The sequence below is a fragment of the Lynx canadensis genome, chromosome B3, assembly GCF_007474595.2.
Source record: "Lynx canadensis isolate LIC74 chromosome B3, mLynCan4.pri.v2, whole genome shotgun sequence".
Lineage (NCBI taxonomy): Eukaryota > Metazoa > Chordata > Mammalia > Carnivora > Felidae > Lynx > Lynx canadensis.
This window is the reverse complement of record NC_044308.2, coordinates 55,843,231-55,987,409: the sequence shown is the minus strand read 5'-3', so window position 1 is coordinate 55,987,409 and position 144,179 is coordinate 55,843,231. Positions and strand designations below refer to the sequence as shown.

Here is a 144,179-nt window from a genome sequence, read left to right as displayed (position 1 = left end):
AGAAGAGTTTTACTAACAAGTGCAGCTGTTTGTGGAGGAGTTCAAGGACATTATAAGATTAGCAGGAATCAGACTTTGAAGTCTGTGCAAGTCTCTGCAATTCCCCAGTCCCCTCCCCAGCCCCCACCTACCTTATCCTCTTCTTTAAAACTCCCAACCCTCTCCACTTTCCAGGGAGTACTCAAGATGCAACTATGGAATTATGTAGGTAGATAGTGCTTAGTACTTTTGAGTCATATATACACAGAGGTCCTTGCTGGGCCTTCTTGGATCCACCTCAAATATAGACTGTGCTCCTGTGGCACTCACTATTAACTAAAGTAATGATAATAATAATACTCGAAGACTTCGCATTTAGCTTGTGTCCCATACATCTCAAAAAAAAAAAAAAAAAAAAGCAAAGGCCAAATAAAGATTCAAGGACTTGCTTTGTGTACAGTTGCCTCATTGGTGTCTCACTTATTTAAGGAATTGATCATTTTGGTCTCTGCTTTCCCTCAGAGTGAGATATACGTCCATAATGCTGTTCCCCATCAGTAAATAGAAGTATTTTTGAGGAGCCCTCAGTCCAACTACGATAAAGCTGGCTTCAAGTCAAATCACCACTCAGTGGCAGCAACCAAAATTATTTAAATAGTGAAACATACAAGAGCTTAGTACTCCTTGTACACAGAGTTTGTGGTGCTGAGCCCTCAGGAACACTGAGAAACCTGCTCTTCAAGCATACGTATTCCTCCCGGTTCTCCTTGGGGAGGAAAGGGTATGGTAAAAATAATTCTGTCTTCTTAGCAGATAAACATACGCATACACCTGGCAAGGTATAATTGAGGGAAGATCAGTTTACAAGGAAAATGCAAGATAATGAGAAATTTTCTTAAATCAAGACTAAATCGCTCTTTACCCAGAAAAACTTCAAATAGAACTGTAACCTGAAGCTATCCGCATGTAAGCATGCTTAATGTGCGATGGAATCTGCACATAAAAAGAAACTTGACTCCGCAGGAAATAACAGAGACTCTTCAAATATAGGATGAAAATACAAATCACAAAAAGCAGGGAAAATTGACTGTTGGTGCTCATTCACTAGAACCCACTCACTCTTCCCAGCCCTGATGAAAATGCTAACTCCTTCATAGCAAGGCCTGTAGAGAATAGAGCTGATGCCACTAGAGTCTCCTTCGTGTGTTGAATGTCCCTTTGACTGACTTGCTCTTTTCTATGCAGAACGTGCAGGTTCTCCAGGAGACCCAATGCCTCTGTAAAGCTTTGCCTAAACACTCCAGTAACAAGTATTGTCAGAGCAATACTTACTGTCTTGTGATCCAGTGTGATGGTGTTAAAATAATTATTTAATATGGATTACTAATATTTTATATTCCTTGCCCATGCAACAATATTATAAGTTTCTTGGTGGTTTCTTTTATATGTGTGTATATGTATGTATATATATATATATATATATATATATATATGTGTGTGTGTGTGTGTATATATATATACATATATATATATATATATATATATATATATGACACAGTAAACAAACACACAGAAGGCATGCAAGCACATAGAAGAGATGCTCTCCATGAATAAATGAATGAAGAATTAATCAAGGATTAAAGGTCCCTGCCTCATTCATTCTCAGATCAGTGCAATGCGTTATTAATATATTTAATACATATTTAATGAGACTTAACATTTTTCCAGGCACTGTGCTGGCCTCTGGAAATTCGGTGGCAAGCAAAATAGGTATAGTCCTTGCCCTGGGACATTTACAGTGATATGGAGTCTTCTCTTCTGTGTTGATGTGGTTGTAAATCTTCTACCAAAGACCCGTGCTTAGGTCTTAATTTAAAATGAGGAAAAAAGAAGGGATGATGATAATCTTTCAATTCCAAATTAGAAGGTTCTTCTTTCAGTTTAATTCAGTGGTGGTAGATTATCATTTACACCACTATTCAGCCAGTTTTGTAATTCTATGATGGATCTTTACTTTTTTTTCCATACGTTTCAGGGCCCCTCATTGAGGAAAATGGAGTAAACAGGCTCGGATGGTTTCTAAGTCCCCTGCAGTTCAATGGATTCAACCTGGCTTCACATTCAAATAACCTGGAATGTTTTTAAATACATTATAGATGCCTGGGTCTCACCCACAGAGATTCTGAATAATTGGCCCAGGTTGGGATTTGGGAATTCATATCTCCTTATTTAACATCCCAAGTGATTCTGATGTGAAGCCCAGGTTAAGAACTATAGTCATAATTCCTGCCTTTCCATAATTATATTCTTAAACTCTTCCAAACTGAAAGTCAGGAACTTAAGAGGGAATAATATGTGCATATGTATTATTGGTGTAAATACCAAGGTACAAGAATCCCAAGAAAATGACATCAACCACTATTTTCTTATGTTTAAGTGAGCATACACCCTGTTTTAAATATTGCAAATATATTCAGGTTTCTTCAAAGAAAATGAGTTAGAAGGTAACATTGTTCATATTTGAAAAACAGTCATGGGAGGAATGAAAGTCTTAGACTTAAACAAAGTGCCACATATTATTAACATGTTCTTGAAGGTTCTTTATTATGAAGCCTCTCTATATCTCAGCTTTCTCATCTGTAAGTTGGGGATACCAAGATTTATCTTTGAGAGTTTTTTTTAAATATTAAATGAAAATCCAAATACAAATGATTCTTATTATTCATGGTTTCAGTGATTGTGAAGTAGCCTAATTGCCAAAATTTATTTGTAACTCCAAACTCCAATGCTCATGGCACTTTCCTGGCCATTTATGGACGTGCACAAAGTGGTGAAAACTTAGAGTTGCCCGACACACATTCCCAGCTGAAGTTGAACAAAGCTATATTCTGCCTTCTTGTTTCAGCGCTCATACTGTAAACATTTGTCCCTCCATGGTCTATTTAGTGGCATGGTTTTGGGTTTCTTTGTTTGGTTGGTTGATTGGTTGGTTTTGCTTTTTATTGGCAATCTCACTGCTTCATATTTGGCTTCCAAGTGTAGTGTTGAAGTGCTGGTCTGATGTTTCTATGTACAAGGCTGTGATGTGTCTTTTGGAAAAAAATGCACGTGTTAGATAAGTTTTACTCAGGCCTGAGGTATAGTCTTGTTGGCCATGAGTTCAATGTCAATAAATCAGTGAACAATGAACAATATATATTGAATAAGGTGACTTTAGATAAAAACACCCATATGACAAGGCTATATATTTATTAGTTGACATAAATGTTGTGACAGAGGCTCACAGGAACCTAACCCTGTATTTTCCATAGAGGCAATGGTTCCATAGCCTCTAATTCAGTGGTTGTGGTGACTTTATAGAACATACATACCATGAATAATTAGAATGGGCTGTACAAAGTGTCTAGCATGATGGCCTAGAAGGTAACCCTTGTTATAAAATGTTAGCCTCCATGCCTTTCTTTTTTTAATGTTTATTTATTTATGTTGAAAGAGAGAGCTGTCAGCACAGAGCCCCCACAAGTCTCAGTCTCAGGAACCGCAAGATCATGACCTGAGACAAAATCAAGGGTCAGACGCTTAACCAACTGAGCCACCCAGGTGCCCTGTCCATGCCCTTTTTATGTATTCTTAGGATTTTTCATCTTAGAATAATTCTTAATTAAGTCCAGATATCAATGAACATATTGATTCTATTTATAATAAAGCTTGCAATTTTTTTCTTATCTGTAAAGACAGTTCCATGTAAGCTTTTACTGCCCAGAATTGAGTTTTCTAGAATAGCCAGACTTCCAGAAAGCTTTCAAACTCATAAATACCTGGAAAAATGCATGAAACTGTTTAGCAGCAAAGAAGCAGCCCAGCACCAAATGCAGCTGATACCAGTTGCAACATGGATGGGAAGAGCCCCTTGATGAAATACTAAGCCTGCCTTTTGGAAAAAGCTACACAACATGCAAAGGAGATGTATGGTGATCATAATGATGGCATCAATTAGAAGCAGAAACAGGCATAGAAACTAGTAGACACTCTGATAGTAGAAAATAACAAGTGACAAAAGAGAAAAAAAAGAAAATAGCTGCAATGATTACGGCACAAAGAATGCCCTGTGTAATGCCTATAATCCTAGAGGATGTCAGACTGCCATGTTGAAAACATGTCATCCAACAAAGAGTTTTCTCTATGTCACCCATTGTATCGAATGTTAGAGTTACCCTAAATATGCTACTCTGAAGAATAGAATGTGTGCAATCTCTGCAGTGGATCAAGAGTGGGGGAAATTGTAGTCTGATTTGTTGTCCTGTAGTGAAAAGCAAAAGACAGAAGCAAAAGTGTTAATACTAACATTAATAGACAAAAATGGGTGAGCACAGACAAACGACAATGAGTCAGCTGAATAGTAAACTTTTAAGCTCTAATATCAGAATCAAGAACAGGAAGCTGTTAAATATGTGTAGGTTCTAAGTGCCTTAAAACCATATATGTGACATACCTGGGATTTCTATATAAAGAAGCAGTATTATTCTTCATGTTTTTAAGTTGCTCTTCTGTCTTTAGAAATTTTAGGGTCTTCTTCAACTTGTCCCTACTCATTGAAGTTTTCCGTAGGTTTTTATAAGTATTACTGTCGCCATAAATAATATTTTCCCCCTTTGAACTAGAGGGTGACAAGAGTATAAGGAATGTATTGGTTTTTGCATTTTTAAAATTTTATTAAATTTACTTTAAAATTTAATACAGAAAAAAGGAAGAATATATCTTGAAAAAAATGCATATTCTCCTCCTTTGCAAATTTGTACCTCTTTTGATCCAACAAAACTTAAGCTAGACTTGATAAAAACATTTATTCCATGCAGTGACAGAAGGAATTCATTTTTTCATTCTGACTTTAATATAACATTTGTATGTAGTGTCTTATTATAAGAATGATGGTGGTAATTGGTTTAAGATATTTTTATGATGATAGTAAAGTATCATTCTTTATCTAATGTGTTATTAACTTATTTAAGAAATCAGATATTAGATCTTATCCAAATCTTTCAACATCTCTCAGTGAGTTCATACATTTATTTTATCCTTTGAACAACAGATGTAATTAATCATATTAACAAATATAATAAGCCATCCTTGCTTTCTTGGAGTGGGAGGGTGGGGAACCTACATGACTATAATGTATTATAGTATTTTTCTTAAGTCTTAGATGTCATCAATTATTACAGTAAAGAAACTTTCAACAGGAAAAAGGAACACTACATTACTATGTTAGATTTACATATAGATTATAAGGTACTTTTAAACTTCAAAGACATTAAAATGTAAAAACTATATATAGCTTAGGAATAAAGAAATAAGATAAGCAACTCCTGAACTTAAATTTCAAGAATTTATTTTTTTAGTTTTTTTTAAATGTTTTTATTTATTTTTGAGAGGCAGAGAGAGACAGCATGAGTGGGGAAGGGGCAGTGAGAGAGTGAGACACAGAATCTGAAGCAGGCTTCAGGTTCTGAGCTGTCAGCACAGAGCCCGAAGTGGGGCTCAAAGTCATGAACTGCGAGATCATGACCTGAGCTGAAGACAGATGCTTAACTGACTGAGCCACCCAGGCACCCTAAGAATTTATTTTTAATTTTAGCAATGACATTCATAAATGACACTGGACAAAGCTATCTTTGTCCAATTTTGGACAGTCATTACCCCCCACACTTGTACAGCTTTGATTCATCATCTTCTAGCATTTATTATGATATCTTACATAGTTATAGTTTGTCATGTTAGTCACAGAAGTCTACATACATTTAGCAATTTGTGTTAGAAGAAAAATTAATTGTATTGGGCATATTCTGTTTAAGAAGGCATAGGGACTATTTTTCAACTTCCCCAGATTTATACACACAACAGTTTAAAATATATAATGGAAGAAAAGATTTTAAATAACAATGAAAAAAAATATTTGGGAATAAGCTGAACAAGAAATCAGCATGATTTTTATAAAGAAAACTATAGAGGAACAAAAAGGGCATACCTTATCCTTGAACAGAAGGTCTCAATATTGTTAAGATGCCAGTTTTCAAATTAATGAATTTGACAGAATCCAAAATAAAATCTCAATGGAATATTTTAAATTAGAAAAACAGATACTAAGGTCTTTGTGGAAAAATGAACATATGAGTATACCCAGAAAAGTTCAGAAAAATAAATAATAAGTGAAGTATAACTCAATTGCCTTATAAACATATTTCTACATTAAGCAATTTGGTGTTAGCATATTTTATACAAATAGAACAGTAAGATAGGACAGACAGTCCAGTTCCAAATATATATAGAAAATTTAGTATATAATAAATGTAATGCTAAAATCGATGGAGAAACAGGAATTGCTCAATAAAATGGTATTGGGAAAGAGCCCAGCCATCTGCAAAAGAATAAAGCTACATCTGTTACCAAATACTAATGGATCCACCAATCAAACGTTAAAAAGAAAATGAAAGTATGAGAAGAATAAGTTGGATTTTAATTTTTGTAATTTTTTAAATGTTTATTTATTTTGAGAAAGAGAGAGAAAAAGAGAGCATGAGCGGTGGAGGAACACAAGAGAGAGAGAATCCCAACAGGCTGTGCACTGTCAGTGCAGAGCTTGACATGGGCTCAATCTCATGAACCATGAAATCATGACCTGAGCCAAAATCAAGAGTCAGACACCCAACCAGCTGAGCCACACAGGTGCCCCTGTTTTTTTTTGTCTGTTTGTTTTGTTTAAAAATTTGGAGTGCAAAAGGTTTTTGTAAACAAGTGATGGCTTATGAATTTGATTACAGAATTAAGTTTTCACACATCAAAAACATTTCTGATGTCAAATTTATATTTGTGCCCTATGACAAAAGGATGATTTCCTCTATGTATACAAAGTTCTTAAAATTCAATAAAGGAAAGAGTGAACACCACGAATACATAGGCCACAGAAAAAGAAATACAAATGACTTATAAATATAAGAAAGATGCTTAACTTCACTTACAATTAAAAATACATAAATTAAAAAAAAATTTAACCTAAAAAGTAGAAAAGTTTGATTATACATGTTGGCAGGGGTGGATGGAAACAGATACTGCCATCTTATTTATTTATTTTTGGTCAGGAATGCCCTGTGTCAGACAGTTGTTTATTTTTTTTAATATGAAATTTGTTGTCAAATTGGTTTCCATACAACACCCAGTGTTCATCCCAACAGGTGCCCTCCTCAATACCCATCACCCACCCTTCTCTCCCTCCCACCCCCGATCAACCCTCAGATTGTTCTCAGTTTTCAAGAGTCTTTTATGGTTTGGCTCCCTCCCTGTCTAACTTTTTTTTTCTTTCCCCTCCCCCATGGTATGGAGGTTCCTCAAAAAATTAAAAATAGACCTACCCTATGACCAGCAATAGCACTGCTAGGAATTTACCCAAGGGATACAGGAGTGCTGATGCATAGGGTCACTTGTACCCCAATGTTTATAGCAGCACTTTCAACAATAGCCAAATTATGTAAAAAGCCTAAATGTCCATCAACTGATGAATGGATAAAGAAATTGTGGTTTATATACACAATGGAGTACTACGTGGCAATGAGAAAGAATGAAATATGGCCCTTTGTAGCAACGTGGATGGAACTGGAGAGTGTGATGCTAAGTGAAATAAGTCACACAGAGAAAGACAGATACCATGTGTTTTCACTCTTATGTGGATACTGTCATTTTAATTTGATGTGTTTCTTTAAAGGGTAACTTGATGATATATATTAAAGCTTGAAACACACATGCTCTGGGACCCAGAATTTCCTTTTGTATGAATTTATGTAAAATATGTAATTATATATATACTCAAATATAATAATATTAGTAATAATAGCTATTGCTTATTGAACATTCATCTTACGCCAAATTAGTCTAAGTGCTTTACATGTAGTATCCATTTATTTAATCCACACAACCACCTATAACTATGTATCAGTTAGGAGTGCTATTAGCTGCAAGTAGCCAAATACCCACTGAAATGTGGGCTAACCAATTTAGAAATTAATTACACAAGAAGTTTGGAGGTAAATGATCTCAGGTGCAAATCTGTAATATAGCAGTCTGGGTTCTGGTTGATGCCTGGACAGTTCTCTGGGCCTTCTCACAGTGACAAGATAGCTGCAGAAGCTCTGATCATCATAGTTTTACACAACATCACATGATAGCATCAGAAGCAAGAAGCAGGCCAATGTCTTCTTGGTCTGTCTCTTTGATGAGGAACATATATCTTTTTAGAAGGCACTTCACTGGACAGGTAATATTAATAGTAGTATTTATCAAGTACTTAATAATTACCAGACACTGCTCTAAGTTCTTTATGTCCATTCACTCATTTAATCTTCACAATATCCTTTACACAGGAGGTCCTTTAGTATCCTGAGGATCAACGTGTTCAAGTAACTTGCCCAAGTTTACACAACTAATGAATGCTGGACTCAGGGTTCTTATTCAGGCAACTGACTTCAGAGTCATACTCTTATCTTTATTTTAATTATATTACATTTTATTTTGTTTTGTTTTTTGCGTGGCTTTGGATTTCAATTTCTATTTATTTCTTTTCTGCAATAAAATTAACATAGAGTTGTATTAGTTTCTGGTATACAATGTAATGATTCAACAATTCAATACATTACTTGGGGCTCATCACAACAAGTGTACTCTTAATCCTCTTTATCTACTTCATCCAACACTCACGACCCCGCTGGTAACCACCATTTTTTTCTCTGTATTTAAGTATGGGGATGGAGGGGTGTCCCTTTTTGTTTGTTTATTGTTTTTTGTTTTGTTTTTTTGTTTCTTAAATTCCACATATGAGTGGAATCATATGGCATTTGTCTTTTTATGACTGACTTAATTCACTCAGCATTATACCCTTCTAGGTCTATCCATGTTGTTGCAAATGACAAGATCTCATTCTTTTTTATGGCTGGGTAATATTTCAGTGTGTACAGGTGTGTGTGTGTGTGTGTGTGTGTGTGTATACCACATCTTCCTTATCTATTTACTATTGATGTACACTTAGGTTACTTCCGTACTGTGACTATTAGAAATAATGCTATAATAAACATATGGGTGCATATATCTTTTCAGATTAATGTTTTCATTTCCTTTGGGTAAATACCCAGTAGTGGAATTAATGGATCATATGATAATTATATTTTTAATTTTTTTGAGGTAATTCTATACTGTTTTCCACAGTGACTGAACCAATTTGCATTTCCAACAGTATACAAGGGTTAGTTTTTCTCTATATCCTTGGCATCACTTGTTATTTCTTGTCTCTTTTATTTTAACCATTCTGACAGGTGTCAGGTGATACCTCATTGTGGTTTTGATTTGAATTTCCCTGATGAATAGTGATGCTGAGCATCTTTTCATGTGTCTGTTGGCCATTTGTATGTCTCCTTTGGAAAAATGTCTTTTTAGGTACTCTGCCCATTTTTAATTGGATTATTTGTGGGGTTTTTGGTGCGGAGTTTTGTATGTTCTTTATATACTTTGGATATTAACCCATTATATTAATCCCTTATGTTAATGGATATATCATTTGCAAATATCTTCTCACATTCAGTAGGTTACCTTGTCATTTTGTTAATGATATCCTTTGCTGTGCAAAAACTTTTTATTCTAGTGTAGTCCAAAGTTTAATTTTGCTTTTGTATCCCTGGCCTGAGGAGACATACCTAGACAAATGTTTCTATCACCAATATCAAAGAAATTATTGCCTATGTTTTCTTCTAGGAGTTTCATGGTTTCAAGTCTCACATGTAGATTTTTAATCCATTTAGAGTTTATTTTAATGCATGATGTAAGAAAGTGGTCCAGTTTTCTCAGCACCATTTGTTGAAGAGAGTTTTTTCCTCTATTGAATATTCTTGCCTCCTTTGTCATAGATTAATTGACGATATATACATGGATTTATTTCCAGGCTCTCTATTCTGTTCTATTAATCTATGTGTCTGTTTTTGTGCCAGTACTATACCATGTTGATTGCTACAGCTTTGTAGTATATCTTGAAATCTAGGATTGTGATACCTTCAGCTTTGTTCATCTTTCTCGTGATTACCTTGGCTACTTGTGGTCTTTGATGGTTCTATACAAATTTTAGTATTATTTGTTCTAGTTCTGTGAAAAATGTGGCAGGCATTTTCATAGAGATTGAATTAAATCTGTAGATTGCTCCAGGAAGTATGGATATTTTAACACTATTGGTTCTTCCAATCCATGAACATAGAATATTTTTTCCATTTGTGTCATCTTCAGTTTCTTTCATCAATGTTTGATAGACTTTAAACTGCAAGTCTTTCACCTCCTTGGTTAAACTTATTCTTAGGCATTTTATTGTTTTTGATGAAAATTATTGTTTTCTTCATTTCTCTTTCTGCTCCATTAGTGTGAAGAAATGCAATAGATTTGTGTTTAATTTTGTATCCTGTGACTTTACTCCATTTATCAGTTCTAGTCGTTTTTGGTGGAGTCTTTAGGGTTTTCTATATAATATCGTGTCATCTACAATAGTGAAAGTTTTACTTCTTCATTGCTGATTTGGATGCCTTGTATTTCTTTTTCTTGTCTGATCGCTGTGGCTATGACTTCCAGTACTAGTGGTGAAAGTGGACATCCTTGTCTTATTCCTGATCTTACAGGAAAAGCTCTCAGTTTTTTACCATTGAGTATGATGTTAGCTGTGGGTTTTTCATTTATGGCCTTTATTATGTTAAGGTATCTTCCATTAAACCTACTTCACTGAGAGTTTTAATAGGTTTAGAGGGAATATACCCCAACATAATAAACTCCAGTGTTACACTTATAAATAATTAATTATATCACCAGATATTGTGCCTAGGTTTAAACTGATCCCTAACAAAGGGGAATGTAATTGCCAATCTTGCTAAAACAAATTTTTTTTTTTTTTTTTTTTTTTTAATCCTCTAGGACTAGGGGAGGGACTCAACTTACCTGAGCATGTTGTGTAGCCACAAAGACAGAGTCAGGATTCTAAAACTTAAAAAAGGAGGAGGAGAAGTACCTGGTTGGCTCAGTCAGTTAAGTGTCAGACTTTGGTTCAGGTCATGATTTCATGGTTCCTGAGCTCGAGCCCCACATCAGGCTCTGCACTGACAGAGCAGAGTTTGCCTGGGATTCTCTCCCTGTCTCTCTTTATCTCTCTCTCTCTCTCTCTCTCTCTCTCTCTGCCCCTCCCCCACTTGCACTCTTTTTCTCTCTCTCTCTTTCTCAAAATAAATAAATAAACAAAAAAGGAAGAAATAGTTGCTGGATAGGCAATCAAAAGTATTTGCCATAGATAAGTACTACTGTTGTCCCCAATTAACAAATAAAGAAATGGAGATATAGATTAAATAATTTTGCCTGAGGTCATGCTTCTTGTAAGGGGCATAAAAAACTTCATGAAAAGTTGATATAAACCTGTGGAAATAATCTAAATATGTATTAACAGGAGGCCAAATTAAATAAATTATGGAGATTGACACAATGTGATGATTTGTATTTTTATAAGTATATATAGAGACCTATAGTATGTTCTAAGATTGAAAGATAAGAGTAGAAAGGTAGAGAAAAGCGTATGTCATATGTAGGCAAAAATAAGACACATGGAGACACACAGGTGCTTGCACAAATAGGTTCTATTTATCTACTTTTGTATGGATAAACAAGTAACTAATAACAGGAGTTTCTCGAAGGACGTGGTCTCAATTACCAGGATATGGAGAAAACTTACTGTTTGGTGGACAGTTTTTGGTCATATTTAAAATTTTGCCATCTACAGGTATTGCTTTTTCAATTAAAATACGTAGTTTATTGGGGCACCTGGGTGGCTCAGTCGGTTGAGCGTCCAGCTTCGGTTCAAGGCATGATCTCACGGTTCATGGGTTCAAGCCCTGTGTCGGGCTCTGTGCTGACAGCTTGCTCAGAGCCTGGAGCTTGTTTTGGATTCTGTGTCTCCTTCTCTCTCTGCTCCTGCCCCATTTGCACTCTGTCTCTCGCTGTCTCTCAAAAATAAATAAACGTAAAAATATCTGGTTTATTTAAGAACTAATTTTGATGTCACAAGTGATATTTTTCTGCATGGTGAATGACTCACAAACTTCCTGAAGATCTTGAAGAGTTGGCTTTTCACTATGTTTCTTTACACTTGTTTGGACAGACAGTTCAGAAGAGCCCATGTTTTCATACACAAATTTAAGTCATTTGACAAGCAAGCAGAGTCCGCTGCTTTCATCTGTTAATAAAGTTAGGTTTTGGATAAAGAAACACAGTCACATTTGCCAAATGTCTTTGTAGAGCAAAAGAGAGTCAGTCAGTTTTGAACTCTTAGTCACAGATAGCAGTTCTTTCTCATATTCACTTAATTTTCTTAGGAAGCCAAGTAAAAGAAAAGGAAGTTTTCTTTCTTAATCAGCTTTAGGCACCACCTTTATCATTGCACATTTCTTCAGGGAACATTTACCTGCTGATCCCGTTGCCCACCCCCTCCTCCAGGAATTTCCAATAGGCACTTCCCTGGGAAACCGTGTCATATGAGATGTATACAAAGATTGAACTTGACTCTGTTTGTTGCCGAGAGGGCCTAATTTAAATGTTGTTTTCTTCCAAACTTATACATCTTTTAATTTCTCCTGTAATAAAAACGAACTAAAACCTGGTGATGATGAAAATATTGATGATGTAATCTCTGCCTGCCAGGCTGAATTAACATTTTAAAAATCCATTTTGGTTTTGACACCTTGGAACTGCCCTGCTAAATCGACAGTCCTTAAGATTTTCTGGGTGAGGGGTGAAGCTATGGAAACTGCATGAAGAGCTGGCTTCTCACATTCTCTCCTGAAGGGAGAAACTCAGGGAGAAAAACAGTATTAGTGAAAAGCTCATTCTAGGAAGTGAACAGAGGAACTGAAGCACTGGCTGTGGGAAAATGGAGACTTTGAAGGTAATAATGTTTGTGCGTCCAAGAAGAATAATGACCAGCTTGTGTCCCGAGAAGGTGATGCTGGAGTCCTTTTATTCAAAGCAAAACCGCGTTGCCTAGTTACAGAGAGATTTTGCTCTAAATGTCAAAAGTGCCAGCAGGAGTAGAATTAGAACCCATGTCCCTAAAATAAAGCAAAAAAAAAAAAATTAAATGATGCTAATACAGAACTTTGTTATTGAGACACACTTCTTGTCCCAGACCATCAGCCCAGATGTCTTCCACAGATCACTTAGTTAGAAGTGCTCAGTTGCATCTTCATTTCTTTTCTGGGATTCCTAACACCCGCAGGGAATTGACTGGAGGCCCATTCCAAGCCCTAGCAAATGCAAGGTATGTATCCCATGCGCCTCCCCTTGGAAGCACAAATAGAGCTAGTAAGGTTGGATGTTCAAGTTTATCAGTGTGTGTCTGCTGTGTTTGGGAACGTGACAGGTTGCAATGTTTCCAAAGCTGTGCATCCAGAAGAGAGGCAATGTTGAAGAAGAAGTATGGCCACCATCACCCTGCATGCACACACTCTCTGGCAGAGTCCTGTGTGTGTGTTTGTGTTGTGTCCTCCCAGTCTTAGTACCATCCCCAAAAGCAGCAGGACAGCAGTGGTAAATCCATTTCTGTGTTTCTGCCACCATCTTCTTTTTTTTTAATTTTTTTTACATTTTATTTATTTTTGAGAGAGAGAGAGACAGAGAGAGAGAGAGAGAGAGAGAGAGAGAGAGAGAGAGCGCGCACAAGTGGGGGAGGGGCAGAGAGAGGGAGACACAGAATCCAAAGCAGGCTCCAGGCTCTGAGCTGTCAGCACAGAGCCCAACACGGGGCTCGAACCCACGAACCATGAGATCATGACCTGAGCCAAAGTCAGTTGCTTAACCGACTGAGCCACCCAGGCACCCCCCCTGCCTGGTGCATCTTCTAATGCACCACTGAAACCTAAAATTAGCCGAGTCTTTATGAAATGACATTCATCTCAGTTTTATCTGCTAATGACAGTGTTGTAAAATCAGGAAGGCCAGAAAATTCAGTTATTAGCTCATCACTCTTTATGCATCCTTTATAGAATTTATCTTCCTCTGTCTCTCTTTGATCCCTAAATATGTCCAAAAACATTTCAGCAATAACTTGCCTCATTAGGCATTCTATATGTATACATATTTACATCATTTCTTAGAGTTAATTTTTTGTAAACTTCTATTTTAAACACAAAATACGTGAACTCAACTCAGTATATATATTTTGAGTACTACTGTATACCAACTTTGAGTTGAGTAGCGTACAAAAGAATTTTTTTTTTAAGTAGATGGCATTTAACCTAGATTGAGGGGGTAGGTTTTAGGAGAGAGGAAGGATCTTAAAGTAAGTAGCTATTGTCCACACACACACACACACACATTGACTCATATGGGATGATAAAAGCTATCGATAAGGCAAATCATGTGATTTGAGAATAGCATATAGTTCTGTTAGTATGAAGCAACCTTATGCTACATGTTGGTGCAAAGTAGGCTCAAAAGCTAAGTTGAGACCATACCACAGAAGCCATTGAAAATCAGAGTAAAATAACTCATATTTTAAAGCAATTTTGATGACAAAATGAAACAACATACGTAAGGCATTTAATAGTGTCTGGTATAATGTTGGTGCCCAGTAAACATCAGTTCCTTTAATTTTGCGGGCAATGGGAGCCCTTAAAGATGACGCAGACATTAACAATTTCCAGAAAGAATGCTCCAAAAACATTGCTTACAGTGAAAAAGGTCAGTCATGTATAGCAATGGAAGATTACCTTGTTCCAACCAGAAAGATACTTGAAATCTTTCACTCCTTTTGGCCAGTAAGCTGTTTATTCTGACTCAAGTCAGTATCACTAGAACTGAATCACTTTATTTCCTGATCCTGAATTAATCTTGGATTGATCTTTGAGGTAACAGATTCAGACGCTTTGTTTTGTTTCCACAGTAGCAATGGAGTTGGGAACTTTGAAAAAAAGACATTTATATGTAAATTGGTATTAGACCTTCTGGTGTCCAGAAATAAAAACCTGTGAAGCTTAGTGTCATAGGAAGGAAATACCTAGAATACAGTGATAAGAGTTCTTCACTAAAATTCTGGAATTCTAGTCATTTGTCTCTTAACTCCTGGATCTCCTTATATTTTACTGTGTTGGACTTTTTCATCATGACCGAGTAGATATATTTCTTATGAATAAAAAATCCAGAAGTCAGTCTTAGACCAAATCTGAAGACAAGTAACAGCAGATACATTAATAGAGACTCAAAAGAACAGTTTTCAATCCACGGTGTTGTATCTACTATAGATATTATTTATTTACAGTTATTTCTTCTCAACTAACATATATTTACACCTACATATACACACACATAAAATGGTGACATTTGTTTTACATTTATAAGGTGCCACGCTTATGCTTTATAACAGGCACAACTACAGATGACTTTGCTCTGATTGGTTTATTTTTGAAGATTCCTCACCTTATAACAACTAAGTTCTGTTTCTAGAATATTTAGTGAGCTCCTACTACATGTGCCAGGCAAAGTCCAGGTAGTAGTGATTCCACTTAAGAAGACTTCTTAACTTAAAAGAAACAATAAAGTAATTATGTAGTCAAATTGTCCTGTGATGGGAACTGAAGCATTTATCATGTATTACAGCTATAAAATATTCAAAAATACGTAGCATGCAACTGTAGGCACAGCTATAATTTGTACCACATAACAGCCCCACCGCAGTAGGATGTGACCCTGGGAGGGATCATTTAGCACCTCTGTGAAGGCGCTCCCTTAGAAGGAATGAGATCTCTTCTTTGGTCTTGCTTTTGGCTTCCCTCTTTCTTTGTGCCCACTGCGTACCTGAGCTGCTCTCTTCACTTGAACCCTGCGAATCTGTGGTGGGTAGCCACTTTCTACTATCAACAGTGAACGTCTAATTGCAAGGTTTTCATGCATTCTCTTTTTATTTGTTCAAAAGTCATCTTTAGAGTTGAGTTCTATCAACCAATTCTTTATACTGTTCACAGCATTTGCATTATTTGGAAAGATGAATGCAAATGCTGGGCAGGCTCAGTGAATTACCTCAGCAACCATGGCCTCTATAGAACTCCTCTAATTGCACTTGTCTCCCCAGCTTTAATGGGGGTGTGGAGGAAATAGGGCAGAATTCCCAAGTGTCACCTAGAAGATCCTCTCTCATCTCTCTCTCAAAAGCCCTTTATGGTTCATAATGTAATGCCTTTCTCTGTCAAATATCCCCTCTGGCCATAGCAAATATGTGCTGACTCTGTGGGATTGTTATTGAACTGTTTAATGTAAAACACGATTATGAGTGATTCTTGGTATTCTCAGCCCTGGACTAAGAAGGGAGGCCAAAGGAAAACCATTCTTCAGTCTTCTGTTTGAAGCTACAGGTGATCTCCTCTACCCTTAAGTGTTTTAAGCTATTGCTTTCTATCTTTCTCTTTCCTTCCTGCTTTTTCTCCCCTTACCTATCTTTATTCACGTTGTTGTCTTTTATTGTCTGCGTGTCCCTTCCAGCCTTTCTCCCATCCTCTAACCCTTTCAGGAAGACAGAACCTCAGGTGGACAAAGAGCAAGATCATGGTTAGAGAGAGGGTGTGGGCAGACTTCGCCTAAGGTAAATACATTTGGGGCCCTTTGAAATAATTGTTTAGCCTTAGAGCCTAGCCAAGAAGAACGAGTCAGTGTTAGATCAGTTTTGGCACTCACATTTTTACAGATGAAGAAGCAACCTTAGGGAATTAAGTTTGGCAACACTACAGCCAAGAGTATCCAGAATAAACCCAGAGTTCCTGGGTTCTTCCTATTGTTAGACCATATGTCCCAACTCCTAGTCTGTAAAATGTCGCTGTCCTAAAACTAGTGCTTGCCAATAATACATAGATGGTCCCAGCTGCATGGGAATTTGGATTTCCGAAACATCCATAGTAAAATTTTCAGCCAGTAGTTAGGGAAATGTTGTGTGATGTGTTTTTCTGAACTTACAAAAATGCTTGTTTACAAATTCCTACTTAAATATCCTGCTCTAACGGAGTTTGTGTCTTCACAATGTCATAACAATGCTCTGCGGGAAAACAAGAAATCGAACTATCTTCCTGCTACAGGAAGTTGGGCCCAGACACGTCTCTATACGTAATGGCAAGGCCAGTGCCCTGAGAAAAATCCCGGTTTTACCCCATTGAGTAATTGTGCTAGGAATTATATTTAGCACCAACCTGGCTGGGGAAAAATTGTGACATTTAAAGATAACCCCATGCTTAATCACCAACTCCTTTATCTTCATTTACGAGAAGAATTGGGGAGGCTACGGCCAAGAGAATGCTTTTAAGCAAGACGACTCCTATGGGATTGTGGCATCTTTGGGAACCAGAACTGTGCAAGACAGAGACAAGGACCATAAGTATATACACTCTTAGTGTGCAGAGTACAGTGCTGAATTTTTCTGCTCTCCTAGAATTATTTTTCTTAGAGTTCTCAAAATACAGATAAATTACTTCCACTCTGACCCACTTAGGAGAATTTCCTGCTCCTTTGGCTCTTGCTCCCAAATCTCTACATTTAGGGAATGTGTTCATCACATGAACAGCAAATGAAGCTTCTCAATGTGAATGCACTTTACATATTTGAAAGAAAAGTGCTTTCTAAACTATTATCATCACGATCATGGCCCTTTCATGGCTTTTACATGGCCCTAAATAAGCTTCCATGTAGGATGTTCAGCTACCCTGAGGCTGCTATGCTGGAAAGAGCCCAAGTGACATGGAGAGGCCATTCATAGGCACTCCAATCAACAGTCCTAACTGGGCTCAGCCTTAGAGTCCTCGTGGCCTGACCATCCAACATAGGAGTGAGGAAGCTTCCAGACAATCCCAGCACGCAGCTGTCCAAGCCGTTCCAGCTGAAGCACCAAAAATCATGGAGCACAGCCCAGCCATCCCCACTGTGCCCTGTCCAAACTCCTGACCCCCAGAATCTGTGAGCATGATCAAGTGGTCATTTTACACTACTACATTTTGGAGTGGTTTGTTACACAGTGAGAATAACTGGAACAATCACCACCATCATTAATGCACTTGTCATTCTGAAGTTTTGATTTGCCGAAACACTAAATGCCTGTACAAACTCGGAAAGTATTTTAAAAACACTATTGAAGCGCAACATAGCCTAATTCTGTGTGAAGCTATAAGCATTCTCTAGCACATCAGGCCTCACGCTTCATAGAGAGCCACATGAAGACGCCTAATTCCTCAGACTGGGTGGTCCCCAGGAGAGACCAGACAGCTCTAAAAACCGTGACACTGAGGGAGGAGTCCGAGGTCCTGTGGGTCCATTTGGGCAGGCTCCGTGATGAGGAAAGTTTTTCCTTCTCCATTTATCCCCGTGTGCTTATTCTGTGTCTCTATACTCACATGTTAGAAGTTTTAATTCTTTGCTTTAAAATCATCTTTTTAAAAAATTATTTTTAATGTTTCTTTATTTTTGAGAGAGACAGAGACAGAATACGAGTGGGTTAGGGGCAGAGAGAGAGGGAGACACAGAAGCAGAAGCAGGCTCCAGGCTCTGAGCTGTCAGCACAGAGCCCGACACGGGGCTTGAACTCACGAGCTGTGAGATGACCTGAGCCGAAGTCAGACACTCAACCGACTGAGGCACTCAGGCGCCCCTAAGGTCATCTTAAAGAAATGCAATTAATTACAACTTCCATGAAATTTGCTTTGAAAAAGTTAATGCCTTACAAGTGCAATGGTGGAGTATTTCTTTATCTCCAAGATGACTCAGAAGTATCACCGGTACTGAATTCCACTGACTTTATTTCCCCTTTGATGTACCTTGCAGTTTGGAATATACTCTGTTAACACAATAATCTAGAACAAAGCCCAGTATTAATGGCTCTGAAATAACTTGAGTCAGTTTGTTCTGTGCCATACTATAAATGTCTAGTTGATCTAACACTGGAAAGTGTTAATACCAAAATGAAGTCTGACCTATTTCAGTTCTTGGCCAACTAATTTCCACTCCACTGTTTATAACATATATACTATTCCAACCTCTTATGTATAAAGAGCTGGGTAATATAGGGCTCTGTTCTGCTTCTGAGCTGCTCGCTCTGGTTTCATACATCTCAAAAATTACAAAATCAATGAGATGAATGCCATCCTGCCTTCCATCCACCTCTCTCTGCATGCTCCACTTCAAGAAACAAAAAGCTTATTTGAACCTATAGAGTGAGACCCTCTGCAGATTGGGAAGGAACAGTCTCTTCCAAATGCCTCAGTATCACTGTTCTTTGACTTAATGAATAGCGCCTTTTCCTGACCACGACTGGCCTCTCTCTGCCGCTGCTCTCCCCACTTCTCACACTTGGAGGAAGGTTCTAACCTTTCCAAGAATGAGTGCTGCTGCTTGCCGTCCCCACCAGGGCTGAGTTTACCCTCCATGCTATCATAGCTCCTTCTGACTGGGTACCCTCCCATCTTTCAAATTACACTTCAGTTCTCATTGTAAGATGCCTCCTTTTATTCTCCGCCGCCTTGAAAAAAAAAATTTTTTAATCCAAACTTATAGAAAAGTTGGGAAATATTATAAGGGACACCTGTACCGATTCACCAGCCTCTATCATTTTGCTACTTTTGGCCTTATCCACATCTTCTTTTTTTTAATCCACATATTTCTGTCTCTCTTTTCTCTTGCTAAATAGTTTGGAAGTAAATTGGGCAAGGCCATCAGGCCATTTCATCTGTGACTATTTTGGCATGGAACTCCTCAGAACAAGGGTATTTTTAAAGCGCCACCTTCTGAATCCTCCCTGGAACCCACTCCCTCCACATAAATGGAATCTTCAGTCCTTCCTTTCTGCATCCCCCTCTCGTTTTTCACATATATACCTTGATCTTAGCATCCGTAACTAGTCCTTGCATGGAGTTGCGTATAAAGCTGTATCTTCTTGATCAGCTGTAAGCTCCTAAGGGCAGGGCTCCTTTTCTGATTTTTCTCTGCATTGTGAGTTCCTGGCCCTGTGCCTGATGTACGGTGCATGTTTGTTAACTGCTACCCAAATGAATGAATGGCTAAATGAGGATAGTCCTCTTTTGGTTTCCCATCCCGGAACTCCAAAGCCCCTCATCCCCTTGGCCACCTGCCATGCCTTCCCTGACAATCCAAAGACTTCCTCTCCCCTTCTCCATGGCTACTATTCAGAACTCTCATCCCTCTCTCACCCCATTAGTATCCCTTTTACTATCAAAAGATGATCCGGCCTATCTGTTCACACATATCTGTCGACTGCTCCATCCCCCTCCTTCTCCTCCACACCTTTATCTGTCCTTTCCTTCTCAGTTATTTCAGAAAAAGAAACGTCCTTCTTCGTTTACTGAGCAACACTTGCATCTGTGCCTCAACACATCCCAATCTATGTGGTGTAGAACAAACTGCTGTGAAGTCTGACCTGGACTTGAATCCTCACTCTAACATTTTGCAGCCATTACCAGCCTCTCTTCTTCCAGAATATGGAGTTTGTATTGTTATCGTAGGTAATTGTAATTTTATGAGACAACTACCTGGCATATGCTAGCCAGTAAGTCGGCATTGGTCCCCCATGCTTGTCTGGTTCTCCAAGCACATTGAATTCTTTCACTCATTCTGCACCTTTGGGCATGTTGCCCTACCTGAGATATCCCTAGCACTCTTCTGGTTGGAGAAATTCCAGCTATGGTTCAAGATCTTTTTCAAATGCCTCACTCACTGTGCAGCATTCCTGGAGTATAACCCCCTCCTCTTAAACACCCAAGAACAAACAAAAGAAATAGTCAATCCCTTCTCTATGCTCCCTTAACCTTCATTACCACTGTTAGAAAATATTCATTATTTTGCATTGTGAACACTTGCCATGTTCGCTACTCTGTGAGCTGTAGCGTCTTCATTTGTTTCACACACACATCTGCTAACCCCACCAGCAGGAATGTGGTGCATTTTCTGAGAAAGAGTTACATACAGAGTATGTGGGGGTAAAAAGGGTATAGTTTCCTTGTGTCTGTCCTTGCTTGGTTATTGGCATGACTGACCAAAAAAACCAAGGTGAAGACTCCTGGGGCTAACTCACGGCAGAAGCCAATGAGAAATGGGGAAGCACTGCTTTAATGATGTCTTTCCACCACTGTAGACTCCCTTGAAATGGCGCTAAGTAGATTTTCTGTTTCCACGATGTGCGCAAGAAAAATCATCTAAGGGATTAATACAGTTAAGGAATTGAAGTTTGAAGAACAAAAGAAAGTTCCAGTGCCACCCTCCTGTATGTAAACACACACTTCAACACTTACAAGCCTACTTGCCTTCCTCTTTTCTCACTCATTTTTAAAGGGCTGTACTAAATTCCCAAGTCCACTGACTGTCTTGCGGGTATCAGCTTTTACCTCCTGCTGTGTTAGTTACTAAGCATTAGCCAATCCTATTTTTTTGTAACGAGAAATTCTACACAGTAGTGTTTTGGAAGGATTTTCGTTTCCATTTAATTACTTTCAATAAGTACATTTTGTAAACCGAGTTTGCATTCTTGAGAAAACAATGGTATTGTCTAGATGATAGCTTTGGATTTAGATTTTATTTTGATAATAGAATATAGAAGAAATATCTTTGTGTTTTTATTCCATTTTCAAAGAAATTGGTGGTGGGTTTTTCCCTTCTAATTTAAACATTTCCCTGCAGTGTTGATAACTCAAAGCAAATCTCATTATACACAGTGCATAAGAACCAGAAAATGATGCTGAATTGAGTTGAAAAATGAAACTGAGTAGTTTAGGCTAGATTGTTGTTCGAAGAAATAGTTGTTCTAAGAATTTGTGAAATACCCACCATTTTCCTTGTCACTATCCTAGGCAATGGAGGGTATACAAGAGAATTTTCAGAAGTGGCTAATGCTCTCCAGGGTATATACAAAATGTGGACACAGGTCAGATTATAAAATAATGCAGTATAATATTTGTTCCTTTGGCAAATGTATAAAAGGTATAGATGAGACCTACAGGAATTTGCATAATGAGAAATACTTGAGGGACAGAAAGAGAAACTTAATCACAAAAGCAGGTGGTAGGGTTTGACTTGGAGGGGGGACTTCAGACAAAAGAAAAGCGATCATGCTTATAGCTTTTTGGGAGCATGAGGAATAAATCAGCCTTGCTGGAGCACTGGGTAATGAAAGGAAATAACATATTTGGGGCCCAGAGATGGAAAGCTTAGGTTGACAAAATAAGGAATCTGGACAGTGGGGATCCAAGTGGTAAGTGAGCAGGAAAAACACGTCTTTTACTACCACGAAGGATAGATTGGAATGGGAGAAATTACAGGCAGGAATAGCAGTTCAGAAGCTATTACAATATTTTAAGTTTGAAAACCTGGTGGTGGTAGCAATAAAATGGAACTGAAGAGATGTGAGAATAGACGCTTAGAGGCTTGGTAACTGGGTCGATAAAAGAGTAAGTGAGAGAGAAAGATTTTGAGTGGCAGAAAGGAATATGATACCAATGCTTACAGTAAACTAGAAAGTCGCGATGTTCTGCTTCGAGGACAAGCATGTGTAGCTGTTTGTAAGAATAACAACTCCTACTATTTATCGAGCATTTACTGCATATGAGGTAGTCTGCTAATAATAATAGCAAATACTACCTATATGAATTCATAGACCTTTAAAATCCCTATGTGATATTATTGTCACTTATAATTCTTATAATATCCCTGTGTGATACAGTCATCTCTCTTTTACACAGGAAGGGACTGAAGTATAGAGAGGTTAAGTGACTTGCCGGAGGTTACACACAAAACCAGGATTCAAAACCAGGTAGCCTGGCTCCAGAGTTTGAGCTCAACTGCTGTGCTATGCTGCAAAGCATTTTAGAGACTTTCATCACTCCAGGCAGAGTCCAACAATAGTGAGAAATAACTTTCCTGATCATTCCCACTTTACATATTAACAATTGACTCTTGGGGTTCCCCGGTGGCTTAGTAGGCTAAGTAAGCATCCAATTCTTCGTTTCGGCTCAGGTCATGATCTCACTGTTCAGGAGTTCGAGCCCCAAATCTGGCTCTGCGCTGACAGCACAGAGCCTACTTGGGATTCTGTCTCCCTATTTCTCTGCCTCTTCTCTGCTCGCTCAATCTCTCTCTCTCTCTCTCTCACTCAAAAATAAATAAGCATTTAAAAAAATTGACTCTTAAAAAGTGAAGTATTGTGGGAAATGCCCGCTGCCCTCTGGGCGATAGACCACAAAAGGTATGAAAAAGAAAAGAAAACAAAACCAAAACAAAGATCAGTGTAGAAGTCAACTATATGCAAACTGGAACCCTGAAAGTAGTGCAAATAGTGAAGAACACAGGGTTAAATCCTGAATTTTAAGAGAAATTTATGCCACTAATATCTTAATTAAGTTGAAATCATTATTTTAGTGATGTAATTTATCCTATCACCAAGTTGTATTAAAATGTTTATTGGCAGTCCTGAGCACATGTATTAATGATATCAATAAAAACGTTGGGACTAAGTTTTATTTTCCTAATTGCATCAGCTTCTCTTTCTGGTTAAATAATGATAATTATATAACATCAATATGAAAATTTCACTCAACCTGAATTGCTTCTTTTTATTTTTCCACTCTAGGCAATGTCTTAATAATTATCAGAATAATTCAGTGCAACATAATAAATATGACCTAATAATATTTAACCACATTAATAATGTAAATGGCAAAAATTAAATGACATTCAGAAATGTTCCTACAATTTTAACAAATAGGCTGGGTTATCAGAAAGACAAGGAACTTTCTCAAATGGGATTTTCATTGCAAGCCAGACTCCTTTAGCTTCTGATGCCAGAGGCAGAAAGATCCGTCATCTCCCTGGTTGCTGTCGAAAACACGGGAGGACCACTTCTGTGTGTTTCATCGGGTCCTGAACAACATATGCCCATAGCCTGGCAATCTTCCCTCAGACCCAGAAAATCCCCCAATGGCTAGCTATCCACTTGAGCCACGTCTCTACAATTACTCTTTGCAAAGGGAAAAAAGAACTAAATTATTTTCAAGAGTAAAATCTGTACCCAATCATAAGAAGCCTGAGGCTAAAAATCTGTTGTATACTTTTCTTCCTTCTGAAATAATATTAAGCTCAGGCATATATAATTATACAGGAACCACCAGGCTGTGAAGGATGAGAAAATATAACACAATTATCTCTTCACAAACCTCAACTGAAATCTGACAGAAATCAACACGAGCTGAGAACCCTCCTCCCCTCCCCTTTTCCCTCTCCAACTTAACCCCTGCTTTCAAATGGCTGTCTACCAGAATCCATGTCTGGGAATGCTGCCTACACGCCTGTCACACAAGGACTGGGCTGGTCCACAAAGCATTTAGTGGGATATGTCACGTTCATTTCAGGGATAAGGTTTGCAGGGAATACTTGTTGTTTCGATGCGGTGGCAACACTGTAAGCTTCATAATCTGCTGAAAACCAGCCCAGTCTATGGGGCAAAGCCAGTTCTGCTCAGGAACTTGCAGTGGGGTAGGAAAAGGAAGGAAGGAGCTGCCATGCGGTGGTGGTTGCGGGGAGGGGCTGTGGATTAGCACCAGGATAACTGGGAGAAGAAAGATAATGAAAAGAAACCAAGGAGTTAATTTCCCAACCAGCCTGATGCCTGCAGGCAGAAATGCCCTTCTGCCTACATAGGAAAACTTGCATACAAGCAGTATAAAGGTTTCTGTGGGAGAGGTAATGCTATCCTTGGTTCCTTAGGATTTGTCTTAAGGCTTTTCCCCCCAGGAACAGTGCTTCTCAGGCTGGCTTTTCTGTGTCTTGGTACCTCCCCTTTTTATCTCATTGCTTCCCACCTGGTTCTTTGCATCCTGTCCTTCCGGCAGTTTCACAGAAGGCTGTCCCAGGACACTCCCTATAGATCTCCCATATTACTTTGGTGGTCTATGGACCACCCCATTCTGCACAAAACAAGAGCTGGCTCCCAGGACCCATTCATGGGGAAAGTGCTCCAGGGGCCCATTGGTATGAACCCATAGAAAGTAAAATAGGGAAAATATGCTGTTGATAGCAAAAGCATTTCCAAGTACTTCAAAAATCAGTTTTAGGGTAGTTTTAAGATCTTTGAAGGACCCTTGGGCCTGACTTTTTCTCCTGGTAGAAGGGAGAGTGGCAAAGAAGAGTTGGAAGGAAAGAAGTGGATTATGGAAAGAGCATCCGATCCTTCACCCACCATCACCATTGCCATCGAAGTCACTGGGGCCATGTTAAACCTGTAAATCATCTTGAATAAAGCACAGCTTTGAGAAAGCTTGGTTCAGATTGAAAACCTCATCCATTAACTGTTCTTTGATTAAGAGGATAACTTGAAATTCCCACCTACTGTGTCACTTTTGCCCCCTTCACCGACATTCTGACTGCCTCTTCTTTCTCGTACCCAGTTTGTAGCCATCGTGGTTGGAAGGGTCAGGATTCTGTTTATCACCACTCAGGATCACTTATTAGATTTTGCCCTTTAAACCAAAACACTTAATTACATCTCCAGAAGCAGCGTGGTCCAGCCAAAAGCAAGCTTAGAGGCGAGGAATGGCAGCTGGACGAGACTGGGCTTTTGTAGTCTCAGAAGGCATTGTGTACATGAGGATTAAGGTGGAGCTAATTATAGGAGCAAACTATGGAAGCCACACCATTTTGCAGCTGCCTCTGTATTAAGGATTCAGGAGCATCTGCATCCCTTTCCCAGCAGAAGTGGGAATTCCTGTTCCTTGAGGGGTTACTGAATAATTAGCACCTGCCAAATCCTAGGTCTCTTGGGAGATCTCCTCCCTCAGTGATCTAAGTGATAACTAATGGTGGGCCCCCACATGAGCAACTAAAGCAGGCTGAGTTACATAATGGCGTATCCGCAATGCAAAACACAGAGCAAGGTCAAGGAGTGACCACAGTATCATAATGCCCCGTAACAGTGTTTCTTACATTATTTGCTTCTTGGTCTGATCGACACTATTATTTGTCCTACTTAGCATATACAGTTTTGATCGACTTAATTCTCAAATTTTCTGATTTTTCTCTTAATCCTTGTTATGGGCTGAATTGTGTCCCCTCCAAAAATTCATGTGTTGAAGCCCTAACTCCCCGCACCTCAGAACGTGACTAATAAAAAGTCATTTGAAGAGGTAACTAAGTTAAAATGAGGCCATTAGGGTGTGTCCTACTCCAATCTGACTGGTGTCTTAAAATGTGGACACACAGAGAGACACTAGGGGTGTGTGCAGACAGAAGGAAAGGTATGTGAGGATGAGGTGGCAAGGTGGCTATCTGCAAGCCAGGGAGAGAAGCCTCGGAAAACAACAAACATGCTGACACCTTGATCTTGAACTTTCAGCCTCTAGAACTGTGGGAAAATAAATTTCCATTGTTTAAGTGACCCAGTCTATGGTATTTTGCTAGAGTAGCCTTAGTAAATATACTCCCCTCCCTAAGAGACATTAATATCAGTACTATGTTTTGCTGTATGTAAGAGAAAATCCAAAGTAATAACAACTTGTAGACGATGGGCATTTTTCTCATATGGCAATTCCATGATCATCAGGGCTTAGTCTCCTTCTAGCTTTCTCTTTCACCATTCCTGCACTGGCTTCTGTGGTGCTCCTGGGCTAATTTGGCCATGGGGTCATTTTTAACTTTTCCCTGATCTGCCTTGTACTGGCAGGAAGCTGGCCCCTGGAACTAGGATTTCCCTGGATCCTAAGATTATTAACCCTAGTTGCATCTAGCCAATGGGAAGTATTGGCCAGAGTTCAGGAGACAAGAGGAAGGATGAAGCTTTTCTGCCTTGGGCTGCTCCTTTGGAGCGGCTGTGCCTCTCTGGGGTTCTAGTTCCAGCAGGATAGGTCCTCAGTGTTACAGTTTGTATTGGGGGACTCTGCCACTCTAGGCTCCAACAACACTGTCTCATTCCTTTGTCTTCCAACATGGCACTGGTAGTGGCTACCTACTATTACTAATTTCTAAATCTTCTCACCATTCTGTTTGGCTTCTCAGCTCTTCCAATACCTATGCAACCAATTCCCTGTTTTTAATTCAATGAGTGTTAAATACAAAGCGTGGCTTTGTTATTCTGGTTAGACCCTGCCAGACGCAACTTCTATCCTCAGTGTCACGTCATTGTCCAAGCTAGATGCTGGCACTCCACCCACCATGTCTAGTTCTGGGACAGAAGAAGGAAACCGAAGAAGAATGAAAAGATCTTACCTCCCGGCTACATCGACTCTTTTAAGCAATGTTTCAGAAAATCACATATAACAATTCTGCCTATACTTCACTGGACAAAAGTTTGTCACGTGACTACTCCTAACAGCAAAAGTAGCTGAGAAATGCAGTGTATTAAGTGGGGTCACTAAAACAACGAATAAATTAGGATTCTGTTACCAAAGAAGATGGGGAAAGTAGATATTAAGTGGCAAATAGCTGTTTCTGCCAACATGTCTTTAAAAAGTACTTCCCTATCTCCATGATTGACTCCTTTCATATTAAACTTGATGAGGTATGATACTTTTAGAGACAGCTAGTCTAATATTGGCCATCTGAGAAACCACGGCTAGTTTTCCATACAAGCAAAACGTGGGAAGTTACAATTTGTGAAGCTTCAAGAATTCTGACAGGAGTTGTTCCTCTAGTCAAACTCAAATTGCCTCTCACTTTCAATTCCGTGCAACATTTGAGACCAGGGTACTAATAACATTAACCTGTTAATCCAAGATAGTTTGAGAAATAGTATAGAACCAAAAGGAAGCAGTGTGGAATTTAAGAGCCAATGAAATGTAGGAGTACTCTTAGATACATTGCTGTATAGCATAACACCCCAAAACTTAGATCTTAAAACAAATATTCATTATCTTATGGTTCTATGGGTAGTCTGGACTCAAATGAGGAATTCTATTTTGGGGTGTCTCATGGGGTCACAGATTGTGGCTGGGGTTTTTGTCTTTTGATGGTTCTACTGAGCTGAATGTCTAAGAAAATTCACACTTTTGGCTAGCAGTAGCTTCTGGTTTGGGGCTGGGAGCTTGGCTGGGGCTGTTGACTATATTGTCTATGCATGGCCTCTCCATCTGGCTTGGGCTTCTCACAACATGGGGGCTAAGTTCTAAGGGAGAGCATCCCAAGAGGCCCAGGCATAAGCTACTGAGGTCCCTCATGCCTTAGTCTTGTTATTTTCTGATGTCGCTTTTGCCACATTGTATTGGTTAAGAAGATTCAAGGGGAAAGGAATTAGCCTCCCTATCTTAATGGAAGAGTAGCCAAAAATCACACTACATATGGGAAAGGGAAATAATGTTACTACTATCTTTAGAAAATGCCATTTGTCATAGTTACTAAGAACCAGGGAATTGGAGTCCATTCCTGTGTGACCTTGGTTTAGATGCCTTCTCTCTCTGAGCCCCAGAATCTTCAATTCTTAAATGAGCTAATTGAACAAGATGCTTTTTACAGTTCATTCCTACTAAAAATATTCAGCGTTTTGTTCATTATGAACAACGACATCTGTATCTATCTAGCTATAGGTCCTGAAAACCAAGAAATCATATAAAAGGAAAAGTTTAAATTGCCAGCAATTCTCATGATGTAGCTTTTAGACAGAGAATGTAAGAAATTAGATGATTAAAGACTTTTCACAAAAGCACACCATGTTTGAAAGCTGTAGAACAGCAAAGAAGCATTATAATTCCACTAAATTAAAAGCCTCAATAGAAAAAGGGAGTGTGAAAACGGGGAGTATCCTTTCTCAATGAGAGCCACCCTGTGAACATTAATTTTCTCCTGCAAATCTCGAAGTATTTGACACATTCACTAGCCTAAGGTTTTACTATTTTCTTTTTATTGAAGAGACACCACTGGCACAGGAACATAATTTTATCATAGAAAATTAGAGCTGAAGGGGACCTCAAGGTCATCTTATCCAATGCAATGATACAGGGCAGAAGAGTACAAATTATATACACCCACTGAGATCGCAATCTAAGAGATTAAATGATTTCCCAGCATCAAACAATAAGTCAGTGGCTGAGCTGTGGCAAGAAGGTAAAGCAACTTTCCAGCCACAGACTAACAGAGTCCCTTTCTTAGCTCCCAACAGTCAAAAATGCTTTAGGATTGTCTACTATTTTCATATCCATTCTTCTTCCTTCCTTCATTCCTCCCTTCCTTCCTTCTTCTCATCCTTCTTGTCTTTCTTACACCTTTCTTCTGGGCATGTTATATATCAGAAAGTGCTATCTAAATTATTTCTTCGGATGTTTACATCAATCCTGTGATATCCCTAACTGCTACTGCCCCATTCCCATAACTGAGGGAAAAGGAACCCTTGTAAATTAAGAGACTTGTCAAAGAAGACCTAGCTGGTAAGTAGCAAAGTGTTGCTGTTGGACTGGTGCAGTGCTGATTCTCATTCTAGCACACTTTCTCTGTCCTTTAGTCACAACTATAGTTACAATGGCTGTTTATTGAGTCTTTTCTATGTGGTTTGATCTGTATTAGACTTACTTTTAATATCTTATTTAATCCTCACAATAATATTATTGTGGGATAGTTGCTATTATTAGGCCCATTTACATATGAGTAAACTGAGGCAGTGAAATTCAGGTCCCAAAGTCATGAGGCTACTGAGTATTAGAAACAGGAATAAAGGACGTGATGTCTATTACCAGATTTCAACTATTCGTAAGGTAGATTCTAAAATCCTAGTGAACTCTGCTCATCTGAGAAGGTGAATCTGTACTTGTACTTCTAGACTCTTGAAAAATAAGAATTTGATATTAAAAGCTGGTCCAATGTAATACACTGTGTATATATGCACACAGAATTAACTTCTATTTGCTGCTGCAAATGTAAGTGCTTTGCCTACCTTTTGCTATAGATATGTTTTTTAATATAAATTCAATTTTTGCGAAGTGTAAAACATTGAATTCAAAATCAGAAGACCCTAGGCTCTACCACATAGAGCTGTGTGACTCTGAGGGAGTTCATGGCCCTCCTCCGACAAGTGGACAGTCGTCTTATACATAAAATAAAGGGATAGGTTAAGTAGTCAGGAAGATGATTCTGAGATTCAGAATCATCCATATATTCTGGCTGAGACAGACAGAGAATACTTTGGCCTTAGTTCTGGCATTCTTCCAAGTGAGTCTCTCACATTTTCTTGGGGAAAACAAGAAAGATCCTGTTTTCCCAGGAGCTCTGCTGTGACTCTTCAGCCACCTTCCGTCTCTTCTGATGCACACCCTTGCCAGAGAGGCAACACCGCATCATTCTCTTCTGAGAAGAGAATGCAGCTTCCCTATTTTCTCTTCAAGTGGTTCACTGGGCACATTTTCTTTTATTGTGAAAGTTAAAATCAATTTCTCCATGACAAATTTTGTAAATGCTGAGACACCTGAAGGAAAAATAATTATAATAATCACTAATAGGGGCGCCTGGGTGGCTCAGTCAGTTAAGCATCCAACTTCCACTCAGGTCATGATCTGTGGTTCATAGGTTCAAGCCCTGGAACTTGCTTCAGATTCTGTCTCCCTCTCTCTCTGCCTTTCCCCCACTCAAGCTCTGACTCTCTGTCTCTCTGTCTCTCTGTCTCTCTCAAAGATAAATAAATATTAAAATAATGATTATAGGGTCACCTGGGTGGCTCAGTTGGCTGAGCATCCAACTTTGTCTCAGGTCATGATCTCGTGGTTTGTGAGTTAGTGTCCTGCATTGGGCTCTGTGCTCACAGCTCAGAGCCTACAGCCTACTTTGGATTCTGTGTCTCCTTCTCTCTGCCTTTCCCCTGCTCTCTCTCTGTCTCTCTCTCTCCCAAAACTAAAGATAAATTTTTTTTAATAAATAAAAATAAAATATAATAATATAATAATATCTATAATATCTATAACATTCTATATATGTTAAATCATTTCCCCACTGCTTGGCTCATTTGGTCTTCATGCCAATCCTGGTTTTTATAGACAAGCAAACTGGGGATCCAGAAGGGTTAATTTCATGTGGTTTTCTAGATTGTTTCATGTCTCCAAGCTATTAAATGGCAGAATTGGTCTTTAAAACATCACTGAATCCAGTTAAGTCCATGCCAAGGATCAAAGGTCTAAAAATCACCAGATAATCCTCATCATGGAATTGCCCCCACTGACCTGCATAAGACCCTAAAGATGAAGTACCAGAGTGTAAGCCCCTTCTATGTTGTCCAGGTAAGATTATAGAGACTATCTTCCTCTCTCCATGACAAGACTGCAAACTTTTGCCTCTGTTACCCTTTTCATCACCTGCCCATGGTAGCAACTAGCCTATGTTCAGAATCTTCATATGATTCTTCATATTATTTCTTATGATTCAGAAGTTATCCCTGAAATGCATCCCCATATCCCAAAACCTGTTCTCCTAAGTGTATCTCATATCTTTCAACTGAATTGACCCTTCTCACCCACTAGAGTTCTTATATTTGGTTGTCACATCATTTATGAATTCTCCTCTGAACCAAAGAACATGATAGAAACCTAATCAATAATTCATTTTTATATGAAATTGTGAGTACTAATTGGTTAATAAATCGCCCCTTCCAGATGAGATGCATGCATTGAAAGCCCTTCTGTCCTTACCCTTAAAACAATGAGGCCAATCATATAAATGTAGCTATTTGGGCACATCAAAAAGTCAGATATTTATTGGCAAGGTTTCACCTTCTCAGTAACTCAATGTAGACAGTTACTAGATGGTATAGTAGAAAGAGAAGATATAGGCAAATCATACATCTGATAAATGGTTAATATCTAAATATGTAAGGAACTCCTATGACCCAATAGCAAAACACACACACACACACACACACACACACACACACACACACACAAATAACCTGATTTAAAAATGGACAAAGACCTTGAATAGACATTTCTCCAAAGAAGACATACAGATGGCAAACTGATATATGAAAACATGGTCAACATCACTAATTATTAGGAAAATGCAAATCAAAATCACAATTACATATTACTTCACATCTGTCAGGATAACCATTATTTAAAAAAGAAACAAAATAACAAGTGTTGCCGAGGATGTGGAGAAACTGGAACCCTGTCCACTGTTGGTAGGAATGTCAAATGGTGGATGTCTATGGAAAACAGTATGGAAGTTCCTGGAAAAAATTAGAAATAGAATAATCATATGATCCAGCAATCCCACTTCTGGGTATTTATCCAGAAGAACTGACATCAGTTTCTCAGAGAGGTATTTGCATTCCCACACAAATTATTGCAGCATTATTCATAATAGCCAGGAGGTGAAAACAACCTAAATCCCATTGACAGATGAATCAGAAAAGATAATATGGTATATACATATAATGGAATATTAATCTGCCTTAAAAAGGAAGGAAAATCTGACACAGGCTTCAATATGATAAACCTTGAGGACATTAAGGTCAAGGAAACAAGCCAGTCACAGAAGGCCAAAGAATGCATTGTTCAACTTATTTGAAGTATCTAAAGCAACCACACTCAGAAACAAAGTAGAATAGTGGTTGTCAGGGGTTGGTGGGAGAGGGAAATGGGTAGTTGCTGATCGATGGGTACAGAGTTTCAGTCATGCAAGATGAAAGGGTTCTAAAGACCTGCTATACAACATTGTGCTTAACAGTACTAAAAGATTTTTCATGAGAGTGGATCTCATGTTATGTGTTATTTATCACAGTAAAAAAAGAAAAAAAAATGAAGGGGTGGATGAGTGAATGCCTACTTCAGACCAATCTGTGTCACTCATTCACTGTATATTGGATATGATATTTAACCTCCCCAATCCTTAGATAGTAACATCTTCTATACAGTACTGATGTAAGGTTACAATGAAATGATTATTAATTGAAAAGCATTATGAAATGAAAGGTGAGTTTATTATTGCTATCATAAACTGCGTTAGTATTCCTTCACCTAAAGGAGAGATCATCATGGGGATGTAGTTGATGTTGACAAAATTTCCCAAGTGTGATCAATGCAAAAAATATTTATCATAAAAATTACTCTCTAAGAAAAAGCTTTTAGATCTAATGGCCTAGTTGTTTAAGATAATATTCAATTTTTATAGAAGTCAAGTTTCAGCTCCGTAACATTAATCTTACTAAGTGTGACTGAGTAAGGTGTGATTTAGGAAACATACATAAACTCCTAAAGAGTAGAGTTAGCTGTTAGGTTTCTTCTCAACTAGTTAATATTTCAGCATACAAAGGTGCCATAGTCTGACCCAATCCGTGCCACTTTTGTATCAGTTGTGTCTGCAATACACATGTCATTCTAAATCATATCTTCAAATCACAAACCAAAATATGTCAAGAATTGATGACTTCAGTGACATTCTTTGGTCCCCCATTTCCAGGGTTTGGTTTACTTGCTCTCCTCACTCTAAATACCAAGTCTGGGATGGTTCTTTACCAGAATGGCTTAACCATATCATTCTGTACAAGTAAAAGACCCATTAAACTATCGCAAGCCAATTTATATTGTACTCTAAGAATAACACAACTCTGCCAAATAATAATATCCTAGTTCAGCTGAAAATTAAATCATTTTTTGATCTGAGTCATTTGGCCTGAGCAGTACATAAAACTCTTCTCACAAATGTCCACTGAGAGAAATGAAGATAGAAACCGGGACACCACACAAAAACCATTTGAGGGAAGGGGGCCTATTTCCCCAGCAAAAGAACATGCTCACCACTAATGCTGAGCATATAAATGCTGTTGATTGATTTCCTAAACAGAGTGAATTCACTCGTGTTTAATTCCCGTGGCTGCATCAAAACTCCGAACAGCAGACCATGAAGAGAAATGATTAGTCTGTGTGCGTATTTTTATGTCAAGATCTCCACCTAAAAGCAGTGATGTCCACGTTCTGAAAATAGAAAAGCTAGTAGTTTATGAAAATCTCAAAATCCTTAAATTTGTGTTGTACTATAAACTTTGCAAACTGGAAAGCATAGTACTTTTTGTGTTAACTACCTCCTGCTTATCTGAATGTGACATAAGTTTTAGTTTATCTTAGGCTGCATTATTTTCAGAAAAAAAAATCATCTTTGAGCATTTTATTGGGTTTGTACTGATATTTGCCCCGTTTTTAATCAGCAGAAGTCACATATATGAGCACACTCAAAATAATTACTTAAGTATTACTACTGTTAGAATTACTTTTCCTACGTATTAGTGTGGTTGTACTAAAACATGAATGATTCATTCCTCTCTGGGAGTCCAGTCATTAAAGGCCATGACTGAATGAAATATTGACTACACAAAGAAAATTAATTGTGTCTTCATTCAGTTCAGTTCTGGTAATGTGTAACTAATGTTAACATTTTTTAGCAACATGCACTGAGCAACACTCCTAAAGTTTAATACCCAGTGATCGCAAAATCCAAGAGGACTGAAGATAGATGACAAAAGAGGCAGGATTCTTTAAAGGAATGGATATGTTTTGTATTGATTGACATGGAGTCATCTTCAGAAAAGCAGGCTCATGGTCTTCACCCCTCAGCAGTTTTAGCCAAAAGAAAAGTATTAGAGGCTTCATTCCCCTCTCCCTAAAAGATGTTGATGATTTCCAAAGCTCATATCAAATATTGCCTGCACCAAATGGGTGGTCATGCTTACATTATCTTCATGTGGGCTGTGCAGTTTTAAGACACATTCCCCAGGCTAATAATAAAAAAATCAACAATAACAACTACTGGCATTTACTGAGTGTCGACTATATGTTGGGTAGTACCTTAAAAACTATGGATGTGTGTGTGTGTGTGTGTATAATCATTTTTTTTTCTTTTTTAACTTTACTTATTTATTTTGAGAGAGAGAGGGGGAGAGAGAGAGAAGAAGAGAGAGAGAGAGAGAGAGCGCGCGCATAAATAGGGGAAGGTCAGAGGAAGAGGGGGAGAGAGAGGATCCCAAGCAGACTCTGCACTGTCAGCATGGAACCTGACACGAGGCTTGGACTCACAAACCGTGAGATCATGACTCAAGCTGAAATCAAGAGTTGGTTGCCTATATGACTGAGCCACCCAGGTAGCCCCATTTTTTTTTTCTTTTTAAAGCAGGTTGACATAGGGAGTATACCCATTTTACAGCTAGTATTAAAGCACAGAGACATGACACAGAACATAAGCTCCATGAACACAGGAGCAGTTGACTGTTTAGTACACTGCTTTGTTGCCCAGAGTCTGTAATAATGCCTGGCACATACCATGGTCTCCATAATTATTTGTTGAATATACGAATGAATGTAGCTCATCAGTGATTACTATGCCAGCAATTATGCAATAATAATTGGAAGTTAAATATTTAACAAATTATAAGACCTTTTAATATGAGAATTCCATTTTTTTAAAAAATTGGAAGATTTATTACAACTATAACCAGTTTTAGTTATTCAATCTAATCATTATGGTAGGGAAAGAAAGTTATTCTATCCCATTTATTCATTCATTCATTCACTTACAGATCAACTTTTAAAATATTTATTAGTTGGATTCTATATGCCAGGCTCAATGCCAAATATGAGAGGCATGAGGAAACTTATTTTTAAAAAGCTAGCAATAAACAAAGTGAAATAATTAGTGTGTCACAAAAAAAGGAAGAGGAGGAAGGAAGGGTGGACTAAAATTCAAGATTAAATAATATGTTGAAAATCTCACACTTTATTCCAGTCTTTCTTAAATGTTTTTACAGAAGAATTTCTAACATAGATGAGAACAAACCTGTCTTCCAAGAGGTCTGCTTGAATATCATGAGGGTCCTTTTTAAGCATTAACTATCTTTGGAGAGTCATGTTTTATCATAAAATTCATGAAAATTTTTTCCAATACCATCCAATAAGTTTTTGCACAACCCCTAGAAAAGAGCCTGAGGCAAATGCTTTAATGCTAACACTTCATTGGTTAGTGAAATTCCAGGGAGGCAGGTGGAAAGGAGAAAAAGGATGAGGCAGAGAAGGTGAGAGAGCGAACATAGAGGGACATCACCAAGTTAGCCTTCACTTGTATCAGTAATTGTGTGGTCTGGCCAGAAGTGTTTTTAAAGGCCATATGGGGACAGTCCATTGGAGGGGGTGGAGGAAGGAAGGAATGGGAGGAATTTATCTGCTGATTCCCTACCATATTTATTAAAATTTGACCCACATGGAGTTAACCCCCCTAATGCTGAATTAGACCACACAGCCCTTTAAATAAGCCATGGAGCAAGTCACATCTCCCATAAGGGAGGTAGTGCTTTGTCTGAGTCCAGAAGTGGTGGGAAGGTCTTGAGACCCCTAGCAGGAATCTCAAACCAAAATAGTTCTGGGAAAACATGTGACCAAGGATCCTAGAGACAGGTGACGCCCAGAGGATCTGGGCTGACCACATGAACAGTGTAGTAAAACCCATGAGTAAAACTGACCCCAGGAAGATGTGCCACATTCTTGGTTTCGCTTTGTACCTCCTTGAGACTTCACTCAACACCTCCAGGAGAACTTGTAATGGGGGGAAAATTCAGCCTAACTAAAAGAAGCATATCTGAGAAATGGGCCAGGGGAGGAGTGTATGATTACTGACATAAAGTCCACTGGAGAGGCTCTTGGGTAGTTCAGTTGATTAAGCGTCTGGCTCTTGATTTCAGCTCAGGTCATGATCCCGTGATTCGTGGGTTGGAGCCCCATGTTGGGCTCCATGCTGACAGCATGGAGCCTGCTTGGGATTCTTTCTCTCTCTCCCTCTCTGCCCCTCCCCCCACTTGTGTTTTCTCTTTCTCTCTCTCAAAAATAAACAAATATACATTTAAAAAATAAAGCCCACTGGAGAGCAAGTGGGTCTGGATTTGCAAAGAGGAATAAAAATGAAAATATTGGATATTATTTATTTATTTAAATAAAAATGTGGATATTCAATCTCAGCCACTATCTGGATGGAAGAAGAGGTTGATACATTCCTCAACATGGCAAAATATATATCAAATCATTCATAAGCTACCTTGTTCCCAGGAGAATAAGTCATATTCTAAAATCATTTGCAATGATTCACAAGTAAAATTAAAAGTAAATCATAAACCAGGGTAAAAGGAAAAATCTTTCAGCATTTAGATGTTTTAGAAGGGTCATTTAACAAAGTTCCAACCTTCTGAAACTTTCTTAAAGTGCATCAATGAAAGTTTCATCCCTAGACATGAAGAGTTAGGCATCTAACCATAGTTAGACCAAATGCACTGTGTAGAGGACATGATATGGTTCAGTGGTGCAGGGTTCTGCAAGAAAAGCTACCTCAAAGAGGATTGGCTGGGAATTAGCCAAGTAAAGCAGAGCTATAGAGTGTTCCAGAAGGGAACAGTATGTGGCTTGGTTTATTCAAAGAATTGGAAAATATAGCAAAAGCCAGATCATGAAAGTCCTCTTAAGTCATGTTAAGTGACTAGATTTTATTAGAAAAGAAGGGGAATCCATTGAACAGCTTTAAGCAGGAAAGCAACATGATCACATATGAATCTTTGAAGTATCGACCTGGAATCATATGGAAAATAGGCGTGTGTAGGGGATATCCAGGCAAGACAGCCTAATAGCCAGTAACAGGAAGAATGGAGACAAGTCAGAAGAGATATATGATGTTGAAGCAACTAGATGTGCTGAATTATTGGATATGAGGCATAAGGGGAATGTTTTTGGCTTAAGAATCTGCTTATATGATTGTGCCATTCTGTGAAATGAAATTATTGGGGAACTGTAGTTTAGGGAGAGAAAATAATGACTCAAACCTGAGTCCTATGGAATTTGACATTCCTGTGGGTTATATAAGCACAGATGACAAAGGTACAATTGGACATAAGAATTTGGAACTCAAGAATGAGATCTAAGCTCACTGAATGTGGTACATGTTTGATAGTCAACATATATGTTATAAGGAAAGCCATGGGAGTAAATGAGGCCAGAAAATTAGCGATAGAATATATAGGGAGTACATTTTTAATATATACCACATTCAAAGAGTCAACAATGTGATATGGCTTTACAAAAAGGTAAAGTAATGATAGCATACATTAATATCGTATTTGGCACTAAAGTAAGATAATGGAGAGTCCTGTTCTCCTTGGAGCATCATATTCCCCGTTGGGCACTGTACTAGAGGCAGATTCAGAATTGAAGGTCTAGGTAATCAAGTGACTGAAAACCAAGATGAAAACTGAGAATTACTGAAGCGAGCACGCGTGCTCAGTCTAAATAAAAGATGATTCCTCTTCAAATATTAAAAAGGCAATTGCATAGGAGCTGTATTAAAATTATTATGTATTCATTTATTTCACAATTATTTATTAAAGGCATGGAAGTAGTACATTCCTTGTTACAGAAGGTATGTAAGCACAGTCAGGTGAAGACCTAGTAAGGATCTTGTGGAGACAATGACAAGCTCAGATGAATGGGTGGGTTAATACCACTTTAATGTACTTTCCAACATGGCATTCTACGATTCACACTGGAGATGAGAGAGGGGCTTACATGAAGCAACAAAATTTTAGTGAACAACCTGGAAGAAGACTTGTTTTCTAGTTTTGAGTCAACCATTTAATAATGCAACCTGGCAACCTCACCAGACTGTGCTTCAGTTTCCTCAGTGAAAGATGAGGAGGGGCGCCTGTGTGGCTTAGTCAGTTGAGTGTCGGACTCTTGGTTTCTGCTCAGGTGATGATCTCAAGGTTTTGTGAGTTTGAACCCCGTATTGGGTTCTCTGCTGGTAGTGCCGAGCCTGCTTTGGATTCTCTCTCTTTCCCTCTCTCTCACTGGCCCTCCTCTGCTTGCACTGTCTCTGTCTCTCTCAAAATAAATACATAAACTTAAAAAATGAAAAAAGATGAGGAATTCAAAGTGTTTGCTAAAGTCTTTAAAATCTGTGAAGAGCCATACTCTTTAGCTAATACTCCTGACTAGACTGTCTACCCACATGTAACCAATACACTTCAATTATGCAGATGTATCACATACATGGTTCGGATGGATGAAAGAACTTAAAGAAAAAAAAAAGACTTCTGGGGAGGCAAAGGAAATGAGGCTTGGCTCATTGTGCAAGTTGGCAAAAACAGTGTAAACCAATTCTGAGTCATAGATAAGCCATTTGAATCATGACAAGTTTAATGGATTTACTATTGCTCAAAGACCCACCCAGGAAAAGGAGGATGGGGAGGCAGTGGCAGATATTAGCTTAGACTTTACACAGCAAAATGTATCAGTGATATCTATTCACACTCACCATACTCAACAATTATACTTATATTCAGATGCTTTTAAATTTATGCTTCTGATTTTAGTCACTCCTTTGAATTTCATTTTCATATGGATAGTTGGAACATCTCTAGGTGCTGATGACCTGTTCAAAAAAGGATGAAGTTCTAAAAGTTGCTACGGGAAGGCAGTGTCAGCGTGTAACTGAATTCTGTGGTACAAGTTGGTTTGGTTCCTTCATGAACGAGTGCATATAAAATCCTACCAGTCAGATGGCAGTTCCCAGAGAATTTTGTTCATGCTTAGGCAATTGGTTATATCTTGGAAGGAGGGATCCTGACTTCTAGTTCAATGAGGTGATAGGAAAAAAAAAATAGAAAATAAGCAGACCCTGGTTTGCTTTCTGTATTATCTTGCCCAATAGGGAGCAAAAGCAATCCCTTCCACTGAACAATGAGGAAAATTAAGAAGGGCTTCTCCTCCCTTCAGAGCTTTCATAAAGAGCCCCAGTCAACCTAAAAGTTCTAGCAGAAGGAGTGATTTGGCCTTTAACAAGCCTAATTTTCTCTGGCCACTACCTGCAGCTGCATTTCCTTATTTGGGAAATGAGCTGGATTATATGTTTTACAGCAAGGTCCCAACTGCCTTCATGCACCTTCTCCTTAACTTGCCTCTCCTCAAATCATCAGTTTCCACAATAGTCTGATGAAAAGAGCTTGCTGGGGTCCACAGCTTTTCTGTATGCATGAATTCGCTCATCATCATCTCTTTCCTATTCACAGCTCTGCATGGGGCTTCCAGGGCCTCAGGAGATTTGGTATGGGGAGGAGAAAGCAAGGATTTAGAGCGAAGTATTTCCCTGAAACATACTGCCTGGGAAGCCTGGTTCTGCTGTTACAAAGCTCTTTCATGGCCATACGCCTCCTTTCCTCTATTAAGTGGAGTGTTACTGTCATATAGATAGAGGCACCGGCTCCCTCCATCAATTACACCCAGTGCCGCCCATCTGTAGGCATGGCATTGTGCCCATTGTGAAGCTATAGGCCAGCTACAGTAGGAAGCAACTTGCATCTACTGCAAAGCACAGAGGCTTCAAAACTTAAGTGATTTGAGAAGTCATTGTTCCCATAGTGGCTTATCGTGAAGCTTTCTTGGTATGTTTCAGGAGTGGTATGTATGGTAAAGATAGGGAAGGGGTAGCACTTGAATTAGTCTATCATGACAGATGGAGAAAAGAGGAACCACCAATCTTAAGAGATATAGTTGTTACATTGACAGTCAGTGTCCATTTCTTGATTTTAGACTTTATCCATATTCTCCACAAGGAATTCCTCACTTTCCCAAGAATGGGGGGGGGGGCAGAATCAAAGACTATCTGTTTTCATTCATATGTGCAGAGATATACTGTTGACTCCACAGGTTTTTTCTGGATTCCTCCTCTAGGAGCACAATAATAACAAAGCATTGTACCTTCAGAATCCACTAAGCAACCTTTGGCACTACCCAGTGGTTCCCAGTGGCACCAAACATAGAGATCCCAACTTGTAAGAAAACAATGTCCTAAACTCCCTTTGGTAGGTTGTGTTTTAGTTTACTTTTTTGAAATTGGAACATCTTTATTATTTTTTGAGAAACTAGGCTGTTTCTTTAGCACTTCATTTTGCCATCATTTTAAACTTAATTTAAAGTTATAAAAATATAAGGTAGCAACTCAATTGTCCGTCCATAGATTAATAGATGAAGAAGATTCTCGCATAGACACAATAGAGTATTATCGAGAGATAAAAATGAAATCTTGCCATTTGTAACGACATGGATGGATCTAGAGGGTATAATGCTAGAGGGTATAAGTGAAAAAGGTCAGTCAGAGAAAGACAAATACGTGATTTCACTCATACGTGCAATTTAAGAAACACAACAGATGAACTAACAAAAGGGGAGAAAAAGAAAGACAAACAAACCAGACTCCTAAATACAAAGAACGAAGTGGTGTTGCCAGAGGAGAAATTGGGGAGAAGGGAAATGGGTGAAATGATAAAGGAGACTAAGAGTACACTTAACTTGATGAGCCCTGAGAAGTGTATGGAATTGTTGAATCATATTGTACACCTGAAACTAATATAACACTGTGTTAATTATACTTCAATAAACAAAAGTTACAATAGGGGCGCCTGGGTGGCTCAGTTGGTTAAGCGTCCGACTTCAGCTCAGGTCACAATCTCGCGGTCCGTGAGTTTGAGCCCCACGTCAGGCTCTGGCCTGATGGCTCAGAGCCTGGAGCCTGCTTCTGATTCTGTGTCTCCCTCTCTCTCTGCCCCTGCCCCGTTCATGCTCTGTCTCTCTCTGTCTCAAAAATAAATAAAACGTTAAAAAAAAATTTTATAAAAAAAATTTAAAAAAAAAGTTACAATATACACACAGTTCTATCATACCTTCCACCTAACTTTCCCCTCACCACCACTACCACAGAACAATAATCCAAACCAGGAAAATGACAGGGATACAATAGCGTTAACTAATCTGTAGACTTTATTTGAATTTCGGTGATCATTCCAGTAACATCCTCCTTCTGATTCAGGAGTCAACCCAGAATCCACTCTGCATTTAATTGTCATGTCTCCTTGGTCTCCCCTAGTCTGGGACTGTTCCTCAGTATCATATGAAGCATTTGATGAGTTCTGGCTAGTCATTTGTTAGAAATATGACTCGGTTTGGAGTTGTCTAGGTTGACTCATGATTAAAATGAGGTTATGCATTTTTCCAAAAATACCAAAGAAGTAATATTAAGCCCATCTCAGAGAATCACATCAGAAGGTACTTGATGTCAGTATATCTTATTACTAATGATGTTAATTTTGATTACTTGCTTGAAGTGGTGACTCCCAGGTTTCTCTATTGTAAAAGTTACTATTTTTCCCTTTGAAACTATTATTTTAAAAGCTAGAGTTGCAGGGGCACCCAGGTGGCTCAGTCAGTTAAGCATCCAACTTTGGCTCAGGTCATGATCTCACGGCTTGTGGGTTCAAGCCCCCTGTCGGGCTCTCTGCTGACAGCTCAGAACCTGGAGCCTGCTTCCAATTCTGTGTCTCCCTCTCTCTCTGCCCCTCCCCTGTTCATGCTCTGCCTCTCTCTGTCTCAGAAATAAATATACATTAAAAAAAATTAAAAACAGAAAAACAAAAAGAAAACTTCACTCAAGAGGTGATATTTATAATGCAACCCAAAAGGTGGCAAGGATTGCTTTGTCCAAAGAGCCAAAAGAAAAGCATTTCTAGGAGAAGCAACAACAAAGGCAAAGACTGTTAAGATGGGAAGGAGCTTATGATGTTTGAGAAAATGAGAGATGGCCAGAATGCCTGGAACACAGTGAAGAGAAGAGTTTAAGAGCTACCTGTACTTAATAGCCAAAACTCTTCAGAAAGCGTATTCACATGTTTGGGTTTTGTGGGGGTTTTTTTGTTTGTTGGTTGGTTTTCCCCTCTTAGTTACTGACCATCTAGCATTCTGCTCAGATTTGGGCATTTTTCTAAGTCATTGGTGGTATTAGAAATGTATTTCTTCCCCTACCCCAGCCATTACCTTAATTGTGCTCATTGTTGAGAGTGTTCTTTATTCCACAAGGCTTTTTTTCCTCCACTGTGAACATATCAGAATATTGAAGGTGCACCCACTTACCATCTTTGCTTTCCCACATCTTCCATGCCAATTACTGTTTTGCCGCCCTGGTAATGATCTTGCTAAGGTCCACTTGCTGATTACACAATTTTCTCTGCTTAAAAAAAATCCCTAAGCATGCTGCAGACTTAGCATCCCTTCAGCACAGGGAGTTAAGCTGTGAAAACAAGGTTGTCTAGCACCTTAAATATTGTCACGTTACATTAAAAACACATTATACCCGATTCTCCAGTGCTCAGAATAAAGCAGAGTCATGTAAACCTGTCAGAAAATTCTTGGCTGGCTGAACTGTGGAAAGAGTGTTCAAGTTTTCTTGGGATTGGTTGTAGATATGACCCATGGTGTCAGCTGGGTGGGCCATCTATTGCATACCAATGAGCGTCTATTTTCTAGTTGTTTAGCAATGACCCTGGGACCTCCTTCTGGTATCTCAATGCTCTGCTTCAAAAGCATAGCATGAAGTTTGGAATCTGCAATTACAAGCTGAGAAGAAAATATTTACAAAAGATTGATTTTCTTTTTTTTTTTCATGTTTATATTTATTTTTGGGAGACAGAGAGAGAGAGAGAGAGAGAGCATGAGCAAAGGAGGGGCAGAAAGAGAGGGAGATACAGAATCTGAAGCAGGCTCCAGGCTCTGAGCTGTCAGCACAGAGCCTGACATGGGGCTCAAACTTGAACTCATGAACCAGGAGATCATGATGAGCCAAAGTTGGGCGCTTAACCAACTGAGCCAATCCAGGCACCCTAAGATTGATTTTCTACAATTATAGAGGGCTTTGGTTTAAATGGGAAACCTGCAAAAAGGATCAGAGAGTATTCCTCTCCCACCCCCAGATACTTGGAATTTTAGAAACAACAGTATTAGAGTTAGAGACTGAATTGCACTTCCCCCAAAATTCATGTGTTGAAGTCCTGACTCCCACTACCTCAGAATGTAACCCATATGGACATAGGATCTTTGCTGGGCTAATCAAATTAAAATTAGGTCATTAGGGTGAGTCCTAATCCAGTTGGACTGGCATCCTTATAAAAATTTGGACATGTGCACAGAGGGAAAACAATTTGAATAGACACAGGGAAAAGACCACCACCTACAAGGCAAGAAGAGAGACATAGAATAGAACCTTCCCTCACAACCCTCAGAAGGAACTAACCCTGCAGACACCTTGACTTTGGATTTCTGGTCTGCAGAACTGTGGAACAATAAATTACCATTATATAAGCCACTCAGTCTGTGGCACTTTGTACAGCAGCCCAGGAAAACTCAGGCAACTGTTTATTGCCTGAGATGGAAGAAAAAAACACATGGCTAAATCATTGAAAGTGAGAGCGGTCTTCTATTTCAATACATTCCCTCCCCCACTATCACACCAACTCTGTTCCTCTCAAGGAGGGATTCTAAGCCCGGCCTCACGTTATTGGAACTACTTCGAGAATTTTGAAACGAAACAAAACAAAACAAAACAAAACAATGCCTGGGCTCCCCAGATCAATCAAATGAGAATTTGGGGGAGCAGAGACTAGGGCTTGGTATTTTTTAAAAAACTACCCCCAAGTGATTCTAGGTTTGGAAACCTTGCATTAGTTTAGTTCATTGCTCCTCAAAGTGTGGCCCCAGACCAGTTGCATCAGAGTCATGTGGAAAATTATGGAAAATGCAGATTCTCAGGCCCCACAGCAGACCCACTGAATCAGAAACTCTTGGGGTTCAAGGATCAGTGTTTCAACAATCTCTCCAGATGATGCTGGTGCATGCTCACATTTGAAAAACACTGATCTAGTACATCGATGGTTCACATGTTGGGAACTCATGAGAATCTGAAAAGTTGTGGATGCTTTCCACACACACGCAAAAATGTACATATGCCCCAAATTTTGTATTAAATATCAGAGAGTTTGCAGTATACCTGCCATATATATGGATATCATAGGGCCAAAAGATCCCAGTTTAAGAACTTGAGACCCCTCCTCTCCACCTCCCACCCACCAAACTATAAATTTAGAAGAGAGCATTTTGCCCTTCTTGATTGCAAAATCAGCACCCTTCCCAGGACAAGGTTTCTTCTGTCCTGCCACATGCCCCCTCCAGCTGAGTTGGGGGCTGCTTGGGAGAAACCTAAGCCTCCTGCTTGTGGCCATCAATCTCCATGGCCTGTGTCTGAGCCGTGCATTCACTCACCTGATACAAATGGCAATATTTTTCCTAGGCTCACATGAATACAAACAACCCAGCTGTGAAAAGATCAACGCATGTGTCTGTTGTAGCCAGTCAACTGCAAGTTATTTTTTGCAGCACGTCACAGGAAGAATACAGCAGCTTTTCTCAAATCAGAATCATTTTTATATGAACGTGATGAAGATGAAAAGTCACGGCAGAGAAGGTTGGTAATTAAAATACCTCTGTGTCCAATTAGAGTGCATGTTACAATGATTGAGATAGTAGTGATGTATGGCGGTAGCAGGGAGAGGATCCAGAGCCCCAAACATGATAGGCTTGAGCAAGACATTGCCTTAGGCAAAAATTAAGGTAATATTGATGGAGGTTATTTATGCATTGAACGGTAACATTGTGCCTGACATATGCCCCTAGGGCTTAAAACCTAAGTTACACAGACAAGCAGATTGTCTAGTCACTAGGTGGTCAATGCTTGTTGGGTGGGCACACTGAATGAAATGCCTCATTTGTTTCCAAATGTAAATCAAACTTCTGTGGACCCAAACTGATTTGTAATACCAATGCCAAATCTAAATTCTATTTTTTCGAGTGAAGAAAAGAAGCAAAAGGTAGTGTGTTTCTGTTCTTGTTTGCCTGTAAGAATCTTGGTAGCATAGTCCTGTAAATTCTGTTCCCTTCAATGAGGCTGTATTTCAGGCCCTAATAGGTTTTGGGGATAGATAATGTAGGGACAAAATTAGGGTATGTTCATTCCCCTACAAGGTACCAAGAATGGTCTCTGCTAAAATCAGCTGAAAGAGATTTGCTAATTTGAATTATGGAAGCCCTGATAACTTCTCATTAGGAAAGAGAGGTGTTGTGTGTACATGTGCACACACACACACATACACACACACACACACATTTATAGGTTTCGTTAAATGAAGATGTTGGTTTTTATCACCATCTGATGACTTCCCTTCAACTGTCAAGTTTTCCAAATGAAATCTAAACATAAGTTTTATTATTTTTCTAACAAAATATAAAATGTATTTTAATCCCCAAAGTTAGTAGAGTATAGGAAGGAAAAATGAAGAGTCATAGGACTAAAGGTCCATATTGCTGTAGGATTTGACTCGTTGGATGTGACAGCAAGTTGATTCATATTGGCTTGTGTATATTCTGGAGCATGTAATGAGTTATTGATCTTTGATAAACTAAGCTGACATTTTTGTAACCAGTAAGCGATCAGTATATCCAGTAAGCATGGGTTTCAGTAATGCATTGATGCAATCAGGTCCTTGGTAGTTTTAGTACATATTTGAAAACATTTGTTGCCAGAAAAAAACACATACATATTTATAAATGTGCATGTATATCTCTACTGTTTAATTCTCACCTCTACCCACTAGGAAATATATTTTACCTCACCATAAGAGAAGTCTTCTCTTCATTCACCTCTGGTGTGCTTCCATGATGTGAGTTGATGATGCATTAAGAGGGTGAGCTGAACTCCACTTTGTCCAGGTTTTTATTAGAGACCTACAAACTTATTTTCAACCCAAAGTCTCTTTAGATGACTCAGCCTTCGATTTACCAGGTCACATTACAAATTTACAACATCCGAGTGTTGGTCGGATGTTCTGCATTCTCCATCCTTCCCCAGAGGTGCAAGTTGTGTGACACTGAAATCTGAAAGTCTCCCGAGGAACAAGGTCTCTTGCTAAGTTCAAAGGGGAAGAGAGACTTCCAGGGGTTTCTATCAGCCTGAACAAAGTATTTTAGACATTGCGTTCAGGATTACGACTCTTAGCAGCTATTTTTAGAAGCAGGGGTGAGAGGGGGAAGCAAGAGGGGTTCTCTGTGGTGAGAAGATTTGGCAAAAGCTTCTAGTGACTTCTTTTGCTGCCAAAGGTGAAGAGAAAGGGTGGAGGCAGTAGAAAGGATCTGACATATGTTCTGCGGCTTCTTGGAGGCCAAGTACTGTGAAAGGCGCTTCAGCAACAACCCTGCTGTGTGGGAATTAATATTCCCATTTTGCACATAAGAAGCTGAGACTCTAAGAGTTCAGTTACTTTCTCTGGTCACACAGGTAGTGATAGACCTGGCATTTGAACCACTTCTTGCCCATTTCATAGATATACCTACATTACTGGTGATAAAAATGCTTACCTCATAGATTTAGTATACAGATTAATATTTGTAAAGTATCTAATTAAGTCCTTGACACAGTAGGGGCTCAATACATAGAAACTCCTATTACCCTTATTATCATTGTAATCATCATCGTGTAAGTCCCACCCAGGCCCCTATTACTATGTGATGGTGTGCTCGTCACTTCCTAAGCATCCAATGAACTGCTGTGAAATTATCAAATTATCAAACAGAGAAAAGCATGTCTTTATTGTTCCTCTCACTCTCACACCAGGCCTGGGTTTTAAAGAATGTACCAGGATGTGTCAGCTGCACCCCCCCACACACACACACACCTTGTCCAGGAAGGGCAAGAGCAATGCATATCTGTGAACTTGCTAGAAACAAGGGAACAGGGTGTGGGGTTGTGAATCTCTCCTCACTGCCAGAGCAGAGAAGCAGAGGAAGGCATGTCTGCTCACAGCGTAGTCTGATCTGCATTCTGAGGATTAGCAGTCATCCTACTCTCCTGAAAAGAGCCAGTCCTACCTCACTTCTGTCTCTGAACTCCCCTAAAAACCTCTCAGGATAACCAGTGTGCCCACAATGATCATTTGTGGCCATCTTGTCCTCCTGCCTCTTCTCTCCCACTAGCAAATGTTATGGCAGTTATTTTCCTAATTTATTATTGACTGAGAGGCATTGCATTCCAAAGTTGATTCTATTTTTACTTCTAACTTTGAATTATTTTCAAATAATACTCCAATAAACTACATGTGTTATGGTTCAGACTCCAAAACCCCTTTAGTTCATTGCTTTTCAACTGTCCATTAGTCTCTTTCCAAATCTCTCTTCCTATAGTTAGAAACTCTGCTGATCGGACATTAATCCTAATTAATCCAATTCTATGTCTGTTGCTATTTAAACCTTCCTCATTTTTCTACCTGAACCTACCTAGTCCTTCTGTTATATAAGCCCTCTAGCATCCTGAATACACATCCTTATCGTCTTACTTCTGACACATCTCTTTTCGGGGGCAGTGACATTTGGTAGAAAATGCTATGATTGAGTGTCAAGAGACTTGGGTTCCATTTCAGCATGATGCTTACCTAACTCACTAAGACCAAAGGATCACTAACTTCCCTGAGCCACAGTTTTCCCACCAGTAAAATAGAAGACTTGACCATAGATCATCTTTAGAATCTGTTCAATTTTGAGTTTATTCTATCAGAAATCCCTTGATCTTTAACATATGCTTGTAGGAACTATGCATACTTTTTTTTATTTGCCCTCGAAATAGATATTTCCCATTATTAAAATATGGGTTTGGTGAGATCCCTCTGGGATTACATATATTTTGCATAATCCATGAAATTTAATATTTGAACAGGGCTCATGGCGAAGTGGAGGATTGGTCAATAAACATTTAAATGCAAGCTATTTTAGATGTTCTGCCTCTATCTTTATGTAACCAATGTAAGAGATGAGAAAATGAGAAAAAGAGGGCCGGTGTAAGCTTAGATATTATTGAACAGACCAAATGATCAAACTCTCCAATGGTAAGAACAAGATTTTATAAATGCTTTTTGCTTCTGTGGCAAAACCTCTAGCAATAAAAATAAAACTCTCTTAAGACTTCCTCAGGGTATGGCTACTAAAATCTTCCTACCAAGGAAAACTTCTCAAGAGGGAAATGAAAAATTTTTGATGTAGATGGGACCTAAAAATGTGAATCCACTAAATGAGAAACATTTATAAAATTGATTATTCCCTACCTGTCTGGAAATCACCTGTTCCTTTTTTCCCTTCCTCCATTTTTCCTCCGGTGTAGCTGACTCACATATATGAAATGGACATACGTGGTACATAGGTATCTAGTGCATGTTGTACCCATGGCAGGCATAACTAATCAATCAGGGTTCTTCCCCACCCGTCCTCCGGAGGCCACAGCATCTTCCTTCGTCAGTACAGCATCCCATGCAGTCACTATCTAGCAGAGTTGGTACAATATACTACACTTGCTTGCCTCCTATGAGCCAGAGACTAACTAGGTCCCTAATGGTATGGTTTTCCAGGCTCTGTTTTCGCCTACCCACTGCCGAAGTAGTAGCTATAACATTCTCCACTGTATGATAATCTTAACATCTAAAATGGCTGTGAGAGCAAGAGCAGGCAAAAGGGAAGTGACTATGATTATAAAAGAGGGAGAACATGAAAAGAGAGTAACACTTAAATTGCTTTTTTATCCTAATTATCTATATAATTTTTTGAACATCTACTCCGTGCCCAGCCCCATGAAGATGTGAAGGGTAAGCCTATGCCAGCTTTCAAAGACCTTTATTTCACTTTCCTTTTATTCAACACTGTTCATTTAGCACCTGTGTTTCATCTCTGAAACTAACCTCCATATAATCATAGGATTTAAGTAAAATAACACAAGACCTAATATTTATTGCAAGCCTACTGTGTGCTCAGCATTATGCTAAGTGCTTTGCCAATGCTCTTTCATTTGGGTGTTTAACAGCCCTATGAGGATTGATATTATTCCTATCTTACACATGAGGAAATTAAAGTGTATTAAGTTAAAGTGACTTTTCCAACAGCTATTAAGGAATGGATTTGGGATATAAACCTGGTTTTATTTGTCTCTATGCAGTGCTCTTTCCACTACACCAAATTACCTCTAAAAAATACCTTAGACATTTGGCACTCTTTTTATTAACAGATCAACAAACTGAATCTTGGAAACATAAGCTACCAGCAACAGAGAATAGTGGCTGCCCCTCCAAGTCATGCCTAAACAAGCAGCCTAAATTGCCTTCTTGCATTTAGTATCAATTTGGTAGGAAAAGAAGGAAAATATTTGGCGGGAGAAAAGAAAACAGAGGAAAAGCAAGAAAACCCAATTCAAGATATTTTTGCTTTCCAATCACCTTCTTATAGGAGAATGTTTGTCAGTGGTTCCAAAAATGATTATTTAAAAAAATTTTTTTAATGTTTATTTATTTTTGAGAGAGAGAGCGTGAGCGGAGGAGGAGCAGAGAGAGAGGGAGACACAGAATCTGAAGCAGGCTCAGGCTCTGAGCTGTCAGCACAGTGCCAGACACAGGGCTCAAACCCATGAACCCTGTCATGAGATCATGACCTGAGCCAAAGTCAGACGCTCAACTGACTGAGCCACCCAGGCGTCCCCAGAAATGATTATGATACAATTTGTGTGTGTGTTTTAAAAAAAGGATATATGGAAAGGTTTTGAATACAGCCTATGAATTTATTATTAATAAAAGCATTATTTCAAATTTCCATGTACAACTTCTTCAAAAAAGATAGTCTATTTAAACATTTCTCCAAAAGAATTTCTAAAGTCCAAAGCAGATGTACATATTGTTAATCAAGTGTTTAATGTTTGCTCAAGCTAACCCATTAGCTTTAGCTAACTGTAGTTTATGGCATGGTGGAATTGTATTTTTATAAGCTTTATAGGCTATACATTCATTTCATAGTTCTTTGGGACCTTTTGTATAATAAAAAAAATATTTTCACATTTTTTGTATAGGACATGAAATATAATTTTCTTTTTTAAAGTAAATGTAAAGGGGCACATTTGCATATTTGAATTTTTGACATTGGCTAAAGCTGTTATTTATGTCATAATATCAATTACATGACACATTTTGATCAGCTCTGTGAACTTTTACACATACCACTGTTCCTATGGAAAAAGAGAACAGAATCCATCATGAAGCAGCTCACTTTGTGACCATTTCCAGAAACCTCATGTGGGGGAAAATGAAGCCTGTGAAAGATGGCTCCTACTCTTTGAACTTACATTTTCAAAAGGGAAAGTAGGGAATTAATACAATTACCCAGATAATTCTGGGAGGAAAAAAAACTCTACTGAAATATCCAAATCTATAATGGAGATAGAAATAACATTTGGGTTCAATACTAAGTAATGCACCAATTTTCTCTCTCTTTTTTGGAGAGGAAGGAAGATGGGGTTGGTTTATGTGCGTATATGCATCATATGTGGCAATATATTGAAAGTTTTACAAGGTTTGACTTTGTCAAAAACAATTAAGTTTTTTCTACTAATAAAATTAATTCCCTCTCCATAAAAAGAAAAAAAAATTTTCTGATAATACGTGGACATGTGTATAAGAAAGAAAATTACCTGTCTTAAAACCATAGGGATTTTTAACACTTTTATTTATACACACACACACACACACACACACACACACACACACTCCTCATTTTGGTTTTGCTTTTAAAATATGAAAGCATATGAAATAAACTGTTCTCTAGTCTATCTCTTCATATGTAGTGGATATATTTCTATACACAAAATATTAATATGCCCCATCAGTTTCAATAGCTATCTAGCATTCCACTGACCGAATACACCATAATTTCAATATTTCCCCTAATGGTAAATATTAAGGTTATTTGAAATGTATTGCCTTTATAAATAGTCATAAGTATGTAAGTGGCCTAATTCTTTTTTTAAAAGTTAATTCATGGAGATGGACCTTCTGGGTGAAAGAAAAGTACATCTTACGTTCAGATACATGGTGCCATTGCTCCCACCTATAAATACAAGATAGTGTACGTCCCCATACTTCCTCAACGTTGGGTTTTACCCATCTTTCTAATTAATGATAAACTTATTGAATAGAAATGATAACTCATTGTTTTAATTTGCATTTTGATTACTTTTTGAAGCCATTATCTTTTCAGAGGTCAGTTGGTTGAAATTATCTGCTCAATATTATTTGTCCATGTTATTGACATTTTGCATTTTTTTTCTCTTTGAAGTGCACTTAAGATGTTAAGAATAATATTTTTACATGCACAATAATGAACTTGGACTTGTACCTCCACCATATAAAATTAACTCAAAATAGATAATAGATCTATATGTAAAAGCTAAAACTGTTATACTCTTAGAAGACATAGGAGTAAAGCCTCATGACCTTGGATTAGGCAATGGTTTCTTAGATATGACACCAAATGCACAAACAACAAAATACAAAATAGATAAATTAGGCTTCATCAAAATGTTTAACTTTTGTGCTTCAAGGGACACAATCAAGAAAGTGAAAAGACAACCCATGGAATGAGAGAAGACATTTGCAGATCATATATCTGGTGAGGGACTTTGCCTATAATATACAAAGACTTCTTATGATTCATTAGTAAGAAGACAATCCAGTTTTTAAATGGGTGAAGTATTTAAATAGACATTTCTCCAAAATATATACAAATGGCCAACGAGCTCATGGAAAAATGTTCAACACCATTAATTATTAGAAAAATGCAAAACAATACCACAGTCAGATGTTACTTTACACACACTAAGATGGCTGTAATCAAAAGGACAGACAGTAATAAGTGTTGATGAGGATATAAAGAAATTAGGACCCTAATACACTGCTAGTAGTAATATAAAATCATTCAGACAATATATAAAACAGTTTGGCAGTCCTTCAATAAATTGAAGACAGGTTTATCATAGCAAGTCCACTCCTAGGTATATGCCCAAAAGAAAGGAAAACATATATCCATGCAAAATCTTGTATATAAATTTCCGGATCAGTATTATTTATAAGGGCCCAGAAGAAAAACAATCCAAATGTGCAACTGATGAGTGATAAACAAATGTGGCATATCCATACAAAACAATATTGTTCAGCCCTAAAAAGAATAAAATATCAATGCATGATACAACATGGATGAATCTTGAAAGCCTTATCTAAGTGAAAGGAGCCGGACACAAAAGGCCACATATTATATGATTCCACGTGTATGAAATGTCCAGAATAGGGAAATCTATAGAGACAAAAAGTAGATTAGTGGTCCGGCAAAGGAAGGGATGAGGAGTGACTGCTGATGGGTACAGGGTTTCTATTGTGGATGATGAGAATATGCTGGAATTAGATTGTGGTGATAGATGCACAGCTCTGTCAATATATTAAAAGCCAGGGTAGCTCAGTCAGTTAAGCATCCTGCTCTGGATTTCAGCTCAGATCATGATCTCATGGTTTGTGGGTTCCAGCCCTGCATTGGGCTGTGCACTGACAGCATGGAGCCTGCTTGGATTCTCTCTCTCCCTCTCTGCCCCTCCCTGCTTGTGCATGGGTGCTCACTCTGTCTCTTTCTCTCTCAAAATAGGTAAATAAACATTTTTTTAAATATACTCTAAAACTTATCTTTGAATTGTATGCTGTAAAAGAGTGAATTTTTAGTATGTGAATTATATGTTAGTACAGCAGTTATTTAGAAAAGAATATTAATCCTTTTGTTTTTATATTGCACAAAGTTTCTAATTGGTGTTTTAAGTTTTAGTGTGTTTTTTACTGTATATAAATTTTCATGTTTTATAGGAAAAATATCAATCTTTTACTCTATGATTTTTGGCTTTTTGTCATATTTATAAACTCTCTACCTTAGGTTTGTGGAAATAATCACTGACACTGTTTTATAATCTCTTTTTAAAATTTAGATATTTAGAGGTTAGAGTGGGAGAGAGCCAAAACATAAGAGACTGTTAAAAACTGAGAACAAACTGAGGGTTGATGGGCGGTGGGAGGGAGGGGAGGGTGGGTGATGGGTATTGAGGAGGGCACCTTTTGGGATGAGCACTGGGTGTTGTATGGAAACCAATTTGACAATAAATTTCATATATTAAAAAATAAATAAATAAATAAATAAATAAATAAATAAATACATACATTAAAAAATAAAATAAAATAAAATAAAATAAAATAGAATAAAATAAAATAAAATAAAATTTAGATATTTGATCCATTAGAAATGTATTTGTCGGGGTGCCTGGGTGGCTCAGTCGGTTAAGCATCCGACTTCGGCTCAGGTCATGATCTCGCGGTTCATGAGTTCGAGCCCCGCGTCGGGCTCTGTGCTGACAGCTCAGAGCCTGGAGCCTGTTTCAGATTCTGTGTCTCCCTCTCTCTCTGACCCTCCCCCGTTCATGCTCTGTCTCTCTCTGTCTCAAAAATAAATAAACGTTAAAAAAAAATGTATTTGTCAGCGGACAATGAAGTATGAAATAGGATTCCAGCTTTTTTTTCCCCCACAACAGATAGCCAGTTGTTTCTGCATGTTTATTTAATAATTGATCCTTTCCCTGTTACTTGAAATGCTACCATATTTATATTTTAATTTGCATATTAATGAATTTAATTTTATATAAAAGTTCATGTCTATCCCTGTACCCTACTCCGTTCTGTTAACTTGGATGCTGCTTCCTGAATCACCATGGCATTGTTTTAGTTGTCGTAACTCTACCACCCATGTTAGTGCTCGATTAGGAAAGAGTTACCATCTTTGTCTACAACCACCTAGATTAGTCACATATTACAATTCTAAATGGGTTTTAAAGCAGTATTAAATTCCCCCACAAAATAAAGAATTGGGAATCTAATTACAGGTATACTGTATTTCAGGTTTGATTTAGAGATCATAGATATATTTATTGAGATTTACCATGTAAGAATAAAATCTGGTACCTCATTTACTCATCTTTTATGTTCCTCTGAAGAGCATTATTGTTTTCTTAATATACAACCAGCGCATTTCTTTCCAAGTTTATCCTCAGGTAATCCATGTTTCATTTGTCCTTGTGAATGTGATATTTTCCCATTATATGTTGCAATATTTGTGTGGTATTTGGTATATAGGAAGACTAGTGATTTTTGTATTATTTTATAAATTACTAACCTTATAAGCTCTCTTACTCTTTCTGAAAATTTTACAATGTTTGCCTCCTTATTTCTGGTATTTATGACTGTATTTTACTTTCTTGACTTACTGCTTTGGCTAGCACATTCAAAATTATGGTATTTTGAATATAAAAGAACTTGATAGATAATATCCATGGCTTTTTATTTTTAAGAGGAATTCTCATATTTTACCACTAGGAACTTGTTGGATTTTGATATGAGTGGCTTACATTTTGATCATGTTGAAGAATTATCCTATTCTTGTTTTTTTTTTTCCAGAGCTGTATTTAAAGTATATTTAAAGTTTTTAAAAGATGTACTCTAGTAGTAGAAATGCATTCACTTTTCTGGCAATAATCTCTGTGTTGTCATTTAAACTCTCCATTCAATAAATATGTATTTAGCCAGAGACTGTTCTAAGTGCTAGAGGTACAAATATGGCTTTCTAGCACTCACTTCTGAAAGCAGCTACTTTTACCCTTTTTATTACTCTGAAAAAACTTATGGGACAGAGTCTAACAGTGGATCACTAAAGTAATAATACTGAATGAGAGAGAAGAGAAGGACATTACATGGACAGATCATAATGGTGAAGGAAGGGAAGAGTTTGTGACACATCTGGCTTAACAAAGCATCTTAAGTGATTATTATATGGCCACCAGGTCAGCCCTTGAACTTTGGTAATATCTAACCTTAATATAAAGTTTTACAGTTTTAATCTATGAAACCTACATAATGTTTTCACATGTTGATTACTGCAGTCCTAACAATAACCTCATGTTAAATATTTCAACACTACAGAAGAGGAAACTAGAACTTGGAATTGTTAGGATACCAAAGTTAAGCAAAATCCCAAACCTGTGCACTCACCCTCATAAAACAATTGAATAATGAAATATATGACTTATTTTCATAATCTTTGACAGAGGGTTCTAGAATTCATTCTTCCCTGCTTTTTTAACCCAAAATCTCACCATTTCCCACTTCAACCAGAGAATCACCTGCTAATCACACGAGGCCATCCCAACCAGTGCTTTCCTCAATCCCTCTGATTTGCAGGAGTACCTAAGACCAGCCCTCTGTGAAAGCCCTGTGTTCTTGTCCCACATTGATTTGTGCCAATAAGAGGCAAAGAAGGGTCCAGATGACTCGAATTGGGTCCAAATTCTAGGCTGCAGTATGAAAAATGTTGGCTTTTCAATAAGCCTTCAACACTAAGGCCATTTCCAGGGACTCACAAACCTTTTCTGGTAGCCATACTCCTGTGCCTCAAACCAAGAACAAGTTACTTCTCCAGAGTGAGGACTGACTCAGTCCCAGGGTCCTTTTCCTAATCTACTTCATTTGCACAGTACACATAGGACACTGTTTGAGCAACAGGGTGTTGCATTTTTCTACTTCTCTGCAACTTAAGGAATATCAGGGGAAGGAAAGTGGAGAGGGGGCTCAGGAGGCCAGATCAGCAGTTCAGTCTCTGCTGAAAACTGCTCCAGATCTCACTGCTCAAGTGGAATCTTGAGAGCTCCTTGGCATGTTAAATATTCATCAAAAGCCAAACACTACTTTTTCAACATTTGACTGAGTAATACAAGTGTACATTTGTCCCATCTCTACTCTCAGGTCGCTCAGATATACCTAGCGATAAATTAAGGTCCTAATGAAGTCAGCTTAAAAGAGGAGGAAAGAATCCTTTGTAGTTTATGCCTGCCTCTCATTTCCTCTTAATTTAACCATAAACTAAACGGATTCATAAAATGTTTATAGAGGGTAATAAAGTGATGTTTTTTAATACAAAGGTTGCTTATGTAATTAAACATACATTCTATGACATTCCGTGCAATTTGAAATGGGTTGCACAAAATTATATCTGTTTTATTTCTCCTTCCATTAATGGCAAATAATAAAACAAAAAGGGGAAAAACGTAAGTTCCTGCCAAGGTAAGTACCTACAGTTCAGAGACTGAGCCTGCAGATGTTGCTAAAGACTTTATCTTTCTCTTGGAAATGTGCCATTAATTTTAATTAGATTTCTCATTTGCCTTCCTTTTCTTTCATTTTGTCGCTCTGCTTTTTTTCTGCTCCCACCTCCTTTTTCCCTCCTGTCTCTCTCCCTTAAGCGTTGGGGGAGAACACTCTATGTTTTTAACCTCCATAACATAAATGAAGAAACTTACCTGATCCCGTAACTGTTACATTATAAATTGTCTTGAAAGAAGTTACTCTGAAGCTCTCACTCTACCTTTCAATACTATCATGATGTTCATGGCCCCACACTCACTTTTCATACACTTTCTTTTTCAAAACAAATAGAAAAACTAATCTTGAAGAATTTAAGGTCATATTGTATTATTTCCAATTTTTTCGTAAAGAGAAATTGGCTGTGATCTAATCTTTACTGTTTTAGCATTTTATCATCTGGCTGTCAGAATGTGGTTTCTTGCTCTGAAATGATCCACTCTCTATTATATTTCATGTTAACATTTAAAATCAAGTAAAATGGCGATATTCACATTTTTCAGAATAATTGAGAGAAGAAACCACTGAACTGTTATTTCTCTGAGTTCATTTAGACTTCAGTAGCAAATATTGATAATCAGACCCTAAGGATACCTAATTTTACTTGGAGTTATCATGGCTTAAATCCATTAATTTTTGGACATTTTTCTCATCTACACCACATTAAGAAACATCAGAGTTTCCCTAGAATTCTAAAAGAATGATTTTGAATAGTTTCACAAAAAAAAAGTTTTAAAAGTATACATCAGCATTTTTCTAGAACAGTGGCAGGTGGAAAAGATATCACTGAACAGTTGGCCCAAAAGGTATTAGATAAAATATGATGAATTGCCAGGTCTACTTTTCCTGTTTGTGTCACGTGGGTGAGAAATGGGAATAACTCTGTAATTCTCCGGTGTGTATTTTCCATATTGTAAGAAACAGTCCATGGGAAAGATTAAAGTTTCTTCCCTGAGCATCTCTGACCATGTGAGACTTAGGAGGGCATAAAGGCTAATATAGCATAAATTTCCTTTTACTTTATTCTATGTATTTTGCTCATTTAGGTTTTGCTGTTTCTCTGGAAAAGAGGAAGTTTCCCCCGTCCACGAACTATAATTCTAAGAATAATTTCCGATTTGCTGTTGCCCCTCAGGGATACCATGCCAGCATTTTAAGCTCTACTTCTCCAAAGCCAAACTCAATTATCCTCTCCGTAAACCTGCTCCGCTTCCTGTGTCTCCATCTCTGACAATAACTCAACTTTTCTTAAATGTGGCCAGACCCAGAAAACTTAGAAAAATCTCTCACATCCCACACCAATAGTCAAATATCAGCTCATTCTGCTGTGTCTCTGGCATCTACTGATTCCAGCACCACCAAAGTCATCTTCTGTCCTGACTCCTGTTCTAGCATCATTACTCTGAAATCTCCTGCTTCTCCAAGCTCTTCCACCCCTTGGCTTGAGCACTGTCTCTCAAAAGTGCAGCCTGGGTTATGATCATCTTTTCTTCAAAAATCTATGACTTGTAAACACCCAAAGAAAGGCCTTCAAATCCCAGCAAGTACCAATTCAGAAGGTCCATGCTATGATCCTATCTTGTCCTTCCAGCCACATCTCTGACTACTTGTCTCCAGAAATATCAATCGTGCCCACCTCCACCATGCCCTCCCACCCTCTCCTGCCTCTGCTCTCCCCTTGGCCCACAATAACTTGGTTATAGTTCTCTGCCTTTGACACTTGTCTTTCAGTGTGCTTGGCTCAGCTCATATGACCCCACATCATGAAGTCTTTTACAACCCAAGCTGTTACCTATTCCCCCTTTTTCTGTTCATTCAGAACACTTTCTTTCTACCTCTGGATTTGGCATTGGCAACATTCTGCTATGTATGATGTTAGTTAGCTTCGTGCATCTGTCTCTCCAGTTAGGTTGAATGCTCTCTCCATTCTATCCATCAGATGTTTCCAGGATTCCTATCCCAGCTGCTGTTCTATACACTAATGATACAAAGACCTAGTCCTGTGTCTCAAGAAGCTAAGTCTAGTAAGTGATAAAACATGTTAAGGGTGTCTGGGTGACTCAGTTGGTGAAGTGTCTGATTCTTGATTTTGGCTCAGGTCATTAGCTCATGGTTCATGAGTTCAAGCCCCATGTCCAACTCTGCACTGACCATGCAGAGCCTGATTGGGATTCTCTCTCCTGTTCCTCAGTCCCTCCCTCTCTCTCTCTCAAAATAAATAAACTTAAGAAAAACATGTCAATAACTCAATATGAGAAGCATGATAAGGAATTCCAAAGAGAGGAGAATAGAGAGATAGGTTGATAAGCACCCAGACTTAGATTCAGAAGACTCCAGTTCAAGGGCCGGCTCTGTTATGTAACTAAGTCATGATGGGCAATTCTTCTACTTCCAGTTTTCTCATTTGCAAAATTAGAGTTTCTACCACCTACTATTGCATAGGAATCAAAATAAAATTAAATAATGGGTTTCCATTTATTCTACCAGGTCCACCCTCTGTCCTTTTTCTCTCCTCTGTGCCTCTAGAAATTGACCTCTAAGCAAGGGTCTCCTCCACACTGCCTCTATGTCTCTAGGTTCTGCTAATCGCTCCCTCCTCTGGCTCCCTAGGCCCTAGGGGTAGTCAGGCCCCTGGGTACCTCTCCTTGTGGTTTCCCTGCACTCTACCCTACCCACACCTTTACAAATAATCCCTTTATTAAAGGCTCCTCAAATTACAGGAGTCAAATGTGCCATCTGTTCCCTGCCAGGGCTCTGACTGATAAAGCTGCTTTTCAAACTCTAAGTTGCTGTCTAAATGCAAGGTATATCTCATTTATCTCTGCACAGTGCTTTACACAAAGCAGATTGCTGCTATTAATAACAAATGGTAAAATGAACATATGTAAGGATGAATGAGTGAATGATCCTGCCCTCTTCCACATTACATTCTTATCTGGAGGATCTCTTCTTGTACCCTTGATTGGATTTTGTAATGCCCTGCTTTGATTTAGATGGTTCTCTGTTCCTTTGGAACCCACTGTCTCTTAGTGGAAACATTTCTACAGGTAGTCTCTCTCAGCTCTTATATGTTTCCAGTGGTTTAACTTGAAAGGATTAACTTTGTTTGAAATTTCCAGGAAATACACTCCCTTTATAGGCTGTACACTTACCTGATATCAAAATGGATTACTAATTTGTTCTTTTTTTTTTTTTTTTTTTGGTTATCAACATCAAAGTTGATAAATCAGAAGCAAGCGAACTGATTGTTCCTTATTACCTGGGAACCAAGAGCATATTGAAGGGAATCCATAGCCTGGGGTGGTTTTTTCAAAGGCACAATAAATAAACATGGGCAAACGATCACCTCCACTACTCCTTTCCTAGGCAAAAGCCTAGCAGTGAATGGGCAATCGGGTAGTTTTGCCAAATGATCTAAAAGAGGTAAATCACAGAATTCAGTATTCTCCTTTTTGAGGAGCTTAAATCATGAGTGATTAGACTTTAATATTAATTTATTCCCAGCAACCATCCTTGTCTTCTGAATCCTTACATATCTCAATAAAATAAGAGATAAACATTTTCCTGTTATTTTAAATATAAGGTTAATGACTTAAAAATGAGGAACTGACCATAGAAAGTATCTTTAGAAAACATACTTTTGAGTAAACATATTTAATAGTATGCTTTGGTACTGAGTAGGTATTATTTATTAGCCAGTAATTGCATAACTAGAATTCTTAATTAAAATTTGTGATGAGAAATGAATCTGTTTATTCTGTAATTATGACCCAGAAATTCAGAACACATTGGGGTAGTTTATGAGCACAGTTCCAAAGATTTTAATATAGCAGAAGAACTCACTAACACTTTAAACAAGAATTCTTAGAATTCAAACACAGTGTGTGTGTGTGTGTGTGTGTGTGTGTGTGTGTGTGTGTATCCAGATGCAATAAGCTTTAAAAGCCAACCACTGAATACAACTATAACATGGAAAGATTCTATTTAATGGGTGTGTGATACTGTTAAAAGCCTCTAAACAGTCCTTCTGGACCTCTTCTGGGTTTTACAGAAAGGCTTCAAGCCAGTTTCTTCTCTTAGCTTTGTAATTGAAATACAAGTTAACATAGTGACAAACTCTGAGGCTCCTTTTTAAAGGTTCCTAAGAATAAGATTGAAGTGATTTTTTTTTTTTCAGCACACATCAAACTTTTAGAGGACAGCCGTTGAGGAGCTCATCCTTGGCTACATGAAAGTAAATCGGATAATGTTTACATATAACTTGGTTGCTAGGACCATCCCAGTAAGAAAAGTCTGTTGTAAAATTGATGATCCTTAACTGTTTTTACTTGCTGACTGTCAGCTGATGATGGGTTCTGGTTTTGAAGGCCAGAGAGATCTGGGGAGACCACTTTGTGGAACCAACAAAAGGTTAGACAAACAGCAGGTTTCTTCTGAGCATTCTCTTAAGACATAAATGAAACCCCAGTAGCTGGGGCTGGTGGAGAGAGCATTACCTCCTGTCACCTCGTTTGTGTCACTGCTGACTCAGTGACACGGTATCCCAGACCCCGATTTGAACACTTGCTGGCCAAATGTATCTCCCCCTGTGCTGCTATGTCTTGCCACCTCATCACAGTTTAATAAGGCATTTGGGATTTTAGACAGCTTCTATAATTACAGCAGAATGCTAACAGTGTTTGCTATTGATTTTTATTCCAAATGTCAACTTTTCCTGTGCTCCATACACATATTACCCTTCACTCCCTTGCACATTACCAGTGTCATTTTTTAAATCTCTCATAGAGTCAATATTAATCAAATGTCCATAATGGAAAACATCCTGAGAATGCAAAAGGAAAGGAAAAAAGGTATCCTTGCGTGCCTTGTTTGGAAGGATGGAAATTACCCAGAATCCTATTCTTTTTTTTTTTTTTTTTTTTTTTTTTTTAGGCCAACAGGTGGCACTGGTGATTTCTAGCAATGAATTGGCCCTATAGCTCTAATGTATGGAAGTTCTCGAATGTAGTAGCATTTAGAGGTTAGGATTTTTTTTTTTTTTTTTTTTGGCAAAAGGTGCCATCATATGGCCCTAACCATTAATTGAAACGCTTGTAGCCTACCCAGTGGTTTTTTTTTCATGTTTATTCATTTATTTTGAGAGAGAGAGAAAGAGAGCAAGTGCAAGCTGGAGGGGCAGAGAGAGAGAGGGAAAGAGAGAATCCCAAGCAGGCTCCAAACTGTCAGCACCTAGCTGGATGTGGGGCTCGAACTTATGAACTGTGAGATCATGACTTGAGTGAGCTAAGATCAAGAGTTAAGCACTTAACTGACTGAGCAACCCAGGTGCCCCCCTCAGTGGAGTTTATTTTAATATAAATTTGCATGCTGTTAAATAGGGTTTTTTTTTTATTATTTATAAGCGATCCAGAGGAGTTATGTGGGCAATAGAATGCATATAATGTAAAGAAGTTTAAAGTATTCTGTAAACCCTGTTGCACAGTTCCTGATGCTAGTTTGTATGTGACAAACGACAACTATCAAAGAACTGGAAACTGAAGCACACATTTTTAACTTAGCACTGAGAGTGTAGTTGTAGGTTTTAAATATTTGTATTTCCTGTCTTATCCGAGACACATTGCTTTGCAAACCTGTTCTCTTTTCATTTTTTTATAGCATGGTGTCCTAGAAAGCAAATTAGACTTGAGAGCCAAGCAGACCTACCGTAGATTCTAGACTCCATCATCTATGAGGTTGCACACCCTGAAAGATGGTTAGCTCAAACAAGCCTGGGTTTCTTCATCCCTAAATGATGTCTATCTCCAAGAGATGTGGCAAAAATTAAGTGATAGTATTGTAGCTAGTCAGTATCTAGTATGTAATATGTACCCAGTTAGTTTCTTTTCCCTTTGTTGATTTGAATTTTAACACTGGCTGAGGCAAAAAAAAAAACAAAAAAAACAAAAAAAAAAAAACATAAGAAGAAGAAGGAGAGGGGGACGGGGAGGAGAAGGAGATGATTAGGCACGGAGGTCTATTGTTAAAAAATAAATTAAAAAGTATATATTTAAAAAAACATTACATGTTCTAATTCTCTACCACTTTGGATTATTTGTATTACCTTTCATTTTTGTGAAGAGATTCTAGCATTTAATAGATATGATTTAGCCTCAATTCCTCAAGGTCAGGGGCTTGGTTACTATAAATTTGTGGAGAGAAGGCTCTGAGGAATTTACACAGAGTCTCAGCTTCCGTCTCTCTGCAGGCATCAGCTAGCATCCCAGCATCTAAGCGTGCTTTCCCAAAGTATGTATAAGTACAATTAAGCAGCTCGGACTGAGTTATCACACTTTTGTTTGACCCTGCCTCTAAAAAGTTTATTTGCTTCTGCTTTTTCAAAAGATCTTTGATAAAATGGTGATAATATTCCTGATCTCTTGCCTATTAAAAAAAAAAACAAAACACTAGCATTATTAGGAACATCTAAACTGCTCATCTTTCTGATGAGAAAAAAAGACCAATTTTTTTTTTACATTTATTTATTTTTGAAAGACAGAGTGAGACAGAGTGTGAGTGGAGGAGGGGCAGAGAGAGAAGGAGACACAGAATCTGAAGCAGGCTCCAGGCTCTGAGCAAGCATTCAGCACAGAGCCTGATGTGGGGCTCGAACCCGCGAACCATGAGATCATGACCTCAGTTGAAGTCGGATGCTTACCGACTGAGCCATCCAGAGACCCCAAAGACTGATTCTTTTTATTTGACTTGATCACTCAGTGTCCTTCCACATAGTGGCACCTGTGGGGTCATCAGCCAAATTAAAGAAGTAACTGATTTATTATTTCCATAAATGCACGGTGCATTCCTTTTACTCTGAGTATACAGCAAAAACTGCTCATGCTAAGGAATAGTAATCAAAATGACTAAAAAGGCACATTTTTATCATCCAAACATAAGCATAGCTGTGGTGGTATCTTATCAGAGTACATAATAATAGAAATGAATTATGTCGGTAAAATCTTGAGGTTTAAGATTTACCATGATAAATATTTTTCATTAAAGTGAAATATCTTGGCAGAGTCACTTTCATATGCAGACTGTTGACACAAGGAGGCCAGCTGTGCCCATGCAGATGCCGAGATTTGGGTCTATATTATTAATGATTTATCATGTCATGGAGAGCTTAGATTAGTTTTGAAAGCAATCCCTTGCCACAAAAGCACTTTCTATAACGTGCGAATGCAAGGAATACTATATGTGCATTCCAAACTAAAGTAATCATAGAAGCTGTAGCTACCTTTGAAATGTCGATACCTCTCTTTTTATTCTGGAACATGCAATTCTAGATCCTAAACTGTATTATTCATTAAAATTTATACAAAAATGTTATTGCATATCAACTGGATAGTGAGCAGTGTGTGTATCTGAATTAACACATCTATAGACATAGATGATGGAATGAAGGAGATAGAATGGAACAAAAATGTATTGCAAACCTATTGTATACCATGTGCTTTTGCCCTAAATCTCACATTCAATGTGAGGTTGGATTAAGTTTCCCAATCCATTCTGCAGGATTCCAAGATTGCACTGCCTTCAGGGCATGTGTAATAACATTGGCTAATATTTATTCAGGGCTTGCTGTGTTCCAGGTAAGATGCTAAACACTTTACATGCATTATCACATTCAGTCTTCATAAGACCCATCTGAAATATTGTTATCACCCCTGGTTCACAGATAAGAAGACAGAAGCAGAGTGCAGTGAAATAAATTATCCCAAGAGAGAAGGAGCCTGGACTTGAATCCAGGTTTCTGATGTTTTAAAGCCTTCACTATTAACTATTGCTGTTAACGGTGACCTCACCATTAACCACTATTACAACTAAGCAAGAAGTAGGATTCTGATCCTACTTAGTTACTACCTGTGTGGCCTTAGGCAAGTCACTTGAAGTGTGTGAGCCTCAATTTCTTCTTCTATAAAATGAAGATAATAATACTATTCACCTCACAGAATTGTTGTGAGTTAATACTTGTAAAATGCTAAGAACAGACTTTGGCACATGTTAAGCACTGATGCTTTGCACGGTAATATTTAATGAGTTGTACTCTTTGATAATTTATATACTTTCATTGACTATTACACACAGAGTCTCTATAATTTTCAGATAGCTTTTATTCTGAAAACTAGATTGGAAATGAAACATAGAAATTAAATTCTCGGGGTGCTTAGGTTGGCTCAGTTGGTTAAGCGTCCGACTCTTGACTTCAGCTTAGGTCATGATCTCATGGTTCATGAGCTGAAGCCCCCGATGGGGCTCCGAGCTGACAGTATGGAGCCTACTGAGGATTCTCTCTCTCTCCCTCTCCCTCTGCCCCTCCCCTGTTCGCTCTCTCTCTTTCTCTCTCTCTGTCTCAAAATAAATACACTTCAAAAAATGTTTAAGAAATTAAATTCTGAAGTTTACTCCTAAAGAAAACAAACAAAAGATTATGAATTAAGTTACTACTTATCACTGATGGGAGATGTATGCATATAATAATAAAGCATAATTGCTAACCATCTATAGCACTAGTCCTTTAAGTATTCTTTCTGGGTGTGGAAAGAGCCAGATATCTTCCTCCTTTTCTTTCTTTCTTTCTCTTTCTTTCTTTCTTTCTCTTTTCTTTCTTTCTTTCTTTCTTTCTTTCTCTCTCTCTCTCTCTCTCTCCCTCCCTCCTTCCTTCCTTCCTTCCTTCCTTCCTTCCTTCCTTCCTTCCTTCCTTTCCTTCTTCCCTCATTATTCACTCATTAAACCAACATCCTTACAAGGGTACTATGCTTGCCCTGGGGATACAGGTGAGTAAGTCCTTACTCTGGAGGAGCACACAGTCTAGAAATGACTATACCCTTTGGTTTAGCACATAAAAGCGTGTGAGAAGGTTGTAGGTTCCATCATCTGATCCGTTTCACAAGTATTTAGGGTGCCCACTAAATGCCAGGCACTGTGCTAGGCACTGGGGCTGTTCAGGTAAAAAGACAAGATTCCTGCAGTTAAGAAGCAGCCAGTAGGGAAGACATCCTGAACAGATATTTTCCTTACAATTTGGCAAATTACATAAATGAACTTGCTGGGACAGCACAGAAAAGAGTTGCTGAAACCCATCCCGGGGCTAGTAGAATGAAGGAAATTTTGATACTTAAACAAAATTTTTGGTAAAAGTCAAGTAAAACAGAAATTAAAGTACCTGAAATGATGGGGAAAGAGCACCCCCAGAAAGCAGAGATACCACAGGTGAAGACATGGTGACCTGAAACAACATGACACAGTGGGGGACTACAAGGGGCCACACAATGCTAAAGCCTAAAGCACAAAGTGGGACAGCATGCGGGGCTAGAGGAGTAAAGGGGCCAAAAGGTTAAAAGTGTATAAAAGCAATGGAAAGGACCAAATGCCAACAAACTACATAGAGTGAGCACTTTCCTTAGATTTCTTTCCACTAAAAGCCAAATTAAAAGAGTGTCATTTTCCTGGCCGTCAAGATTCCGGGAACCAAGGAAATGATGAATCCTTAAGAATAATGTTTGGATCCTGACCGAAAGATAAAGGGTACTAATCTTCCGATGTCAGCGGATTGTCCACTTCCCTGCTTCTCTCCCCCAGTGAACCAAACATCGAGATTGGCTCAGAGGTCTAGACTGATAGCCAGACTGGGAACATGTCTAATCCTTGGCTCCAAATGACCTGTTAGCACACAGCCTTCTGCAACCTAAAAGTTTTTTTTTTTTTTTATTCCTGGCTTTAAGAACTCAGTCCAGGGTAAATTGCATTCTCAGGGAGTGGTGCTCCCCTAAAGTTGGCCATCGTGGAATTTCTGCAAAGAATTCAGGCATCTAAAGAATTGAGCTTTTTTTTTTTTTCTTTGCTACCATGGCAGACACAGAACAACTCCTAAGGGTTCTGCCTCCAGGTGGGTGGCAGTTTGACTCTCATCAAGCCCCTGGTCACCCCCTAGCATCTTCATTCAGTGCACAGAGCCCTCTGCCTGCAGCTGGGGGGGGGGGGCTTCCTTTCTTGATGGAGAAAATACGAAATGACTGGATGCCAGTAAAACAGGCACAGCTTTCTGGGTCAGAAGTTGGCTGGGGAAGGGCCCTGACTGCCAAGTAACTTGCAATGATGTCAGAGCCGAGCACAACCAGAAAACACCAGCCAGCCAGCCAACAAAAGCCTTAAGAACAACAGAAAAATCACAGAGCTGCCTTGCCAAAGCTGTTCTTTCCGCCCCCTACCCCTTTCTTCGAATAGGAAGAACAGCAGGAAGAGAGTTTATATTTTAAAAGACTCTCCCTCCTCCTCCCTCCTTCTTCCTTTTGGTAACAAAGTGTTAACTAGTGAGGAAACAGTGCTCAGGATGAGTCCCCCAGCAGTTCCTTGGGGTGTCTTTTTTGAGTTCCTTTTCAAGGCTGTCAGTGGAAGTTTCGGAAACAACTCAGAACAAGGGTACTTTTTCTAAATGTGAGCATGTAACTTTGTGCAGGGGAGAAAGCAGGAACCATTGAAGAGAGGAAAATCCTTTCTCTTGCCCCCTTCACTCTTTCACGGTAACTAACCATACTCAAATGAAAAGGAAAAGTTTGGTGGAAAAGCTCTTCTTTCTTTTTCTTTAAATAGGGGTATCTTGGTTCATTCCAGCCATTTAGAGCCCTCAGTGATTCATAACTCAACTGGAAATCAATAAAACACAGCCCCCGTTCTTGGAAATGAAGTTTGGATTAAAATCTTCTTGTTTTGGAATATATGGCCTTTTTTTTTTTTTTTCATTTGTGACAGTCAATTTTAAATGATGTCACTTCAAGGACATTTTCATTTCTCCCACAACATATTACACGAAACACTTGCCTGTAAAACCGGCTCATTAGCCTGCAAAATTATACTGTACTGAATGGCTTTCATTCAAAGTAGAAATGGGATTTTTAGTAGGCAATTTCTGTATTTTATAAAGATAAAGCAATGTTTGATTGCTTCTTCCCAGCTGTTTTGCTTAGTGGTTGTAAAGAGAAATTGGAGGGGGTTGGTGGGGGGGGCGAGAAAGGTAATATGGGGGCGGGGTGTGTAAGGGTGTGTTTAAAAAATAAATCTTAGATTAGGAAACCCAGGCAGAACTTCACAGAACAACTGGGCCTGCTGCTCCTCGAGGCTGCAAGGATTTGTCCTCTGGATTGTCTGGAGGAAAGCGCTGAAAAAAAGTGAGGGAAGGAGAAAAAGAGGGAAAGAGGGAGGGACGCGACAGGGCTGCTTGTCAGGCGGCGGCAGCCACGGCGAGCTGGATGACTGAGGCTCGGGGAGTTGCTGAAGGAGCAGCCCTTCAGAGGCGGGGAGAGGGAGGGTGTGCGGCAGAGCGCCGGGGAGGAGGGACGCGGAGGCCACCGCGGGGTCAGCGGGGCCGCGGCGCCGGGCTGGGGGCCTCCAGGCGGCGCTGGCCGCGGCGCTCGGGTGAGGGTGAGCGCGCCGGGCCGCCCGCGCCTCCTGCCGTCCGAGCCCGGGGGTGGGCCCCGCGCCGCGAGCCGCCTAGTGCGGGGAGGGAACCAGCTCCAGCTCGCCTGATGGATTGACTTGGAGATGGATCGAATTACACCATTTGCCTTGCCTCGATTTGTTTTGCTCCCGCTCCGTCCCGCTGCTGCTGCTGCTGCTGCTGCTGTCGCTGCTGCAAGGACTGGTGGTGGCGAGTTGCAGGATCATATCGAGGAAGCCAAGACCCAAAGAGAGAGAGGGATATATATTTTTTCTTTTATTTTCTTTTTTCCCTGCGCGTGACAAGCTGCTTTTTTTCCTCTTTTTTTCTTTTTTCCCTTTTTTTTTTTTTAATTGTTACCAGCCGACCCCCCATGAGGTAAGACCATCTTGTAATCTGCTAATGCTCTGGGCTCCTGGTGGGGATCGGACCCAGATCCTCAGAGCCCGAATCGCAGCCTGTTTGTGTGTGTGTGTGTGTGTGTGTGTGTGTGTGTGTGTGCGCGCGCGCGCGTGTGTGTTGTCACTGGAGAGTTGATTTCTATTGCCAGCAGCTCTGTCCGCCTGCGGACGCGCAGCGGGCTGGAGAGGTTTGGCGGACCCGTCAAAACTGGCAATGGGGGAGGCCTAGGGGGAGGGGCACGTGGACTTGGAGACCCCCTCCACTGTGCACCCCCCACCCGGGAACAAAAAAAAGGGCGGAAGGAGGGGGGCAAGTAAAAGTTTCTTGCCAGGCAGTGCCGGCTCGGCGCTCCCCCGCACGCTATCAGTGGGAACCCGGGCTGCTCGGGTGCTTGGGCACGGCGTCTCCAGCCCGGGCGGGAGCCGCGCCGAGGCCGAAGAGCCGGCTGCGGACTCGGCCGCCCCCTTCCGCCCGCCGGCCCCGAAGCCGACGCCGGGACCATCGGGGTCGCGCAGCGCCCGCAAGGCTAGGAGGGGACCCGCGAGCATTCGCCTGCGCCCGTAGAGGGGGCGCAGCGCTGGCACCGAGACCCTAGCGGCTCACCGCGGAAGCCCGCTACCTGTCAGTGCGCCCCGGGCTCGGACGGCCCCCGGCAGCGCCTGGGGGCGGGGGCGGGGGCTCGGGTCTTCTGCCCCTCCAGCCCCCCAGCCACCCAGCCCCCCGGGCTGCAGTCCGGAGGGCAGCCACTTCCCACCCGCCCTCTCCCCCTGCTGGCAGAGCGCGCCGCGGGCGGGCGCTGGGGCCCGGAGCTGCCCACAGCCCACCCCCCACCGCCCACCCGGCGCCCCGGTTTCTTCTGCCGGCCACTCTCCCCCGCAACTTTCCGTGCTTTGTTCTACGGCTGGAAATGATTTACGGAAGCGTCTTGGATAGGGTCTCCGCCAGGCGGCAAGAGCCCAGCGCTGAGATGTGTGACGTTCTCATCTACCCATCAATTATGGATGGAAACAAATAAGGAAGAGTCAATTTTGCATGAGCCCCTTCTCCGGCAGCGAGAGGCGTCCTGCAGCCGGGAGGGAGCCGCCGCTCGCGTCGGCAGGGGGATGGTGAGGAGGAAGGTAGGGAAACTTTTATTTCCCGTCTTGACAGCGATGATGTTTGTTCCTAGTCTGCAGAAACTGATACAGCAGCCGCCTTGGGTAATTTCGAAGGGCTTAAAGCTTGCTCTGTCGTGTGTAAGTGTTGGATTGAAATAAAAGGTCATAAAAGACTTGGTGTGGATGAGAACTGGGTTTTAAGAATTTCTTCTACTAAGTCGACTCTCAGGACCTCCTCTGTCAGGTGATTGTTTAAATACCGAACTTGTAAAGAGCTGAATGTCATGGAACTAGAGGAAAATGAAGTAGCAGTATTAATTAAGGCATTAAAGGAGCTGAGGGTAGTACTCTGTTTCTGAGGTGACCAGTCAGCAACCCCAGTTGCCCTCACCAGTCTCAGGCGGGTGACTTTCACAGAAGGGACAGTAGATTGTTATTATAGATATATAGACTTTGTAAACAGTAATTGGACCTCATGCCCACCACTATGGACGGCTGCTTTCTCTTTAAAATAACGGTAGTGTTTCCAGTTACTTGGGAAAAGAAAGGTCTGGGGTAATTTTCCTAAGAACTTCTGGGTACTAAGAATCTTAAGTCTGCAGTAAAAAAGTCTAGGTGCTTTTTTAAGGACTGTCCTTCCCTCTGCTTGTCCTTTGGAGTAGTAAAGTGGATTATTGTGTTTATTTCAAGGCTAAAGTCCTAGGGAAAGGTTTAACACTTTTTTTCTAAACTGTTTTCGTCTCTGTTCCTCGGAATAGGAGAAATACTTGTTTGGAGAAATTTTTCCAGGTTTCTTCCTTATAGAACTGAGAAAAACCTCAGACAGTTCAAGGTGAGGATTTCACTGTCCTTTTGGTAGTTTAAACAATAGGTTTTGATGCTGGTCTGTTCAAGTTGTTAAAAAATCCTATTGCTCTCTTAGGTGTCTAACTCGGGAAATTAAGTTGTATGTAGTTCTGTTGAACATAGTGAGTGACAGGCATATTCTGTCAGGCTGACAAATATTACACAAACATTTACCCGGCTTAGATAAATAGAAGTTGCCAAGTAAACTCTGAGATTTGGCCCCAGATTATCATGCATTTAAAACATCTTAAGGTAAATAAACTATTTACCTTAAGCCATAGCTGGGTTTTGTTTTTTATAGTTAGTGTCTGTGCTTTGATTTAGGTCCCTGGCTTGTGCTGTCAGAAAGACAGTTAAGTAAATAACCCTAGGATCTCCAAAATGTGTTGTTTAGCAAACCATTTTCTTCCATTAGCACGTTTAGTTAGATTAACAGCCAGTTACTGTTTCTTACTGGATTCTGCAGAATATTGCTACCGGTCATCGCTTCTACCAGAGATGCTACATAGATTACCTTTTTTGAGGAACATTTCTGTGATGCAGGACAGTATGCCAGGAATATCGTGACTTCTCCATCACTAAACATCTGGTTAACTCCAGTTTGATTTCGATTTGTGGGCATTCTGCCCTCTTCCTTTTTTTTTTCTTTCTGTCTTCTCTCTTTCTTTCGTTTTTTTTTCTTTGTTTTTGTTTGTTTTTTGGTTTTTTTGGTGGGTTTTTTTGGTGCCCACTAATAGCACCATCTGGTCATGTCTCCCCTGGTTTGATGGATTTGAAAGATGCCTGTGATGTAAACCTATTAGTCCCTTAGAGTGAGGGCAACTTAGAAATCCGGTGGACTTCAGTTCACTGGCCGCTTGCAGCGCAGGAAGGATCTGTCCAGTAACTGTGCTCTGGGTAACCGGGCCCCTGCATCCTTGTGTGGTGGTTTCTAGTGCTTGAAAGGCACACAGGCAAGTAAGCAGGAACCAGAGCTTTGGTTCACAAAGATGCCCATCATTGTTAAGGACTTCTTGAAACTGGAGAAGTTCTTCACTTCTTGCTGCTCCATCATAATGAACGCTGGTAATTAGCTTAGTCATTGTTCTTGCATGTGAGTTTCACTAAGATACAAAGAGTGAAAAATGCATCTGAAATGGGGTCATTTTTTACCCTTCTGATGCATTTTACACAGACTTAGGAGCCTGGCTGAGTGCCTAACCATTATTGGTGTCACCGTAGGAGGTGAACTCCCTCCCTCGCATATTGCAGGATAAAATATTACCTTTTATTTCAATTAATAGACTTTAAGGCTGCATATTCTAGGTTCATTTCTAGAGGAAGCAAGAGGTACTCGGGGTATGCCAGCCAGTCGGTGTTTATTGAGTACCTGTCATTTGCAAGGAGCTGTGCTAGCCAATGTGTCAACACCAGGTGAGGCAGACATGTTTCTGTATGTTCAACTTAAGTAAGAATGCAAAGAAATAGAGAATGGCAAAATGGATCCCTTGGCAAGAAATGTAAATATGCATCATTTTTTGAACCATGTTGTTTAATCCTAAAGATTCACACTAAGAATTCAACATCCTGTTAGTGTAGTTCGCGAGTTGAAACTGTCATTAGAGCAGGAGAACTCATGTGAATGGAGACTGAGCATTGAAATCTACCAAAGCCAGTGTCTTAGGTTGCTGCTTATTTCATGAACGGCTGCCTACTTCTCGTTCGGGGGGAAAAAAGTGCTCTTTGATTTGTTCCCATGACACATACAGAGAATAAAATTCATAGGACTGTGTTAAGCATATCAGAACCCTCTTCAGTTGAGGTGGCTGTTCTTGGGCGGACTTTTTTGTCCTCAGACCTGACAACAGCTAATACGTGCAGCTGATACAAGTGGGGCCACTTCTACTTCCCCTCGTCCAACAGGAAAACTAGGAAATGTCCTTGCTTTGAAAAGCGACCATTTATGTAACCAAGGGCGATCAAATCAGTGGTCCACATAGATACCACATGAGGTGGACTTATTTCTCAAACTTTTCATTTCTATTAAGCTTTTGTTAGCTCACCCAGATTAGCATTTTAACAACCCTGAAGTGAACTTCTGCCATTCTCTCTACTTGGACACAGTGTGTAGATCATCCATCATCCTGTCCTTGGCTACAACAGGCTGCTGGCTCCATCACCATTTGGAGCTACACAGAATCCATCCGACTGTGAACAGCACAGCTGGCTACAGCAATTTTTTCTTCCACACCACTGGCAGCATTGTCTGGCTGTGGTAACTAAAGTTAACACCCAGAACGGGAAGTTTCCATTGTTTGGCAACCTGTGCTGGGCCCCTCGTCCAGTTCTGGGCACACACCTGCAGTAAGACTCTGCTGACTTGCAACGGTGCGCTCCACGTGAGCGAGGACGTGCCACAGCCTGGTACGGCCCAGAGTAAAGCCTCTATGGGCTCCATACAATTACAGCACCAGAATTACAGAATTAGAAGGCTTTCAGACACCATTCTTCATTCACCGTCAGAATGCAGTCTTTTGGAAAAAGGGAAGAACAGAATGAAAGTAGCCTTTGGCCCGTGACTCCAAATGACAGAAAACAGAAAAGGACTTTGTCAAAGTTCTTTGGAGAACTGAACATGTCATTGCTTCCTCCCTTTTCCCAAAGAGCATGTGATGTAACTAAATCTGGGGCCCATGTCTAATAGAACCCAGTGCTTTCTATCACCCTTTTTTTTTTTTTTTGGTTTTCTTCTTTTTTCTAAGAAGATAACCCGTTACAGCAGTAATTGTTTGATAAAACAAGAGTGACAGGAGGTGGATACGTTTGTTAAGTTATGTTGCAAAACTTTAAAAACCAACTTTTATAATTGGAGGTACTGCTTTTAGAGTTTGATGTGAGAGGGGGAGACTGCCTGGTATTTTGGTCAGGATAGTCTTCTCGCTTCTCTCCCTGATATTTGCTACTGAAATCAGCCACAGATCAGCTGGGATGATATGACGGTGATGAAGGTGATAGAGAAAGGGGAAGGGGAAAAACAGCAACAACCATAATACCTACCACTTACTGTTAGTCTTGATCTTAATTACATTGTGTAACCTTCAATCAACTGCACTATGTGGGCTCTGTTATTATTATCACTGCTTTATCTAAAAAGAAAACTCAGGGACCTGAGAAGTCAGGTCATTTTCCTGAGGCTGTACAGCAGGGAGGTAGGAGGTAGAGTCGGGATATGAACTTAGGTCTGCCTCACATGTCAGCCCACACCCTTTAGTCACGACACTGAATTGTTTCTGGGAACATGGACCACGCTACTATTTTGTGACTCCCTGATATTTCTGACTTTTGTTTTCAACAAAAAAGTCCTACTTTGAGGGAGAATTTTACTCTGAATGAAATTATATGTGCAGTGTGGCTATCCTCTTAAATTTTAACCTTGCTCTAAACTAAATCATATTGTTGTACTCTTCTTTCACTTTTATTCCTGGTGGCCAAATAATTATGACACTCTTCTTTTCAAGTGTCCTAGAACAGCATCTTCTTCTCCCGCCATTTTTCTCCATGGTAGGCTTTCCTGTCCAAGATTACAGTGGCATAGGACAAATGGCAATATTCATCACTCTCCACCAAAAAAGTGAGTCTGCATCAGGGTGCAATTGACATTCATTTCCCTGATCTTGGCAGGTGAAGATCCATTATGTATCCCTGTCCCATTTCCCAGGAGTATTTATGGGCCCCATCAGCAAAGACAGTGAGAGGTGCAGCTGTTCACGCATTAGTGGCACCAGGATGGAAAGTGTATTATTGAAGCTTGACTATGTATTATATTGTAATACGCATTTTTCTTACTTATGGCTGCAGGAGAGTCCTTTTACCTATACGAGTAATCAGACACATTGTTGAGAAATTTTCACTGGTGCCTCAGCATTTCTCTGGTTGCCCCCTTTTTTTTTCTTATTCAGGATTCCTATGGGAGGGAGAACAACAAATACACATTACCACTACACAGAATGCTGAAATTTAAGGTGTTCAACATATATTTATGGGAAAGAAATACGGGTTTTAAGAAGTTCAGTATGTTGGTACATGTATAATAAGGCCTCGGGAAGATCTGCAATTACTTAGCCTATTACTGGAGTCTGTATTTAAAAATAAAGTCAGGAATTTCTACTCAGACGAAGAACTGGCACATATGAACCAGAGCAGATGAAGCTCTTTGAGAAAATAACACTTCCATTCCCAGGAGCCGGCTGTCAGCAGACCAGAGACTGACTCCCCCCTGCGTCTGCGTTGGCCTAGGCACCACTTGTCATTATAGGGGTCTCTGGAAGCTTTTTTGGTCTGCAGAGTTGTCTACACCTATCAGTAAGTCCCCAAACCTCCTCCCCTGGGTAATTGGTAGATCAAGTAAATAGATGTTTAAAAGCTACAGAAGGAGGAGAGGGAGGAGGAGAAGGAGGGGCAGAAGAAGAAATAAAGAATGTTGCAGTTGTTTCTGTTTTTGTCATTGCTGGGGTAACCATTTGTTCATTCAGTCATCTTTTACCAAGTGTCTGCTCTGACAAAGTAGGTGCCAGGGTGGGGAAATGGTTCAAAGAGGAACTGACACAGAGTTCCAGAGCTCAAGGGTCTTATTGAGTGGTATAGAAAAGACGAGGTGAACACATTAGCCAAAATAAAATGGCGAGCATTGTAAGTGCCAGAAAACATGCACACAGACCTATGGAAATTGAGAGGAGTGAGAAGTTATTTCTGGCTAGGGTAGTCAGGGAAAGCTTTATGGAGCCACTGATATTTGAGCTGGTCCTTGAACTAGGTGGGATTTGGACAGGTGGACTGTGAGGGGCAGTGGGGGAGGTGGTGAGAGGGAGGGCATTCCAAGCATAGAGAACAGCTTAGGCAAAGGCCCTGGGGTGAGGGTGGGGGCGGGGATCTAGATCAGTTGTCCACATTTGAGTTATAACCTAGCACAGACTTGTCTTTCAGGTGTGAAGAGGCAGTTTACCAGGCAATCCACAAATATTTATTGAGTATCTCTGGTCTACTCCTCTTAGCCATTCAGCAGATGGCCCCGCAGCTTAAGCCATCAGAATGAATGGGATCAATCTTGTGGCGATTCAGTAGACTGCTCTGTGATCAGTGCTAAAAACTCCATATCAACTGCCAACTGGTTCAGTGTTGCACGAGAACATTGCAAGGGAAAATACGATTTTTGCCTCAAGATGGTTCCCCCCACGGGGTTGTGTAGCAGAGCCAAACTAGAAGGCTCCTGCCTCATTGGTTTCATCTTTTTTAACCTGAAATAACTCTAGACATAGACTCTATCAGGAATAGATTGCGTACATCTATGAGGAGGATTGGAGATGGGAAAGGGGGATATGGAGAGAGGAAGCTGAAGAGAGTAGAAATAGCATGAGCTGGACTCTAGGTGCTCAGTCCACCCTGCAGGTCCCATGAGGCTGGATTGCCTGTTCATCCCTGAAAGGTAGCACAGCGAGTGATATGCAACAAATATCTTAGTAAATGTGTCTATCGAGTTTAACATTTTATTACACTGCAGATGTAGCCTATCATGCCTGGTAAACTCTGCAAAAAATGAGGTTGGAGCTGACAGTTTTTTCCCAATAAAATGAAAACGTAGCAGTGAACAATTTGGAAAGTTACTAATGCTTCCTTTTGGAAAATCTCATCCTCCAGAGACCCTGGTGTTTCAGCTCCACTTTCTGGGTCTGAACTTTCAAGATAAACTCAGCCCCATCAGTGGCTGCCCACAACCCCACCTTTCCAGCTCCCTCCCCACCTCCCTTCTCCTATGCACAGCCCTACTCCAAGATAGGCTGTTGGGTATGAGGGTTTCCAAGCCATCGTTAACCCCTCAAGTTAACATAAATTGTAATCAAACCACTTAACCACAGTTAAGTTTAATGGTGGAGGTGCTAAGCTTCATGGAAAGAAAGACGGGTCATTCAGTATAGTATAAGCATGCTTATTAGAACGCATAATAAAGGAAAAATAAAATGAAAACAATTACATTAGGGAATGATTAAGCCAATTACTTTGCCAAGAATTGTTCCAGCGGTTCAGTTTTCCTTGGTACATTTAAGTCTTTTACAAGCTAATAGTTACGTGACAGACAGTCTGAGAGAAGACTTAGGTCTAAAGAATCACTGCCAATGAAAGATCAATCAGAAATTATAAAATAGGTCAATGGGGAAAAAGGATTAAGCATATACAAGTTCAATATCAGGAACTTTTCAGGAATATTCCAGTGACATAAAGCAAAGAACCTGTTCAGTCAAATAATTAGTCTGGCTCCCACCCAGTTATTTTTTGAAGCCAAGGACACGCTGCCTCCCCCTGCATAAAAAGCACAGTTGCCTTCCAGACAGGACCTAAAATAAACTGGCCTGGCTCAACTGCGCTAATAATAGGAGCTAGCGCTTACTGTGTGCCATGGCGCTGTGCCCAGCACTCTAAATATGTTATCTAATTTAATCCTCAGGCTACCCCTGAGAGTATAGGACTGATAGGTAACCTCGAGCTAGCATCTACTGAGTGCTTACTGCGTGCCTGATACACTTTTAAGTGCATATACTAAATGATTTGATCAGCGTTCGTTGAGGGAGGTATGATTATTAATAATATCCTAGTTTTATACAGGAAACTGAAGGAAACTGAAGTCGGGGAGGTTAAGTAATTTTCCTAGGGTCAAACCCCAGGGGACTTAGATCCATGAGAAAGAGCATAGCAGGGTGTTTAACACCTTGAACTCTGGAGCCAGCCTGTCGGGTGTGAGTCCTGGCTGTGAGTCCTGGCTGTGTGACTGATCAGCTGTGATCTTGAGCAAATTATTTGACCTCTCTGAGCCTCGGTGTCACCACATAAAAGGTGGCTGATGTTGGTAGTCCCCACCTGGAAGGGTTGTTGTGAGACCTAAATGAATTAATAGTTGAACAGCAGTTAGAATAGCGCTTGGCAGGTAGTGAGTGCTATATATACGTCAGTGTCTGTTAAACAAAAGTAAATGCAGTCTGGCTCCAGAGCCCATGCTTTTAGCCCTTATCCTGTGCTGTCTCTTCATAGGTGACTTTATCATATCTCTTAACTGATATATAGAGACCTTGAGGCCAGTTTCACAACCAGCTACCCTCTACCCTCATGCACCATACTTGCTACAAATTCAGCCAGACTGGAAAGGAGAGTTTGGCTGGGGAGGTCCAGCAGCCTGGAGATTTAACCCAGACCTTGATGCCTGGTTGCATATCCCTGACCCTGATGTCAATCATTTCAGATTCATGATGGCAGAAATCTGGCTTCTACTGTTGATTGTTTTGAAGGCCGATACAGATGATTGGTATGTGTTCTGTGCTGGTTGCCCCCTGGGCTGATGAAAAGCTGAATAACACCCCGAAAATCTAGGCACAGTCCCAGACTATTCCTGTCATTACCCACATCTTCGATCTCTACCAGTGGTCCTCTCATCAGAATCTCACATGGTTAAAATGCAGATTCCCAGGGCCCCAGCACTAGGAGCTCTGTTCTGCTGGGTCTGGAGTCTGTTTGCAACCAACATCTCAGGTGACTCGCACCCTGCAGGCCCTTGACCGTGCTTTGGGAAATGATGCTGTGGTGTGGCCAGAACATGGATCCCCACCCCGACAAAGTGCTAGACTTCAAGTCTAGTGTTGGCAGGCCACTAGGTAGCAGATCTGAAACCTCTCCCCTACAGCACGGGAAGAATGGTGATGAGCCAGAGGCATCCCAGCTAGCTCATGAAAGAGTGAAGAAAGTTATAAAATCTGCTCAAAGCTAAAGAGGCTTTTTTCCCCCTAGTTGGCAAAAAAAAAAAAACCAACTTCACAGTGAGCAGAAATTAAGAAAAAAAAAGGGCACTCACTTATTTCTGCTGACTGGCCTATATCATTTCATAAATGGAGTCCTAGGCCAGTATTCATAGCAACAGTTTTTGATTTAATGATAAACTGAGATAAGGGTAATCAAACTTCATGCTTCAGGGCATAAGGTGATTGCCTGCTGCGGTCAGGATGGAATTTTTTCCCCTGTGCTTTGCACAATTGACTAGATGCATTAGAGAGACTACTCAGGCTGCACTGGAGAGCTGGGGCTGGAGGCCCTAGTGAAAACTGCGCTGGGCGAGATCATATGGGAAATGGGCTGGTATGTGATGAATAACCCCACCATCCTTTGGCTTCATCATTTTTGTTTCATGTGAGGATTCTGCATACCATGACTGTGTATTTCTGTAAACCACATGATGAGATTGGGAGTGTACTATGTTTGGAATCAGATGACCTGTGGCCAACAGAGTGCTCTCTGAGTGACTGAAGAAAGCACTGTCCCCTCGGACCCTCAGTCTCCTCCTCTGTGGACTCACAATTATAATAAGCATCACATAAGACATCAGAGGTGAATGTGTTCCATAAAAGCCAGCTAAATGCTGCTCCTGTGTAAGGTATTATTATGATAAAATGAATTACATTTTGTGGAATCACCATTTATTATAATCAGCAATATGTAAATCCCTAATCTACATGATGATATCAAATGCATAATCACAGTGTACATTCTTTGAGTTTTTAATCTGCCAAGCACTGAAGTGTTTTATTTATATTCTCTTAATGTAATCATCACATCAGCCCTTTGGGGCACATTATTTTTTATTCCCATTTTATAGATCAGGACACAGATGCTCGAGGAGCATCAGTTAGACTCCTATTGCTGTTATAACAAATGATTACAAATTTAGATGCTTACAATAACACAACTGTATTACCTCACAGTTCTGGAGGTGAGAAGGCCCAGATGGGTTTCACTGGGCTAAAGCAGGACTGTGTTTCTTCGGCAGGCTCTAGGGGAGAAGCCATTTCCTTGTCTTTTCCACCTTCTAGAGGCTGCCTTCATTTCTTCACTTGTGGTCCCTTCCTCCACCTTCAAAGCCAGCCATCCCTGACTCCGACTTCTCCTTCTATGGGCACATCTCTTTCTTGGATGTATGCCTCCCCCTTCCATCTTTTAAGGACCCTTCTGATTACATTGGGCCCGCCCAGATAATCCAGGAAAATCTCCCTCTTTTAAGATCCTTTGCTTAATCACATATACAAAATCCCTCTTGCTGGGTAAAGCAGCCTCTTCACAGGTTCCAGGGATCAGGGTGTGGACGTCTTTGGGGAGAGGTTGGGACAATATTCTGTCTGCCACAGTTCAGTACCTCACTAGGAGATGGCAGAGGCAGTCAGAATTCATGCCCAAGCCTGTCTGACTTCAAAGCCCACCATCTCAGCCACTCACTATGAAACCTTCTTAAGTCAATCAATGGAAGAAACAGTAAAGTCATAGAACATAAGTGCTCAGGAGGGCCCTGTTACTTTTAGAATAATCAATTGGGGGCTTTTAAAAATAATCATTATCGTAGTAACAAAACAAAAGTTAACCATACTGATCTTCATGTCCTACTTTGTACTAAGCGTACTATACATAGTCTTTCATTTATTTTGTGTGAGTTTCAGTATTATTTACCCGATTAACTGCATTTACAGAGTCCCTGAATCAAGGTGTCTTCCATGGGATGATTGAATAAAGAAGAAGAATTTAGGGGACTAGAGGACAATTTTGGAGGATTGTAAGGAGGGTGTTTTAATGGGTTTACCAGACATCTATGGGCAAGGCACTGGCCTTGCTGCCCTTAGTTCTCTCATTAGAACAAAGTGAAGTAGAAATGGGCAGCACAGAGTCTAGAGAATCTCCAAGATTCTTTCTAGTAGCAGGACTCCTTAATGCTATATTAACTTTCATATTTTAATTACCTTGGTAGTAGGATCAAATCTATTGGTTATTTTTAAAAATTTGAGGGGCGCCTGGGTGGCTCAGTCGGTTGAGCGTCCGACTTCAGCTCAGGTCACGATCTCATGGTTCATGAGTTCGAGCCCCGCATCAGGCTCTGGGCTGATGGCTCAGAGCCTGGAGCCTGCTTCCGATTCTGTGTCTCCCTCTCTCTCTCTGCCCCTCTCCCATTCATGCTCTGTCTCTCTCTGTCTCAAAAATAAATAAACATTAAAAAAAAATTTTAAAAATTTGAATTCACTTCGTAAAGAGACACATTCTAAAAATGTGTCCGCAAAAAGAGACAGACACACAGATAGTCCAACTTTCAAATTTATTATCACCATTTATATTTTACAACACTTTGCTCTTTTCTTTTGGGATCACTTAAACTTCATCGCCGCTAATATAGTTTTTAGACTCAATTTTCAGGAATACATAGATAGTATTTTCAGTTAGCAGTAATTTCACTCATTCAGCTCTCAGGGGTTGATAAACTACCATTGCACAATTTCCCTGTAATTTCAGTTACATCCCTGAAGAGCCATCCCCCATTGAACATGTAGGACAGATAGGGCAAATGAGTTTCAAAGTAGAGAGCCAAACCTGACGGGTTGGTAGTGGCTGTTGCAGCTTGCGTTGTAGAAATTTGTGAGACTGCATCCAAGGTCAGAGAGAAAAGGAAAGCCTTGACTGATTAGTAAAATCTTCTGTGAAAAGGGTATGGTGAATGGCAGCCCCTTTACAGCAAATTTGCCGTCTTTGATTCAGTATTTTCTTTAGGGACACATATCTCCCTTGCAACACTCATGGTCACTAATGGTATCCATATAGGTTGATAAGTATTTAGTGCAGATGTCATCTGGCGTGATGTTGATGTCTCAGCTAGCCCCGAGAACAGAGCTTGAATTATCTGACCCATGAGAAGGAAAATAAGTAACTCCCAATGGGAAAGAAAACCTAGTAATGATTACTTTTCCCAGTTCTTGCCATTTGCTTTCTTTTGTTGCATATTCCCTCAGTAATGCCTGTGTGTAACGTTTTATGTGAAACATGTTTATGTTCAGCGTTTTAACATTTCAGACTCCAAAACGTGATAAATGATTGTGCCGCTACAGATAACACCCTCACCATAGGTATATAAACACGGATGTGTATAAAAATGGAACATCACCACACATGTACACAAACACATACAGAGATTTTAAATGATAACTTTCAAAGTCACGCAGACTAGGGTTGGAATCCTGCCCTATCTGCTAACTAGATGTGAGTAATTGGGTATATCATTAGTTTCTCTAATTCCTAGTTTCCTTTTGTGTTAAGTGGAGAAAATATCACTTAGCTTAGAGATGTGAAATCAATTAGAGATATTGCATGGAAATTGGCCAGAAGAGTCCTTAGAACATAATAGGTGTTAGTCATGTTGGGTTTGGCAACCAGTAACAGAAAATCCAACTCAAAGTTGCCTCAACAATGAGGACATGTGTATATTAAGTTGCATTATAAGAAGTCATGAGACGGAGTGGCTCCAGGACTGGTAACTTCTTTGGTTCAATAATGTCATCAAAGACTCAGGTGCTTTCTGTGTTCTCTGCCATTCTCAGCCTGTCATCTTGTCCTTGGTGAGCTCTTTTCATATTCCCAATAAAACTGGCACATTCTATGTGAGTATCCAACAGATCAAGAGACTAAGTCTAACTAAGAAACCTTTCCTAGTAACACATTTCTCCTTGGTCTCTGTGGATAGAATCATTGACACCTTTTCATGGCTGAAGCCCAAAGTAGTCTTGGGCAGGGGGATGGGTCCACTGCAATGGACTTAGATGGGGAAGACTTTCTTATCTACAGACACGTGAACAGAATCAGCATTTTGTTACAAACTGTGTTTGTATGTATACATTGTTATATATGCATAATGTGTACACACAGGGTCTATTACATAAACATATTCATGAGTGTGCTCAATCTATAAAACTTTGGTGTTTGGCCAAAAAATATTTTTCTGCCATTATTTGAAAATTTTGCATATCTAAAGCAGATTTTTTTATTTAACCAGTCTGGCAATTAAAAATTATAAAAGATATGACACCAGAGGACAATGCTACAAAATGTGGACAGAACATATACACAATGAATTTAAGGGGCATCTGAGTGGTTTAGTCAGTTTAGTGTCTGCCTTCAGCTCAATTCATGATCTCACAGCTCTTGAGCTCAAGCCCATGTCAGGCTTTGTGCTGACAGCTCAGAGCCTGGAGCCTGCTGTGTCTCCCTCTCTCTCTGCCCCTCTCCCATTCATAGTTAACACCCTCTGTCTGTCTGTCTCTCTCTCTCTCAAAAATAAACATTAAACATTTTTAATAAAAAAATGAATTTGCTTTTGCTATGCTTCCACATTTTTCCTTTATTTTCCCCCGTAGGTTGTTTTAAATAAGAAGTAAGATACCCTTGCCACTTTGAAATGTCATAATAAATACAAGCCATAATTATGAAGGCACCCTTATCACTTGAGAGGTAGATACAAAAACACTAACTATATTTTCTTCAATTCTGAGACATTTCATGATTTTAAACTCACATTTTCTTATGGTTCCTACTTGGAAAAACCATTAGCCCCTAAATCTCTGTCAAGTTTCACGTGTTTCTGTTACACATTGTAAATCTGTATCTACTGAGGAAAGTTACCCACTTTTTTTTTTTTAATCTTTCTTGTCCCTTAATGAAACAAATATACTACAAACCACCTGAGTGGAAATCTTAGCTTGGCTCTGAGCCTCCTTTCACTCTGTACTGTTCACCTCTTTTCCCGGTATAGTCCTGCAATAAATCAGTCCTAAGGCCCCATAAAATGTGGGCAAGGAGGCTCCTCCTTTACCTGCCTTTGTACAACTGATCTGCCTTTGTAGTAAGCTGAAAATTAACCGCCTAGATTTTCATTTCTGTTCACCAAAGTGAAACTTCACTCAGGCCTTATCAAATAAAAGTCTCATTCTTTCAGGTCAAGCAGTAGCTCCTGTTCTGCTCTTCTCGGCATATCCAACCTGCACTATTTTCCTTTCAAAGAACAGTGAGTCTCCAGGAATCCAAATAGTCTAAGGTCAAATTCTGATTCCACCACTCAGCCTCTCAGAGCCTTGTTTTCCTCACTGGAAGATCAGGGTAATATATCTACCTCATAGAGAGATGTTATAGGGTCTTCTTCAGGAGGAAATATATTCAAAGCACTTGACATGATATCTGACATAATAAAAACTCAATATACTGTAGTAGTCTTATTGTTATTACTATTGTTTTTAAATCAAAGATGCCTGGCAATGTATGAAATATTCATATCTGAAGGGCTTGCAGATTTTGCGCATGGGTAGGTTCCATAAAATATATCTGGACGGCTACTTCTAAAAGCAGAAAGAGAAAAAAAGCCAAAACCATCCTGGTAGGAAGTTGGCGTTTGTCGAGCACATAATAGCACGGTAATGCCACCACCTGGGTGCATTGCCATTCACGTCCTGGACATAGATCTGGCAAGTTATCTGTATTGGGACTGGGAAGGTTTATTACGTTATGCGGTATTTTCAGATTATGAATTGTGACACTTAAATAATGGACCAAGCACTCGCAGTGACTTGCTGTATTAACTCAGCCTGACGCTGAGTCTTAGCCGTAGTCTCCAAGATGCATTCCTTCCCTCATTTCCTTATTCACTCATTCACTTCCCCACATGACAGATAATTTTGGAGCATTTTCAGCATTCAAAGAGCCTTTCTTCCCTTTTGCCTTCCATGAGTCCAAGTCCAGTAAACAAGTAACTGTACCCAGGGTCAGTTTCCTGGGTGTGTTACCTGTGCAGTCACACTTGGCCCCATGCCAACAACACTCTGCTGTAGCCATCTTAAAATTCATAAAAAAATAAAATTTTTAATAAGGACCTCCATGTTTTCATTTTGCACCGGACTGGCCCCTGCAGATCATGTAGCCTGTCCTGATGGCTGCTTTTCAACAATGGCATTTGTTTTGTATTGATCTGAGTAGACGGACATGAGTTGTAAAGAGTCCTGGGCTCTGGCTCTGAGTTCCCGCTGCATCATCTACTCAGACAAACCATGTAATTTCCCTGGGCCTTGGTCCTTTCAGTTGTAAACTAAGGCAGAATAGACATGGCCTCCAGGGTCACTGCTGGCAATCCTCACACTTCAGTAGACTAAAATACTAGTATAAAATTATGTCAGGCCTGCATTTGGGTTGTAATTGTGATGATTACACTCTCAAGACTTCATATTAAGACATGGGGATTATGGAAGCAAAAGAAACACAAAGTGGAAATCACAACTCCTGTTGAGAATTTGAGCTCTATAGCTGAAACCTTTGACCTCTAGACTAGGCCTACAAGCTTTTGGGTGGTTTTACAACATAAAATCAAATTCATTCAGATGGGCATTATTCTGCTCATTTCATTTGGATCTGTCCTTTCCTCTCTCTAGATTTTTATGCTGATATCCCAGAGGAGACTTAACTAACTCCAGTACTTTGGCTGCACTTAAAAAGAAATCTATATCTAAGGCCTTAAAATTCTAATGTATAGATGCCGGCATCCTTGAGAATTTTCTAATTTACTATCCAAGAAGTTTCGTATATTGCAGGGTGATAGCCAAAATATTTAGCCAGCCCTCTGGCATGGGTACTGACCAATTAAAACAGACTCCACAACGTGATACCAAGTGAATACCAGCTCAGGGTATATACCATGTAGTCTGACACTCAGTGTTAACTGTTAGAAAGGTACCACCATACTCAGGGTGGCCTGGATGTCTGCACAGACTCGGTCTCCCCAAGGTGTAAAAAATAAGGTACCGCTATGGAATCTACATTTCCTTAGTGTGAGAACCAAGATATCTTCTGCTTCAGTCATCCTGACATCTCTGAGAGCACAGTTACAAATCCTGTATTAAAACTTACAGCTATTTGGGGCGCCTGGGTGGCTCAGTCGGTTGAGCGTCCGACTTCAGCTTAGGTCATGATCTCGTGGTCCGTGAGTTCGAGCCCTGCGTCGGGCTCTGTGCTGACAGCTCAGAGCCTGGAGCCTGTTTCGGATTCTGTGTCTCCCTCTCTTTCTGACCCTCCCCCTTTCATGCTCTGTCTCTCTCTGTCTCAAAAATAAATAAACATTAAAAAAAAACTTAAAAAAAAACTTACAGCTATTTAATGGCAAGCACAGACTTAAGATGCACTCCTGTTTGTGTGTTTATTTTTCATCAAGTTGAGGTCACCAGCAAATTGCAGTGAGTAAAGACATTTCAGAGAAAAACAGCCTCTAAATTAACTGAGATTCAGCGTCCTTGTTTTGAGATACACCTTCAGTTCTACCGGAAGCCACCTTCTACTTTAGTAAATTTTAAATCACAAGACAAGTTGATGCTCCAAGTGTGTCTAATAACCCACCTAAATGTTTGCATCATCAAGTGGGCTTCTCCACTTCATAGGCACGCTGTTGGCCTGTTTGAGCAAAGAGATGGGGTCCGTCTGCAGGGTTAAAAGCCTGCAAACAACTCTGGTGTAAGACTAGCAGGAGCCAATTAAGATCAAAGCCACGATGCTTAGTGCTATGGATTTCATCACTTAAATTTTAAGGAATTTTTTCCTTTGGCCTTGATCAAGAGGTGTTAATGTAGATTCTTTTAAACAACTGAAATAGTTCAGGGCGTTTGTGTGTGTATGTGAGAGAGAGAGAGAGAGGTAATTTTTCTACGTTCAAGAGCTACAACTATCATGTCTTTAGGCCTCCAAAAATGTATCCAGTTAGGGGGTTGTGTATTTATGTACTTACTCTAATTTAACTTAACCTTATTTAATTTTATTTTCTCCTGGTGGAAAACATCTTGACTTGTGCCTATTTTACTGTGTGCAATAGAGTGCTTCACTTAGAAGCCTTGGAACCAAATGGGAGCTCACATTTTAGCTCCCAAGAGATTTCTTCAGTCCTAATGGTTGGTGGAATGATGTGTTTACATTTGCATTAGCATTGAGTGGGCTGATTTGAAAAGGGCTGTAGAGAGAGCTGAAGTCTGACTTCTTGTTGCTCTAACAGCTAGTGACAGAGGTACAGAATTATCCTTATCTGCTGTGGTATTTTTTTTATGACTAAGAAAAATGGCTCAGTGTGACGAAATTCTGAAATAGATTCAGTGTTCCAGCAGCCACTTATCTCTAAGGTAAAATATATAAACAGTTCTGCTTGGAAATTAGTTTATAAAAACATGTACTTAATGTTTTGCTACACATTCAAATGAAAGTTAATCTAACGCTTAGATTGTCACTTGGTTGGATCACGGTGAAGGAAGGTGATGACTACACAGTGAGCAAGAAAGCTGGCAGAGAAAGTGTCCTTACTTCCTGCCACTCCACTCACAGGGCTTTAAGTGGAAATTTGGGATTTGAATGAGCCAGGTCTTCCTTCTCCACTTCCCTGTGCGTGATTTTAGAGTCGAGAAAGGAGACCGTAATGCCAGTGTTTGAACCGTTGGGGTAAAAATGGTTTTGGCTTTAAATATCCAAGTACTCGATGGCAATCAGTTTTCCACTTGCTTTTGCTGGTGTACATTTGACCACTAAGAAGTCGAAGCCAAGTTTTCTTTCTCCTGTGTGACTGTAATTCTTAATTTTTAATGCAAAAGGCAATCACTGTATTACTAGCACCAAGAGAAGAGCAGTGATTTTGAATTGGCATGGATCTTTGTGAAAATTGGATTAAAGTTCACTCTAAAAATAGAAACTGTTGTTGCTGGTTTTATTTTGGCAGTTTATATTTTGAAAGTCTAGGAAGGGAAAAGTAGAAGGTTGGGAGGGGAGAGGAACAAAGCCAAAATTATAATGTGCTAATTTAACTTCGATTTCTGAATTACCTCCATTTTCTCTGACTGAACACCCAGAGTATAAATATGATACAAAATGTTAGAGGACTTATTCTCTAGGAAGTCACTGCCTAAAATAAGCTGTTCTTCATGGGATCCAAGTATCAGTTCTTGGTTTTATTCAACAGAAGGGCAATAACCATCTTGACCACAATGGTCAATTAACTGCTTAATTGAGTTGGAGGGTAATTTTAATTTGTTTAATGGCTCGTCTCTCCATCCCACCTTCTTTAAATATTAAAAAAATACAAAGTTTTGTTTTTAAAAGGCAAAAATGCTGATACAAGCTATTATATGAACTACCTTCTTTATCTTTTCCATTTTAATATTTGCTTTATATGTATCTGTGTCTTTATAAAGTTGTAGCCAGTAGATTTACAGTTTTATATTCTGATTCTTTCCCCACTTAGTATTATTACATCATAACCCAAGGATTGCTGGTCTTCCTTACTGTCATCTTAATGGTTGCATAATATTCCACAAGGCTGATGTAATATACTTTTGATATAATTTCTTCTCCATGTTTAGAAATTTAACCTGCTTCCAGTTTTTTCACCGTGATGAATAAGACTACAGTGAGCATCTTCCTCGATTAAGTTTCTTTATTTTTCCTTCTTTAGATTATTTACTTAGGATAAATCATTAGAGGTAAAATTACTGAGTCAAAGGTTAGTTTTTTCTAAATAGTTGTACTAAGTTACCCTGCTATGTGCAATATATTGATTGAGATATATTGCAATCCCAGCTTCACTAGCATTAAATAGTATCCTTTTTTCAAAAAAAAAAAAAAAAAAAGCTAATTTAAGATAGTACCTCACTGATTTAATTTGCTTTTCTATGATTAATAACAAGAAGACATTATCTTAAGAGACTGGGACAAAACATCTTAGGGACAAGTTTTGTACTGCTTGACACATAGAAAAACAATCTGAAAATTGCTGCTGAGGAATTGTCATGGCATCTGCATTCTGACCAAAGGCTCCCTCTGTTTCTGCAATACCGCCAGCAGTATCTTCTGCAATATATCTGACAGCTAGCTAATTTGAGTCTTTTGCTGGTCTAAGAGGAGAAAGCAAAGAAAGCAATATTTCAAGATAGAATACCTAGAAAAGATCCAGGAAGGGATTCTCACCTAGACATGGAGTCTACAAATTATCTAGCTGCATTAGAAACCGCCTCAAAACCAGGTGTTTAAAACAAAAACAATCAAGGAGCACCTGGCTGGCTCGGTCGGTGGAGCATTCTCCTCTCGATCTCGGGGTCATGAGTCCCAGCCCCACGTCAGGCACAGCATTGACTAAAAAAAAAAAAAATCATTTATTTGACTCATGGATCTGCTTTTTGGAAGACACTATTCTGCTCCACGTAGGATCGTCTGGGATGGCTCAACCAGGGGCTGTAGGATCCAGTTCTGAGACAGCCCATTCACATGGGGCCCAGTGGTGTTGCTCTTCAGCAGAGAGTTCAGCAAGGACTGGCCTGAGTTCCTCATTATAGGGGCCTTCTCCACGAGCAGCTTGAGCCTCCTTATATAATGGTGACTGGTCAACATCAAGTATCTGAAGAAATCGGAAGTGGAAGGTGCCCATTTATCACGTCCTGGGCCCAGAAACTGGCACATCACTTCCAGCATATTCCATTATTCAAGTAGTCATATGCCAGATTCAAGGGGAGGATATATATATATATCTCCACTTCTAAATGGGAACAGTGTAAAAATATTTGGTTGCCATGTTTTTAAACTGCTATACAGAATTTCTAACCCTTTGAGAGGTTGAAAATCTAGATACTTGGAACATCACGGCCTGGGATGTATTGTAGCAGTAATTCCCACTCCCTACTTTTCAGAATTCCTCAGGAGTGAGATCTCCATTGACGCCATTTACCTTTCCCACAAGGAATTCAGCCCAGCATCTCTTGGACTAACATTTCTGCTACTGGGAATCTAGCAGTATTCCTTCTATTACACAGCCTTCTTCAGGAAGCCAGGTCTCAGTGCTATTAATCATCGGTTGTCAGGGCTCTTTTCTATTAAGATAGATATTAGAGATGGGCTTGAGTGTGTGATGTGTCTCCAGAAGAATAATGACATTAAATATATTTGGTGCATTTATACTGGCAAAATGCTTAACTTCTAATGTGCCGACAGCCATCTTTATGAGGATCTTGCCTGATTGCTGAGTGGTTGACTTAGGTGTTTCCATTACTAGTACCACGAAAAGGGAAATTATTTGAAGTCAGTTTCTTTGTCCAGTCTTCCAAAGAATATTACAAGGGAGAATTTGGAACTGAAATCTCTAGAGTTTATATGCAGAAAAGATTAGATTATCACAGGGCAGGGAACAGAGCAGAGAGAAAACAGAGTGATGCTAATAATAATACCAACAGCAATAACCATGCTAATAGCTAGTACTCACTGTGCTTATTCACCAGGCAGTTCTAAAGGTTTGCTGTATATTAAGCCTACAACCCTCAGAACAATCCTTTAGGATAAGTGGAACCATTTTCTATTTTTCAGAGATGCAAGGTTAAGTAATTTTTCCAAGGTCACACATCTAGTGGGTGGTGGAGCCAGAATATTTTTCAAATGTGTTTCCTCGTTGGATTGTATAAGAGGATTTCTTCTCAGGAGTGGTGAAAAGATGGACCATCATCCCGTTGCTCTTTCCTTGGGTTCCATGCAGTGACAGCGCATTTCCAGCCATTTTATGGGGCTGAAGTGGGAGGTGGGTGAGAACTTCCCCTTTGATGTCCTCTTATTGGTCCTTGAAGACAGAAACTTGAAAAGCGGACAAGCTCTCTAGAGGCAGAGACTACCTTGCCGCGTGCCTCCCCCTCACATCTGCTCCGCCTGGCCTGCCAGACATGTAAAGGAACAGGTTCCCAAGCGAGGCTTTCTTGAGCTTTGAAGGACCCGGGAGCAAAGAGGCCTTCCACCTTCCATCAGGCCTTCCACCCTAGTCTATGCGTACACAAGAGCACCCGAACAGGGAGGTTCCCTGGCCCCGGAGGCGGGTCCCTGCTGCATCCCTGCTGTGGCATCCTTGGAAACAACTGAAAGACTGCTGATTATGTCAAGGATAGTAGGGAAGTGGCCTCTCACTGCTTCAACGGTGGAGACAGGGGGAAGAGGTGGAAGCCAGCTCCCAAGACTTAGGGAGGCAGGATCTTGGCTCTCGTCCTGCATGAAAGTCCTCTTACTATTTTATGTTTTTCACAGAACCTTTATTTGCTACCATTACCTGCTATGTCATCAGGCTGAAAGAAGGGATGCAAGGGAAATAATGCAATCCATATCTTAAAACAACAATGATAAAATCAAGCTAAAGATAGGTATTTTTCTTTTCTTAGCAAATTACAAATGCCTCTTCTCTCCTCTCCTGTCCATTTCTTCTGCCGTACCTTTTCCTGGTGTAGTGATTAAGACCACAGACATTGGAGTCAAACTGACTTAAGCCCCGCTATTTAGTTTTGGGACTGAAGGCCGACTGCCTCTTTATTTCCTCATCTGCAAATTTGGAGAAATAGCACCAGCATCCTTAGGGGGCGCTGAGCACAATGTCTCTTGCCTCCTTAGCATTCATGGCTTGTCATGGCTTGTCATGATCATTACGGCCTCCACTTCTCCAGCCTCCAGCTTGTGCAGATTACACAGGACCCCAGGCGCGTCGCCTGTAAACCGAAGGAGTATGTTATCGATGGCCACCTTTGCTCTCTTAGTGGGGCGGGCGTGGGCAATATCTCATGTACTGGCATACGAGCTTATTTCCACTAAGAAGTCCTACATCCTGCTTCCAGGAACTCACAGTCTAATCAGAAAGGGAGCAAGAAGGTGGCCAGTGCTACCCACCATGGCAAATCCATAGTTGAAATGGATGGGGTGTTGTGAAAGGAGACTAGAGAGAGATGGAAAGCGGCCCGAACCGGTGATGGGCCCTAAGGGATGATTAGGAACTTGCCAGTCAGAGCATCCTCACTCGGAAGGCATTCTAGGTCCAGAGAACAGCAGGAGCAAAGGGCAGGAGGCCCCGAAGGCCGGCCACTCGAGGAGCAGCTGCATCTGTGGAATGAGGAATGTTCATATTGATTTGAGCCAAAGCGTAAGCGATGTCAGTATACCGTGCTGATGCAGACTGCAACTAAATAAAGCACCGATAATAATACTACTTCTTCACACTTGTATAGCACCTTTACAGTCTACAAAGTATTTTTACTTCCATTTTCTCACTTGTCCCTTTAAAAAACTGTGGCGAGGCACTCAGCAGCAATGCTCCCTAATCTCATCTCAGAAGAGGTGACAGAGCTGGCCTGGGAGCGTGGGAGGGCACGGAAGCCCACGCTGCTGGGGCCCCTGCTGTCCAGCCCTCAGGTGCTCCACAGCACCCTTGTTTCCTCCCCCGCCTTGGAAGGTTGGGGGCTCAGAAAGACACAGGAAGCAGAGAAGGTGGTACAGGCTCTTTTGAGATACAGCTTAGGGCCTGGGAACCTTTGATCAGAATGCCTCTGAAAAGTGGTCTCCCCACCCACATTGGGGTGAGGATTGTGCCTGTGTTAATGGCCTCCTCTTCTTGGGTCCCCACTACCCTGAAGGCTCTCTGGGACCTTCAGCATGTGCAACAGGAAAGAGGCAGCATTCCCTCTCTCCCCAGCTTGGAAGAGACACAACTTGGGAAGAACCCTACAGGTCCCTCCTGTTTGCTTTCCCTCAGTCCTGGTAGAGTTCTTTGCCTATGCTTTTTATAACCCCTCTTTGTCCCTGTATCCTTTACATAAAAGACCCCCAAACCTTCCACCTTCCTGGTTTTATAATTATTTTTACCAAGGAGCTGCAAGTCTGTAATAAGGGTAAGTGGTGAAAAGGAAAGTCAGCCACACTTTTCTCTCCAAAAGTAATTAGACTAATTTCCGTCAATCTTTCTTCTGTAATGTTCAGCCTGTTTGCATGTGGTAAGCAACACTGTGTGTGTGTGTGTGTGTGTGTGTGTGTGTGTGTGTGTACCTTCCCAGGGTGCTTCCACTTCCTATATGGCTGGGATGGAATTTGCAGCCCCAGGTCCAAGGCTCAGGTCATTGTAGAAAATGGGCCAGATAATATTACTGGAGCGTTGTAACTCCTGTGTATTTATCTACGCAATTGCAGCAATCACAACATCAGCAGGAGCCCGTGTCTTACTGTGGTCACATTCAGCAGCTATGAGCACGAGTGCCTTCCACACACACAGCCGCATAATTTCATGCCAGTGTGTGTTCATTACTGGTGCATATGGGTGACCATTGCTACCGGCTCATCATTAGTGGGAAAAGTGCTCTTTGGAGATTTTTAAACTTTTTTTTTTTTTTTGATAAGGTACAGGGTTGCACACAACAATTCATTCAACAAGCAACTATTAAAAACCTGTATCCCAACCACTTTTTAGGAATTTATTTATGGATATAAGAGGCAGTCCCTGAACTCAAGATGCTTACAGCGTGGGGCTGGGGAAAAGAAAGGAAGCTGAGAAAATGAGGAAGCCTAACATTGTGTGGTATGTGTTCTAACAAAGGCGAGCTCAGATTTTGGTGGCAGAAGGCAGGAAAGGGAAAATCTTGGTGGAAAGTGACTTCTGATTAGGAGTTGGTGAGGAAAAGATAGGAAAGACATTCCAAGTGGCAGGCACAGCACATGCAAAGGCAGCGAGGCAGGGGAAGCAGGCTCATTTTGGAATTGGGTGACTCCATACACCCAGAATGTGCATGGCTAAGAGAGCCATCATCCAAATGCTGCCCACTGCTCCCTCTTAGGCCTCGAATTTGTAAGGTCACTGCTGAATGTCGCTGTGGAACCTAGTTTTTGTGTTTGTCTATGCAATTCCATTTTGAGCCTCTCTGAGATTAGCCACTGAGGTGATAGAAAGAGCAACAGACCCGGAGACAGATGATCCAGAAGCCTCTTTTTAACAGCCTAACCTCAAGCAGTTCTTTAACTTCTCATCTGTGTGGTGGAAATTCATGCACTGACTCGGTAAACATTCTGTGAGTAGGTATCTGGTACCAGATACCATGGTGGTTATAAAGATAAAAGCCAAGAACAGAACAGACGTAACTTGTGTCCTCATGAAGCTGACATGAAATTCAGTGGAGGTAATCATTTCTGTCCTAAGCCTTTAAGGACCAAAATAGACAAGGCATTTTTGTTTTAAAAGCATAAAACACAATAAAAGTGAAAGCTTCATTGGCCCAGTCCCTGGAGTAGGATGAATATCCCTGAGACCTGGGGGCTGTTCTCACACACAGAAGTTAATGAAATACCTTTGTCAGCTGTGAAGTACATGTGGGGACAGAGAGAGTTGAAGAGACCTAGGGCTTCTGGGTGTATGTGAGCTAAGCTTCCCACAAGTATATCATGAAATTTAAAGACATTGGAAGTGATCTGTTGACCTGTGGGAGGGCTTGCACCACCTGATCCCCGGATCCAAAGAAGCTAGAGACAGCACTTAAAGCTAGTATTTCTCAAAGCCACGTGACAGTGAGGGAAAAAATTTACCCTCTGCCGTTGCATCTGGTACACCATCAGAATGCCCCATCCCCATTCATACATGCCAGTGGAGACTCATTCCATGTTCAGCCCATCAGTTTGTACTGCGAAGCCTGTCTGTGGTTTGGCGTTACACGTCAGAGGCAGTGATCACAGCGCTCCCCAGTCCCCGGGATTCAGAGGGAGTACTTGCACTTTGTATCCTAGGCAACATCAGTGCTATAGGAAAAATTCAGAAGTGTGAATTGGGAATCATTTTGCTTTTGGTAAAGAGCCTTTCTCAAACCAGGCACATAAGATCAGAATCATAAAAGCTAATGACTTGGAGGGGTCCTTAGAGACTTTGGACATTCTAGCCCAACCCTCTCATCATCATATAGGTGAGGAAACTGAAGCCAGAGAAGGTACGTTAGCTTTCTTGTGGCCTCTCAGCTAGCTCCAGCTGAATCAAAGGTAGAATCCAGGGATGCCTGGGTGGCTCAATCAGTTAAGCATCCGACTTCAGCTCAGGTCATGACCTCCCAGTGAGTTCGAGCCCCGTGTTGAGCTCTGTGCTAACAGCTCAGAGCCTGGAGTCTGCTTCCGATTCTGTGTCTCCCTCTCACTCTGCCCCTCCTCTGCTCATGCTCTGTCTCTCTCTGTGTCTCAATAATAAATAAACATTAAAAAAAAATTTTAAAGGTAGAATCCAGATTTCCTAACTCCCTATTATCTCCAAGTGTATTTGATGTCTGGGGTAAGATTAGTACCCACCCCGCCACCGAGGTGATTCATAAGGTGAGGCCAGAATAGATGTAGATAGGGGTAATATAACGTTTGAAGCATAATTATCTCCAGCACTAGCACTGGAAGCACACAACCCTTTCTCAAGGCTGCGCCTTCAGCCTTGTGCCATCTTCCTGGTACTCGCCCAATCACATAACATGTGCTGGGAATTCTGTATGCTGCTTTAATAACTCATTCCATCCTCAGACCAACTCTGTGAGAAAGCTGCTAGCATTATTCCTGGTTTACAGGGAAGTGAGGTACAGAGTAGTTAACCACTTGCTCAAGAGCAAACAGCTAATTAAGTGGCAAAGCTGGGACTCCTACCTAGACATTGTGGCTCCAGAGTCCATGTTCCCAACCCCCATACTTTAGTCAGGCCCCACCCTTCATAGAAGGAAGGGCCCAGCTTTTCTCATACCCTCTGGGTGCTGAGTTGAGTTAGTTAAAAATCAGGAATCAGCATCAATTTACCTAAACTCCCATTTTGTCTCTGTGGCCCCGGATGTTTCAAAAATCCACAGGTAAACTAACCCAGGCCTAGGCTGGGCCCTCACAGAGGTTGTGCCACTCATAAAATCCACTTGGGCCATTATTCTCACTCTTGATTACAACCTCTCTTTCAGTCTAGGACTTTTGGGCTAACATAAGTCACCAGGGATCTCGTTTCTATCAGTAGGGACAAAACACTTTTTTAGCAAATGTTTATTTTTGAGAGAGAAAGAGAGAGGGAGTGGGGGTGACGGGCAGAGAGAAGGGGACAGAGGATCAGAAGCAGGCTCTGTGTTGACAGCAGAGAGCCCGATGTGGGGCTCGAACCCATCAACTGCAAGATCGTGACCTGAGCCGAAGTTAGACGCTCAACCAGCTGAGCCACCCAGGCTCCCTGGGACAAAATAGTTTTCTTTTAAAAAATTATTTTGAGGGGCAACAGGGTCGGTCACTCGGTTAAGCATCTGATTTTGGCTCAGGTCATGATCTCACAGTTTGTGAGTTTGAGCCCCACGTCGGGCTCTGTGCTGACAGCTCAGAGCCTGGAGCCTGCTTCGGATTCTGTGTCTCCCTCTCTCTCTGCCCCTCCCCTGCTCATACTCACTCTCTCTCTCTCTATCAAAAATAAATAAACAGTTAAAAAAATCTTTAAAAAATTATTTTGAGGGGCACCTGGATGACTCAGTCCATTTAGCATCCAGCTTCAGCTGAGGTCATGATCTTGCGGTTTGTGAGTTTGAGAGCACTGTGTCAGGTTCTGTGTTGACAGCTCAGAGCCTGAAGTCTGCTTTGGATTCTGTGTCTTCCTCTCTGCCCCTCCCCTGCTTGTGCTCTCTCTCCTCTCTCTCTCTTTCTCAAAAATAAACATTTAAAAAATTTTAATAAATAAATAAATAATTATTTCAAAATAATTATGACCTCACAGGGAGTTGCAACAATAGTACAAAGGCCACGTACTCTTGACGCAGGAAGGGCATTTTTAAAAACAGAGTGGAACTGAATTTTCTAATGGAATGTGGATAACAGTAATGCTTTAGGTCCTTTGAAACCATTAATAATCGTTCTCCACATTTGCCACGGACAAGCAACCATTACTGTTGGCTTACTCAAATGCAGAAGGCAGATAAAAAGCCATGTTTTTGGCAGCTGAAAATCACAGGATTTGAACCAGGAATTTTTGACTTTTAAAACTTTAAGAAAGGCTGCTTCTCTTACTCTGGATTGTTAGAATTTAACCCTTCTCTAAACCCTCAGACACTGTTTTAAATCATGACATCATCTGGAAATCTCTGGTGAGGTGTTTTGCAGAATATAAAACGTGAAGACACAAGCTCTTTAATGCAGAACAATTGCTATTGTTGTTGGCAGTGGCTGTAAGCATAGATCACTGGACTCTTGTGAGATCTAGGTTCTGCACTGGCTTCACCACTCTTGGAGTAGAAGTTCCTTCATTTATCTGCTTCTTCTCTCCCAGGAATAGTAGCAGCAGCTCATCCTTAGTCTTTCCTTGCCTCAGTGTTGTTCATGTTCTTTGAAAAGCTGAAAAAGACACCATGGAGGATATTGAAAGCGGCATCGGAAAGTCAGTAGTGTTGGCGGCATCAGAAAGTCAGTAGAATCAGAACAAACGTGCTCTACTTCTGTCATCCTAGCCCAGAGGGCAGAAGCAGGCATGGACCCAGGCCCTTTTATCCTGAACAGAATGTCACGCGCAGGCCATATGGCAGCCCCAGCAGGTCATCTGGTAGAATAAGCCAATGTTCCAAAGACAGGCTGAGTCCTTTGGCATCTCAGTCATCCCTTGGAACCCTGAGCTCTTCCTTTGTCTAGAATGGTTCCTCTCCTGGAGGCCCCGGGGAAGCAGCCGGGATTGGCCAGAGCTCCCTGTGTGGAGGAGATAACAAAAGAAAAGGCTTTTAACTTCTCTTGTCACCAAGTTAGCCTCGAAAGCCCCGCAGTCCTCCCTGAAAAGAGAGCACACTGTTGTGTGAGTATCTGCCACAGCAATCTTCTGCTATCTAATTTGGTTTTCTTTGTCAACCATAGAAGGTTCCTATGTTTTGTATTTTCACAAAGCTAGTCCTCATCTTGATCTCTTAAGAAGCTGATGTGTTTGTCATCTGCCTGGATGGCGGGTTCTCTCTGCTTACATGTGGGGCTTGTCCTCTCATTAGTTTCTTGTGTTACTTTCTCATTAAATGAAGATCGTTTCTAGGACAATTTTGCTTTCAAATGTTACCCAATCTGAGTTAGGGCCGACCGGCAGAACTTCTAGACAAGTTGTCACTAGAATTACATTCCCCGGAGCCATGGCTCTAATCAGAGGTCCAATTCTGAGATCCCTGTTTCTGATTTGCTCAGAATTTGGCAAAGACAGGTTAGATCCTGTTTTATGTACCTTCCTGCTCAGTTCCTTTTAAGTTCAATTCCTTTTTGAATTATTAATATTTGACCAGAAGCATTACTGATGGAGATATTGGTATGCTTTGCTTAAAAAAAAATTCAGACTTAAACTGAAAACCTTACATAAAAAGCTGCTTTAATTTTCAGAAAACTTTTTAAAATAGCCAGCTTTCCTCATGCATGTAAAATGAAATTAAAATAAACAAAATTGACCCAACTTTGGGGAAAGCATCAATTATAAGAGCAAGGCATTAATAAAGAACACAACAGGCTTCCGCACCCTACAGCATGCCCCTGCCTCCCTTCCATGGCATCTATTCCCACCTTTCCTTTTTCTCCTATTAGAATCTAGCCCAAAGAAAAGATCTTAGGAAGGTATTCGTCCTGATTTCTGGCTTATGCAGTGTGCTTTAACACTACTTACTTTATAACTGGACAAAAGGCCATCTGCCAAAGAAAAGAATTTCCCATTGCAGGATCTCAGACATCAGCCAGCCATTAGGCAGGCTAACTTTTATTTTATTTTTGTTTGTTGGGTAGTGGGGAGCCAAGCAGGCTTCTTTCTCTGCCAGTCCCATATACCCTGTTCTTTCATCTCAGGAGCAGCTCTGCTTTCCTTTTCTTTGTTCTGGGGAAGCTTCAAAATGAACAGGAATTCCAGTGGAGGGGCGAGGTGTGTGTGGCAGAAATCGCTTAACTCCTTTGGCCCTTGTTACCCATGGCTCCTGGATCAAAGAGCAATTTGTTAGTGATGGCTAAGTGTGAAAAGAGGCATCTGTTGCCGTTTGTAAAGAACCTGTTGGTTTTGCAGCACCTGGAAACTCATGGATGGGGGGCTGATGAGGATTGTGTGCTAGGAGAGCAATTGTAGGCTCAAGACTCCAGGTGTTTGAGGCAATGGTAGAGAGATGTTCATGTGGCACCTGTGCCATAGCAGAGTCCTGTCACATGTACAACCTCTTTTGTATATTTACCTCTTCCTGTATTCATTAAATACTGACTGAAGACCTCCTAGATGCCAGTTCCTGTCCTGATGCTGGGATAGAGGATGAATAAGATCTGCTCTCTCCCAGAAGCATCCCAGCAGAGAAACTGTGAAAACAAGTAATTACTATGAAATGATAAGATCTGTAATACAAGTATTTACGTGGTACTACACTATGATTAGCCATCATTAGGAGAGCAGTGTGGCCAGAGAAGAGGGATTAGGGGTTGGGGGGAAGAATGGCCAGAAGTAAAGACCAGGGACAGTTTGTGGTGATAAGTAGACAATTTCCAAGATGGGCATTTGAGGGACAGAAGCTGGCAAGAATCAGATTGTGAAGAACCTTGTAAATCTTGGAAATGAACTTGGATTTTATCATAGAGGACTTTAGAAACCATTAAACTGTTTTTAGAAAAGAAAGTAACATGATACTATTTGTGCTTTGGAAAGATCATTCTAGTGGCTTTTTGGAGAATGAACTTAAGTCTAGGAGAGCAAAAACCGGTTAAGAGTGCATTCTAGAACAAGGAAGAGAAAAATCAATAGGGTGTGCTAACAGTTTGGAGAGGATGAAAGGGAGAAATCTAGGATGACTCTCAAATTTAAGGCTTAAGTGATGGAGTAGGATATTTAAAATATCAATAAGAACAATACTAGTAGTTGTAATTATTGAATCCTTATCATGTACAAAAGGTTTTGTTATATGTGTTGCATAGATTATTTCATTGAGGCACTGTAATGATGTAAGTGCTACAATTATCCTCATTTTTGGTGAGAAAACTTGGGACTTTAAGAGATGAAATAATATATCCAAGGTCACATATTTGGAAGTTATAGTAGATGAATTTGAACCCTGGCACTTTGAGCTGAGACCATGTGCTCTATAAGGTATTTAGCAGGAGGACAAGTCAGGGCAACATATATGAAGTTCAGGCTTGTCCCTTCTGAATTTAAATTGCTTATATCTTACTGAGGTCAAAATATCTGGCAAAGAATTGAACAGCTGGCTCTATAACTGAGGAATGTGGTTTGTGCTGGACATGTGGATTTGGGATTCATCAGTTAATTGGTGGTAGTGAAAAAGGTGGGTGTAAGGTGAGTGAATCTCCAAAGAGCCAAGTGGAACCGTGAAGAATCCCATCTAAGAGTGAGTGTGTTGGGGAAGTTTGCTGAATAGGAGTAGCTAGAGAGATAAGGAAAAAACTATGAAGGCCAGAGGTAGACATTCAAGAACTGAGGAGAGGTCAACATGATTAAATACCTTGCGGAGATGAAAGAAGGTTTAGAATGAGGGTTGAGTTGGGTTTGCCAATTAGGTGGTTGATGGGCAAGAGCTGAAGTTAAACTGAAGTGGGTTAAAAATTTAATAAAAAGTGGAGACAAATGGGCTCAGACATCTCTTCAAAGAAACTTGGTGGAGGAGGTGAAAGACAGGGAGGTAACAGAAACCGCCTCAGCATCGGGGAAAATTCTGTTTGTCTGTGATGGGAGTCACTTGGGATGCTCACACATTGAGGAGAAAGAACTTGTGGGGCAGTGGGGATTACCCCAGGACATTTATCTGAGTAGGCAGGGGAAGCAATAATCTCTCCTCCAGCCTTCAGGAGATCATGACTCTTAAGAGAAAGAAGTGTTCCTACATTTCCAACCCCCCACTCCCTTCCTTTTTATTATATGAAGAAACCTAAGCCAGAGATGTGAAATGACTTGGCGATCACGCAGCAAGTCTGTGATCCCAAATCTCCTGGTTCCCGGTGCTTTCCCTCTCCTTCCAGTGTCAGTGGGAGAAGAATTCCCGACAGGTTCTTTGTTCCAAGTCCCCAGTTCCCCACGGGGACTCTTCCCTGCTCCTTGAAGATACATGTCCTTCCAGATTCTAATCTGTCAGCAGGAACTCAGCTGTGTGGAGGGTGAGTCAGAGAGCTGATTTGTCATTTCCTCAACATGCCATGGGACAGTGTTTTAAATGGTTGATTATAAAGTGACATTAACATCACAGCTCTCGAAGCCTTTTCCTCTCACCTGGGCACCCAAGTTCCCAGAAGACAGAAAGGTCTCAGACTCAAGGGCCTTTCAGCCACCTCTTCCTGGCCCAGAGTAAGAGAGGGTATATTTGTTCATATATGGCACCCGGTCCCCAAGCTTGTGTGTAAGAGAGGATTGGGTGGAGGTCAGTGGGGTAGCAGTGGAGATTCCTTAAACAAGAGACTCCAAGAGACTCCATCAGTCCAGCGTCACTTGGTGAGCCTGGATTCAGGGAGCTCCTTAGAAGGTCCCAGAATACCTACCTCAACTCTGCTTAAGCGTCTTCTGGACTAATAGTGGTTCATCATCTCTTCCTCTCACTTTCTTATATTTAACAGGCTATGCTGTCAGCCTGGTTGTCATATAATTCTGACTAAACATTTACTAAAACCTACAGCCCTAACCAGAACATACCGCATAGAATCCAGGCAAGTGAATGCTGTATAAACATAAGCCTTTTGTAATTGACCTTCAGTTACAACCCTGTCTTGGTTGGCTCCAAAGAATGGCAACTAATTTGCTTCTCTTTGCTCTTTTTCAGTCAACCGAAACCCATTGCTACCTTTCCATTCTGTCCTGGGGGTGGGGGGCTGTTAGGCAGTAGACCTATAACTCCTGTAACTCCAGGAGCTGGCTATCATTCTCAGTGTGAACAGTGCCCCCTGGAATTTCATGTGCTATAGAATGAATGCTGTCCCTGGTGCTGCAGCTCAGGTTCTACCCCCATTCTTTCATTTAGCTCACAGAATATTCAACTAAAAGAAATAGTGCTATTTGGGAGTCGAACCTAGGGTTCCCTGGGTCTGCTGCTCTTTGTTATACCTGTTTGTTTTTTTTTTAACAGTATTAAATACATTTAGATTAGATGGGAGTCCAAAATTCTGATCTTGCCCTGAGAGATTCAGCAGGGTTCGTGGTGATTCAGGACACCTGATTAGTTCTTTTGTTTCTTCCTTCATTCACCTTTCATTCACAATTGTCTCGAGTATAGACAACTGTGACACATGCTTATCCCCTGACACTGAGAAGAATACCCTCTAGACTCTAAAAACTTAGTAAGACTTAACTAAGCCAAAGATGAGAGACAAGAAGGGCCATCCAGAGTGAAAGTAGGAACAAAGTACTTGATGGAAGTAGGTGGAATGATACATTGCAGGGCCAGACACAGGGCCAGAGTGGTAGAACACAAGTAAAGAAGGATATAGGCTCAAATTAGACTGGAGAAGGAGACAGGACTCAGAACACGGAAAGTCTTACAGTCCCATTACACAGATAAGGGCCTTCTAAGAGTAAGAGAAAGTTACTGGAGGACTGTGAAATAATAGTATGAGATTTATATTCTGAAAAGATAATGCTTGTTTCATCTAGAAATACATGAGAGACAAACGAAGGGCAGACCGAATAGGCAAGAGGTCAGAAGAATGTGATATAAGGGAAGTTGGTGTTTTAAAAAACTGTGAACATTCAACTGTGTCTAAAGCTACTGGACAATCCTAGGAGACAGGACTGGAAGCATCCATTGCATTTAGCTACCTGGAGGTCATCCTGTCTTTACTGAAAGGCGTTATTGAGAGAGGAGCTAGAATAGAGGAAGTAGAAGAATGAGTGGGAGGTGAGGAAATGACAACAGTGAGAATACAAAACTTTTTTAAGTGCCCGTGAATGGAAAGAAAAAGGAAGGTGGGGGCTAAAGAAGAATCTGGGGTCACAGGAGCTTTTTTACCATTTTTTTTTTGAGATGAGAGAAGCTTAGACAGATTAAGTGCTGACGGATAGTATTTAATCAATGAAAAGTTAGAGAATATACCAGAGAGAGGAAAATATAATCCATGTTTTTGTCATTTTTTTTTTCTATTCCAGGAAAGACAGAAAAGGTTGGGTTTAAAGCACATGGAGAGGACTTGGGAAGTGAAAGTCTCTCTTAAAACAGGATGGGAGGAAGAAACACTAGATAAGGATGCAGACAGTGAATTTGTTTGGTAATGGGAAGGGGACAAGAGAGGTAAAGAAGTTCCTATCCCATGGCTTTTACTTTCTGAGTGAGGTAGCTGTGGGGCATCTAGAAAGAGTGTAGTAAAGTGAGAAGGAATAGATGAGGGTTTTTAAGACAATAGGAAAAGCTTAAACGTATTCATTTGGGGAGCAGGCATATCTCATAGGGAAATATAGCATCCCCACAGATGATCGTGCTAGATGTAGTGGGGGGCCAAGAATTCTGTGGTGTTACTACCAAATTGCCCCGGTGTGTGGTTGTCTTGACTGGTTCCCAGCTGTTCTGGGGCAGGTGCAGAAGGTGAATGATTGATTTCATCCAAGGAAAGAACTTTTCAACAAAGTCTGACAAGGATACAAAGGATGAAGGAGTCTAGAATATAAGCTAAAGTATTATTGAAATGATTGACTATTGCCTGTTACATCTAAGAAGGATAAGGTGATATGTCCAGATTGCAAAAGGCTAGTGAATTAGAAGAAATTAGATCGGTTGGTAGACTGATGACCCTGATGAGAAGGAGGAGCAGTCACAGTGAAAGTGGTCAGACAAGCAAGCGTTAAGGACAAGACATTGACAGCAGAGCATGCAGTGCTTGACTTTATGAGTTTTGAGGTGAAGAAGCTAAAGCTTTTGACACATGCCAAAGTGGAAGCATAGACTGAGGCTACTAAAATCTTTGAAAAGTCTGTTAGAGAAAGTGACTAGGAAGTTACCAGTTAAAAAGGAGGAGGAGAGGTAGAACCTCAAATAGAAAGTTGTTGTTTTTTTGTTTTTGTTTGTTTTTTTGCAAGAGCATGAAGGTCCAAGATCTGGAGAAGTAATTGGGAAAGTGGGAGGAACCAACTCCACTTTCAGATCCTGAGGTATATGCAGCATGATAGTCTGAACACCTCTTCAAGAAGTGGCATCTCCAGAAGATAGCTAGGGTAGAGCTTTAAAATCAGCATGTCTCTGGTGTGTCCCTGGGGTCTTTGGGCTGGGGATAAAGTATGGCTACCTCATTCCTGAATTCTCACTTCCTTTGCACAAATATAAGTTTCAAAGAGACAAGAACTCTAAACCAATTTATTTATCTGGGATTCATGAATTTCAAATTTGGCCAATATGCTATAATCATAAAAAGAACTTGTGTTAACCAACCCTCTATGTTATCCTGCTTAAAGAACTCCCTTTCAGTATTCCTTTTAGTTTGGATCTGCTAACAACAAATCTCTTGACTTTTATGTGTCTAAGATGTCTTGATTTTGCCTTCATTTTTGAGGAATATTTTCACTGGTAATAGAACTCTAGCCCCCAAATTTATTTTCTTTCAGCACTTTAAAAATGTCATTCTATGGCCTATTGGATTGCATCATTTCTATTGATAAGTCAGCTGTCAGTACTATTCTTGCTTCTTCGAAGGTAAAATGTCTTTCAGCTTCTAACATTGTTTTGGTCTTTGTTTTCGGCATCTTGACTATGATGTGTTTAACTGTGTTTTTCTTTGTATTTAGAAATTCTAGTTTCTTGAATGTGAGACTTACATGTTTTGTTTTTTTTTTTTTGTCAGTTTTGAAAAAGAATGCGGCCATTATCTGTCAAATATTGCTTTTGTCCACTTCTCTCTCTCTTTTCACTCTCAGGCACTCTAATGTTAGATGTTTTCATAAGATCCTATGTGTGTCTTACTCCCTAATCTGTATTTCCCAACCTTTTTGCTCTCCATGTTTCTATCAGATATTTTCTATTAACCCATCTTCTAGTTCACTAATCTTTTCTTCAGCTACAAGAAATGTGTTGCTAAACACATCTATTAAGATGCTTGATGACTGTGCTTTTGTGTTGTAGAATTTCCATTTAGTTCTTTTTTAATAAAGTCCAGTTCTCTGGTGAAATTCTCTATCTTGTCATCTTTTTTCTTGAACAAAATAAACAATTATTTTTTTTAAATTTATGTTTAATAACTATAATATCTGGGTACCTATGAGCCTATTTCTGTTGTTTTCTCTCTTAGTCTTAGTTATTGGAATGTTTAGTAATTGCTGTTAAGCATTTTGTATAAAAAAAAATGTACACTCCAGATAACATTATTTTCCTCTAGAGAGGACTCACCTCATCTTTTATGCAAGGAGCTAGAGTGGTGGGAGATTTTATTATTTTATTGGACCCCAAGTTGGAGTTTTTGTAGTTTGGTCTACCTCATGTTTGCTTCCTCTTCTTAGGAAGGATCTTCCTAAGATGTAGATCTTAAGAGATCCAAAAGAGAGCCTGTTGGTATTTATGGGGGCTCCTTCTTGGTCCTCAACTTGATACTGCCCAAAATCTGGCTTTTCTGGATAGCTACACTCTCCTTTTTAGATAGCTTAAGAATAAACAAATTCCATAATATAAAATCAAGTGCCAAGTGTGGATCCAATTTCCTGCCACCCTTCCTTCTCTCAAGGATTCTGCCACTCAAGCCCTTGCTATCTTGACAGCTCTGAACTGCTTTTAAGAGCTTCTCTCATTACATTTAGGCTTTAACCTCAGAAATATGTGGGAGATGCCTATATATAATACCAAAAATATACTTACTCAGTTTCCCCTGTTCTCTGGCTAAAGGGAAAAATCTCTTATCAGCATGTTCTTTACTGTAACCTTACGCATGAGGAAGGTGGCTTGCTCCTCCTCCTTGGAAGCATCTATGTCCATGAAGCAGTACCTTAATCCTCTAGGAGCACCCCTACCATTGTTACGATGGTATACATAAATGGTTTGTGAACAGTTGTACAAGATAAAAGAGAAAGCATTTCTTTCCCCTTCTAGGGCCATTTTTGCCCAATAATATATAACAATAATAGTCATAATGATACCTGTGAAAATCTACTAGAGGTTTACTATGGGCCAGGTTCTATGTTAGGTGTTTTATATAGATTGTCTCATTTCATCCTCAGAAGAGCCTATGAGGTAGTAATGGCAATTTTCCTAATTTGCACTTAAGGAAACTGAGGCTTAAAGAGGTGAAGTCAACCTAAACAAGGTCCCAGAGCCAGGAAGTAAATGGCACAAGCAAGTGTGAACTCAGACTTTTCAAACCCCAAGATCTATATTCTTTTCCAGCATTTTGCCCTGCCTCTTAACTTGTCCTCCTTCAGCAAAACTAGTCTCATGATTTTCCTGGGCCCTGCAATTCTGAGATACTTCCTTAAATAAGGTAAAAGCCAGATATTCTGAGGGGTTTGCATGGAAGAAGTTCTCTTTGGTTCATTTCTCTCAGGTATTTGGTTATTTCTAGATCTGTGCCTCCCCCATTTAGTCTTACTTTGATGTATATTTTACATTAAATACTTCCATTTATAATTTCTATGGCAAATCTGAAAGTATTTTTTTTTTTAAATAAAGCTTTATGCAGGGACAGGAAGCAATTAGTGGTGGGGCTTTATTTTTAGAGGATGAGATGGGTGGGGGTGGGGTATGGGGAGAAATTGCTTTCTGCAGTGTCAGATGAATGAGTTATAGGAAATGATAGCTCAGCCGGCAACTTAGTGCTTGCCAGTGAGTCAGCAGTGATTTCATCCTCAGCCTCAATGCCGGAATCACAGATGTGAGAGACACCCTTCCTGGTGAGGGCCCCTCCCTGTCCTGAGGTCTGGGACATCAAGGCTCTGCCCACATGATGTGAACTTACCTGTCATGGTGGAAAAAGATTCACAGAACTATCTGCCTCTTGTTTTCACACAAATATTTCTAAGTGTCCTTAGAATGGATGGGTGTTCCTGATCTTTACCCCTGTTACCCGGCAGAAACACCCAGTGACCTTCCATCCAGAGGATGAAGTTTGGGATGGGTATCATAGCAGAATTTTCTTCTTATGGCGACATTTCATATTTTTTACTACTTCAGCTTTCCAGGGCCTGTATAAATGGCAAAACATGGAAGCATGGTGGAAAAGTGAGACAGGAAGACGCTGCTTCAGAAAAACTGGTACATTAAAAGAGGTCACCTTGTCATGATTGGAAATATGTGCATGTGGCAAGAAGGTAGAACCAAATCATTTCGTTTGTTGCATTAGGATGGTAGGATTGAATAATTGTTTTTTACCTTCTTTTCTAGGTTCGATAAATAGGCTCAAGTTGTACAAAATTATTCTAAACATAATATTTTAGTATTTTAAAGAAATCCTTTAAGAAAAAAATGGCGAAATAGCTTTAATATTTTAGGACATCTTTTTCCCAGACTCTGCCCAGATTCTTAAGGTCAAGGTCATGTGATGATGACCCCTAGGCAATGGGTGAGGAGGACTGACTGTGCTCAGAATTTGAATGAGGGAGACAGTTAGTTCCTTTTCACCAAGTGGATGAGGTGGTATTATCCACACGTTGCAAATAAAGACACGAATGCTCAAAGAGACTGAAGAAGCTTCCCCCGGTCAAACAGCTCATAATGGTGGATGTCCATCCAAGCCCAAGTCCGAGTTTGCCAATGTTCACACTCTTTCGCCTTGAGTACAAAACGATGCTGCCACAGATCCCACTCCACCATGCTTTTTGCAGGGCATTTTCAGTGTGTTGACTTACTCCTGGATTCATCCTCCATTAGGAAAAAATGTATTGCAATATTGTTCTCTCTTTTTGCAAAACTAGAATTCTAAAACTCACATATTACTTGCCTTCTACTTTAGTTAAAAAGACCAACACTGAGACTATTGCATAGCTTCCATGCCTGTACATCTGTGTGTTTGACATTAAGATGATAGAAGAGGCATAGTAAGTACCCAGCTGAGTGGTTGGACTCACCCACAATTTGAAGTGATCTCCTAAAGTTAGGAAATGAGGGAAATGAGACTGTGACAAAGCTAAACGTTATACCATTCAGTACAGTAGCTGTGACAAGTATGGCTAAGGAAGGGGTAGTATTGTTGTAGAATAGAGCATTTATGGTCTCAAAAAAACAAACAAACAAACAAACAAACAAACCCATCCCATTGCCCCAACAGAGCTCTAATTTACTTTTTAAATAAATTAGTACCAGATAAAGATTTTTTTTAATTTTTGACAGTTAATGTTATACAATTAATGCTATGAACTTTGTTGAGATACTGACATACAATATACTGCACATACGTAAGTGTGCAGTTAAAATGTGACATATGCAGGGCACATGGGTGGCTCAGTTGGTTAAGCGTCAGACTAGCTCAGGTCATGATCTTGCGGTTCGTGGGTTCGAGCCCTGCGTCAGACTCTGTGCTGACAGCTCAGAGCCTGGAGCCTGCTTCAGATTCTGTGTCTCCCTCTCTTTCTGTCCCTCCCCCACTCACACCCTGTCTCTCTCTCTCTCTGTCTCTCTCTCTCAAAAATAAATAAACATTAAAAAAAATTTAATAAAATAAAATGTAACTTATGCATACACCTGTGAAACATCACTTTAACAAAGATAATGAATGTATTCATTACCCCCAAAATATTTTTTGTAATGCTGTTTTTTGAAGAGAAAAAAAAAAGTCAGTTAATTTTATCATGTAATTTGATGAAAAGAGCCTGGATGGGGACACAGGTGATGTGAGTCTGTACCCCGATCATGTTCTAAGTAGCTCCCTGAAATTTAGTGAGTCCCTTAATTTTTCCAGCCCTTGGTTTTCTCATCTGAAAAATGAGGGGGTTGGACTAGATGGTCCCTAAGGCCCCCTACGGTTCTAAAGTTCAATAAAGCTAAGAGGATAGGCATACTTAGGGTATTGGTTTGTGTCCAAATGGTTTTATGTAAAGAGGTAGACATCCCCAGTGGTCTGGTGTCAGCTGTGACTCCTCAGTGCTGTCCTGCTTAATTGATAGATCGTGAAATCATTTCATTTCTTTTAATTCTCTTTCACCCAGATTCAATGTCATTCATGTCATTGCCTCCATATTGGTCTTAGTAAGCTAAGGGAACTGTTCAACTTTAGGATTTAGGGCGAAGGCTTGAGTAATGCTGGGAATCTGGCAATGCCTTTAGCAAAGGTCTGATGAGAGGCGACAGTACCGTCAGCTCCCTGGAAATTTGTGAGGCAGCTTGGGCATTTTATGGTGGGGGGTGGGGTGGGGTCAGAGACAAGCTGTACTGGTTGTATTTCAGGCTGGGGGAAGGGAAGCAGATTGGAGTTTAATTAAAATTCTAATCCCAACTTAGCCCATCTTCTTGCCAAGTCAGCAGCCAGCATTTCTGTTTGTGGTTCTGGTGATCTTGCTGCGATGACATACGTAGTTACCTCAAAAAACTCTTGCAAATGTGCCTAAACCTTCAATATGCTCACCAGATGCTTTAATCAGACCTGGCATGGTGCCATCTTTTGCCTGTATTTTCAGAGATACCTCACCCAGCCCTGCCAGGATTCCTGGCTGGAGGAGGGCCCTGGAGAGAGCTGGTGGTGCAAATGGAGCTGATTACAAATGAGAAAGTTTCATTACACCATAGAGATCTTTCCAAATTGTTTCTGGTTTCCAGGTAGCTAAGTGGGATTTCTGAGGAGGGGCTGCTCTGACTTCACCTTGGCCCACCATGAGGTGCTTCTTGCTCTGTGCCTACATGCTGCTCCTGATGATTTCCCAGCTGAGGGCAGTCAGCTTTCCCGAAGATGATGAACCCCTTAATACAGTCGACTATCACTGTAAGTAACCTTAAGAACATTCCCCTTTTCTGAGAAGGGAGCTTTTTTGGTTTTGATTTTCTTTTTTTTTTTTTTTTTTTTTTTTTTTCAACGTTTATTTATTTTTGGGACAGAGAGAGACAGAGCATGAATGGGAGGGGCAGAGAGAGAGGGAGACACAGAATCGGAAACAGGCTCCAGGCTCTGAGCCATCAGCCCAGAGCCCGACGCGGGGCTCGAACTCACGGACCTCGAGATCGTGACCTGGCTGAAGTCGGACGCTTAACCGACTGCGCCACCCAGGCGCCCCTGGTTTTGATTTTCTAGGTGTATTTGTTTTTAGAAAGAGAGGGGTTTTTTTTTTTTGTTTTTTTTATGTCTAATCAATGTTTTGCATATTAATTTATCCATAATCATTTCTTAGTGTTTAGAGAAAGTGGGACAGCTTTGTTGGCTGCTTTTCTAAAGCAACCCATGTATAGGTTATATATTTCCAGTTAAAAGAAAAAGACCATTTGCTCACACTCCCTGTCTTTTATTCATTTATATTCAAGACCTTAAGAGAGGAATTTAGTTAAAACCCTTCTACAACTAGTATATACAGCTAATCAATGCTGTATATTGATTCTTCAGCTCCATAATCCTGACTGATGGTTTAGCCCATTTTTACTTGCAGATTCAAGGCAATATCCGGTTTTTAGAGGACGCCCTTCGGGCAATGAATCCCAGCACAGGCTGGACTTTCAGCTGATGTTGAAAATTCGAGACACACTTTATATTGCTGGCAGGTAATTTTCCTCTGGTTGGTTTATTAGATTAAAATTCTTTTCTCTTGTGGTGCTTGCATTAATGTGTCTAGTTCATGAAAAACTAATATGTGATTGTGATCAAAAATTGCAAGTAGCCAAAAATATTCACTGAGAAGAGGCAGTGTTGTGTACCAGGAACAAAATACAGAGCTAAAGCCTTCAGCGGTGCTATTTTATTACTGCCATCAAGAAATCATACACCATTCTTTATTCCTAAAGCAGCAGGAAAAAAAATCTTTCTTTATTCTTTTTTAACTTGGAATTATTCAAGCAAATATTAGAAGTATGTCTATGCTAATACCAAGTAGCAGCTTGACCCATGCCTGAAGAGAAGAGCGTTCTTTGCTCTCTAACCACAGCAATATATAAAAGCATCTCACTAATGAAAAAATATTCTTTGTTGACTTTGTGGGAGACATAGAAAATCCAAATGATCTCCAAAATACAATAAAGGCAGATCTGTAAAAATAAAATAAGAAGAAGCAGCTTAACATTTTTATGCATTCACATGATTTGACATACTGCCTTGTTTCCAACAGGGATCAAGTTTATACGGTAAACTTAAATGAAATCCCCAAAACAGAAGTCATACCAAACAAGGTGAGTGAGTGAAATTTATTTGCATTCCCTCAGAACTTGAATAATGTCCAAGATTTTTCAGTTAAAATATTGAACTTTGTTTTTGCTTGATTACTACAGAAACTGACGTGGCGGTCAAGACAACAGGACCGAGAAAACTGTGCCATGAAAGGCAAACATAAAGTAAGTAATACAGACTAGTGTCTGCCAGAGTTAGTCTTTATGTGGGCCTCATCCCACGGTGTCTGCCTATGGAATGTCTAATATTAACTGAATTATTACTTTCTTTAGGATGAATGCCACAACTTTATTAAGGTATTTGTCCCAAGAAATGACGAGATGGTTTTTGTATGTGGTACCAATGCATTCAATCCCATGTGTAGATACTATAGGGTAAGTATATTTCATACGGTGTGCTTTTTGTACCAACTTTTTTTCCCCCTCACTGCCATGCTGTTAGAGTTGAATCCTTTCTGCTATAACCCATTTATCTCTAATGCTATGGAATAATAAAGACAAAATTCGTCAAATAGAATTTCAGTACAAATAAAGGAGCATTGCCTACAAACAGGTACATTGAACAGATGTGACACTGGCTATTTATTTTTCTTTTATAGTTGAATACCTTAGAGTATGACGGGGAGGAAATTAGTGGCCTGGCAAGATGCCCATTTGATGCCAGACAAACCAATGTCGCCCTTTTTGCTGGTAAGATCCTTTAGTGTAATGAATATAAATGATTAATGACATTGAAGGTAAAAAGGAATTTAAAGGAAGAAAAAAAGCTCATAACTGGGGTAGCTACCTTGATATAGGTGTTTCGAAGTCTAGGAGCTATGAAAAAAAAATTTCCCAAAAACAGGGATTAAAAGTGAACATATAAGGCACCCAGGGGCGCCTAGATGGCTCAGTCAGTTAAGCGTTCAACTTAAGCTCAGGTCATGATCTCACGTTTCCTGGGTTCGAGCCCTCATCAGACTCTAAGCTGATAGCACAGAGCCTGCTTGGGTTTCTCTCCCCCTCTCTCTCTGCCACTCCCCACTTGTGCTGTCTCTGTCTCTCTCAAAATAAGTAAAAAACTTTAAAAAATTATTTTAAAAAGTGAAGATATTATAAATAGTCTCACACATGGCTCTGTTGTTAACTAGGTCAGTGACCCCGAATAAGTTGCTTAACTTATTGATACTTAGATCCCTCATCTGTAAGATTAGGTAATACCATGGGCTGACTTGTCGCAGGTTGATTATGAGCATCAGATCTAGGTTTATTTGTATACATAGCGATAACAGGTGAAAGCACTCTGAAGGAAAGCACTACATAGGATAACACACTACAGGATTATTATGGTCATCTTACCCAAATTATAACTCTGGTTTCAGATGGGAAGCTATATTCTGCCACGGTGGCTGACTTCTTGGCCAGTGATGCTGTTATTTATCGAAGCATGGGGGATGGATCTGCCCTTCGCACAATAAAATATGATTCCAAATGGATAAAAGGTACCTTTGGAAAGCAGGGTGTGTGAATGCCAAGGGTGGTGGGATGGCCAAGTGGGAACAGGAGCCGTGGCATCAGGAGGTTCAGTGCATGACTTTATGTTCTTTACAGAGGGCAAGTCCAAGTTGCTTCGGTTGTGAACAGGAGCATTGACAAGGAAAGAGGAGACTAGTAGCCATGTTGGGAAAGTAGATTCATCTACGATTTTATCCTAGTGATTTCAAAAAAGAGAGATCTCATTTCTGTGTGCCAAAGTGCCTACCTCTAAGTGCGCATATGCTCCTGGTCCACGCCCACCTACCTATCCTGCAGAGTTAGTAGTGAGAATCAATTAGTTCATATCTGCAGAGCTGTCTTATTCTTTGGAGTCCAGATATCAAGATTTTTTTATTCTCAGTGTAAGGAGTTTTCTTCCCCAGTTAAATAGGTTAATGAATAAATCTGTTAAAACAAAGACCTTTGCTGTAGTTCAGTTCCTGTAGGCTTTTTACAGTCCATTAGCTGACATTAAAGACTCTGGGTTCCTTGAAGCTTCCACACCCCCATACTGGCACTCCTGGAGCTCACTGGTGTATTGAAATTCACATTGGCTTGTATATAGCCATGCAGTATCTGTCAGTCATGCCTAGCAGTTGGGGTCTTATGCGAATTGGAGTATCCTTTAGAAACCAGTTTGTTTTCAAATTTTCTTTCAGAGCCACATTTTCTTCATGCCATAGAATATGGAAACTATGTGTATTTCTTCTTTCGAGAAATTGCTGTGGAACATAATAATTTAGGCAAGGCAAGTATATGCACTTGACTCATCTTATGGACTTGTCCTGCGTGGAATCGAGCCCGCTTCAGTAGAGTTATGCACTCTGTGTATTTTCCAGCACTCAGTGCATTTAGGGTCAAGTGCAAAGAAGTGAGTTGCTTATCATGAGAATAATTGCTGGAAAACACCTGAACAACGACCAGAGTGAGAACAGCAGCCTTGGGCCTTGAGAAGGTTTCATTTTTTCTGTCACTACAGAGAGTGTTCTTCAGGCACCCTTGAGCTATGGATGCTTCTTTAACACTTTAGAAATCTGTTGGTAGTTTATTCTTTGTCAGAGTCAAAAGACAGAATGGAAAGTAGAGGCCACTTTTCAATTTTGAGTGCTTCAGCAGAAGCCCACGTAATTTGAAAGTATCACAACGTCGTTATGCCAAGTTTAAGGATGGCACATTTCATTAACAATACAAGAAACCGGGTGGGAGGCAAAGTGAATGCCTGCATTCACTCAGGCATTTCCAGAGCTCGCTTCTTGGGGAGCTTGTTTGGCAGACCAGGGAAATGGCCTTTTTTTTTCCTTACAGGTAAAACTAGTTTTACATTCTAACTGTACAAATCCCTAGAGAGAAGATTGCTAGATTCTTTGCAGCCAGACGTATCTTTAGCATTTTTGTGTCCCTCCCTTAAATTGCAGCTTTTTGTTTCCATTCCCCCTCCAAGCTCATAACCCTGTTGCTTTGCTTTTGTCCCTTGGGCAGGCTGTCTATTCCCGTGTGGCCCGCATATGTAAAAATGACATGGGTGGCTCCCAGCGGGTCCTGGAGAAACACTGGACTTCATTTCTGAAGGCTCGGCTTAACTGTTCTGTCCCCGGAGATTCCTTTTTCTACTTTGATGTCCTGCAGTCTATCACAGACATAATACAAATCAATGGCATCCCCACTGTGGTCGGGGTGTTTACCACACAGCTCAACAGGTGAGGACAGATCCCTGGCACTTCAAAAGCTGCTCTGTGCTTGCCTAAGGGACCCAAGAGTGGGCCTACGATTGCCTGATGGTTTTCCTGATGGTTTCCCCCTTTTCAGCATTCCTGGTTCTGCAGTGTGTGCATTTAGCATGGATGACATTGAAAAAGTATTCAAAGGACGGTTTAAAGAACAGAAAACCCCAGATTCTGTTTGGACAGCAGTCCCTGAAGACAAAGTACCAAAGCCAAGGTAAAGAAAAAAGACAGAAAGTGTTTTTGTCTTTAACAAAACCCTCTGGTCACTGGAAGCAGCCATCCTCAGAGAGCAGAGGGGGCCAACCTCCCAGGCCAGGATGGGGTCCCTGGGCAGCATTGCAGACAAAGTCAGTAAACATAGCCCTGCAGGGGTGAATGCAGAGAACCCACTGAGTGCAGGGAGATAGCGATGCTCCTTGGTTTCGCTCATTCTCCTTTCTTTCTTGGCCTCTTCTTTCAGAATGGACACTTATTCCTTAGATAGTTTGTGAGGGGAAAAAACACACTGTTTTCCTTTCAGGCCTGGCTGTTGTGCAAAGCATGGCCTTGCTGAAGCCTATAAAACCTCCATCGATTTCCCTGATGAAACCCTGTCGTTCATCAAATCCCACCCGCTAATGGACTCTGCCGTCCCACCCATCGCCGATGAGCCCTGGTTCACAAAGACTCGGATCAGGTAAGACTGCAGGAAACAGCACCCCACCGCCCTCAAAGGCCCTCTCTTCCTGTCGGCCTCCCCTCTGACTTGGCATACCTCCTCTGGCAGGTACAGACTGACGGCCATCGCTGTTGACCATTCTGCTGGGCCCCACCGGAACTATACAGTCATCTTTGTTGGCTCTGAAGCTGGCGTGGTGCTTAAAGTTTTGGCAAAGACCAGTCCTTTCTCTTTGAATGACAGCGTATTACTGGAAGAGATTGAAGCGTACAACCACGCAAAGTAGGTGTATTTTACGAGAATGCTTTTCAGCACTGCTCAAAGCTTTCCGGTGTGTGTTTCATCCAGCAATTTCCTTTTAGTCCTTGAAATTAGCAGTGGTTTGGCATATTAAGTGTTTTGGGGTTTTTTTTCCCCCTCCCTGAAATAAATCCTGAGTTTGTTGTGCTTCCTGAGTCCACTGGGGCTAAAATGGTGGACAGTTGACGAGTTTAAAATAACTCACCCCATGTTGTTCACCTGTGGGCAATGAGAACATGTTAGCACCACCCCTGACACCTTCAGGTATGTTTCAGGATGTCACCTGCTGCAGACAGTAGGTAGTAAGTATACACACATGCACACACGCAATACCACTCTTCCAACCCCTGATATAAAAAAATAATTGGCCACTAAAACAAAGAAGAAATAGGTGATAGAAATGGAGCAAAGGAGACTAAAGAGAGACCCAGAAAGATCTAGTGCAGCGAAATTTAAGTGCACTGAAACACTGTCCTTTTTCTTCCCTTCCAACGTGGTCTTCACAAACATAGTTCCCTTCGGTCACCAGAATAGGAAAGCGATCTTAAAAAGACTCTTTGTCCAACCTGAAATTGAACAACCGTGCAGAGCATCAGAAGTTGAACCACAGATTTATTACTTCCCAAACTCTGTACCTACCTGGTTTGCTACCGGGAATATTCCTTAAGATACCTCAGCTCTTAGTAATTGCACAACCAAACCCCACTTGTCTTGTACATTTCATGTAGCTTTTGATTTACTAAACATATGGCTTCAAAATGCATCCCAAAATATAGGTGTAATGCTGAGAATGAGGAGGACAGAAAGGTCATCTCATTACAGTTGGATAAAGATCATCATGCTGTGTATGTGGCATTCTCTAGCTGCGTTATTCGCCTCCCCCTCAGTCGCTGTGAGCGTTATGGATCCTGTAAAAAGTAAGCTGAGGGTTCTTTACTTACCATGAGTCTTGCAGCATCTTGACCTTCAATGATGAGAAAATCCAAGTTATGTTCTGTTTGTTTTTATATAGGTCTTGTATTGCATCTCGGGACCCATACTGTGGCTGGTTAAGCCAGGGGGCTTGTGGCAGAGTGACCCCAGGGATGCTGTAAGTATGTTTTGTTACATTAGCTGAGAGCTGCCTCTGTCTTCTCTAGGGTCTCTAAAGCTAGAAATGTTAGAAAAATTCCAATAATACTGCTTTTGTTTTTTTTCTTCCTTTCTTTTCTTCATTTTCTTTTCTTTCTTTCTTTCTTTCTTTCTTTCTTTCTTTCTTTCTTTCTTTCTTTCTTATGGGAGAAATAAACAAGAAAATCGGGAGTTGTAAGAAGGAAGGGAGATTGTAGACAGTAGCCTAAGGGAAATGGATGGAGAGAAAAAACAATTCTCTCCCCTGTCTTAAACATTTTAGTGGCCAGATGTTGAACAGGAATCCTCGTTTTAGCAAGCTATGTTGAAATGTCCATTTTTTCTTACTAATCAGTCTGTGTTCTTGATTCTGCTCTGGTTGTCACTTGTGTCCCTATGAAGGCTGTTAACCGAAGACTTCTTTGCTTTCCATAACCACAGTGCTGGAGGATATGAACAAGACACAGAATATGGCAACACGGCCCACCTAGGGGACTGCCACGGTAAGACCGGATCTTCCTTTCCCTCCTGGCAATTCTTTTTAACCACACTTGCACGTGAACATTATTTTACAATCAGCCTTTTAATGACTCAGGACACATAACCACATAGCATTTAACTTAAACTTCGCAAAAGCTGAGCTGTTTGGTCATGGGGATACATTAGAGAAGAGTCTTACCTTTTATTTTTTTTTCCTTCACCATTTACAATTTTGTAGAAAATCTAGAGAAAGGTAGTCTAACCAGTAGGTTAATCTTTTTATTTATAGTCTTTTCTTTTGACTTTTTTAGTTAATTGGAATTCATAAATTTTTGCTTTCTTTTGGTTACTTTTTACTGATTACTTGTTCCTTTAATTCTTTTAGAAATTTTGCCTACTTCAACTACACCAGATTACAAAATATTTGGCGGTCCAACATCTGGTTAGTTTTTTTTAATTTTTTTGAATTAACAACCTTTTCTTTCCTTCAGTTCAGCATTTTCAGCCCCTTCTCCCCTCCTTTTGCGCAGTTTGGCAGCCCTTCATGTTTCTGCTTTGACTCATAATCCCACTGATGGTACTGAAAGACTTTTTCTTACTCAGCACTCCACCTCTGTGTAGCATGTTAACAGTTCATCATTGACCAAGGCACATCCCCTACAAAAAATCAAATGGATTCACATAGACTGCATTCCAGCTGCACGCCTGCCCACCCGAGCTTCCTTCTCTCTCACCCTTGTGCATTGTGGATGTTCCCTCTGGCCATCTATATCCAATGGATGGCAGAATTTCATTATTTTCCCCTTCTTTCCTTACCTTTCCTAAGACCTAGTAAACAAATACACATTTCCCCAAAATGTGTATTTATACATTTTAGACATCTTTTTTGAATGGTTTGTGGGGATCCCGGGAATCTTTGAATGTTGTGGTCTCAGTGTTGTGAAAAAGGCTTCTGTTGAAGGAAGCCGGTATCTGATGTATTAAGGTGTTCAACGACCCACTGTCTGTATCTGTTCTGGAGCCTTCATCTGTGACCATCGTGCCACTCTGAACGGGGGTCTCCAGAGTTTTAATCTAAAACTGTGTGCTTACATTCTGAGGGCAAAGCTACTTTGTGGAAATCAGTAACACACATGCTAAGAGGTTAAGTTCCTTCTGGTCCTATTGCTGCTTCCAAAACTCACAGCAGTTTCATTCTTCAGAAGGGAGAAAAGGATGGCAGGTCTTATGTATCAGAACATCCTTATCGGGCTTATAAATGCCATTTCTTTTGCATGAGTTGCTGCTAATTCTTTGGAATAAATTCCCCGAGCATTTTGAAGGGTATAGGCAAGGTTCATCCGTGCTTCGGTGCTTTACCATGGATGGTGTGAGGCCTCAGTGCACAGATGGATGGGGAGTCCATGGTAAAGCAGAGCAACCTGCTTTATCAGGTCAAAACCCAAGTGTTGACACGGACATAACCAGGTGTTTCCTGATGGAGTTACGCTGTAGGTTCCCCAGTGAAGGATACATCTCTAATAGTCCATGGAAATGCTTTTAAACATATACACAAAAAAGAAAGGAAATGATGCTGTCTCACAAAATGACGAGAAAAAAGCAATTAATCTCTGGGATTTGTGTTACCCATTCCATGAGGGTCATTAATCACCTGAGGGGCTTCGGTAGGAGTGTTTTGAATGTCTTTAATTTTGAAATCTGCTTAATACGTCTTTTTTGTTCATTTTTAGTTTTTCCTTTTCCCTTGCAAGAAAGCAATTTGGTGTAGTCTCTTTGGATGTGTTTTCATGAAATCATAGAATAGGATTTCTCATAAAATTGACTTAAACTTTACTTAAAAATGCAACAGACCAGTCAGAAAAAAAATCTACCCACGTTAATAAAAATCTGTTTGCCACCACAGACATGGAGGTATCTTCATCATCTGTTACCACAATGGCAAGTATCCCAGAAATTACACCTAAAGTGATTGATACCTGGAGACCTAAACTGACGAGCTCCCGGAAATTTGTAGTTCAAGATGACCCAAACACTTCTGATTTTACTGATCCTTTATCAGGTATCCCAAAGGGTAAGGCCTCACCAGGGAACTCATCTCTCGCTGAGTGGAAACCTGATTCCTGATATCTCTGAGGAGCTAGTGGACTTAGGGTTTCCCAGAGGTGAACCAAAACAGAGCCCTGCTGTTGTTCACGCCACCTCCGCTGGCTGCCTCACTCTGCTTTCTGTGCTTATATCGGAGTGCATTCCTTCACAGATGAAAGAGGTGGGAAACTGTGAAAGAAAGAGGTGATGACGTAGCCACTCAGACAATCTCATCTGTGTTGGTTTCTGCCCGAAGACACTGAGAGTCTGCTCAGTGGCAGAGAATTTCCAGGGCCACCCCAACAACATCAAAACACAAACTCATTAATTGCAAATATCCTGATATCAGATGTTTTGTCTAAAAGCCTTTCCCAGCCTTCTGTTTAACTTCAATTCCGAATGCAATATGAAAAGGATATATGAGGTGCTAGTAAGTTGCTTGAATGTCACAAGCAATAAAACATAACAGAGCACTTGTCCCTAACTATCATTTTCTGCCCTTAATGGAAGCAGTTATACAACAGTTGCCTGGATGAGGTAGCTTATTAGACATCTTACTCTGGGGGAAAAAAATCTATTCTTTGGTGCTTAGTAAACTATGGTATCAGGTTTCCAATCAGTTTTTATGCCAGTGCATTGTCATTTATGATTTACATCTGTTGATTTGGGTTTTATATGTTTTCATTGTAAGCAATTTTATAATCATTCTTTCTCTTTTGTTTTCCTTAGTAATATCATTTCTTTCTACTTTTCTTTCTTTGTCTTTTCCAATGACACTGAATGCCATAATCCCGAACAGTGATTAAAAACAACTAATGACCAAAGGCCTTAGTACTAACCTAAAACAACAGAATCTTCAGAATTCCTCTGACTTACCTTATACTGGGATAACTGTGCTTATAGCATGTAACAGACTTGGATACCTCTTAAACTAACATTTCTTTGATTGACTGTTAGATGTCTGTGGTTGCATTGAAAATCCCAATAATTATAAACTAATTCACTCTTCGTCTGGTCTAACTTAAATATTTCTTAAATAGGTCAAGACAATTGGATAATATTACTTAACTGATACATATTAAACTTCTTTAGACTGTCTGGATTTCTTTCATAGCAGGCAATTCAAGAGTACTTCACCTGAAGGTGGAATGAAAAAAATTAGCAAAGTAAACATGAAAGTCCATATTTGTAGCTAACAGTGACCAAGCAGGTGCTTTTAGTTTGTGAACCAATTGTGTGTCTTTATTCTAGTTAAGATAGCATAAGTTTATTTGCTTAATTATTTTAGCATAATGGACATTCATGCCAGTCCATACGTTTTCCTAATTCCAGCAGTTGCCCTTTAATCCTGATTTATGAATTAGGGGAAAATCATGAGACAAAACATTTCTTGAATTTAAAGTTGGCCATTTAGAAAATACCTACTTTCTAACTCTTAATTTTTAGGCAAAAAAAACAAAAACAAAAACAAAAAACCTTGGAGTTTTGGATGTTAGATAACAACTACTTACAAGAGATTTCGGGGGGAAAGACAGGCACGTAGGAATCAGTGGGAGATCAGAGTTATCCTGGCATTTGCAGCAATCCTATATGTCTCTGGGGATCCGATCGCGATTAAAGAAAAATGTATAGGTGGACTTTTAGAGTCTCCCTGACCCTCCAAGCTAAGCATATGGACCATGTGAAGGTAGTGCTGGCTCACAGGAAGCCATTTTCTGGCTGATATTGTCTGAAAGAAGCACCTCACTCAGACTCTTTTCCTGTGTATCTGTTGCAGGTGTACGATGGGAAGTCCAGTCTGGAGAGTCCAACCAGATGGTCCACATGAATGTCCTCATCACCTGTGTCTTTGCCGCTTTTGTTTTGGGTGCGTTCATTGCAGGGGTGGCAGTATACTGCTATCGCGACATGTTCGTTCGGAAAAACAGAAAGATTCATAAAGATGCAGAATCTGCCCAGTCGTGCACAGACTCCAGTGGAAGTTTTGCCAAACTGAATGGTCTCTTTGACAGCCCAGTCAAGGAATATCAACAGAATATTGATTCTCCCAAATTGTATAGTAACCTGTTGACCAGTCGGAAAGAGCTGCCACCCAGTGGAGATACCAAATCCATGGTAATGGACCATCGGGGCCAACCTCCCGAACTGGCTGCTCTCCCCACGCCTGAGTCTACACCTGTGCTTCACCAGAAGACCCTGCAGGCCATGAAGAGCCACTCAGACAAGGCCCACGGCCATGGGGCTTCAAGGAAAGAAACCCCCCAGTTTTTTCCTTCTAGTCCACCACCCCATTCCCCATTAAGTCATGGGCATATCCCCAGTGCCATTGTTCTTCCTAATGCCACTCATGACTACAACACATCTTTCTCAAACTCCAATGCACACAAAGCTGAAAAGAAGCTTCAGAACATTGACCACCCGCTTACAAAGTCATCCAGCAAAAGAGATCACCGGCGTTCTGTGGATTCCAGAAATACCCTCAATGATCTCCTGAAGCATCTAAATGACCCAAATAGCAACCCCAAAGCCATCATGGGAGACATCCAGATGGCCCACCAGACCCTAATGCTGGATCCTGTGGGACCTATGTCTGAGGTCCCACCCAAGGTCCCTAACCGGGAAGCATCGCTGTACTCTCCTCCTTCAACTCTCCCCAGAAACAGCCCAACCAAGCGAGTGGACGTCCCCACCACTCCTGGAGTCCCAATGACTTCTCTGGAAAGACAAAGGGGTTATCACAAAAATTCCTCCCAGAGGCACTCTATATCTGCTATGCCTAAAAACTTAAACTCACCAAATGGTGTTTTGTTATCTAGACAGCCGAGTATGAACCGTGGAGGGTACCTGCCCACCTCCACAGGGGCAAAGGTGGACTATATTCAGGGAACACCAGTGAGTGTTCATCTGCAGCCTTCCCTCTCCAGACAGAGCAGCTATACCAGTAATGGCACCCTTCCTAGGACGGGACTAAAGAGGACACCGTCCTTAAAACCTGATGTGCCACCAAAGCCTTCCTTTGTTCCTCAAACCACGTCTGTCAGACCACTGAACAAATACACTTACTAGGCCTCAAGTGTGTGCTATTCTCCGTGTGGCTTTATCCTGTCCATGTTGTTGAGAGGATGATGTTGTAAGGGTACCTTAAGACAAGAGACTCCCTTGTATTTTAAGAGAACCAAGTGGCCAAAGAAACTCTTTCTAACTTTGGCAACATCAAAACTTGCCACATGTAGCTACTACAGCAAAGCTTCTGTGTACTTGCCTGAAAACAAAGGAAGGTGCTGGTCATTCCATTTCTTTTGTTTGAAGCTAAAGAGATGTGTAGCACCCAGGGGGCTACCTTACCAGTATAGAGAGCTGATACAGTACTCAGAAGAGTCTGTGAGCAAATACTTGAAAATGGGTTCAACTTAGACTACCATGATGTGTGGTCTTCCCATTAAATGTGAACATTTTAATTGTATGCATTCACCTTGCCTCTTGCACAAATGTCAAAAAACAATGGTAATGTCTCAAAGAAATGAACTTGTAGATTACCAAACAATTTGCTAAAACTCCAGTCTTTGACCCAAACTGTAGCATTTTTTTCAAAGGGTGGCATTTTTTTCATGCCACCAATGGACTGTGTTGCCTGTGTGCGTGTGTGTGTGTGTGTGCGCGCGTGCGTGCGCGTGTGTATGTGTGCGTGTGTGTGTTCTGTACCCATGAGGATTTGTTCTGGTGCCCATTGCATCTTTTTGTGCTATGGACTTGTTTACATTGCGCATGACTGAACAAGAGACAATAACTTCTTCCCACAGCAGTCCATTGGGTTCAGCTTTGAGAAAGAAATAAAATCAAGGCTGATCTGACCATCAAAATGATTAACTTGACTTACATGGTCCCCAATGCCAGAATGTAAGAGTTCTAAGTAATTTTGTGCTGCTATTCATTAAAACTTCTATTACAGTCTTGCCAGCTTAAGGAGATAGAGATGTTAAGAGGGATCCTTGATTTATTCACCAGTATTCAGTAGTAAAATTTACCTGTCCACTGTGAATCCAAGCCTGACTCACTGTATTTAACCTTGGACACACTCATAAGGTTTTATTTTGATGTTGTTTGGTTTCTCCCATGTAGTACAATTTCTCTTCCTTTAACTCCTCCTACCCCCAAGATAAATGAACAAAACAGAAGACAAAGGAAGGAAGTATGAAAGCGATTATAATTGGCCTAACAGAGAGAGTCTATGAAAACCGAACAGTGGTGCAATCATGTTGTCTATGTTGTGTTAATATGAGAGTTTTCTTTGAAGTCATGCAGGTAATGACAATATACTGTAAATATTACATGTGAGTTTACCTGAATCTGTGCATTTTGTGCCTTATTCATGAGAATGATAGAAGTACTAAAATATGTCAAGTGTTTTCAGTAGAGCACATCATTTGCCGAGTGCCAGTTGTAAATGTTTTTCAACCAGCACCTGAAAAGACTTTTAAAAAATCGTTAAAACAACCTAGAACAATTAATTGTGAAACAATCCACTCAAATAGCAGCATTACATCCTTTGCCATGATAAACATTCCACTCCTGCTTTCCTAAGGATGAAACAGTGATAATGTGAAGTCAAATGAGGTTTCTCGGGTAATGTGACACCTGTGGAAACCATAGAGTCATTTATTGGTAGTTTTGCAGAAGCCACTTACAGCTGATGATGTGTAACCCTGATGCAGTTAATATGCTGCACACCACACCATGGTTTATTGAACCTAATCTAGAAAGTATCCAGGCAGAGGAATGCTCCTGACTTAAGTCAGACAAATAAGTTCAACCGATTTCTTGGGATAACACTGATGATACATATGACTTGGGGGAGGATGGGTTGCAGAAGACCAGAGCATTTTTATACAGATTGTAGAATACTGATAGAGTTATTCTTTTCCTTTGAGAATATTGCTTTCTAAAGAATGTGATTCCCTGAGATCTGTGGAAGCTCAAAATCTAGAACTTCTGTTCTCAAAACACTTCAGCTTTGCAACTAAAATGTTACAGATTAATCGTAAATTAAACCAACCAACGGTAAACACTACTCAGTCCACCGCCAACAAATGCGTTTGAGTTCACCTTACCGATATTAATCCCGGCGTGCAGAAAACGGAACAGTAACTCTATGTGAACCCAGATAACATTTTGTAACATTGTGCTGCCTTGTAGTTTGTAATGTGAGTTCGATCAGTATTTATGTTGAAATTTCTAACATAAAATCTAGGCTCTATCCTGTTAATTTAATTTTTAAATGCTTTATCCATTTGTGCAAAGGTAAACACAGATTGTATCTTTTTTAATGGTACGGCATAAAAAGTAACCCTAAAGTGAAGTGGCTCTATACTGTTTTATAGAGTACTTTAACATGTATAGATATCTTGTAAACTTGTATTGTGGATGTGTAAATAATATGTACTTTGGGTTTTTAACACCGCATGTAAAGTCAAAATAAAATATACAAATCATTACACCCTGTCTCTTGGTATTGAAGAGGTTTATGACTTAACCATGTTTTAAAAATATTTTATAGTCCATCAGCACCAGTGAGAGTTTCTTTTAAAATGTACCAGAATATTCTTATCCGCAATGTTTGCTATTTGGTCATGGTTATACCACCATTCTCTTTGTGGAAAGCTGATAGTGAAAAACTGAGATACGAGTCAGAAAACCAGATGAATTATGCTGATCAGCAGTCAAATGCGTGAGGCAGGTGTACCAGTGACTCACCTTGTCCGCGTATCTAGTTCAGCAGACATTTTTTAAATCCGTGATTTGTATTCCCCCATGAAGATTTTAATGTCATTTTAGTCCAGAATCATAGCTGACAAACCAGGTTTCTGTGAACATTTCTTGCTGTTTGGTATCTGGCATTTCTCAATTCCATTGTTTTCATTGAATAGAACATATTAAGAGGTACATTCCCCCCATACTGAAATGGAAGATAAAATTACGATTCCATTTGCTCCTTCGCTTGGCATGGAATGAGTTGGCAGCCGCTGTCATGGCCTCTTGTGGGTGTTGGATGTGTCGTGAAATTTCTGGGAGAGACGATGAGCGTGTCTGTAGCAGCCTCTGTGCTCTGGCTTCCAGCTGCTGCTCCTGACCGAAGCCCATGTCTACCTCCTCCCAGGCCAGGTTTTCTCCAAGAGCCCCAGCAGTATTTCTACACATTCCTGCTGGGGACTTGCTCTCTTTCATGATGTCCTCTAATTTGGGGGCTGTATTTCAATATTAGTTCAGTGTATCAGGGGTCCTTTTTCACTCCCATCACGGCACACTGTCATCTAAAGATGTGAGGAAGGGTATGCAAGGATCCTATCATGAGAGGTAAAGTACGTGGGATGGCGATTTGCCCCTTTTTACAGCTGGTAGGCAGCAAGGCAGTGCCACCGGTCATGGAGCCCGACTTGGCACCCTGAACCCTGCCCTACCGTTGCAGGCAGTCTGGGTCAACCTGGACCCTCAGGGTGCGGTGCTGGAGAAGAAGGTGGAAGGTGTTTTCCTATCCCACTTACTTGCAGAAGTGGATTTGTAGCTCAGCTCTTGGACAAATGAAGGAAGGTAGAGACAAGGGAACTATATCAACCTTGTTTCTTCCTGGGATTCTTAAGCATTGGACTCCCTTTTCATTCACATTGCCTGTTTCTATTAAATTGATGTTTATTAGACCTTTTGGTCATCATGCTGTTTCCCTGGGTTCAGTGATTTTTTTTTCCTTCTAGAAAGTGCATCTTTCTCCTCTCCCTTTATAGCAGATCTTTTTGGACCTTTTGCAATCATGGATATCTTTGATAATTTAATGAATACTATAGACTGGGAGCTGAATTTCACTTGCCTTTTTGGGGGATTTACGGGCCCCTAAAACCACATCTATGAAACCTCAAGGTAAATGCTTAGATGCCATTTTAGAGAAGTGGGATTAGAGAACTTGGAGCTTTTCATAAGTAAGACATAGTAAAGGCACGCTCAAAAATTTAACTAACCAGGACAGACCACCTGTACTCTGGTTCTAGAAATCCCATTGATTGGCATTTAGGTTACTCTGGGAAATGGCGGTTTTGAAGGCAAGTGGCGTACTTGAGAATGCCTGTATGGGCTAAGAAGAAAGAGTGTCGCCCAGCCACGTGTCTCCCATAGTGGGCCTTGTGTGGCCTAGGTGCTGGCCACGTGCCAGGAGGACTCACCTTCCTGCCATCTGAGAGTGGCCATCTTTCTGCGTTTCCCTCCCAGCTCATCTTCTTCATGCCCCTGTCAGAGCAGGGCGACAAAGGAGGTGCCCAAAATAACCCTGGCTCCACATGTGGGAGCTGGGTTCTAATCCTGACTCCGTCACTCAGCAAGTAACTTTGTGGCACTGCACTGCTCTCGATTTCAGTTTTCTCATTTTTGAAAGGAGATGGCTCAGAATCCATTTTGTTGACAGTCCCGTGATATCTGTCAACGCTACAATTCCATTACGTACTTTATGAATGCCATGCTTAAATATTACTCTTTCAATAGCTTGGTTTGTAGGCTTTTTATGGGTGTGTGAGGCCTGTTCCCTGTTAGATGTGAGATATATGTGAGATTAGCAATAAAATCAGGCATGATAAACAATGCACTTTAAGCCATTTAGCTCCGGTCTATATTTGATGTTTACCCTTTTTGCATATATAACATGCAAAACACTTAAATCTCTGCCAGTGTTGCATTCTTTATCAAATAGATGTGATACCATAAACAAGAAGGAAATGGGCCTATAATAAAATCAATCTTTAATTCACAGAGGAATGGGGGAGGTGAGAGGATGGGGTGGGGGGGGCAGTCAGATCCTGGATATTCAGACCATGAATCAATTGGGATTCACACATAAAAGAAAATAGAATATTTCTAGTCCCTGGCCTGTGATATAATTCTTTTTTAAAATTAAATATTGATTAATGGTTGATAAATCTCTTTGTAACATGCCCTTTGGTTTATCTTACCCTCTTACACTGAATGAAGGAAATTATGAAAACGTGGCATTCGTTGCCTATGCACTGTTGCTTAGGAGTTTTCTTCATTTGTATGAGATGGAACCACGGGATGCTACTGTAAATATGGACTTGAGGCTAGTTAGCGTAGTGGTGAGAGGACAGATTTGTCAATGTCAAGAAGCACTATCCAGTGGAACCTTCTGTACCGGTAGAGATGTTCTGTATATGTGCTGTCCACTATTGTAGCCACTGGCATGCAGTGTATGGCTTCTGAGCATGTGGAATATAGCCAGTGCCATTGAGATGCTATATTGGACAGCACTGGTCCAGAAAGCCACTGCTTCTGCTGCCACAACTGTCAGAGGTCAGACTGCTGCAGAATACAGCAATTCCAAGGGGTATTGGACTCTGATTAAAAGGTAAGATACACCTTGTGCCTTTTGTATATTGACCCTTGTCCTTCCCAGTGATCTGGGCTCACAATTAATCACCCGATCACAGATCTAGTTTGAGGATGTGGTGTTTGTTTTTCTTTTTTCTTATTTAGAAACTGCGGCAAGCCCATCCATTGGTACCTGCGAGATTCAGCAGGTTGGGAGGACAGACTTCTCTTGGTTTTTCTGAGTGCTCTTGAGCCCTATGCAGTTGAAACAGGACAAGATTTGTCATTCCCATTTTCAAGGCATAGAAGTTGAGGTCAACGGGGCTGACAACTATAGAAACATAGATGACAGCCGATTCACAAATCAGGGCTAATTCACATGTTCTCACACTCATGCCCTGTGCATAAACCAAAACACCCTTCATGAAAGGGCTGACAGGGAATATCAGTGTTCAATCAGGAAGGATGGCCTCTCTCCAACACTTCATGCATAGTGAGGCGAAACAAAAAAGGTAGGATAATTACAGTATCCAGGAGTACGTGCCAAGCATCCAGTGAAAAATGAAACATTCAGTGAATCAGTCACATGCTGGGCCATCTTAATGAACACGCCAAGTCAATTATTTGGAAAAAAATCCATGGATTGAGTTGACACAGTGTAGGCTGAAAGCAACCAAAGAGGATGAGTGCAGAGCTGTTGAAAGAAACCAACCTGATGTGTCCAAGTTGTACCCATCTAAGTCTCTGGGCATCCTGCCAGATTGACATCTGTGCACTGTCGGTGTCTCAGGGGAGCATTCATTTTATTTCTTATTTTGGAATTTCTTCATATTGAGCTGGGGTTACATGTTGGGAGTTAAATATGGTTGTAATTTTTTGACTGCTTCTTCTAGTTGGGGAGCTAGAGCAGTGAGACTTTATCTTCAAGGAGGTTTCCTGATGACCTGAGCTGCCTGGCCTCCATGAGGCACAGAGTAAGCACACAGAAAATGTCTGTTGAAGGACCAAATTTAATGATGACTCCAGAGTTTTATCCTGTCAGGTAGCACAGCCTCGCCGGACATTTGCAACTGTTAATGCTAATAAGCACAGTAGAAGCATATGCCCCCCCCCCCCTTAGAATTTGTAAAATCGGGTTCCCAAATAAAAGGATTACAGAATTCTTTAAACATTCTGGGAAAGGAGCATTCCATGGGTTTGGAGAAGTGGAACCCACGGAGTACTTTCGCAGATGTGAAAGCCTCCAGTGCTAGTGAACATTTGGAATTTCAGTCAGGCTCCAAAGCTCAATAACATCTCAGGGTGAAAAATAGGACCATTTGTTGGCCCAGGCAATTGGATGTTTGTTGGTCTTTATGTACCTGCAGCAACTCATAAAATTGAAGTCAAAACTTCAAATTCAACATGACTTGATGATGGTCTCTTCAGTTAAGGCTGCCCCTTCATTAGCTCCATCTGATTGCCAGGATTCACTCAGAGATTATTTCCAATTACCTTTGCAACCCACCTCCAGAGAGGTATAAACAGTTGAACTCTTGATGTTTGCTTAATTTACATAAATATTTATTAGAAATCTATTCAATGAAAACAGCAAAATGCCAAACTGAAGAACGCAATAGCATTCAAATCATTTTACATATAGAAAGGAGTCTAGAAAGAAACATACATGGGGCACCTATATGGCTGGTGGCTCACATGTGGCTCAGTCGGTTAAGCATCTGACTTAGGTTCAAGGTCATGATCTTGCATTTCGTGGGTTCAAGCCCCGTGTCAAGCTCTGTGCTGACAGCTGGGAGCCTGGAGCCTGTTTCTAATTCTGTGTCTCCCTTTCTCTCTACCCCTGCCCCACTCACGTGTTCTCTCTCTCACTCTCTCTCTAAACTAAATAAACATTTTTAAAAAATAAAAGAAAAAGAAACAGAGGTGCCTGGGTGGCTCAGTCGGTTAAACATCCAATTTCAGCTCAGGTCATGATATCACAGTTCATGAGTTTGAGCCTGTCGTCCAGCTCTGTCCTGGTGGCTCAGAGCATGGAGCCCATTTAGAGCCAATTCTGTGTCTCCCTCTCTCTCTGCCCCTGCCCTCTCGCTCATGTTCTCTCTCTCAAAAATAAACATTTAAATAAATAAACAAACAAATAAGAAACATACAAAAATATTGAAAACTGGTTATAATCAGTAAAATTGACATATCTTTTTTTGAAATGTAGCTTCCCTCAAACATATATTTTGCAAAAGTTTCTTTAAGTTTGATTCTAAGCAAGAAAAAACCTTGGAAACAGACTCTGACTTTGCTTGTTTATCTGGTCTCAAGAAAGGATGAAGTCTATTGGTGGCCAAAACCAAACTCCTAGAAGGTATAATTTAGCTACAAGGGAGAGGTCTGTGATCTCCTTTGGTTTCTAAAGTGTCTACACAGTATTTCTTTTTTAGTTGGAGATGCTAAAACTGAACTGATGAAATATGGAAACTTTGAAAATACTGAAAGGCGGAAGGAAAAGAGGCTTCCAAGGGACAGAACCATGACTGCGACAGATTAGCTGGGGCAGCAGTGGCTGAGCAGACTGAGAAGAGCCCAGAGTGGAGAAGCTGAGTCAGCTTCAAAGAGCAAGGACACAAAACCCTGTAAAGCCCCATTTTCTCCTTTGTCTTCTTGTCCCTGTCCTCCAGGATAACAAAAACAAGGAAGCTGATGAATGGAGAGCAGGTAGCTCTGAGGACAATGAGACTGTTATAATACTGATAACTTGTGAAAATACGAAATAATTAGTAGAGCAAAATCCTCTCCTCTGTGGCTATCAGGAAAGCCACACTCCCTTCCAAAAGTCCCTGAGTTTCCTCCCCTCCACCTACTTCTTAAAAAATGAATTTAAGGGGCGCCTGGGTGTCTCAGTCAGTGAAGCACTTGACTTCAGCTCAGGTCATCATCTCACGGCTCTTCGGTTCGAGCCCCAAGTCAGGCTCTGTGCTCACAGCCCAGAACCTGGAGCCCGCCTGGATTTTGTGTCTCCCTCTCTCTCTGCCCCTCCCCCACTTACACCCTGTCTCTCTCTCTTTCTCAAAAATAAATAAACATTTAAAAATAAATAAATTTTAGAGCACCTGACCGGCTCTGTTGGAGGAGTGTGAAACTCGTGACCTCAGGTGTCATGGGTTAAAGTCCCACATTGGGTGTAGAGATTCCTTAAATAAATAAAACTTTGAAAAAGGACTCAATTTTGTCAATTTAACAGGCTCTCCCTTTGAAGAAGGGACTTTGCTTTTCCTATCTATTGAAGCAGTGGACCACAGAGATTAAAGGTGTTTGGATCATCTTAACCAGGATAGCCAGCCAAAGTGGAATTCAGGAGCCTAGCTGTATATAGTCATATTTTTTCTTTTTTTTTTTTCATTGAAGAATAATTACATACAGTGTTACATTAGTTTCAAGCGTATTATATAATGATTCAATAATTTTATAGGTTACTCAGTGCTCCTCATGATAAATGTACACAATCCCCTTCACCTATTTCACCCATCCCCCCATTTACCTTCCCTTTGGAGGCCACTAGTTTGTTCTCTGTATTCAAGAGTCTGGTTTGTTTGTCTCTTTTATCATTCGTTTATTTGTGTGTTTTTTTCTTAAATTCCACATATGAGTGAAATCATATGGTATTTGTCTTTTTCTGACTTATTTCACTTAGCATAATACTCTCTAGCCCCATCCATATTGCCCCAAATGGCAAGATTTCATTCTTTTTGATGGGCTGAGCAATATTCCACTATATATATAATATATATATATGCCACTATTTCTTTATCCATTCATCTATCCATAGACACTTTGGTTGTTTCCATATCTTGGCTATTGTAAATAATGCTACAATAAACATAAGGGTGAATATGTCTTTTCAAAGTAGTGTTTTCAATTTTTTCTTTTTTTTTGGTGGGGGTAAATACCTAGCAGTTGAATTACTGAATCATATGATAATTCTATTTTTAATTTTTTAAGGAGCCTCCATATTGCTTTCTTCAGTGGTTGCACCAGCTTGCATTCCTACCAACAGTGCATAAGGATTCCTTCTCCACAGCCTTACCAGCACTTGTGTTTTCTTGTCTTTTTGATTCTAGCCATTCTGGCAGGTGTAAGGTGATATCTCATTGTGCTTTTGATTTGCATTTCCCTGTTGCTAAGTGATTTGTATTATATTTTTTCATTGGTATTTCCTCTGTTCTAACTTGCATCAAGATTGTCAATTACCAAGACAATTCAATTTCTTTTTCTCTGAAAATAAGCTTGGGATATAAAAGGAAGAATGCAGCCACTGTAAAGAAAATTACCCTCTGTATGAAAAACATTTTAATTAGTCACATAACTGGACTTGTCTCTTGGTTTTAGACTGGTCACCTACTACCAGGGAATTAAGAGATCTCTCTCAAGAGAGTACTTTTCCCATCTTTACATATGAAATCACCCCAACAGAATAATTTTAATTTCTCAATCCCAATTACCGAAAAATTGTTGGCCTGGGTATGCTAAAAACACATCAGTTACAACTTTTCTAGACCCCTGCTGCTCTTGGATCATTCATGTTTGATTAAAATCTGGTCAGATTCTAATACGACAAAGCCCTATGCCTGAACTGAAGGTGGCCAGGAATCCCAATTTTGTTGGAATCTTTTTTGAATGTGTTATGTCTTTTCCAGTGATCGGGTCTTTTGCTTCTTTTCTTCTCTTCTCAGACACTGTATATTGAGGGAGTGGTTTAGAAGAAACATATAAAACATTCAGGCTAACTATGTTTGACAGAAATCTATAACATAACTCCTATATAAATGTTTCTAACAACTGTTTGGTTTTGTTCACATCTAACTAAAAAATAACTGAAAACCCATAGCTCCTAAAAACAAATAACAATAAAACAAAACAAAAACCCTTGGCAGAACAGTTGAATTTTAGAGCTTTGTGAAGAAACTCTCCTTTGGAATAAACATGGGAAAAGAAGGAAAAGGGTCTGAAAGAACAAATTCCTCTCCAGCCTGCAATAGGAAACTTCAACCATTTGGGCAGCAAAAGTCATGGGAAAATGTGGCATGTTTAGAAATGCAAAAATTCATCCCAAGGTCTTATATTCCCCTAGGAGAGAATGTAGCTTCTAGAAGCTTAGGAAGGACAAAATTGATGGCAGGAGACCCAGAAAACTTCTCTGCATGTGAGCAGTTAGATGAAGTTAGTTAATGAGAGCCAGTTGAAGCTAGAGGAGTACATCGAGGACCCTTGGCTTCATAATACTGTTGCCCTGACATCCCAAACAACAAAGTAGGAGTTAGGCTAGAGAGCTCCATACTCAGTCTTAATTGGGCTCTTTGATAAAAGCTGAAGGAAAAAAAAAAAAAAAAAAGCTGAAGGAAGTGGAGAGTTGAATCGGAGGAAACAGGGAAAAGTTGAGCACTAATGGGTAACATTTAGAGATTAGAAAGCAAGATACCTAAGTGTATATACTTGACTTGAAAAAATTGCCATAAGGTGCTACATGATCCTATTGTGTTAAATAGGATCACCCCCACCTCCATCACATAACTATATGCATTTTTTTATGCTTTATATAAGCCCTGAGAAAAGCACTGAAGGATAGGTGTGAACATTTGTTACTGGGGTTATGTGCAGTGAGTCAAAACTATAATAATAATAGCACAATGTGAGAGGGAGAATGACTACAGTGAAGAACATCTATGATATAATCCCATTCATGTGTGTGTATCTATATATGCAAACATAAATAAATGTTTTTATGTGAGCATAAGGAGATGTGTGAAAGAATTGACATGGTTGTTAATCTACCCAGTAACTATCCACCCACCTTCTCCTGCTTCTAACTTGCTGGGAAAGCCCACTCGCCTCCCACTATAGAAGCTAAAAATGTCAAATACTTCTTTTCTATTCTCTCTTGCAGTGAGGACATGAATATAACCCAATTCTGGCCAGTAGAACCTAAATGAAACCATGGGAAAGCTTTGGGGGAAGGTGTTCCTTCCCTAATAGAGAATACATGAGGAGAAACTTCATCCCTTTGGGTGATGCCATAACATACATTCCATGGATCAGTAGCCACCATATTGGTACTATAAAGGCAAACTATGAGAAAGACCACATGCTGAAAATGGCAGACCAAAGAGATGGAAAGCCCTTAAGTCCTTGGTGGCTGTGTAGAGCTCCTGAACTAGTCAACATTAAAGCCCCTCATATCCGGATTTCTATTAAGGGATAGATTAATGTTCTTGTTGTCCCATTGCCGAAAGTGCTCTAACTGATAGAGGCATTGTGATACTGTGATTTCTCATAAGAAATATGTATGTGGTCATCCAACTCCTGGCACAAAGCTCCTAAAACCCTAGGAACTTCCAGTGATGAGAAAGATGAAGATGTCTTTTTTTATGTTAATGAGGCAGCCTTGGGAAAGCCCTAGAACCTAAGGATGGGAATCAGTTGCCAGTGGAGTCAACCAAGATCTTTCCATCTTGCCCCACGGCAGGGTTTCCAAGTAGGGTAGAGGGATTAGAGGTTTCACTGGTGGCCAATGGTTGATTATCTAGTCAGTTTTGCTAATGTAATGAAGCTTCTATAAAAACCTGACAGGGTGGGGTTCAGAGAGCTTCCAGGTTGGTTAACACATGGAGGTACAGGGAGAGGGTCATGCCTGGAGAGGGCGGAAGTCCCACATCCTTTCCCCAGACTTTGCCCTGTGCATCTCTTTTATCTTGCTGTTCCCGAGTTAAACCCTTTTATAATAAACACATAACCTACTAAGCAAAATGTTTCTCTGAGTTCTATAAGCCACTCTAGTGAATTCATTGAACCCAAGAAGAGGGGTTGTTCGAACCTCCAATCTATAGCCAGTCAGAATCACAGGTAACAACCTGAACTTGTAACTGGCAACTGAAGAAGAGGAATGAAGAGCAGTCTTGTAGGACCAAATAACTTAACCTGTGGAATCTGGCACTACCTTCAAGTAGGTAGTGTCAGAACTGAGGTGAATTGTAGGACACCCTGCCAGTGTCTGAGAATTGCTGGGTATGGGGAAGAAACCCTCGTATTAGAATTCATAGTAGAATGTTAGTCACCAGCATGTTCTTAAGATGGTTATGTCAGTGTAGAGGGTGATGGGAGCTGATGGGGTGACAATCTTCCTCTCCCATCTATCTGTCCATATATATTTTGTTCTATCTTAGTGGTTTTCAAGTCTAGCTGGATGTTAGAATCACCTGGGGAGCTTTTCAAAAATACCAATGCCTGGGCCACATCCCAGAACAATTAAATCAATTAAATCAGCATCTCTGGGGTGGGCCCAGGCATTAATATTTTTGGAGTGCTTTCCACAAGATTTCAATGTGCAGCCAGAATGGAAATCCCCTACTTTGTGTTGTGTGTTTCCATGTGTTGTAAAAAAAAAAAAAAAAAAAAATGTTAGTGTGTGTGTTTGTCATCCAGGACTATAAAATAAACTGTATAAATTTTCTACTGTTGAATAAAAAATTAGCACAGATATAGAGACTTATTAGCACACCATTATGTAGGTCAGAGATAATGTGGGCAGGTTTGACTGGGTTCTCCGCTCAGGGTCTCACAAGGCTGAAATCAAGGTCTTGGCTAAACTAGGCTCTTATGTGGATGTTCTGGACAAGAATCTGCTTTTAACTCTTTTTAGGCTCCGTAGGATTCCATTTCTTGTGGTTGTCTGACTGAGATCCCACTTCTCTTGTTAGGCAGCAGCTGACTCTGCTCGGAGCTTCTAGAGGCTCCTATATTTCTTGTCACATGGCCCCTTCTATCTGTGAACCAGCAAAGGTACAACTCCTTCTCATTCTTTGAATCTTTTTGATGTACCCTTCTGTAACAAGTCAGAAAAAAACTCAGTGCTTTTAAAGTGTTCATTTCAGCATTTTAAATGATCATGTCAAGGCCATATCACCAGGTCAGCTGACTTGGGGCTTTAATTATATTGAAAACTCTGTTCACAGCAGTCCCTACTTTAGTATTTGATTGAATAACAAGAGAAGGAGAATCTTGGCAGGAGGGCATCTTTAGAATTCTGTCTGCCACAATACTCCAAAATTTCCTGGCTGACAACAATAACCATTTATTTCTCACAATTCTGTAGGTTGGCAGTCGGGCTCAGCAAGGACAGCTCACCTCTGCTCCACATGGGGTGAGCGGGGCTCACTCACGTATTTGCAATCAGTTGGTAGAGCTGACTGTGATACTGGCTGGTCCTTGATTACTTCACATACCTTGGGCCTCAGCTGGTATGTCTGGGATGGCCTCGCCTCAATTATCACATGGTCTTTGTTTTGCTCTCACCCCACAGGTTCTTTATCTTCAAAGAGGCTAGCCTGGGCTTGCCTCAAGATGTACAGGTCCAAGAGAGTGAGAGTGGAAGCTCTAAGATCTCTTGAAAATCGCACAAAATCACGTCTGCCACTTCCTTTTGGTCAAAGCAAGTCATGAGGCCACTTGAGACTCGGGAAGTAAGGGAGACAGACTCCACTACTTGACAGAAGGAGCAGTAAAACATTTATAGCCGTGTATAACATATCATAGTGAGTAATCAGTATTTATGATGATATGTTAACAAAAGAGTGTTGGGTGTGGTTTTAGAGGCACAGAAAGCACAAGTAGATGGATCTGAGCTTTTCTCAGCTAGAGCCCAAAATATTTCAGGTCGCTCTGAGAAAATCCCAAGTGACTGACCAAAACTATGTGAAGGTATGACCATCAGGTGCAAGCTACTCAGATGGCAGAAACAAACAAAACAATCAGCTGCTCCAAGTCTAAGCTTTCAAATCTTAGTGACGACATTGTGCAACTTGCTGTCCAGCTCTTGAAAGAGCCACAAGAATCAAAGAATTCTTTCCCAGATGAATGTCAAACAGTGAGAAGAAGAGCATTTCTCTCCATTAGTTTGAGGAGACCCTTGTTGCCATTAAGGATTTAGGAGTCCCTCCTAACCTTATAACTTTGCTGAAATGATAAATAATTGAACATATTTAGTTAACATTTGTTTCATGAGGACATGTTGTCTTCCACAACTATACAACACTCTTCGACCATGTAAGGCGAATAAAGTATATTTATTTCCATTACTTGAAAGGTGGGTAAAGTGCTTTTATTTCTATTAATAGACAATAGAGTCAAGGCAGCCACATCTGTTAAACTAAAAAGTCCTTTGTTCACTGAAATTTCCATTGTCACATTTGGAAATCAACAGTAGCTTGGATGTTGCTCCACAGCAATTGATCTTTTACATCACCATCAGAATGATTTTTCTAAACGGCCTTGGTCACTAAATTACTCCCTTATTGCTTAAAAAAGCTTCCATCATTGCCTGTAGCAAAAAAAATAAAAACTAAATCCCAACTTCCTTAGTCTTGTATACAAGGCCTTTGCCAAAATGGCCTCAACGATGGGACCTTATCATCTCCCGTTATTTCTCTAAATCATGCTTGGAAGCCAGGATTGCTCATTCATTAATTTAGTTATTCATTCATTCACACAAGTATGCTTTGAGGGCCTATTGTGAGCCATAGATAGTCATCTAGTTCCTAGAGATTCAAAGATGAACAAAGTATTGTTTCTTTTCCCAATCCGGATGAGGCTTACTGGTGAAAATAACAAAGATAATAAATGACAATTAAAGTGGACACAGTGTGGTAATTATGATGGTTCTTCAACCTAGATACCCTTTTGCAAACATTCCTTTATTCAATATACATTTGGTGAGTGCCTACTGCTGAGCATTGTGAAAGTACCTAGAGAAACCAGTGGGAAGACATTGAGCTTTAATTGGACCTCCATGGTGAATGAAGAAACAAACTAGAAGGAGGAGGGGGAGGAAGAGGAGGAGAAGGAGGAGGAAGGGTAGGAGGAGGGGGAGGGGTAGGAGGAGGGCGGGATGAAAGTGTATAAAGGTAGATTCAGGAGGGCTTATCTGTCTTTCCTTGGGCAGCACTGTCCTGTGACAGGAAGAACCTCTAGTCTGGGTGATTGTAGAGCATGTTAGAAAATGCTGCTGCCCTGTGACCCATGAGAAAGCATGTGACTCAAGTACTGACCTGGTTGTCCACATTGGTGGGGCTGTGACATGAAAATGTTTTCCCTGAAAGTGTCAGTGGCAGACTTGGGACAAAGGACAGGCTAACATTCTCTCTCAAATCTGTTTCCCTTCTGTTCTCCCAAGTTTTCTGATTGTGGTTCTTGGAAAATGGGGAGAGAAGCAGAGGAATTGGGTTAAAGAGATAAAGTAAATTGCCTTCATTCTGGGGTTGTTTTGTATCTTGTCCCAATTATTTCCCATCCTGTCAAGTGATGGGAAGTCTGGACTAGGACTGAGCTGGAGCCTGGGAAATCCAGGCATAGCCTGCCATCTGATACTGCATGGAGCCCCCCTTCACTCCCATCTGCCCTTCCACCCAAAGCTTTCTCATAAGGAAAATGAGAACGTCAATGGAAGACAGAACGAGTAGGTGTAGGTTGAAAGAGGAAAGGAGAAGGGCAAGAGGGTGAAGATTCGACAGAGTCACAGAAATGATAAATCTAAATCCCCTTTTTGTGCCCGGGGCTCCTATCAAACCAAACTTCCTATTGCCTGCATATGTAGGGTTTTGCCATTGTCTTCACTGCTACATGTGTGAATCCTGTCCCTCCTTTAAGGTCCAGGGCAAGCACAGCCACCTCTTCTCTGACATTTCCTCTGATGTGCTGACTGGAAGCAGTCTAGCCCCTGATCTCCTTGGTCTCCCTATGAACTCCTTTGATGGCTTTATTATTGTCTACATCACAATCAGATCTCAGGTGCATGCCATTTCCCATTCTTGAGTGTGAGCTTAAATCGGTGGCAGACTCCAATAGCTAGCACACCTTTGTAATTCTCCCCAACAATTCCTAACCTAATCCTGCATGTAATTAGACACTTATACGTCTCAGGGCCATGAAACTGAAGTTTTAGCTCATTCTGGCTGCCTGCTCCAAACAGCCCTCTCTGCCTCTGAGTGACTAACCATGCTCTGTTGCCTCCTGTGGGTCTAGAGTTGATCATGTTTGCTCTTACTAGACCCCAGACAGTGGACTTCTCTTCTCGTTTCCCCACACCTTACTCACAGTTTGTAAATTCTGCCTCTGTGAGACTCTACTCAGACTATCCTAATATGAGTGTGTTGTCCGTTTCTTCCTCAGACCCTAACTGACATAGTATTTTGTCAACGACAGTAATAACAGCTACTATTTGTGGGACCACTTTATATATATATTTTCCCTCTCCTTTGTTCTTATAATAAACTAAAAGTTGGATAATTTTAACCTAATTTTACCCTCCAGGGATTCAGTAAAGTTAAGTAATTTATCTGAAGTTATCTAAAGTTGTAAGGTCTCAATTCATGTTGCCTTCTTACAGGAGTCCTTAGTACTTGAAATATCCCCTTCCCCCTGAGCTCTACCTTGACTTTTTTATCCCTTTTATAACACCATCAGATATTCTCTAACTTGTTGGTGTATTACTTGTCTCATCCGATCAGAATGTGTGCTCTGCAGAAGCAGGACTTCATTTCATTCAGGGCTTTACCCTCTGGAACATACTTGATAACTCAGTAACTATATGTTGAATGAATGAGAGACACTCTTCAATCCTGTAAACCTTCCTTTACACTAGGAGTAGCCTGGGATTATGTCCTTTGCATTTGCATCAAGATCTTCAAACCCAGAGTTTAAATCATGAAATTATATCCACATCCACTCTTTGGGCCCAAAATAGGGAATCTCAAGTTGATTTTGATACTGTAACAGAAAAATTAAAGAGCCAATCAAGAAAAAGAGTTGAGAGACAGGTGGGGGTGGGAAATAAGAGGTAGGGTGGTGCAAAGACTTCACAGGTTGTGGACATTGCACCTTAAAGCAACAGCAAAGTAAAAATAGTCACAATTTAATAAATAAATAAATAAATAAATAAATAAAATTGAATAAACAATTTAATAAATAAGTAACCCCTGTAGAATTTCAAAACCAAACAATCCACTCTCTTGAAAAAAAATCAATTGAGAGTAGAGTATGTAGTATGTATTCTATAAATACTCTACAATCTATTCCCTGTGGAAAAAAATTTCCACATGCTCCAGTAAATTTACTGCTAGTGACTATTGTATACACCTACACAATGTCACATTTAAAATATTTTAAAATTTCAAATGAAAATATTTCAAATCCATATGATCCTTTCATACATGTAAGTAGTCATCTCCCCCCACCCAAACCAATTTTGGTCTTAAAAAATTCTCGACAATCCTTTCATTTTGTCCCATAACCAGTCTCTCTGCATAGAGCTGGCCCTGTCTGATGGATGTATACATGAACCTTTATTCTGGGCTTTTTTTTTTTTTTGTCTAGGAAGGACAGGAATAAGTTAAACTCTCATTTCTCCATCATGTTGTTAGAGGCAGTTAGGTTCTAACCGGATGCCTGGAGGCCAGCAGGGAGGAAGTCATGGCCAGCTTTCGGGAAAGTCAGAGGCCTGTCCTGGCAGCATTCCAAAATAAAGCCACAAGAAGCCAGATCAAACCACGCAGACCCAAGATGGCTGACCAAGGCAGCCGGAAACCCCTGACCAAATAAGGAAGAAAAAGCAGGAAACCTTGCTTCCAAGAAATCTCTGCCCCGAGTAATGATTATTCCAGTCCCTTGTTAACAACTATCAATAAAAGACAGAAACCAAACCCCAGCATGCAGCTCTCTCTGGAGCTTGCCTGCCCTTACATCGTGAGAGTGTACTTTTGCTATAATAAACTTTCCTGCTTGTACTGCTTGTCCTCTGTGTTGTGTCTGTCCTTGAATTCCTTCTCATGATGAGAACAGGAGCCTTGGACAGGCTAAGTCAAGGTCTAAGGGCCTGGGACCTCCTCAATCCACCGGTTAACACTGTGTTCCCTGCTCCCCACTGCAAATTCCCCACAGACATCACTGCAAGGACATCCCTGGGAGCTTCCCCAAAACTATAGTCTGTAGTTCTCCAGGCTGTAAATCCTTGAGCCTGGGAACCTAGTACTGTGCTTGGCACATAAATGGAACGATTCGGTTGGCTACCTGGAGGAACTTAGGGCTTCCTCAAAAGAATAAATAACTTACAGCTATCATGTTTTTTCCTTTCCATAGAAGTTATTGCTCTATTAGAAGTCTCTGTTTTGATACTATATTAACTGGTTAGATATAAAGACCTTTGCTCCTTAAAAACTATTCCTGAGTGAATTCAAAAGGAGCCTTAAAATCCCTGGCATTGGCACGGAGCAGCATGAACATCTGCGGAAAAGCATTGCAGTCTAGAATAAGAATAGTGTACAGATGACACCGTGGGCCAGGGACAAGCCTGAGTGACTCCCTTGCTGGCTAGTCTTAACTGGACCCAAAGGCTCCGGTCCCTGCTGACATCAAATAAAGGCTGCAAATAAAGACCACATCCATGCAAGTCATAAGCAAACCTAGATAACTTGTGTGAAGTATTTACTGTTTATTTTTTTCTTGTCAGATAGTTTCCTGTATCTAAAATCCTTGTAAACTCCATAGACACACCGTGAAGAAATCCTCGCCATCACTGTCCTGTTACCTGACCGCACACCATCACTTCTGGAGAAGAAAATCCATGCATCCTATGTCCCAAAGGTGAACCATGGCTTCTGCCCATCTCCATGACTGTGAGGACACAATCTGTGGACAGCACATGCAGCTGCGACCAACTTGACTTTCAGCGAGTCCCTTGGCTTAGCACATCTGTGTTAGCACCTCTGGGGCCTAGTGGGTTCTCTGAAGGTGGTTTTGCATATACATGCAGCAGCAGTACAAAATCTGCATAAAAATTGTGAATTGTCAGTGACCCACAGTTCCTTGAATCAATCTGACTTTTGGCCAATAAAATTTATATTTCTTTCAGAAAATACACATAGCGGTACGTTTTGGGCTGTCCTCATATACATTTTTTCAAGCAAATTGTCATTGTCTTGAGATGAATGAGCTCTAACAGCTGCTGTTCCAAACAAAACTTACAAAAAGGCAGAGGGAGAGGGCAGGGAGTGTTATACAGAACATCTAGCTCAAAGAGTTTTAGGGGCACTTGGGTGGTTCAGTCAGTCAAGCCTCAGGTCGTGATCTCACTGCTCAGTGAATTTGGGCCCCACATAGGGCTCTGTGCTGACAGCTGGAGCCTGCTTCAGACTCTGGGTCTCCCTCTGTCTCTGACCTCTCCTCCTCCCCCTGCTAGCACTCTCTTTCTCTCTCTCTTTCTCTCTCTCAAAAATTAAAAAAAAAGGCATCAAAGAGTTTTGCTGTTTTTGTTTTGCAGCTATTTTTGCTGTGCCATCTATGCTGTGCGAGTTCAAACCCTCAATTTCCTAAGTAACAAGATTATATCAACCAAGATCTAACATGTTTCAAGTCTAACTTTATACTGCAGAAGCCGGTTGACCTGGGGTTGCCCCATGATCTCTGCGATTTACGAGCCAATATGCTGTGCAAATTTGCCCTTCTCCAAAAAATAAACTAACCAGTTTCTTCATCTGTTAAATGGGTATGATAATAGCATACATCCCTCTTAGAGAGTTTATGGAGGTTAAATGAGTTTCTATGTATAAAGTGTTCAGGCAGCATTGGCACCAGGAAATACATTCTATATATTAGCTATTAGCCAAATATTTTAATTTTTATTATTGTTCTGTCTTCATTGAGGAAAGCTAATCCAAAGTTTCTCATTGCCAGGGGTAATGCAGGCCCAGTGATTGTGTGACTGTTCTTGTAGGCATGCATTTGAGTAGCAAAGATTTGTGGAGGGGCTTCAGTTTTATGATATATGGATGAAAGAGATGTGAATGTCCTTGAAACTCTGCAAAAATAGTCACAAATGTGAACCTCTTCCCAGTGACGTTACTTCTTTCTGGATAAACAAGTCAAGACCCCTTCCAGTGAAATCGTTCTAAGTGAAGACTATCTTTTTTGTGTGTGTGTGATAGGAGTCTGAAATAAGCATTTCAATTAGATTCATTAAGACAGTTATTACTTGGTAATTGAATAGCAACAGATTGCAAAGGAATACTTATTGAGGTCTAATAAGTATGTAGGAGAGAAATCTTCTTCTGTAATTCCATCAGCTATAAACCAGTGTAATTAGATTCTTACTAACACATTTAAATTGAAGGGAATGTTGAGGCATATAATTGGCACTTAGGAAGATACCTGTATTACGTTAAGGTGCGTTCCATTTATATACTTATTAAGTGTCAGTTTAAGTTGTTGAATAATTGAGACTAGTGGACAATGGTAGGTCAAGTGGTTACGCAAGAATTAAGTTATTACACGTATTAATAAATTGGGGTCAGATAATTTTAAAACATAAAATGCAAGTTTGTTGTGGTCATAAATTTGCATCAATACCCATAAAATTTCAATGCAACCCATGGACAAATTCAGAACTCAAATTCATTAATTATTTTCTCAAGTATAATAGATTTATTCATTCACTTACACTCATCTTTTGAGAAACTACTACTTAAAAAAAAGCATGTTACTTACAATCAGTTTGATAACGGAGATAAGTTCGTTGTATAAAAAATCCATAATTTGTGACACGAGTATGCTGGGAGAGCAAAACAGAAGAAAAAAAAACGAATTATTTTCATGGCACACAATCCTATTTAGGATTTCAATTTTCTACCAGCGATACAACTAGATATTTCTTTTCCCAAATCAATGTACAAATTTCAGAGGCAGACCTCTACTCTTTATTTTTGATACAAAATGATTACCAGATGCTATGTGTATAGCAAGTTAAATTAAGTACTTATGAAACCACAGATAACTTTTCATAATAAAAATGTATTTAATTGTTGGGGAAGTTACATTTAATGCAATTATATTAAGAAGCAACCAAAATTTGGATAATGCAATTTGTCTTTTGTTGAAACCATTCATAAGAAAATATAATTTCTTTTTAAATCCAGGACACTAGTCTCCCAGAAAATCCACAGGGAAATGCAGGAAAACAAACACTGAAGTGACTGCACATGTGTGGTTGTTGTGACTGGTTCAGACTGCATTTACAAGGCAGAAGGCTCATTTGATTGACAACTGGTGCAAAAAAGTACCGTTTTTGTTACCAAAGTGCCTGGGAAGCAAAGAAAAGCCAACAACCATCTCCAACCCCGTTCCCCAGACACCAAAAACTAGAACTTGGTAATATCTATTTTTGAAATTTTCTAATGAGTAAACCTTGCCAGAATGTGTACAGATGGCTAAAAGTTCGCATTGTGTGAAACATTTCCCCCTCGCCTCTCTTTTTAACTGCTTACTTTTCTACGAGAGGACAGAGAGAAGAGAATATGTCTTCTTTACTATTCTGGCACCATTTTGATTTTACTATCAAAGCTCTGGTGATACCACTACCTTATATTTATAAATCCAGTGCCTTATCGGACAGACCGACCTCTCCCCTCTCCCTGTTTGTCAGAGATGCCATTGTCTCCCTCGTCTTTCATGCTCACTATCACAGGCCTGCATCTGACACTGCCCTTTTCTCCCCGTCACTAAGAAATAAATGTCACTAAGCCTTGTCACTTTTCCTTTGCAACATCTCTAAAGTTCTGTCCTAGCTCTCCAAGTCTGTTAAACCCTTACCCATGTTTTATCCTGTGCGAAGACATAAAACGGGCTTATGTGACAACTGGAGGGATTTACCTTGAATGTAAGGGAGAATTTCTTGACCATGAAACATTGGAAAAGGCTCCTAAGAGAGTCTTGTAATGTTTAAGAATGACAGACTCACCTTGGACAGAAACCAGTTTAAATTTTCTGAAACCCAACTTTACTCATCTGCTTATTTGTGGTCATTCTTGTCTCTTCTGGGCAGCCCTCACATCACTCCTTCTAGCTCGTATTTCTGCCTTCATTATTTCCCCCTCAACCACATAAATGGATTTCTCTATTATTGATACCTTAACATTTCTTTACAAATTCCCGTGAATAACTCCCTCAAGAGTCAATTAAATGACCTTTGCAATAGAGGCTCATATTTATTAAGCACTGACTATGAGCCCGACAGTGTCATAAGCACGTTGCATATGTTATTTTATTTAATACCATAACAGCCATTTAAGGCCAGTTAATATCTCATTTTCCAAGTTGGGGAAATG

General features: G+C 40.3%; 1 protein-coding gene across 8 annotated transcripts; it reads left to right on the top strand.

The window, feature by feature from the left end:
• The first annotated feature begins 68,839 nt into the window (after positions 1 to 68,839).
• Positions 68,840 to 124,125, top strand: SEMA6D (semaphorin 6D). 8 transcript variants are annotated; one of them, XM_030318252.1, is made up of 19 exons: positions 68,840 to 68,903; positions 109,207 to 109,369; positions 110,025 to 110,136; positions 110,697 to 110,757; positions 110,857 to 110,919; positions 111,028 to 111,129; positions 111,354 to 111,444; positions 112,116 to 112,235; positions 112,929 to 113,017; positions 113,749 to 113,966; positions 114,076 to 114,207; positions 114,514 to 114,669; positions 114,760 to 114,933; positions 115,728 to 115,868; positions 115,964 to 116,041; positions 116,464 to 116,564; positions 116,927 to 116,983; positions 118,445 to 118,612; positions 120,404 to 124,125. In XM_030318252.1, the coding sequence occupies exons 2-19, from the start codon at positions 109,261 to 109,263 to the stop codon at positions 121,690 to 121,692; spliced, it is 3,261 nt and encodes a 1,086-aa protein (XP_030174112.1). In that variant the 5' UTR covers positions 68,840 to 68,903; positions 109,207 to 109,260; the 3' UTR covers positions 121,693 to 124,125. The 8 variants fall into 8 exon arrangements, with proteins under 8 accessions (XP_030174112.1, XP_030174117.1, XP_030174116.1 ...); XM_030318257.1 differs by lacking the exon at positions 68,840 to 68,903 and adding an exon at positions 69,792 to 70,045 and having other exon boundaries at positions 116,503 to 116,564; XM_030318256.1 differs by lacking the exon at positions 68,840 to 68,903 and adding an exon at positions 69,792 to 70,045 and having other exon boundaries at positions 118,445 to 118,600.
• The last annotated feature ends 20,054 nt before the right edge of the window (positions 124,126 to 144,179 follow it).

Coding starts and splice junctions, on each gene's coding strand:
- SEMA6D (XM_030318252.1), top strand. CDS start 109,261: ATGAGGTGCTTCTTGCTCTGTGCCTACATGCTGCTCCTGATGATTTCC. Junction 112,236..112,928: donor TGATTCCAAATGGATAAAAG/GTACCTTTGGAA, acceptor ATTTTCTTTCAG/AGCCACATTTTCTTCATGCC. Junction 113,967..114,075: donor TTTACCACACAGCTCAACAG/GTGAGGACAGAT, acceptor CCCCCTTTTCAG/CATTCCTGGTTCTGCAGTGT.